Raw genomic sequence first — 110,153 nt, 5'->3', positions numbered from 1 at the left:
TCAACGTTAATACGTGATCGCGTTCAGCGGCATCAAGGCTCATCGCCAGCTTCAATTATTATAGCAATTAACTAGCTTAAGAAGGGGGCTAAGGTAATAATGCTCTCGGCTGAGCTAATGCGCGATCGGATAGCCAGCCTTAAGAAGGCGAACGAAGCCGCAACAAAGCGTAGGCAGCGTAAGAAGAAGCGGATACAAAAGCAAGGAGTGCTAATAAAGGGAGCTGGAGAAGATCTACTCGCTCAGCGCGAGGCTGATCAGCAGATTGCTTATGAAGAGCGTCAAGGAGGAGAGCGATCAGGTGTNAGCCGCCAGGCTCTAGCGCGGTGTAGCAGGTGTAGAGAGACTGGCCATAATTCGCGTACATGTAAGAAAGATACTCTAGATAGTATTTAATCCACTAACTACCTTAATATATATAAATTTTATTTAGTTATGGTAGAGCTGTATACGTAGAGAGGTGTGCAAAGTTGGTGGGGTGCGCCGCTCGCTTGTACGCGCCGCTCGCTTGTAAAACACGTTATAAATATAACTTTAGAATGAAAGGAGTGCATAGAATATTGGTGTATTCGTGAAAGTCCTATTGGCGTACAGTTGTTCGTCCAAAGCCAGAACAGATCAAGAGGGCGCCATGCGTTCTGCATGCGATTGGGGTTGTCGTGAGGGACTCAGACGTCAAAACCACATGTAATATGGAGAACAAAGGGCTTCAACCAGCGCACGGAACAGCTATTTTCATACCCATTCGCTTGTTGTAGCTTTCCGCGCATGCAGGAGGAGCTGTTCCGAAGTTGCATAACTTTGTTTCCAGTATTTCAGCAGCACTCATGCGCATCGTCACCAGACACATTGGCGGACCGATTTTGCATAGAGGCTGCGCCGGGCAAAGAGTTGCTCTTGGAAAAACGCCCGTTAGTGTTGGGTGTTTAGCGGGGGGTTGGGGTGTTGCACGTGCCTGAGTCGCCAAAGCACGTGTTTGCCAAGACAGTGACTAAGGCGTGCGTCTCACCGTTATCCTCACCAACCACCAGTGCCCCATCTCTCCTCCTTCACCAGCACGCTCTCCGCATCCTTCGCGCGCACCAACAGCCGCAAACGATCAGCTCAGGCCGGATCGTGCTCATGCCGGTGGCAGAAATCTAACCACATATTGTTTAGTCACTGATGAAACTGACGATGCGACACCAAACTCAATTTTACGCCTAAAACGGCTACAACCCAGTCCCTAGCTGCACGTTTTCGTGCATCACCATTTGTAAACACACAACCAACCTTATCTGACCGCCACCCTGATCTTCGCTTGCACAAATGTTCCGCACTCACCGGACAATCGTGACTCGTCTTCATTGCGGCTGATGGCGCCCGTCGCTGCTCGCTGCGCTGTCCGAATTTGGTTGTACACTACAACACTGACTAGAGCGACTGTTTCTTTGCATCTTCACCGCTGTGTACGGATTGGGAGCCTGAGAACCAAAACTATTTCAATTACAGTGGGCCTTATGTCAGTTTCGCAATAGTCTTCCTGTTGCGGCCTGCATGGAATCCTACAGCCTCAGCCACTTTCCGTTTCACAACACGATGTCGTAGGCGTTATGGAGAGTCATTCGAGTTACTCGCCAAGCTTTGATATGTACACTAGTAGAGGCTTAGTTATCACAGGTCTCGAACTGCCTACCGGTCGAACCAATGGCGACCAGTTCACTGCTCCACAATATACCAAAAAGCTACTGATCAGCTTCGGTTTTACCCGTCTTCCGTGGATGCAGCCTTCCTATAGCGTTTTCTTACAAGCCAACGTCTCATGAATGGCTACCAGAATCACGCATTGCTGAGGTTTGGTGGGACTAGGCTGGGCTTGCCGTGGCAGAGGCGCCGCTATTTTCAGGCTAGGAGTTTGCAACACTTGTTTCCCGAGGCTGCTCTTGCCTCAATGGCGTTTCGCGATCTTGTTCTTAGCATCGGTATTAACACTAGAGTTGTTTTTGGAGTTTGTTCACAGTGTTGAAACCTGGACGTAGGACCGTCGCACGTCTTGGCCAAACCGGAGTGCCTCACTAGGGCGGGACCAGGCATGGCCGTGGCAAGTTGGGCCTTTGACGGTCCATGTGTGCTTAGAGTCTATGGCTTCCAAAGTTGTATAAAGACTGACGGTGCCGCCGCTGAAGAAGGGCATCCAGCATCAAAGGTTCCCAGCCAAAGCAACTACAGTAATAACCACTTTTCCATTCTACTTAATACCCTTTACTCTACTTTCTAATCTTACTCTGACCGGTTCAGACATCTTTTTTAAATCACTCAAAATGTACTTCTCCAAGACCTCCTTTGTTTCCTTCAGCCTTTTGGCTTCTTCTTCGCTCGTGGCTGGCCACGGAGCTATCATCGCCGCTACTGGTGATGCAGGTGGTGCTGGCTCTGCCATCGGTGTCGACCCCAACACTCCTCGTGACGGTACCAACCGCAACCCCTTCCAGCAAGATTCTACCCGCTTCCGTGGCGATGCCGCAGCCACTTGCGGTGAGACTCTTGGTGGAGGTGCCAACGACATCCAAGCTGGTACTGCTCAGGTCATGCAACTCAATGGTCCTACCCTTCCTCAGGTCACCGCCGGTGGTCAAGTTATGATGACTGTCCACCAAGTCAACTCCGACGGTGCTGGTCCCTACACTTGCATGATCGACGCCACCGGTACTGGTACCGCATGGCAACCCATGACTGTCACCCAGAACCTTCCCGGTAACGACCGTGGCCGCAACAGGGACACTCAATTGCAAGATCAGCCTCTTACTGCCACTGTTCCCGCTGGCATGACATGCACTGGTACTGTCGCTGGTCAGACTAACGTCTGCATGGTCCGTTGCCAGAACCCTGCTCGTGCTGGACCTTTCGGTGGCTGTGTGCCTGTCCAGATGGCTGGTGCTGCCGCTGCCGCTCCCGCCGCTGGTGCTGCCGCTGGTACTGCCGCTCCCGCTGCTGGTGCTGCTACTGCTGGTACTGCTGCTGGTGCCGCAACTGCTGGTACTGCCGCTCCCGCTGCTGGTGCCGCCACCGCTGGCACTGCCGGCACCGCTGCTCCTGCTACCGCTGGCACTGCTACTGGTGCTACCGCCGGTACTGCCGCTGGTGTTGCTGGAGCCGCCTCACCTGCTACCGCTGGCACTGCTGGAACCGTCGGTACTGCTGGAACTGCTGGAACTGCTGCCGCCCCCGTCGCTGGTACTGGTGTCGCTACTGGTGCTACTGGTGCTACTGGTGCTACTGGTGCTACTGGTGCTACCGGCGCTACCGGCGCTACCGGCGCTGCAACTGGCGCAACTGCTCCCATTGCTGGTGCCGCTGCCCGCAAGCGCGAGGCTGCCCGCAAGCAAAAGACCCAGCCCGCTCTCACCAACGACGACCAGGAGGAGGAGGTCGACCTTGTCGGTGACGAGCGCGACTAAATTCCTCACCTACCTGCATCTTCCAAATCAATGACGAACCAATCAAACGGCGCCTCTCCGATACGATCATGACCTCGAGCCTGGAAGAATCCTTTGGGCTTTTCCAACTCTAATCACGAACGAACGAACGAAAACTTAATAACCGAAATGTGGAGGAGAGATATGAGAAAGATGTATACAATAATGGCTGAAAAACAACAACAACAACAAAAAACCGATCTGATATAAGACGGGAAAACTAATGGTGGAGTGAAGGTGTATTTTCTTTTCTTTTCTTCTGTTTCTTTTTTTCTTTTCCGGGATCATCTGAGCTGTGCTCGTGTGAAGGAAAGGGAATCGGGGGGAAATGAGAGGGAGAGAGAAAAAGTAGTATGGAATCTGGTTATTTCGCTGGTTATTTACTGTGGTTTGCCTTGGGCTTGGGAACCCGAGTCTGATTACGCTCCTTAATTGTAGAGTTCTACGTAGGACCCCCTCTGGTTTGTTTTTACTCAGTAGATAAAATCGCTGGAGGGATTGTAGATGTGCTATAATATTTTTTTTAAACATAAACATTTGGCCCTGACTTTGACTTTGCTTGTGATGGAACTTATTCTTTTTTTTTTCTCTCCCTTTTTTGCTCTTCTTGCCTTTTGGGTACTACTAGCCAAAATAGCGACGCACTGCTTAGCTACGAAAGTTAAAGAGACAGATAAAATTCACCAAAGACTTCTCTACAACTTTCCTAAATTCCCACAACACCACTTATAATTACCTCTTTCCTCTAATTAAATCTAACATTAAAATCTAATCTCAATCCAAACTACTTCAACATCCCCAAACCATGATGCCCCCAACTTTACCAATTCCCCTCCCTCTTCATCTTTCCAACAAATTTCTGGCCTTGCAAATCAGGCAAGTGAAGTCCAGCTAAGCTTTTCTTGGTACTAGGTGCTCGGGAAATCCCTCCACGCTAGCCGCTCCCCATGTGTATGTGTGAACCATGCCCACCCCTCCGCCCCTCCCCATTCCTTCCCTCCTTTTATTTCCAGGGGTGGCTATAAATGCCGCGTGAACAAGGGCTGCTTGTGTGGCGGTGCGGGGACCCTGTTGGGATATAAAAAAATGCAACGGTTTCAGAAAGGGGGGAAGATGGGGCGTTGCAGCGCTGTTTCAGGGATGACGACCGGGGGGGGGGGAACAGGATTTTTTTTCAAACCCCCAATTTTTTTTTGGGAGGGGGGGGGAATGGAGATGGAGATGGATGTGCCGTAATATATGCAGGGGGTTGGCATGATATAGGATGAGGATTAGATACGTGGTTCTTTGCTATCGTGCGGAGTGTGAGGTGGGGGAAGGGGAGAACGGATGGTCGGGGTTTGTGGTGGGTTGTACTAAGGGGCGGAAGCCGGGCACATGATGTCTGAGTGTTTCGGAAACACCAAAAGCGACGCGAAACGGTGTGCCTAAGAATATCGCAGACAACGGATGGAATTTGAAATTTATCCTGGATTGCTGACTTGAAATGTAAGTGACAGATATGATAATTGACGATGTCAATTTCTTTTGCAGGTATTGAGGGTAGGACCGGAAAAGTGTGCATTTGCATTCCGCTTTTCTTTGCACTCAACACTCACTTGTCTTTCCACATGGATGAAATTCCCTGGTCGTGTACCTTGATTACAATCCCACATACAGTTGTAGTATTCAAACTCACTACATGCAATCACCTTGTATTGCCAATTCGCTACAATACATCCAACATCGATACACTGGATGGCACTCCACACACCCTCAGTTGAACTTTCTTGGCCAAAAACATTTTGCACAGAACAGAAACAACAGTACGAATATCGAGTTACCCATTACTTTTTATTTTCGTCGCTTACAAGTAGATACATACATCCAACCCTAAGTCAAATGTCTCCAAGCGTCTACAACAAAGACTTTCATCAACGCCGTCTCATGCCCATCATCACCTCTACCACCAACACCTCGCCATGCACCGCCCGTCTAGTCTCCAGCAGCACGCCGTGTCTTGGGATAGAAAAAAAGGAAGGAAAGAAAAAGGTATACATCGCTCAAACCATTAGAGCTGGAATTTTGTGACTTGACTTGGAAGCATTGAATGCAATTATTCGCGCATGTTGACGACACAGCGAATGCAGTCACCAGCCTTCATGTCACCAAAGGCCTGGTTGATCTTGTCGAGTGGCTGGCGGTGAGTGATGAACTCGTCGACCTTGAGGCTACCCTGCAGGTAGTCGGATACAAGGCCGGGCAGCTGGCTGCGACCCTTGACACCACCGAAAGCGCATCCCTTCCATACACGACCAGTGACAAGCTGGAAGGGACGGGTGGAGATCTCCTGGCCGGCGGCGGCGACACCGATGATGATGGACTCTCCCCAGCCCTTGTGGCAGGCCTCGAGAGCAGCACGCATGACATTGACGTTACCCGTGCAGTCAAAGGTATAGTCGCAACCGCCATCGGTCATCTCGATAAGCTTCTCCTGGATGCTCTGGTTACCGAGCTTGGTGGGGTTGACAAAGTGTGTGGCGCCGAACTTCTTTGACCACTCCTCCTTGGCGTCGTTGACATCGACTACGATAATCATACCAGCCTTGTTCTTGGCGGCTCCCTGGATGACTGACAAACCAACACAGCCGGCACCGAAGACGGCAACGTTGGATCCAGCCTCGACACCTCCTCGGCCGGCAGTGATGGTTGCAGCTCCGTAACCGGTGGTAATACCGCAGCCGAGCAGACAGGTGCGGTCCATGGGGGCGTTCTCGGTAATGGCGACGACAGAGATGTCGGCGACAACTGTGTATTGGGAGAAAGTGGATGTGCCCATGAAGTGGAGGAGGTCCTTGCCCTTGCACCTGAAGCGTGATGTGCCGTCAGGCATGACACCCTTTCCTTGTGTGGCACGGATCTTTCCGCAAAGGTTGGTCTTGCCGGACTTGCAGAACTTGCACTCCTTGCATTCCGGGGTACTATATTGCTGTTAGGTGGGTTTGGGTATATGTGGGGTAGCTTGACGTACTATAGGGCAACGACGTGGTCGCCTGGCTTTACGTTGGTAACGCCCTCGCCGACTGACTCGACGTAACCGGCACCCTCGTGTCCAAGGACAATGGGGAAAGCACCCTCGGGGTCCTTGCCAGAGAGTGTGTAGGCATCTGTGTGTGTGTGCCGTTAGTTGCTGGTGTAGCAGACGAGGCCAAGGGTTTCAACATACCGGTATGGCAGACACCAGTGTAGTAGATTTGGATACGGACTTCGTGCGCGCGGGGCGGCAGGACCTCGATCTCCTCAATGGAGAGGTCCTTGCCGGCTTCCCAGGCTACTGCGGCCTATGTTTCCGTCAGCAATGATATTACTATGGTTACAGACTGTGTCGTCATCTGCCGACATCCGCTTCCGACGCGTCAGGTCCGCTAGTACCCGTGGGATTACATGCATGTTACAACACGTCTTGCGGACCCGCATGCCAAGATTCGCGGCCAGCTACGAAGATAGCTGGCGAAGAAGGCGACTGTGGTGTATGGAGGCAATTGACACTCAAACGTACCTTGCAGGTGATTGTCTGTTGAGAACAATGTCAGCTAGTGTATACAGGCGAATTGAGCAAGATGGCTAGGCGTGGCGGGACGTACCTTTCCAACGGTGTCTGCAGACATTGTGGATTGAGTGTTGAGGGTAAGTGTGTATCTTGAGAGGGAAAAGCAGCAGCAGCAACAGCAGCAGTTAAATAGCAAGAGGAGAAGAGGGGAAACACAAGCTACTCCAGCCCCGTAGAGCGGCTCCGGTAGCTTTTGTTTGAAGATGTGGGGTCAGCAACGACAAGCCAGCGTCATTCCGCTGCCCCTCCAAGCCCCTCCAAGGCCCATGCCCCTCACTTGCGGGCACGACTCGGCGCATGTCGCGCGATACTCGCCCTTTGAGGCTCAAACTCGTAGCTGGCTCGGAAATGCGTGGATGCGACACGGCCGCTGACTATTGGCCGCCGCCGTCCGGGCATCTTAGCCAGATGTGGACATGTTGGTTGTAAGGCCAGCTCGGCAGTCGCCTTGCGGAACTGCTTGCCGCTTCGGGGTGACGGACACGACGGGCCAGTGTGTAGATATGCGCCTTTCAGCAAAACCTCTCGCACACTACTGCACCCACAAACCGCCATCTTTCTTCTTTATCGGCTCTGTGGCGCGCGTGATGCTTCTGGACCTGATACCTACCCATCGGCTACTCGGACCAAGGAAAAGACCACCTGCACGGAACTAGCCGGAGAATAGCTACATGTCTATGCATGCAGAAAACGCAATATCTTGGTATCTTCTAACAAACTGCTAAAAATCTAGGCCTGGCAAATACACCCTGGTTGGTGCCCCTCGCCCATCAAGCAAACAAAAGAAAACGCCATATTACTATGTCCTCCACCCTGCCCTTGCTCATGCTTTTGCACTACCTGCCAGGGCCTCACTCTCTTCCTCTAGTATCCTGTCTGGTGTCGTTTGTTTGCTACTCGTCACCGACACGTCCTTGCCACCTTTACTCTTGCTTCGTAGCCTTCCCCAGCTCACCGTCCTCCTCCTGCTCTTCTCCGGTCCCTTGACTTCGTGACTCCACCTTCTCCTGACTGGTGGTCTTGTCGAATCCAAGCCTATCAAGCCGCGGATCTCAGACACTTCGGCGTGGCCCCGCGTTGTCTTCATCCTGTGTGCCCATGTGCATTCGCCATTCTCAAACAAAAACTCGCCGCCAACCTGCTTGAAGTCGCCGCCCTTGAGCGCCTTCCTGCCCGTGCTGAGGCCTTGGAATATAGACTGCACCGAGTTGATGAGAACGTTGGTCTGCATGTATTGAGGCTTGGCACCTAGGTTCAGGGTGCGCGTCATGCCTAGGTGGTCGTAGAGCTTGCGCGTTGGATCCGCGTAGATGGGGAAAGGACACCCCGTCGTCTCGGTATACATGGGTATCAGCTCAGGTCGCCCGCATCCAATAACCGTGATGAATGTCGGTGTAGGCAGGCCGAGCAGGTCGTCGGGCGTTATCGATGAGGCGAGCGTGCGCAGGTATTCCTGGCAGTTCTGCCAAGCGTTAGCCAAGTCAAAGGTAATATTGAGTTGAGACAGTGTTGCAGCTACTTACGCCGCAGAAGAAATGCCGAATGAAGATGATGAGCTGCCTCGAAGCGACATGGGGCGCTTGATAGAGTTCCTTGAACGGCCTGCTCTGGCCCTGCGCATCCAGTACCAGCATGTCCGCTACTGCACTCAGCTCCTTCTCCGTTGGTATGTCATTATTCACGTCGAGTGTGCCCTCGAATTCCTCTTGCTCCATGCCCAAAACAGGCGTTTGGCTCGATGGCGAGAACGGAGGTGTCGTGTTTTCTGCCACGTCCATTGAGGCCTTGGGATCTGCCACATGTCCAGATTGCGAGTGTGGTGGTGAGGGTACTTGTGTTGCGGGTGGTTGTGGCGCAGTCGTCATAATGGGTGGAGGAACCGAGGCAGTTGCTTTGGCTTTTGAAGTCTCCATCTTGATTGTAGTAGATGTTGACTGTAGTAGTGAGAGAAGAGGATTAAAAGTAGAAATAGAAAGCCGGTGGCGCAGCTGTGGTAGCTGCGTAGCTGGTTAGTATCCGGAAGCCAGCTGGTCCGGAGCTAGAGGGCGTTGGTCGGGTGTGTGGTGCTCTGTATACAAAGACTGAGTGTCCAAGGTTTATGGTGAACAAGCCGGGGTTTAACGAGAGGCCTACTATTTTATTTATTCATTGGCCATGCGAAACACGGCCACATATGCGACACGGTTCGAGACGCTGGGTGCAGGTACACGCAACGACGTCAGCGGCTGTTGCAGCTTGCTATTGGTGTCCGCCGGGGGTGCTGGGCTTGTGCACATGGGGAATAGCGCCATTTGGGGTGGCAGTAGTGTGCATTCGTTTACTCCGAGACCACTTGTCCAACAATTGCATCTTTTCTACATGCATACACATACACAAAATGAATATCAATCCGGTGAGCCTGTGCGTTGTTGGCAGTGGAGATGCCTTGAAGCCTGACGTGTCTCAGGGTCTCCTATATCTACGCAGGGTCTGGCGCTAAGCCACGCCCCCGAGGGCGCCACTGCCATCACGACAGCCACCATCACAGCACCTTCACACACCGCATCCAAGCAGCCACCGCATCGTGCTTCTGCTCAGCCACTTTACTCATCCAATAGTCTGTATCTTAGTTTGCTTTTCTTTTCACATGCACCTCCACCACTTCACCCCCACCCCCACCCCTACACACCATGCTCAGTCTCTCGCAAAGCCAGCTTCGTCTTGATGCGGTCTAGCACCTCTACGTAGTGCTTGTAGTTGGGGAAATCCACACCTTGGCAGTCCTTCTTCACTTGGGCAGCTTTGACAGCGGCCGCTTTAGCCATTCCAAGGTCGTTTTGGTGCTCGCAGACGAGCGCAATATCCAGGTACCTATTCAGAATCAGCCGGGAACTCCGCGAAACCTTACTAGAGCTCTTCTCGTCAAACCGATGTGAAAACCACCAGGTCGCGAGAATGGCTCATATCGTTACTTACACAGCAGCCAGTCTGGCGGTATAGTCTCCTTCGAGTCCGTGTAGTGCGGCTAGCTGAAGCAACTTGTTGACGAACTGGGGCTGCTGGAGCCCTTCCAGAAGCAAAGCGCCTCGCCACACACGCGTCTCATACTCTAGTTCCTGTAGTAGGAAGCGTCTTATGGCACTCTGGTGTGCGAAGCTTGTCTCTTCGTCTTCGTCTCCAGCGCAAGCTGGGCAGTCGCAGACGAAGTCATAGTGCTTGAGTTCGTATGACCGGGATGGCTTGTCATGAATCATGTCGCAGTACGAAATTGTGATCTCTTCACCAGCAGCCACGTCATTCATGACATGGATTGTCTCCTTGTTAATGGATGGGTTCCAGGAAAAGCAAGCATTGGGGTTGCAAGAATGATTGAATCGTGCTGCATGTGGGAACACAGCTGCACCTTTATCCATCTCCATGCAATTTGTCTGGAAGATGCTCATCCATGTCGCTTCCTTGCCAATCCGAGCTGCGTGTTGCTCCTCAATACGCTGTCGTTCTCTTGGCTCTACGCTATCATGGATTTTGGATGGCCATTGTCTTGGATCTTGGCCATGGCCAGAATGAAGCGAAAAGTAGAGCTTCTTCTGTTCCGGCGTCAATCTCGCAGCTGCATCCTCAATGTCAGATTTTAGATATGCCCCGGAAGGTATCGCCAAAAGTGGGTTGTCCTCCAAGATACGCGTCCCTCTCAGGATCGGCGCAAGCGCGAAACATCCATAACCCTTTCCAGGAATCTTTCGAACCTCGTAGTACTCGTTTCCCTCTGTGCACTGTTAGCCCCGACTAAATTACTTTTTCTCGATACTGATCTGCTCCAATACTCTTGTTGGGAATGCGATCAAGGGTTTCGCTACTTACCGGGAGGTGTCGGATCAGCTCCATTGGATATCACCATCTTGGAGTTCTCACCAAGTGGAAAGTCAAGGCAGCTGTGAGAGGTTTTCTAGCATCAATTACTTGATTGCTCAAGCAGTGAGTGAGAAGGCAATTGTTTTGATGATTGTGTAGGGACTCTGCTGCACTTTAATTTGGCACACTGAGTTGTTAACTCTAGGCCTCTCTCACCCGTCCCGCCAAGTGAGAATGCCCTGATTGGTCTTACCTTCGTTGACAAATATACCCATGATCCCTGACCTACTTCGCTCTCATGATCAAGAGCCCATGTTTTACATTTTAGGCCACTCCGGAGCTGCTTTCCGGCCCATATGATCGTCTTGTAGGCTTAGTAAGGTTGGTCTATTACTATTGTGGTAGGCCACAAATATGTATATATGTGGGCCACTAGTAAGGGAGCGACCACAGGTTGGGGCTGCAAGCAAGAACTATACTATATACAGTGTAGCGGCCATCGGCATTGCTTAAGAACAGCTCAGCATTTCTTTCTTTCCTATCAACTCAGAAATAGAGCCATCTGAAGAAGAGCTTGATCATCATCCTCAGCGTCTTGCGTATATAGAATCTATACCTATCACTGCAGTAAAAGGTAAAAGCCACAAACATTCAGCAAACACTAAGATCTTACGGGCTTTCCCGCTCCCACTGCAGATTTCAATATCATCCCAAGAGACAGCAGATATCCGCTAGTAGGCCAAACCCACACATTACGAGCTTGGCTCACTAGTTTTCGGCGCATTCAAGGATTCGCAACCGGATTTGGATTCCGAGCCCATAGAGCGTACACGTACGAGTATGTAAGTAGAGTCAGGGGTTTCTGAAGCCAAGCGCGCGAGCGACATGATTCCTTTTCTCATAGTATGTGAAGGAGAAGTCCTTCTGCTATATCACATGACACTCAAGAATAGGGACTCAATATGGATACTCTTCATACCGTCATGAAATATCAACATACCATACGCCTTGAATACACCCCGTCTACCATATCCCACATAAATCCCCATTCACGCCCTCTCTCTCCTTACGTTTCTTTCCTCGCATCTACCTTTTCATGTTTTACTTTGAATATTCATACTCGTTCTCAGAATCATACGGTTCACCATGGAAGTCACATTTCTGATCTTTCTTCTCTTTGATTCCAGGCCATTTGATCATACTAGAGCCGACGCAGTGTTTCTTGCATGTCCACTTGTATTTTAGGTTGACGCAGCCGCATTTGTATTCGACTTGGTAGACTTCGCACATGTTGGCTGGTGAGTAAGGGAAGGGAAAGTATAGGGGGGTGTTAGTAGGTTTGCGTGGGTGGTGGTGGGAGAGGAAGGGAATAGGAGATATATGCAGTAAGAGTGCGTTTGCAAGGTGAATGGTGTTGTGGGTTTGCAGTCAGGGAACTTTTCATTAACGATCAGGTTGGCATTGAATGATTGAATGAGAGAAAGGTTTACATGGCCATTCTTGAATACATGAAACGTTCAATGGACAAACTTGATTGCCCGAATTGTCAAGTTCAAGCAGCAAACATTCACACGGAGATTCCGAACAACCAAGAAATCCTCAGCTCACCGCAAACTCCACTTACTGCTTCACCAACCACTCCAATACCTTATCCGCAATCTCTACATTATTCTTTTCCATAAAAAGCATATGTCCATTCCCCCGAATCCCCACATCAGCCAACTCCATATCCTGCACCTGCACCCCCGCCTGCCTCAAATACCCAACCGTACAATAATCATACGGCGCATGATAACTCGCCTCGGCCGTAACCAGCAACACGGGAACCTGCGCAAGATTAACCAGCTTCTTCGCCGGCTCTGCTTGCATAATACAATCAACATGCTCCGCATCCTTGGCCGGCACAACCACTTTCTCGATCAACGAAGCGTCGGGGCCGGCAGGTGGATCATATGCGACTTCCAAATCGGTAACGCCCCAGGCCCGCGCAGGCCCAGATGCAGCGACTCGATTGATAAACGGCGGACCAGACGGTTCAAGCGCGACGATACTTTTTGTGAGCTGCGGTCTTGCATCGCCGACACGCCAACCGTACGCGCCAGCCTGGCTATGCGTGACAACATGCGCAACCCCGATTTTATCAAGCAACGCGGTATATGCCTTTGCGTTTTGCGATTCCAGAATAGTCACGTTTGTTTGGCGCTGGACTTGGGTGGCGTAGAAGGCGTCGAAGACGGGGTCCCCGACTTTACCCGTTCCCGGCCATTGCGTGTGCAGTTTGGATTGCGGCCACTGCGCGTGCGAGGAGATGGCTGTGAAGAGCGATTCTACGCGCGCGGTGCTGGCGATGTCCATAGAGCCGAGACCTGGGAACCAGGGGGAGCGGCCGCGAGAGGGCTGGTCGGTTAGGTAGACGGTGTAGCCGTGGGAGAGGAAGAAGGAGGCCCAGCCTGGACGGCCATCGGGGGTTTCGAGGAAGTTTGTGCCTGTTTGCCCGTTTCCCGCGATGAAGACGATGGGGGTGTCTTGGGTTTGGTTGCTTGGAGTGAGCTTTTCGACGTAGATCTGGTTGAGCATGTACTGTGCTGTTTCATTTCCCAGCTACATCTTTTTGTTAGAAAGGCGTGGTGTTGGGTTGGGTTTACTTTACTTACCGTGAGATTTGCATACTCGCCGCCTACATAGAAGTACTCACGACGCGATGCTACTTTCTCAACGTAACCCAATGCAGCAGCTAGAAAGTGCCCGCAAAGCACCAGCACTACGGTGCTCACGTGAAATCCTCCCATCTTGTCTTTTGATCAGAGGTTCTAGCTGGACGGTGAAGATTAGCATTGCACGACCTAGAAGGTGGGGAAGGGCCGACTGTCGTCGGTACATATTTAATCGTCTCTCAAACGAGGGCGCTTAAAAGCATCTCACTCATATTTGGCCGACCCGCTCATCTTGGCATGCGGAAATATTTGTGTGTAATCCTACGAATTTGGATTTAGGCAACACAAGATCCCATTGTACGTAGGGTGATTCGGTGCAGTATTTAGCGAAAGCTGCACGTATCCAGCATGATGTTCCTGGGCCGGAATTCTATATTCCGTGTTACATATACGCTAGAGAGGCATTATTGAGCGAATTCGATTTCATATAGTTAATCCTTCTATTTAGTTGAGCCACTGAAGCTCTTCTATACAGCTCTAGGTTGGATCAGTACGTCGCTGGTAGGACACTCAGTCGGCCACCATCTGTGAGCAAAACATTTCCGTTGATATAGGCACCCGCTCTACTCGTCAGAAACAACAAAGCTCCCGCCATGTCCTTGCGGTCTCCAACCCTTTGCTGTGGAAGGAATTCTCTCGGATAAGACTCTTTGAAATTCATGTCGGCAGTGATCTCGCTTGGGTACACTGCATAATGTTAGTGTATTGCAAAGACAGCTCATCAGGTCTCGTGACACTGGCACATCTGGAATCTTCCTGGTGAGATAAAGCGAGAAATTTGTAACTTACATCCAGGTGCAAGGACGTTACAGCGGATGCCGAATGGCACTAGCCTAGTGGCGAGCTGCTTCGTGATGTGTATAACTGCTGCTTTTGAGCCCGCATATGCGAACCCCGACATGAGAACACGACTGAATGCCCCAGCACTACTGACACAGATGAACTGGCTATCTTGCTCGACATTCTTAGCCTTGTTGCCCTTGTCAAGCAACTCAAGGAAAGCGATAGCAGTGAAGAAGGCTCCGTTGACATTGACGTTGTATGCCTGGTTGAACTTGTCTGAGTCCCAGTTCCACAAGTAATCTTGCGTTTCCTTCAGCGTTGCATCGTCTTTTAAATAACGCATCGTTGGGCCAATGATGCCGGAGTTTGCGACTACGACGTTGACGTAGCCGGTTTTTGCAGCGATATGTTCGGCCGCTGCGGCAAGATCCGGTTTCGAGGTTACATCTGCTTTGAAGTAATGGATGTTGCCATGTTTCTACACATACCAGTCAGTGAATTTGATAATAATTGCTGGTGATGTTGGATTGCCGATGAATTCAGAGACGGAAGAAAACAGACATGAAGGTGCAACAAGAAGCAGCATCCAATTGTGAAACAAGAAGACTTACCGCTGTAGCTGCAGCCTCTTTCAAAACCTCCTCTCGTCGTCCAAGGATATATACGATTGCACCATTAGCCTCTAGGGCTTGAGCAATCATCAGACCGATACCTTTGGATTGGTCAGTCCAGCAAATGACTCAACAGCCCAGGAACATTACCTGTGCCTCCGCCAGTGACCACGGCCACCAAGCCTTTGACATTGAAGAGGTTGCCCGCGTCGATATCAGCCATTGTGATGTATGCTAGCTCAGGAACGAGATTGGCCTATTATTGTACACGGTACAAATATTGAAGAGGCTCAGTTGAAAGTGCGGGAGGAATCGGATGCAGATCATGCGGCTGCGCGCTACTACTAGTACTAGATGACATGTTTCGCCTGCTGTTGATAGGGCCGAGAGATACCCCGTGCCAACGCATCCGACTTTGCACCCTAGATCCTCACCATGTCTCATCACATGATATCATAATGCTCGTATGAGGATAACTGCACCAGACTTGCTGTGATGTACTACGAAGCTGCCAGACACAAATAGGTATCTGCAAATGCCACTCCCTAGATAGTGAGTGATGTACCAGGCCGACTACGTCGAATACGCATCAGTTTTTGACAGTAGCTATTCGATTTGTCAAAGGTAAGTAGATGAATTACGCCACACTGATACTGGGCGTGTCTCTAATTCATGTCACAATACACCACTCTGACTACAGGTGTGATTGCTCAAGTACTCAAAGCAGGCGCTCTTGAGTACCGAAGTCTCCATTGGGGTATAAGTTCTAGGATATCCAAAGTAAAACCATCGTCTTGGATATTCGTAGCATACAGCCCAGTCTAAATGGGCGCCACTCTAAGCTATGTAGTCTGAAGATTAGAAGTAGTGTATGCTTGAGATGCGGGGTGAGGATGCGGGGTGAGGGTGCGGGCATAGCCCGTACGGATCCGCCTCACTGTTACATGTTGGGCACCTGGAACAGGCCAGAAAGAAAATAGCGATATATCATCTGATACCGGTTCATTCTTGTTGGTGTTGAGGTGTTGCAGCGTGCGGGAGCCATCCAAGGACCGAGGTTCGGGCTAGTGAACCCCACGGATGCGAGCTATCTCCGTGTGGGGTAACACCTAAATGGGTAATGCGGGCTGCGCGTATCTGCCTTGGTGGCCCAACGCACCGCCACCTTGTCAACACTTGCTCGGCTTCTCTTTCATCCTCTTTGCCGTTCTCTTAATTACATGGTATTTGTTTATTCATGCCTTGATTGGCAGCATCTGATCTATTTCTCCCATCTCTCAAACCACCATGGGCCTTTCCCCAATTGAGCAGCTACCCGTCGAGCTCCTGCAGCACATATTCATTGAATCAGGCTGCAGCCTTACGCTGCTGCAAACAGCTCCATATATTGCGACGCGACTCTCGTCCGAATACATCTACAACTGCACTTGCGACTACTATCTGACTGAGGTGCATGGCGAGCATGGCAAGCAGTCCGCCGCGCAGACCTACATCTTTGCTTCCAAGTGGATGACATGGGACTTCTTCAAGTCATGGTGTCTGCGGCGGTTCAGTCCTCAAGGTTGCTTGTGTGATCGCAAACCAGAGGAGGGCTGCTTCGATGCACAGTGGCCCCCAAACTTCTATGATGCGACGACAATGGTCTTTTCACGAAGCCATTTGCCGCGTCTTGCTTTTGTCAAAGGCCGGCTACCAAAAAAATTGCTGCAAGGCCCATGGTCTCAGGACAAGATCGAGTTTTTGCGGTTCTTGTTATGGACTACAAGCATGAACGTTGATTGGTGTAACCCCGAGATGGCCCAATTAGCTGTCCAAGGCAGGCTCCAGGCGATCAAGGAACGGAATTTGGAGGCAGTAGAGCTGTTTAATAACAATCGGCGACTAGGCAAACCACCCAGCTTGCAAACAGTCCATTTTGCTGTCGTAGAAGCTGGTTGCGATCGCTCCATCGTGTACGATACGTTGGAGGGAGCGAATATGTGGAATCGTAGTACTGATTCCCATTATGCTGAAGCATTGCACAAATGGTGTGACGAGCAAGTAGCGGCTGGTAGTCGGAAAGGCTTGTGGTTGCGAAAAAAGTTGGAAGAGTCCCTGGTTCTGAGAAAAGGGGACATCGCAAATAAATACGACCCAGGGAAGACGTATCCGCGAAAGTCATGTCTGACTACTGAGACTGAGGACTATGATGGTGGGCCAGATGATCAGCTAGTCGTCAATGAACTCGAGTGGAATAAGGTACGTTGGTATTTCTTTTTCCCGCCATTACAATGTCCACATTCCTCCACGATGGAGCGTTCCACATATCTCCAACATAACCCTTTGAAGTGTGGCTGCCGTATAGAAAAGGCAGTAATATTACCAGCTTTTTCAACCCTGAAAGCCGTTGGTATCATATCGCGAAAAAATGGAGTTATAGTCCCTTAGTTTCCTGTCTGGAAATTGCGCTTAGAGCTAAATATGCTCTAGGTGATACCACAGCGAGGATGGCTCATTGCAAGAGCTACGGGCTACAACTACCAGACTATCAATCATAACCTTAGCTGGCCTGAGATCACTCGGAATCCCGGATATCGCATGTATCGAGGCCCCAACTCACCTCGTCGATTACAATGCTGGGTAGAGCACAGCGGAGCGTCACGGATCATTGACTTATGGTTAAGTCCACCTGCTTCGCGCGAAAGCACTCCTGAGCTTCGCCAACGCCGGACCTCGTTTGAGTACACGTCTTGAATTAGGACGATACGGGTGACGGGAAGTGATCGAGCAAGAATATATTGTGCTCGTTTATTGGGTACGATGGCTTAAAGCACAATCGACTCTGACCTCGCATCTACACCAAAACCTCGACACAACAATCCAGCTTCTCGTCATGTATATTTGTTCCTTTGCATCGCAATTCTTGCCCCAATAATGCCTAACCATCTTGACTTTCTTTTCACAGTCCAGCGAACATTCTGCTAACACTGTACTATAGTCCTATATTCTATTTGGCTGGTTCAGAGTTTCACCATTCCGAAGCACGGGGATTCACGGTGTCACAAGATCTGATCTCGGAGATTACTGGGTGCATATCTACGGTCAGCGCCGCATATGTAGGGGAAACTACAGACCCACACCCACGGATGGACACAATTTCTGGCTGGATATGTGGGTCACGCAGACCAAGCAGCAGACACATCCACGGGGCGAGTGAGCAGTGAATTTCTGTCTTATCTCCAATTTAGGATCCAAGAATCGGGCAAGCTGGTATGATGAAGTATATGGTGCCTGGATTTTCTGGCCCAAAAAACATCCTTGTGGAACCACACTACAACTTGCTCTTCGCCTCACGACTAACAAAACCACAAACTAGCTTGATTCGGACCATTTCAACCGTACCCGTCTTGTTTCCCGCGACCATCCTTTGGAATTCTCTATATGCGTCGTCATCTTGCAGTACACCCTCCATGCGCATACACTTCGCCTCTTTATCTTCTGATACCAGCATTGCACCAAGCCCCTTTACATCAATTACGGCCTTCTCAAAGATTCCCTCCCAGTCTCTCTTTGGCGCTACAGACTGATTGGGCTTCGAAGGGACGTTCAGCAGAGCAATAACAGGGGTTGAAGAAATAGATAATGTTGAACCCAGCATCATTTTATTTACAATAGGACAAGGATGTACTTCAGGTGGTTGAGCGAGAACCTCTCCGGTGGAGAATAGTTGAATGAGGTCTTGTACGGGTTTCGTAGTCATATGTGCATCGCTTGCCGCTTGGTTTGCGTATCTGATCCTTATCAGCATGTCCTACAATATCGGTACACCTAGAAAGAAACAGACTCTTCGATCATGTAAATCTCCTTTTCTGCCTGATCATCGTATGGCAGGGCGCACACGTATTGCAACACCTCGGGCTCGTTCGGCGTTGTGTGGTCGATGATCTTCTGAAAGTATTCGATGGCCTTTTGCCGGGCTTGTGCGTCTTTGCATACGAGTCTTGCAGTTGTAAGTATAGACGCCATTTTTCAAGTAATATATCAATCACTACAAGAAATAACTTTTGTCCGGATCCAGCGGGTTTTATAAAGCATACCAACCCCGCAGGTTCGGAACTGGGAGTCCGAGACTTCGGAATAGGTGACCCGTACCTGCATTCACGCTGCGTGGCTGACATGCCAATGGCTCTAGGCTTGACACATGACATTCTCCACCAAAGGATATGCTGTCATGATTTGCTGTTAACATACCTCTAAACATGATATGCGCCAAAGACAGACCCTCGCGTCACCACGTGAGCTCGCGTATCCTGACGTCACCAACCCATTACCCTTGCACACCAGACGCGCCTTCTTTCGTACCCGTTTAGCCTTTCAACTTCCCAAAGCTTACCCAAACATCCCATGTCCCTCCCCCGCTACATCCGCTCTCTCCATCCACCCTTCTCCATCCCATGGCGCACATACTCCTCACTCAATCGTAAAAGCAGCATACCATTCAACTTCTTCTCCGGCTTCACCGCCGCCACCATGGCCTCCGCATCTCCAAACAACCCCTTCCCTTCAACACCATACGCCCCGAAATACGATAAATGGCCGTACATTGCCTCGGACTTTCAGCGCTACGACGAGAACCCAGATGGTGACTTCTACCAGCAACCACGGCTAGTTACGCATATTGACGACCCGGCTATCGCACGCTTGACACAATATTACGACACCGTTTTGCCCCGGAAGGGAGAGGTACTGGATATGTGTACGAGTTGGAAATCGTTTTATCCATCGTCTATCAAAGAAGCGATTCAGAAGGGCGAGCTAAAAGTCTATGGTGTGGGTCTGAACAGAGAGGAGATGGCGCTGAATGGGTGTTTCCTGGGCAAGGAGGAGAGGTGGAGGGTACTGGATTTGAATGCGCCACCGCATGATGTTAGAGCAGGGTGGGAAGGCAACGACTTGCATTTTGATGCTACGACATGTGTGGTTAGTATTGATTACTTGAACGAGCCGCTGGAGGTTTGTAGGAAGTTGCTTGAGGCGACTAAAGAGGGAGGAACGGTGCATTTGGTTATTAGTAACCGGTGCTTTCCGAATAAAGTTGTTGGGAGGTGGTTGATGTTGGATGAGCCATCGAGGCTGGAGTTTGTGGGAGGTAAGTTGTGTCGTGATGCTTTGGGTGTTGGGGTATTTGCTGACTTTGTAGATTATCTTCACTTTTCCGGATGGAAAAATGTAGAGATAGTTGATCTTTGTGCGAGAGATGAGAAGGGCATGCGAGTCACAGATGACCAAGGCACAGTTCTTACACGCTCACCACATCTCCCAGACCATTTGGACCCACTATGGGTAGTTCGAGCTACGAAGCAGGCGTAGTGTCAGTCAGTCGTATATGATAAGTGGTTGATTATTCTATAAATGTACTTTTGTGAACTTTTTTTGGCCTCCGCGAGCGAGTATCTTTTGTAGATAAAAGAAACTCAATCCCACAGCGTTTTGATACAGACCTTTTGTACATACTTCACTCCTCACCCCTGCTTCGCCCACGGCTCCAGCGCATCAACCAACTTCTTCCATTTTCCCCCCTGCCATCCACAAATGCGCTCCCATTCCGGCAACGTCGCCTTGATAAACTGCAACCAACCCCCCACAATAACATCCGCGTACGTCAACTTTTCGCCCTCCAAAAACGGTCCCTGAGCCTCAAACCGCCACATCTTTGCAAACTCGTCCATGTCCGCCTCAAAAGCCTGTAAAACCTTCTCCCTAGCCTCACCCTCGACACACAACTGATCCCAGCTCTCCACATGCAGGCGCTCCACAAACTCCCTCTTGGTCTGCTCCGCCGTCTCAGGATTCAGCGGCATGTAGTTCGAGCACAATACCACATGCTTTGTAAACAGCGCATCGACGTGCGCGTTGAAGACGCGGTAGACGCCAATTGTGTCTGGAGACGGGAATAGGCGTTCCCCGCTATCTGCGTACGTGCGGTCGAGGTACACGGCTATGTCGAAGGAGTCGCCGATCCAGGCGTCGCCGTCGGAAGGGTTGGGGTCCCGGACCATGGGGAGGGTGTAGAAGTCGCCGCTGTCTGGGAACTTGCGCACAGGGGCAACGCCATGTGCGAGACGGGTGGATTTTACATCGGGGAGTTCGACCCAGTTGGTTTTGTAGGGGAGGGCTTTGACGTTGAGTGTGTAGCTAAATTGTTTGTTAGGTTTGCACTTTCTTTTGCTTTTTCTTTCTCATTGGAAGAAGGGGGGCGAAGCTGGAAATAACGAACCGTGTTTTCCAAGGGTTCGGGGCGTAGCATCGTTTTGGAGGACCAGATGCTATGTCGAAGAATTCAATTGGGGATTCCGGTGGTGCCATTTTGTCTGGGTTGTTGGTCTGTGTGATGTTGCTGGTTTCGAGGAAGCTTGTCATGTGAAGATAAGGTGCTGAGAAACAGTACTGTCTGTGGGATGGTAGTTTGGTCTTATGTATACATGTGTGTGCTTCTGCGCTGGCCAAGAAACCATAGCATATAGTTACGTCGTTAGGCGTCCACAGACCAATCAATTGGACATGGGATGAGTCGATATGATATATGCGGAGTTCATGTAGACTAGTGGGGCAAGGCGAACCGACGCTAATCTCGTGCAGACGCTTTGTACAACACCTTCTTAGTTTGCGAAGGCGCAAACTAGCATAGAAACCGGAGTTCGGCAAGGACTGCAGTCTTGTGCACACGGTTTGGTTTAGTGTAGTCGCTTGTTTGCAGCATTTTGTGGGCCATTGTCGTTGTTGAGCAAAGATGAGTTGTTGTGGCTGTGCTTTTTGTACGACGGAAAGGGGTTGGTGGGAACATAATCACAAGCTCAATCTGCTGAACTCCTCTTAGTGCACAACCACCGCTCTTAGCGAGAATCTGCCTCATTTGTACAACATGTATCGCTGATTACTTGCGTATCCGCCAAAACCTATGCTTCAATAACTTTCCGCAACGCCTTTGCACTCTTCTCTAACAGCTCCTTCTCCTCGCTGCTCAATGGCATTGGCACACTCCTTACAATTCCTCTTCTCCCCAAAACTGCCGGCACACTCAGACAAACGTCCAAACCATCCTGATAATGGCTAACTGGCCGGATGTTCCTCTGGTCGAAAAGTATAGACTTGCAGATACTGGCTGCGACACCACCGATGCCATAATTGGTCGCACCCTTACTTTTGATAATATTTGTCGCTTTATTTTTGGTTTCTTGTGCAATGGCCTTTTTGTCGATACTCTGCTTCGACTCAACTACTTTATCGAGAGGTACGCCCCCAATGCTAGCAAGGCTCCAGGCGACAAATTGAGATTCGCCGTGCTCGCCCAATACGTAAGCATCAATACTGGATGCTGCGACCTCAGCTTTCAGAGCGAGGATGCCACGGAGACGCGCTGAGTCAAGAAAAGTACCGGAGCCGATGACTTGCTGTTTGGGAAGCCCAGAAAATTGTTGGGCGAAGTAAGTAAGTACATCGACAGGGTTGGCGACAAGAAGCAGGACGGTATCTGGTCGAAAAGGTTTCATACCGCTAATAGCAGATTCGAGGATAGATTTGTTGCGGCCGATGAGGTCAATTCGGCTCTCACCTGTGCATTGATAAGTTCCTGGAGCCTCGCCGATGTTTCTCTATGCTCAGTTGATGTGTACCTTTCTTTTGCTTTGCGCCGGCGGTTATGACGACAACATCGCACTGCCCAGCTTCTTTGTGTGTTCCTGATCTTATGCGCGTTGTGGTGTTTCCATGAAACGTGGCATCAGAAAGGTCTTGTACTTGAGCATCGCGGACTTCTTCTTTTGGATCCACTATCAAGATGTCACCCGCAACCGGGTCCATAATCAGCGAGTGGGCAATGGTAGCACCTACATCGCCGGCACCAAGAATAGCAATCTGTGAGGTGAGTTTCGGATCTTGAGACATAGTAGCAAAAGGGAAGTGTAAGATTCAAAAGGAAACGCAGTGGTGGGATTAATGAGTACCTTTTAGCTTGATGATTCTTCTATTAAACCAGCTTATGACCTACGTCATTCTAATGGCGCTAGTGTCCATGCTATCCGCAGATAGCCCTGTAACATTTTGTTTGCTCGTTATACATCACTGCATGACGCCACGCCCCATTGCATGCCTTCCGTGAAGCTGTAGCAATGTCGAGCGGCCCATGGCAGACGGATCAGCCTGCCTTTTAGGCTTACACGTATTCGACATTGCTGGAGATTCGTCTCGTGCGTCGTGTAGACCTTCGAGGTGGGCACTGTGGTTCTTTCCGAGCTAGCTAGTAGATGTCTTAGTATGGGATACGGAGTTCGTATGCAAAACTGAAGAAAGCATCGCGAAAGTCAAGTACATTCACGATACCTTGGGTGAAGTGGTTGCGGCTGGTGCAGCTGTCTTCTTCTTCCGGGGCTGTGTCGAAAGACCTTTCTTGAGCAGCAAGGGTATGACATCGGAGGGCTTATTGCGACTGATTGTCTTTCGACACACGGGACATTGTGAACGTTTGGTCTCATGAGGACCTGTGCGGTTCTCGCCGGCAATGAGAGCTTCCATGAGGCAGGTGTGGCAGAACAGATGACCTGTTGGGAATCAGTACCATTTCGATATCCGTGTATGCAGAGTAGTAGGACATACCACATGCTGTAGCTGTGAGGTCGGTAGGATTATCCATGCAGATGACGCAATTAAAGGAGTTGAATGTAGTAAACGTCTCGTCGGGCCTGGCTTGCGCCTTGACGACATCCTCGCGTTGCTTCTGCAGGACCTGTTGGACTGATGAATTCTCAGTCAAATCGACTTCTTCCACCGTGACAGGCTCCACGCTCTGCTGCTTAGCCTCCTTGGCCGTGCCGTCTTCTCTCTTGCGCCGCTTTGCTGAGGGGCCGGGCGTAGGCGACTGTCTCTTCCTTGTACGAGGGGGCGAGTCTGGAGCGCCGGTCAGGTCTACATAGCCATTTGCCAGGCGGTCAGGTCGCTGTGAAGCCTGTGACCCTTGTGGATGTGCTCGCGTGGTAGGGGGCATCTCTGGTTGTAGAGGGCGGTAGGGTCGCCAGTCAAACGGGGAGTATCTGCCGTGGTCGAGGCCGGCCGGGTTAAGGATATGGTCAAAGAAACCAGTGCTGAAGGGGAGATGCGGAGCGCGATAGGGCTCCTCGGACTGGCGGTCGGCGGCTGTGGCGGCTGTGGCGGCTGTGGCGGCTGCAGTAGCGGCGTATTCGTCGTCAAAGAAGGCGTCGATGCCTGAGGGTGAAGGTGAAGGCGAGGCGCGACGGTCCGGATTGTCAGGCGTGTGGAACGAATGTGTTGGTGAGGCGATGTCATTGTCATTGTCTAAGTGGGCGTAGTCGGCCGACATGGTGGCGCAGGCGTCGACCTACTGGGCGGCAGCGGCAGTGGCGGCAGCAACAGCAGCAGTCTTTTCCTTCACCGACAGGATCGCAAGGCCAGCAAGGGGCCTGGGCATGGTGTCGCAGAGGCCGCCGAGTCGGGCGTGCTGCACAGCGAGAGATGGGCGAACGGGGGTGCATGCAGTGGTCCGCCCGCGTAGGGCTGAGAGGCTGAGAGGCTGTGGCGCAGGCAACGCCAAGCATGAGAATAGTTTGGTCGGGCCTCAGCACCATGACGACACAATCCGGCATTCTAGCACTGCACTGCACAAAACTTCTCGTGACACGGCCTGAATGCGACGAAATGCAGCAATGCGCTTGATAGACGTGCGATGATGCGCTGCTCAGGACGGCCGTTGACCGCCACTACCACTGCCCGCCGGTCCTGTCCTTTTGCTGCGCAAACGCCTGCTGCAAATCCCCCACTGCGACGATGCCTTGCCACAGCCCCGCCACCATCCAGTCGCAAGGACAGCACCACCAAGAAGACCAGTCTCAATGGTATGCCATTGCCGCGATGCGAGGCCATTTCGTACACACTAACACTTTGCAGTTCCCTCGGAAGCCCGCTTCAGTCCCATTGGCGTTCAGCATCTTTCTTCCCATATCCACCACCAAATCTTTCCTGGCGCAGAAACCAAACCCCCACCTGAACTCATAGCCCTCTCCAAGGATCACCTTACCCGCCATGATTTGCTGGGGAAGAACCAGGATCAGAGCCCGCCTGTCGGGTTCGATATGCCCGAGCTGCAGGGCACGACACTGGACGAGCACTTCTACAAGCTAGGCATGGACGCTGCTGAACCATACTTGGGCATGGCAAAGAAGCTAGTATGGGCAAATCCACCACCAAGGCCAAAGCAATGGGTGCGCCAGAGCGGCTGGACCAAGTACAACAGTGACGGGACGACAGAAGCAGTGCAAGTGCCAGACGAGACGATGCTCGTTTTCGATACCGAAGTCATGTGGAAAGAGACATCATTTGCGTGCATGGCGTGCGCCGCCAGTCCAACAGCGTGGTATGCTTGGTTATCGCCCTGGCTGTTAGGAGAGTCAGAGTCCGATCGACATCTCATTCCCTTTGGAGACACATCGACACCGCGTGTCATTGTAGGCCACAACATAGGGTATGATAGGGCTCGCATAGCAGAAGAGTACAGCATATCACAGTCCAAAAACGCTTTTGTTGATACCATGTCGTTGCATGTTGCTTCCAATGGCATGTGCTCACGGCAACGTCCCTCCTGGATGAAACACCAGAAAAGCAGAGAGCAGCGCGATAAGACGGCTACTGCTGATGAAAATGCAGATTTGTCCTCGGTGCTGAATCCGGACATAATGCCGGATGAAGAAGAGCTTTGGATGGGAAGGAGTGCAATCAACTCGCTACGGGACGTAGCCCAGTTTCATTGCAACATCACCATAGACAAGGCAAAGAGAGAATACTTTGGCGAACTTGACCGCGCAGGCGTGCGTGATATGCTGGATGAGCTGCTCGACTATTGCGCTGCCGATGTGGAAATCACTCATCGTGTCTATCAGAAGGTTTTCCCACTCTTCCTCGAAACGTGTCCGCACCCGGTCAGCTTTGCTGCACTGCGCTTTTTGGCTGCCGAAATACTACCAGTCAACGAGACCTGGGATGCTTACATCAACAACGCAGAGGCAACGTACCATAAACTGGACAATGGAGTGAAAGAAAGGTTGGTTGCGCTTACAGAAAAGGCGCTGGAGGTCAAAGATCAACCGGATGTGTACAATAACGACCCTTGGTTAAGTCAGCTGGACTGGTCAGGCCAGGAAGTGAAGATGGTCAAAGGAAAGAAGAAGGGTGACCCGCCTCGACCTGCAGCGCGACAGAAGAAGCCGGGCATGCCCAAGTGGTACAAAGATCTTTTTACCAAGAACGATGGTCCCATGAATCTTACCGTGCGAACTCGATTGACGCCAATATTGCTAAGGCTGGCTTGGGATGGCAACCCTCTGGTATGGTCAGACAAGTACGGGTGGACGTACCGAGTGCCTATGGATGAAGTGTTTGCATACAACGAAAAGGGAATCAAGGAGTTGGACATGTCTCAAGAAGAAAACTTGAAGTTGCGTGACGATACTGCGCATGTGTATTACAAGATCCCACACAAGGATGGTCCGCTTGCAAGATGTACAAACCCGCTTGCCAAGGGTTATCTACAATATTTTGAAAAGGGCAAGCTAGGCTCCGAGTATGCCTACGCCAAGGAAGCATTGGAGATGAATGCTTCATGTTCATACTGGATCAGCGCAAGAGATCGAATCATGTCGCAAATGGTTGTGTACGACAAGGAAGCAACCAATGCACCCAGACTTGTATCTTCCTCTGGCAAGACAGGAGGCAAGGTTGGGTTCATACTGCCGCAAATCATACCTATGGGTACCATTACGAGGCGCTCGGTTGAGAATACATGGCTGACTGCGAGCAATGCGAAGAAGAACCGGGTTGGGTCCGAATTGAAATCGATGGTACGAGCACCCAAGGGATACTGCTTTGTCGGAGCCGATGTCGATTCACAGGAGCTATGGATTGCTAGCTTGATCGGTGACGCAACTTTCAAGCTGCACGGTGGTAATGCGGTTGGTTTCATGACACTAGAGGGGACCAAGGCGGCAGGCACCGACCTGCATTCACGAACAGCGTCCATCCTAGGCATCTCGAGGAACGATGCCAAAGTGTTCAACTACGGTCGCATATACGGTGCTGGCCTGCAATTCGCCTCTACACTGCTGCGGCAGTTCAACCCCTCGTTGACAGACACCGAAACGTCCAAGACGGCAAATGATTTGTATCAAAACACAAAGGGCAAGAAGACGACGCGGAAGGTGCTACGCGAAAGACCGTTTTGGCGGGGAGGTACGGAATCATTTGTCTTCAACAGACTAGAAGACTTTGCAGAACAGGAGAGGCCTAGGACGCCAGTGCTTGGGGCTGCCATTACGGAAGCGCTACAGAGACGGTATCTTTCCAAAGGCGGCTTCATGACTTCACGGATCAACTGGGCTATCCAATCTTCTGGGGTCGACTATCTCCACCTCCTTATTGTATCTATGGACTACCTCACGCGTCGGTACAATCTTGACTGCCGACTAGCTATCACGGTACATGACGAGATTCGGTACCTGGTGAAGGACAAGGACAAGTACAAGGCAGCCATGGCGCTCCAGGTGGCGAATGTATGGACACGAGCCATGTTTGCACAGCAAATGGGCATCAATGAGCTTCCACAGTCGTGTGCGTATTTCTCAGCAGTGGACATTGACCATGTGCTGAGAAAGGAAGTGGACATGGACTGCATTACGCCGAGCAACAAGGAGGCGATACCTCACGGGGAGAGCCTTGATATCATGGCACTGCTTGATAAAGGTACAGCAGCACAATTGAAATCATCGACAAAGTCAAAGGATCCTCCGGCACCGCAGCAATACACACACGCCTTTACACCGCGTACGCCAATTATCAACACGCTGTCGGGGTCTGACAGTGCATCGCCCATGGCGCTTGCTTATATCAAGGCGCAAATCACATCGTCGGACCAGGAGCTGTTGGAGATTACGAGAGGGCTACGGGCGCCGGCTGCTAAGCGGACGAAGGCGTCGATTGAAAAGGAAGAAAAGGAAGCGGCGGAGCAACTCCAAAATTACGAGCCAATAAGTCATTACCTGGATGTCAAAGAATGGTGGGGGCGTGGTCAGGAAGCAACAGGTAGCGGAGAAAAGAGCAGAAAGAGGCAAGAGTGGGTGAGCCAGTATGCATCGTCTCGCAGCGCGCCTACGGTGAGGGCAGACAGGTTGTAAGGTGCCGTGCATGTATAGTTGGCACTAGCGGCTGTTGTTCCCTTTGTTTTGATGTATATTTTCTTCTTCTTTTGTATATGACTTGTTGTATGATATGATCACGAGGGTGATATGTAAGAAAAAATTGGAAGTAGGTAGTTATGGGTGCATGGATCGGGGGTGGATCGGGGGCGGAGTCTCGTCATGCATTTACAAGGCGCATAAACTACCTTTTAATGAAGACGCTAGCAACGTGTTGGCAACGCGGAGTATTTCTTGTTTGTTTGTTTGTTTACGCAGATAGTGAGCTGATGGCGAAGAGTGACGACCAGATTCTGACCGCTCCTGGCTACGAGGATAGGGCCTGGTGACACGTGGGCGGAATGTCGTGTGAGGTGTGGGAGAGGTGTGGGAGAGGTGTGGGATGTGTGGGAGGAGTGGGATGGGATGGCATGTCGGAGCAATCATTCCACCGACGGCAGACCATGGGATGATCCCACGCAGTGACCAACAACTGCATGGCTGGTATTTGTCGCGCAGCCCGGAAACATGGGATCTGGATTGCGAAAAGTAGACTATGCTGACACCATACTATGTGCTACGTAGTACTACAGCAGACTACCGTAGTATGTAGTATTGTTGAGGCTGAGGCAGTGCATAGCGACCAGCCAGCCAGAGCAAAGAAAGAAGCTATTTTCTCGGTAGATTCGTCTAGAAGGGCCGGCATCCGTGGCGTGCCGATGCGATTGGGGGGACGGGCAGGGTCCCCTTTTTTAGCCCTTGAATGCATCTGCATCACGCTGGTGCCGGGCAAATTACGGGTGAAAGAGGCTCAACCTTAGTCTTGCATTCGCTGGGTACATGGCAGTACATGTCCAGCCTGTATGTGTTGTTTACAAAAGAAAAAAGCACAAGACACGGTGTTTTTGCCGCAGACAAAAAAAGGCCAGGGGGCTTTTTTAGCTGATGGGCAGACTTGCAACATGAAAGCGGTTAGAAGCTGAGGATTCAAAGGTCCATGCTCCCCCGCAACCCCAAGTTTCTTGGGCGGTGGATTTCTATTTTTCCATTTCCAAGTTCCGCCAAGTATCCCTGTCCCCCCATTTTAACCCCCCTGGCACGGATCGCTCACCGCCCACGTTTGCCCCTAAAGTTTCTGCTCGCCGCCTTGTCGGCCTCGCCTCCTTTACCTTTTTTCGCCCCGTCCGTCCCCCTTCACAGGCAAGGACCCACTGCAATCCTCGTTTTGTTGGGGTCCCACTTTCTTTATATAAACGTTTTTTTGCTCACTCACCTTTTTTTGCCCGTCACTTGAGTTTCCCCCCCTCTACACACACAGTCACTCATCAATAGATAAGACAAAGTCGTTGTACTTTCGTTTCAAACGGACTCTACTTCTTCAAGTTCTCAACTTCTTTCGAGGAAATCATTCACGACGAGACTCGTTCGCTTCTACTAGTCATACGTGGCCCCCGTTTATATATATATAAACACTCGCTCTTCTACACCAAACCACCAAAACAACACCCCAATAAATCCAACCATGTTCGCCCGCATCGCCACCCGCGCCCCTATCACTGCTGCCTTCGCAGCCAAGCGCGTCACTCCCGCCGTGCGCTTCAACTCCTCCAGCTCCTCCAGCAGCGCTGCCCGCATGATGGAAATGGCCGCCCAAGCCGAGCGACCTAGTACGTTATCTTTCACTCTTCAAACACCACCACCCGGTCATCTATTCTAACTCGTTCCTCTCACAGACGCCACCGAAGCCGCCGTCCCCGTCATGTGGGCTCTCTGCGGCGCCCTCACCTTCACCGCCTGGAACCGCGTCAGCGAGCGCAACCCCAGTCACGAGGTCGAGAAGCTCCTGATTGTCTAAGGACAGTCTACGACTACGAAATATTGACGACATAACTACTATACTACTACTACTACTACTTCTTCTTCTACGATACCCCCCCGACATACCACACCTACCTACCGGATTTTTGTCGTCATACATTCACACACCTCTACCTCTTTTCTTCTTCTTTCCTCGACTCGGATGGACGTCTGTCTTTTTTCCTCCTTCAACTTGTAAACAACTTTCTATTCTCTCTTGGTCTGCTTCTCACATCTTCTTTTTTTGGGAGAGCGATGGAAAGGGGAATAGAAATTAGACGGTTCGAAATGTGGTAGAGCATTTTTCTTTTCAAAAAAAAGATTTGCTTTGCTGGCTACGTAGACAGGATTTTTCTTTTTTCTTTTTCTTGTTCGAGTAGATAGAGGGTCTCTTCTCTTTGTTTTGGTAATTCAAATGGTTAACTCTACTTCAAGTTCGATATGACTCAGTGCTTTGTTTCATGTTGTGATGACTCCGTGTATATCTGTTGCTCATATATATTCTAACGATATCGAATCGCATAACATGCATTGTACTCGCTTTTTGTATTCGCCCATATCCAATATATACCATACGTATGTAAAAACTACCACCGAGTATACCACTCTTCCATAAAACGTACCAGCCAATCGAAATACCCCCCATATCCACATTTCTCATCCCACCAAGGCCAGCAACGCAAGAGAAGCAAAGAATTAAACATGCCACTATGTCCGAATTCTAAATTACATTCTCATATAAAAAACACCGCCACCACCTGTTCCATTCAATCATTCAACAAGACCACGTGCTTGCAACGAATGTAACGAAGAAGAAAAAAGAACCCACCTCCTTTTTTTTTGGCCTTCATTAAGTTGCCATTCTTCCCGCACACCAAACCTCGTCATCTTCAACCCCAAGAAAAAAGACACCCCCTTCGTCACCATTAAATACCCTTTAATCCCCCACAAACCCAATCCTATTCATTCCCATCATCACCGCCATTCATATATCCCCTTTCCATGCGCAAAATCAATGCTTCCCACTCTTCCGTTGCTTAACCCTCGACCCAATTGAATCCTGCTCCACCGCCACCGGATGCGCCGGAGCAGGCGTAACAGGCGCCATCTGCTCCACCTTCTCCATCTGCGACTTCGTCTCCTTGTCCGCACCATCCTCCTTGATCAACTTTTCCTTTGCCTCCGTCTCATCATCCGTCGGCTCGTACTCGCTACGATCATCCTCCATATCCTTGTACACCACAAAGCGGTATGCAATCCTGCAAATCAAGAAGCCCCAGAACAGGTTGACGGCTTGTAGGGAAGCAAGGAGGCCGAAGGTGATGTATTGACTGATCCAGCACTTGTATTGTTGCGTTTCCCAGTTGAGTTCGAAGGGACCGACGGTTTTGAAAGTGGTGAGGATGGACCAGATGATTTTGAGGTTGATGTAGTGGCGGGCGTATCCCCAAACGAGCATGAAGACGAAGAAGTACGGCGTGACAATCGGAGAATCGATGTAGTTTAGGCATTTGGACGACTACATTTTTTTATATCAGTATGTCGATTCTACAGCTTGATCACGGAAACGCAGGACTTACGGCGAGGAAAAAGTCGGAAATGTCGTGGGTAATGTACACAGCAATACCTATGTAGGTAAAGTGGAAGCGGTAGCTGAGCCAAATCAAGCTGACAGTGATGATGTGGTGCGCTACCAGTTCCTTGAAATCTTTTCTCGGCTTCTCGAGCATCAGCATGAGCACAATGGCTTGCTGGGCCCAGTAACTAGCTTGCAGCAGATAGTACGCCTTGACGACTGCCTCATGGGTTCGGTGGGGGAATCCCTCGTACATGCCAGTAGTATTAAAGTACCACACCGGAGTACGCGACATGATCCATACGCCAAATGGACCGTAGATAGCAAAGTAAAGAGCAGTGTATGCTTGCTCCATGAAACGCGACTGCTTATCCCTGTTGCGGATGCCAAAGTGAAGGGCAATGGGGCGGATGAGACGCTGCATGCAAAACTCGCGGGTAAAGCTCAGGACAATGGTGTAGAAGCCGACGAAAGCGAAATCCCGTCCGCCTTTGCCATAGTGTAGGGGCGCATTGGGGTCGGCTCGCACGTGGGCGGGGATGAGGGGGTCGTCGCGTGCGAGTGGGTATGACAGGAAGAGACAGGCCGACAGCGGATTGGACGAGTAAGGGTAGACGAGGTATAGTGATACAATGGTAAGGGTGAGGACGAGAGGGAGCAACCAGGTGTGCCGAATGCACATTCGCTTTGCCTTTGAGAGGTATCGACGTGTCGTCTTTCGTTTTGAGCGGCGTCCCGACTTGTCTGATTTCTGACAGGCTTGTCAGTTACACGTGGGGTTCCCCGTCATGGCAATTTTGTGCAGAAAAAGGGTACAACACATACCGAGTCCATGGTCACTGGGCTGTGCAGCGGAGGGGTGACAGATCGATATGTGGCCAGGGACGGGACGTCAACATCGCCAGGGACGTCAGCGCCGAGGGCACTTGATTTCCTTCGGCGCCTGGGTGCGCTTTGAGGGGCAGGATTGTGCGGCAGTCCGCCATTCAGCGGAGGAAACGGTTCCGTCATCGTGAAGCCGAAGTAATAAGCAATCGCGGGAGGGCAGCGCACAAGGGTTTGCGGGAAGGATTGGGTAAGCCCGTGATTATATATGCGAATGTAAGTACCGTCCAAACAACCACGTGCAAAGGAGACCAAGGCCGAGAGATGCTGGACGCAAGGAATGTGAGGCCGCCAGCAATCCACCGGAGTTATTATTGTGGGCACAGACGATGCAAGCAAAAGTTGTCGTCGGGCGACCGACTCCTTTCCCTGCCAATTTCCCGGCCACAAGTGGGGCCCGTGACACTCCCGCGCAATACGAAGCATCTGCGCCGATCGACTACTCCTACGCGATGCCGCCCAGGGGTAAGGTTATGTCAGCATCGGTATCGCCAAATCCTCCCTTGACAACTGCCATGCCTATGGCCCAGACACAATCGTGAGTACTTGACCTTCTGGAGCCCGGACACGAGGCCCGGACACGAGGCCCGGCCCGCAACAGTCCCGCCCGTCTACCACGAGCCATGCAAGTGCAAGGGACTTGTAGGTAATACTAGCCAAAGCACAAAGCCATGACCAGGATAATGGCCATTACTATCGGACAAAAAATCAAGGACATCGGAGACTAGCCTAATATAAAAATACAGTGATCGCCGGTTTACCACCCTCGCTATGCATACCTAAACAGTCATCAGGCCTACCTCGCTACAACGTATCATACAACATGAATACGCTGCTTGCCACCCAACGCTCACTCCAACGGTCTAAGCCGACTTCCAGGATGCACATTAGTTTTGTGCTGCGGTGTCCCCATACCATGTACAGGCGTGCCATTAGCCTGCTCTAGTTTCTTCCCAGCAATCTCCAGACTCCTCTTCACTTCAATCGTGGGCGTGCCAACACTGCTCGCAGTCATGGTACTATCCATGCTTCCCTTTCGCGAGAGAACACCATCCTGTCGCAACAGGCCCTTGATTCCGCCCGCCTTGCGAGCTGGTAGTTCGCCTTTGCCGGCCGTGGCCACATACAGCAGATATTTGAGGTTTGGCAACGTGTGGCGGATGTCCAGTGGCCGCAGTCCCAGCGAGTTTGAGAGAATCTCAATGTTCTTGTTGAGAAGGAACACACCATACTCAAATCGGTACCTCACGACATTCTTCATGTAGAGGGGATAGGTACGTTGGTGGTTTTGTTGATTCTGTGAAATAGCCAGTGGATCATCAATTGTCGACGTTGACCCGTGTAACGATACCGGATACGGCAGCATGACGGACAGATAGGGCGAGAGCAAATTGACAACTTGGGCCACATAGCCCAGTGCTGCAGAAGTAACGTCTTCCTTTGCATCCTCGAAAATGGAGTTTGGCAGCAAAAGCCCCCGTATTGTAAACGTCAGAGCTTTACCAGGCACAGGCTCGATCGGGAATATTCTCAGCAAGTCTTCACACACCCTTCGTCGTTGGCCAGTAATATCTTCTAGAGTCTTTTCCAAAAGCTCTTTAGTCTGGCCAATATTGGCTCTTTGTTCAGAGATTTCACTCTCCGCTTTCAATTGCTGTTCCCTCCCAGCCTTCATCTTCTCTCGCCGGTCCAGAATGTTGGCTTGCAGCTCGTCACGTCTTCTTCGCACAGCCGCAACACGTCGTTTTTCGGCTGTCACCGCGGCCTGCACTGTCCGCAAGCTTTCTTCCGTCTCAGCTACCGATTCCACTGTGAATATATCCTCTTTATTCGATATGAGTATACCCTCAATCTCGTCAGCAATCCGGTCTCGCGTAGTCAGTGCGTCTTGTATGCAGTCGTCGAGCGTCGATAGTCTCATGAGGGCATCATAAGAGGAAGATGGAAGCACTCGACCATCAGGATTCTCTTTGGGCGGTGCAAGAAGTTCTGGTCGCATCCTTTGCTGCACTGGTAGGTCTGTGAAGCTAGTATAGATGCCGTCCGTCATATAGAAGAGCACACAGTTCTGTGGAAGAGGGTGTCTGAAGCCTTCAAGGGTCTTGCCAATGAACTGGAGCGACCGGAACTGTACAGTATAGTCAAGCAGGTATTGCCAGTTCTGCATCGTCTCGCTCTTAGCCCACACCCTGATTGTGAGCGTGTCCAATCGCGTGACACCCGGTCCACAGGGGCCAAGATCGAAAAACTTGAAGTTTGGGTTCATAGCCTTGTCGACGACCTCAGAAATGTAAATTGGGTCCGTCCGGTCCTCGACGTGCAGCGAGAAGAAGGTGTCGGCCATGCGCCCAGCAGTGATGTCTTCCAGCTTATTCTGGCGAGTCAATGGGCTCGCATTGGTCCACTCCATTGTAGAGCGCCTACGCAGGCCCCTCCCGGCCACCGGCCTATTTGCTTTCTGGGGAGTCGTGGGGTCGCGCAAGCCATTGCTGCGCCGCACGGCATCGTCGGGTGAGGTGAGGTCGCTGGATGAGCGGGAATGCGCCAGGCCCCTGCTCTCACGCAATGCCAGCGCCTTTGCCGGCGACTTGAAGGTGCTGGGGACGGCTTCATCGTCAATAGTCTTTCCGCGTGGCTTTGTAGTGCTGGGGGTCAGAGTAAGGTTGCGAATGGTGATGCCTTGGAGATGCCGGAGCTTGCGGTTCTGGAGGCTTGTTAGCGACGTCAACCATAGGCAGAAGCTGTCTGACACACGTATGGCAGCAACCACGGGCGCTCGCGTGGTGGACGAGGGTCGGGCTGGCCAGCCGTCGTGAGCGGATCGCCGGCCATGTTTAGGCAGCCTGTCGCGGAGACGGGCAGGTGAGAAGCGAGTGCAGCAGCAGCAGGTGTCTCATGGGTGCATGGTGGAGGGCGAGGGAGGGCGGGGACGGCAGAGCAGGCGCATCAGCAATGGCATCGGCGCAGCCCATAATACATGTGTGTTGTAAACGTCAACGCTGACTGCGACCAGACATAGGCACGCGGAGGAGTCGCGCTGCACACGAGTCGTTGGCAATTCCGCGCAGGACCGGGCCCGTGCACCGAATCCCAATGATTCTCGCATCTTTGCTTGGGTCCATGGCATGCCCACCGTTGGCCTGTCTGCCGGCCCATTGCCTCGACCACACTCGCTGCAGCCATGCCTCGCTCACTCGCCCGGCTCCGGTATAAGCCGCCGCTGAAGCCCATCTCTTTTGCCCCCGCTGCAAAACGCACAACACCCGTCCACGAGGAATTGCTGCAGAGGCGGGTCGCCGCCTATGTCCAGCGCCAGTCAAACCCCAAGCACCTCCGCCTGCAAACGGTTGTCAATGAAAAAGCCAGACGCCAGGCGACGGGACAGCATGTGAATGCCCCCATTAAGCCCTACACCCTGCGCGACGTGGTGGACCCAGAAGGCACGGCAAATCATGGCGAAATAATCTACATTTTCCGCAACACAAAGACCAACCAGGTCATCTACTCACTTCAAGAGTTACTAGACGTACGGCGCCCACACTGACTGCATCGATTGGCTGTTGATTATCTGCAGAACCATCACCTCGACCAATTGCCCTTCATTGGCAAGCACTCGAAGCCGCCTGCCCTGCGCCCAGACGAATGGGTCCCTCACTGTGTCGTTACCTTTCCCACCTCTGCCCAGGGCCATAGCGCCTTCCGCAAGCTGCGTGAGTTCCGGAAATTGCACGAGACTGCATGGGACAAGACGAACCCGAAAATGGTTTCTATGGATCGCAAGCAGCGCATCAAGAAGATTATGGACCAGCGGGCCAACACGAGCGCTGATCTAGCAGAGGTGCTGCGCATACAAGAAGAGCATGGCATTCAGGCTGCAGAAGAGCTGCTAAAACGTGAACAAAAGGCCACTGCTGTGCTAGACAAGCGCTGGCAGGAAATTGATGCACTAGCCAATGCGAGCTTGGCCAAGGAAAAGCCAACTGACAACGTCAAGTGGCTGCAAGGCCAAATACGATCCATGGACCTGAAGCTCAAGATGAGGCATCACCAGAGTGAAGCCGACCAGAAGAGCCTAAAGGCCACCAAGGAAGCTCTCGAGACTCGGTTAGGCAAGTTGCAATATGCAATCAGAAAAGCTGAACAGTTCAAGAAGCTGCAACAAGAACTCACAAAAAAGGCAGCGCCTGCTCAAGAGCCAGGTGCGGAGGCAAAGTTGAACGAATTAAGGTCTAAAGCCCGAGTTTTGGACGAGGCACTTCAAAACCCAGACCCTTCTCGACCCGCATCAGATCTTGAAATGGATGCTCAACTTCTCGCTCAACAGCGAAGTGAAATCGACCTTCTTGAGCAGGCTTTTGACGCAAAGGCCCAAGCAGAATCTCGCGACCACTACATTGCTCGCTCGGTTCTCCCAAAGACCCTCAAGAAGACCCCTGTCAGACCTTACACGCTCAATGGCGTTTCGGTGCAATGGGCTGACATGCAAGACGCCCTCTATGCGGCCGGAAAGTGGCCTGATGCCATCGAGCACGAGCCTCTGGAGATCAACAGGGCGCGGGGAGAAACTCTGTTGCTCTCGGCTGAAGAGTATGAGATTGAGAAGAGCAACGATGTTGGACGGGTCATGGAAGCTCTGCAAAGTAGAGGCCAGATGCACGACGGCTTGCGGTCAAGCTTTGAGCCATCAGGTGTAGCTCCGGCACTGAAAAGTAGTATACCGACATTCTTGCCTGTACGGAATGCTTTCAAGAACGCTACAGCCTAGGGGTTGATGTAAATTATGTAGATTATTATTGTCGAATCTACCAAGGATTTCGGATACACACCGTGATATTTTTAAGTCCATATGATTAGTGCCCGCCCAACCATTCCTTTGCAAACTGACTTGAACTTATTTTGCATCTGTTTCGGCAGACTCCACTGCTTTCTGCTCGCCCGCTGTAACTTCCTCCTCCTTCAACTTGAGCTGGAGTTTCTCTAGCCGCTCTAGCAAAATCTTCTCCTTCTCTTTGAACCTCTTCTCAAACTCTTCGTCATCTTCATTGCTGAACTCGAGAGCGGTAGGTGTCTTATCTCCTTCTCCCCCAGTTTCCTCTCCGCTTCCTTCTTCCGTACTCTTCGCAGTCGCCTGTGACTCCACCAACGCAGCACGCTTCCTCTTCTTCACCCTATCAGCCCATCTATTGCACTGCTCCAATCTCTCCAAGCTGCTCTTCGGCCACAACTTGTGCATATCACCTCCCCTGGGCAGCGTATGTGCATCATCCGGCAAGCGTATCCAACCCAGCTTACTCTCGGCAAAAATATGCAGATCGGGCACCATGAGATCTGGGAAATCCAGTGTACCCACCCTCACATCGTACACAGCCTCTTCACCAGGGAAGTTGCTCGTCACCCACATGTGCACCCGACATGTGGAGCATTCCGCATGTACTTCAACGTCCCCGCGCCGATTATTCATCTTGACAAACGCTGGCAGTGTGGACGATATGACTTTGACATTATACATTTCTATCTTGAGGAACAGGCCGAATGCGCTGCCGCTAAAGGCACGGCAGTCGGTGCAGTGGCAGGCATAGCAGAAGAGAGGCGAGGTGAGGAGTCGGTAGCGCACTGTGCCGCAGACACAGCCTCCTGTTATTGCTGGGAAGGTTTTGCCTGAGGGCATGATGAGGAGGTGGATGATGGACGTTTACTTAAGAGTAGTAGTGGTGCTGCCTAGGGAAAGGATTATGTCGCTTAACACCATGCAAATAGACGTACATATGTGGGGGTTGCCAGCTCGAGTCATGATGACGTGGGGGTGTGCCAAGAGAGAACTTGCACAAGTCAGGGGTGCTACTAGGCGGAAGGCACCATTCTTTGATGTATTACTTCAAACTGCCTCTTTTCAGTAGCAAAACATATACTACACTCACATCCAGCAGATATACCTCAAATTAGGAATATGGACCACCTACCCCCATTGATTCTTTGTGCCGTCTTGCAACCATGCATAATTTCTTGCCAGCTGTACTCCAGTGCTAGCCCCGAAAAGCACCAAAGCGTCTCAATCCCCGCACCAGGCCTAGAGCATCAGGCAGCACCAGAGTTGCCTGCGCTAGCGTAGCAACACCACTCAGCGTACAGGCATAGGGCCATATAACAGCATTGATATAAATTCCGTCAATACCTTGCCATTCATCTCTGTACAGACTCATCATCTGCGTTCGCTTTCAGGACGCTCATCGCCTACGCTCCCACCCAAACATGGCGCACGATACTTCGAACAGTCTCTCAACACCAAAAAATGAATACCCTGGATTTGGACGTCCCCTGAGGATATTAGATAATAGTCGATTCCCTTTTTATCCCATAGGCGCCCACGTCGATTGTACCGGAACTGAGTCTGAACTCGTGCCTGTGCGAGAGCTTGCCATGATGGATGTCATGGAAAAGCTGACTGACAAGGAAAACTGGCATCGGAAAGTTTTCGACGAAGATATTGTAGCAAAGTGGCGCAAAGAAGCCCTTGCAGTCCCGGACGCCGACTTCTGGACCTTGGCAACCTACGCGAAGTTACAGATGTGGCCCAACGACGATGGGCCACCCGTCTTTGAGAACCCGAGTTCCCTCGAATGCGGATTAACAAATATCATGGACGAGGCCACTTTCCAGAGTGTGGGTCATCATCATCATTGAATCTAGATCGTCAGCTGACCTTAAAAGTGTATCGAAGAACTTCGCAGCAAAGCAAAGTACTTTGAGCTGACTGGAATCATCCCTACACTCGACGCATCAGCTTCAATTGCCAAATCTGATGTCATTGTGCCTGCCGGCCTCCAGGAAGATCTACGCATTGCATTTGACAAACTCAAAACTGATTGTGCATCTTCCCCGGACTGGCATCCCAACTCGGGCGATATGGTACAGGACTTGATACATCCTTCAATGTACCCACTTGTTTACGGCCGAAGCCGCGGATTCCGAGCAGAGAAAGTCGGTGTGACTGACGCCATCAGGCGTTGGGCTGGCAAGGGAGACATTATCCCTAAACTAGAATCCGATGCTCTCGAAACAGCACTCGCAAACCAGCCATCCTTCCCAAATTACGATTTGTCCACTGACCATCGAATTCCGGCAGAATATTGGTCAGATACATACCAGTGGCTACCAGCCAACGTGGCCTTCGGGGAAGGTGGCAAAGTCAAGTTTACTAGCTATATCAATAACCTTCACCCTACTAAATACCCGGATATCTATCGCATAATCGAGAGATTGATAGAGACATCAATTCCTATGTGGGATCAATGTCTACGGATGGCGACTGACTATGGCGAATGTCAAGGTGCCGGTCGCCTTGCACCACGGGCTGATAGGCCAGAGGATGTCAGGTTAGTCATCAATTGGTGTTCTTTACTTTAGTAATAAACTGACCTGGGATCTTCTGCAGCGATGAGGAAATGCACCTTTGGATTCCTGATAACATTGAGGCTTGTGCTGATGAAGATGTCGACATGAGCGAGCTTGTGGAAAGAGGCTATGACGAAGAATTCTACGCCAGTCGTGAAGAAAGACGCCAAGAAGACTACATGCAATACAAATGGGAGACGCTTCGGAAACCAAAGATACCAGCAATTCCTTTCAAAGAGGTCGATTATGCGCCGAAAGCTGGTCAACTTCTGGCCGAAAGATTCGCTGCTTCTGGACTGCAGGTCATTGTCAAGATGGCCTCGATCGAACTGACGCCGGAAAAGCCGGAATTTCCAGTTGGCGGATGGCACGTTGAGGGACAGATGAACGAAAAGATATGCGCCACTGCCTTGTATTACTTGGATAGTGATAATATAACTGATGACAGCCTCTCATTCCGCATGCAGATCCCCGAGGGCATTGAGGAGGATTTTGAAGTAGGTCAGGATGCATACCACTGGCTGGAGCAGATCTACGGTACCGCATTGGGGTGCGGCAATGGTCCTCGTCTACAAAACTACGGTAGTGTTCAGACGCGTCAGGGACGCCTTTTAGCATTTCCCAATGTCTTGTAAGTGCATGCCATGTCGCTGACGAGTTCCCTCAATTCTGACAAATCAAAAAAAATAGCCAGCATCGCGTCTCCTCTTTCAAACTCATTGACCCCACCAAACCCGGCCACCGCCGCTTCATCGCCCTGTGGCTCGTTGATCCTACAAAACGCATCATCTCAACTGCGAACATCCCGCCCCAGCAGATGAGCTGGTACACAGAGTCCATCTTCGGGTCCAGCGAACCAGCCCAACAAGCCACGCTGGAAGAGCTGCCCCCGGATATCGTCGAGCTGCTTGTCGAGCTCGGTTGGCCTGGCCTCACTAACAACCGTGAATGCCGGCTCCCAGAAGAACTCATGGACTTTGTGCGCGCATATCTCAAACAGGACAAGTTTGCGCTGCCGATGACTGTACAAGAGGCGAATGAGCATCGCTTGAAGCTTATGCGTGAGAGGAGTGCTTTTGTCAAGAAGAGTGAGGAGGGGTGGCAGAGGCAGACATATAGTTTTTGTGAGCATTGATGTCGGTTGGAATGAGATACGGGAGTTGTCAGAGAAGATGGTTGGGATGTAATTAGTGCGCTGGTTTTTTAGAGGATAATAAGGTGTGTAGTCCTTTTGAACAGTGGTATTGGTAGAGTCACGGGATGAGGATCGCAAACAGATGGAATGTAAGTCACATATTCTTAAGGTACTAGCCATGGGTAACTAACTAGTGATGCTCAATGCCCATCAGATTCGCAAAGGAAATCCACACCTCAAATTGACCATCCTATCTCGCCTTGATCTCACCATATCAATCTGGATTTCGCCTTATCATTATCTCTCGAGGAAAGTGCTGCGATTCCAGTATAAGACCAAGGACACCTTTTACTGGCGTCTTGGTGGTGGGCAATTGAGCTTTGGGTTAGATGGCCCCGTGAGATCCGGATCACATCCAACCGGCCAGTCCAGAGTCTTGCATCCCTTGCCCTCATGCCACGGCTCGCCAATCTTGAGGTCCTGCTTAAAGCAATTATCCTCTGCACAGAAGACAAAGGGCAGGATCTGCTTCGCGGGCCAGGCCATGGCCTCAGAAAGGGGGTCGCGGAAGTCGGTCCACATCATGGCGTCGACGTCACCCTCAGTGTTGCCCTGACACGTGAAAGTGTTTTTCCCCGTCTTCTTGCTCCATATAAGCTCGACGTTGAGGACGCCCTGGATCAGACCGCCGTTGATGGGGAAAGCGAGCTCCACCTTGTCGGCTACGCTGCACAGTAATGTCCGTCGTGACCACGGGAAGTCGTGGAAAAGGCAATTGTTACCCTGCATAGTCATGAGTTCGAAGACGCGGGCGACGATGCGGAACTATTATTGTTTCGTTAGCGTGTCTTCTAGTATTTAACACTCGCTGCAGCATGTGTGTACGTACCCCGAGATCCTGGATCTTTGGGTGATGCTTGATGTCAAAGTACGAGAACTTGACCTTGAGTGCAACGTGCGAGTCTGTCGCCCATTCGCCGTTTTTGGAGTAGACGATTTGCTCGATACGGCAATGGTCGGGACATTCTGGGCGGTCGTCGCTGCAGAAACCGGGGATTGAGGGATTTTTGTGGGCGATGCCGCAGGCCTTCAAGGCTGAGTACATGCGCTTGAACATGCGGCCTTTGCGGAGTGTGCCGGTGTGAGTTGCGTCTTTGCCGATGCGGACGTCGAATCGGTAGTAGCCGTCGAGGTTAGGAAGTGGCTTCTTCGCGGCGGCAGCACCAGCAGTGGTTGCATTGGAGAGGGAATCATCAGTATCGACCGCCTCTACATAATGTCCAGCGGACCAAGTCTCGTTTTTGCGCGTGGCTTCATTCAATTGGTTGAACCATTCCTGAAGCTGTGAATCGCCAGCGAGTGACTCCCCCAAAGAAGTGCCCCGAATTTGAGGATCAGATGAATTTGAGAGAGGCACACCATTGCTGATAAGAGTGGTGAGAGATGATTCTGGTACTTCTTAGCGAATGATTAAGCCACTTTGTGACATTCTCTTACCCAAGTCCAAGGTAGCTGCGGCGTCTTCCGGGACACTTGCGACAGCAAAAGCTATCAACAGCGCGATGAAGACGAAGGAGCACTTCATTGTGTATTTTTACTAGGTAGTAGACACAACCTTTGGCTGCTTTGGAAAGGAGAGGGTCTTAACGAGCGTGATATCGTGGTTGTGGGTTCAGTTGGGTAGTGGAATACGAAGCGAAACTGAAGGCCGCTGGCAATGTTTATATAGATCAGGGTACGGTGCGGTGAAAGTGAGAGCGCAGCTAAGGCGAAGCGAGCAAAAAGCCAAAGCGCAAAAGTAGTGAGTGAAAGGAATAGACTAGAGGGCAATACATGATTGGCGAGGCGCAGTAAAGGCAAGCACGATGGAGTCAGAAGAAGGCGTGACAACACCGAGTCCATTATCGAAGACGCGCATGATGATTTGGAGAAGTTGAAGGAGAGGAAGATGCTAATTTGGAATAAAGATATAGAGAGAAATCATGATACCCATGTTCACACGTTGCTACGCAGTGTTATTTCATCATCAAAATATATGTATACAGCTAGTTGTACGACCAGAGACGATATTAGGCAGTTGAATTTCAGAACGATGCTTATACGATGGTACATAATGAAGCAAATAGTGACTCGTGGCTCCTTGTAGCCTGTTCAAACGCCGTGCAGTAGTGGTGCGCGACATTGGTCTGAAGGATGTTAATGAAGTGAAAGCAAGATCAAAACGCGGTATTCAAAGGAGAGGGAGGCTCAGTTATTACCTGGGTTCAACGTGTGGTTCTCAATTGTTGAATCCGCTCGGCATGAATTGCATGTAACCATCTTTTGGATCGGTGGTTATGCAGGCTCAATGACAAGTCTGCTTGGTCGACAACACTGGTTATGTCAACAACCATTAGGCTTTGACCCACTTCCCATGTCACACCGTGTACATCCTCTCCTCACATATGAAATCGCTAATCGCCAATAGCACGCGGTGCGTATCTGTATTACCCATGCTTACTACTTATACCCGTTGCAGTTATTCCCGGCGGGGAAATGGTCACGCTCTTATGCGGGGGACGACCGGCAACGCGACTACCTACGAACCAAACACTCGTTTACCATACTTATTATGTCTACCACCTATCTTCTGTCCCGTCCACTGCTTCGAGCTTTTAGTCCCTTCAAGTTCCGGCGCGCATCTACTTCATTGTACTCTAATCGATGCCTGGTCACGTCTTCCAATCCACACGGCGCATCAGTGGCAGCAGGGGTAGTACGTGTCGACCATGCGGAGGAAATCGACAACCAGACAGTCGCTGCTATGGGTCGCACCAAAGCAGGCAAATCATTGAAAGTACGCAAGTATCCGACCTTTACAAGGCTCGAGGATGAGCGCCTATACCGCAAACAGCACCTTGCCGCTGCTTATCGGGTCTTTGCTTCTCGCGGTTTTGACGAAGGAGTCGCAGGACATATAAGTGTCCGCGATCCTATCATGACCGACCATTTCTGGCTCAACCCGCTCTCCACCCATTTTTCCTTGATGCGCGTCTCGGATTTGATCTTGGTCAACGAAGAAGGCGAGGTAGTTGAAGGTGACCAACCCATCAATGCGGCCGCATTTGCTATTCACAGCGCAATACACAAGCGACGGCCGGAAGTACATGCTGCATGTCACGCTCATAGCGTACACGGAAAAGCATTTAGTGCTTTTGGAAGAGAGCTGGACATGATTACACAAGACAGCGTGCGTTTTTACAAGAGTCACAGTGTATACAACCAGTTCGGTGGCATCGTATTGGCAAGTGAAGAAGGCGAAAAAATCGCTGATGCGCTAGGTGTGTTTTCCTAAAAAATCTACTGTGCTGACACCGTTGACAACGAACAGGTGACGGAAAAGCAGCCATACTACAGAATCACGGTATACTCACTGTAGGAAAATCAGTTGACGAAGCAGCCTTTTGGTTCTTGTCCCTCGATAAAACCTGCCAGGCGCAACTTCTAGTGGACGCAGCCGCAGCCGGAAATGGGCACAAGCCAAAGATCATACCGGAAAGCGAAGCAGCTGAAACATACAAACAAGTAGGCACACCTGAGAAGGGATGGCTGGCTTTCCAGAGTTACTACGATGAGATTCTTGCAAGGACTAACGGCGAATTTTTGGAATAAACCAGGTTGATTAAGTTGTTCTAATTCTACTGTACTCTATTGCTGTCCAGTCAACTGACTACTCATTAGTTTTTCTTCGAACCAATTCATTTTCCAGCTCCGCCTTCTCCTCAACTGTCAACTCGCTCTTTGCCTTGCCAATCTTGACACCGAAAAACATGATGACGAGGGCCGCCGCCGCAATGCCTGTAGCAAGCCAAAAGGCGACTTTGTAGCTCTCTCTCTTGCCCCTCTCTTTTGTCTCGCTCACTGCTAGATCAGCAAGTGACAAGAACACTGCTATGCCTAGAAATAGAATAGAGTTCATGAAAGAGCCTGCAAGGCCTTGACGCGCTTTTGGTAGCGATGTGGTAATGAAGATGTTTGCCACATTGTAAGTAATGTCGATGCCGAGAGTAGCACATATCATGGCGGTGAAGATCCAGGCCCAGAAATTGAACTGTGCAGGAAGGATCGCGAAGAGAAGAGTGGAGAGAATGAATGCCACTCCACTGATAATAAGTAGGATACGACCGGGCAATAGGTGTAGAACCAGTCCGCCGATGGTAGCTAGGATCAAGCCACCGATGCACATGGGCGTGAACCATGCGGCAGTGAGGAGTGAGCTCGCGCCGACAACGTCTTTGATATAGAAACTGGCATAGAAGATGAATACGCCAAAGTTTCCGTACTGGAAAAAGAGAGCCAGTCCAAGGGGTTTCATGCCCTTGACCTTGAACAGATCACTGGGGAGGAGAGGCTGCTCAGCTACCCAGCCTTCGATGTAAACGAAGGCACCGAGGAAGATCCAGCCTAAGATGAATGTTACAGGGATGTACGGAGTTGCCCAGCCTTGTGGGGCATGGCTCCCGTCTGTAAGTGCGAAGATTACCAGGACAAGCCCCGGAACTACGGTTGCGGTGCCCCACCAATCCATCTTGACAACATTGACTGGTGCCTCAACCTTTTGATTGGCCTCGACCTTATATTTAGGTATGCAGAAATACGACGCTACGCTTACAGCGACGAGGATGATGGTACCGATCCAGAAGAACCAGCCCCACGATGCGAGTTGTGCAGAGATGCCCGCGAAGAAAATGCCAGTAAAGAAACCAACAGGGGCGAATGCACCATACAGGCTAAAAACAAGATTCTTTCTTGGACCAGGACGATATATGGAGCCCAACAGCATGATGCCAGATGGAAGGAATGCTGCAGGACCAAATCCTTGCAATGCCCGACACATAATCAACATGATGTAGTTCTGTGAGAAGCCGGCAATAAGGGACCAAATGATGAACCAGACAAGACCGACATTGAAGACTAGGTAACCTCCGAAAATGTCACCCAGTCGGCCAAAGGGCAAGAGAAACGCTCCTGTGACGAGAGAAAAGACGGAAGCGGGCCATGTTTGTGCCTTGGTGGGGATGTCGAGCTCTCGAGCGAGGTCGGGCAGGAGAATGGTAAACCCAGAGATCATGTATTCGGACATGAACATGGAGCCCAAAAGGGCGAAACAGAAGCCCAGCTCCTGAAGAAAAGTGCCAAATGCTTGTGGGCGCTCGCGACCTAGGCGTTCGATATCGGATTCGCTGTATGAAACTCGGCGGGGCATATTGATGCCTTCTTCGGCCTTTTCTAACGTTGTTGGTGGCGCGAAGTCTTTCGAGTTTGGAGGTGCTGGTGTAAGGTTGCCATGGTCCAAGGTGGGTTGGCTTGTTGGAAGCGTTGGCGTTGTCATGCTTGAACTGTGCAAGACGCGTACGGTGGCCAGAGAAGTGTTCTCGTGGCGACACTTGTCAGAAGTAAGTGATGGAGAAGCACAAAAAACTCTTCTGATGTCCGATAATTATATGACTCCTTCCATTGCTTTTCAATACCTTGAGTTTGACCGGACTTCACAAAGCCCGTGGACGATGTGGTAACGAGAAAGAAAGGCATTTTCTAAGCAGCGGCCTAATGTAGAATGTACAGCCGAAGCACAACGTTAAACGCCAGCGGTGTATCTGACGTAGATGAATTAAGCCGTGACGAGGTGGACCCTTTGCCGCAGAACGTGTGTCTTGGCTGCTGATTGGAGTTTAGTGTGGTGGTGGAACGTGAACGTAGAAAACACTCAGATCACGACTTTGCCATAGATGAAAGGGATGTGATTGGTCCACTGCAGTTTCTCGCTACGTAATGAGTAAAGACGGAGGCTGACGTGACGAAAAGTGCCGCTGCCGCCAAGCCCAAAGCCGTTAGCTCCGTCGCGCCACTGTTTCCCCAGGCCACATCCACCACGAGCAGAACATATCCACCCCGCGCCGTACCCCGTAGAACTCAATTCAGTCAATCACCAGCACATCTTGCATGGCTCCCATCCAATGAGCACAACGCACCTAAATCTGCCGACCAAATCTTGTCATAATTGCCGAAAGCGACGTTGGAGATGCGATCGGTCTCTACCAAGCTGCCAGAAATGTCTATCAGCAGGAACCGAATGCCTGGGTTATGGGAAGTTGTTTGTATGGAACCGCGGTGTCGCCAGTCGCGGCAAGATGATGGGAAAGTGCTACGAGGAAAAGATGGAGCAGCACCACATGGCACACGCAAATCCGCCTGAAGCATCAGCCAAGGCCCAGGGCATGTCGGCCTTGGTATGGGACAACCAGGGCCCTTCTCAGCAACAAGACGAGCAGCAACAAATGTCACCAATATCGGGGTCTAGCCATCAGCTAGTTTCCGGACATTCGGTAATAGACGATTATCGAATGTCCATACAAGGACGGCAGATGGATTCGGGCAACGAACGGGAGATGATTTCGGATGTTCATCGAGCATTGACAGACCCTCTGCTCAATGATCTCGACCGAAACTCACGATACTATCTCTATCATTTCGCAACTCAGCTGTGTGAGGTCATGGTCGTCTACGATGGGCCTGGTCAGAACCCTATTCGTGATCTCATACCGGCAACATCTGCCTATCCGTTGCTTTTGCAGATCATTGTCGCCAATTCCGCCTTCCATGTCTTCAACATCAGCAGCAACCCCATGAGCCAATCCTCCTACCAGGAGCAACAGAGTCCAACTGTCATGGCCTATTACCAAGCTGTAAGCCGTTTTGGGGGCCCGCTCAAATCCTCTTACCGAGATTCTCTTGTAGCAAAACAGCAGGCGCTGTCGTTGCTTGCAAAGAGCATCACCTCCGTGAACACTGCTAATATTGATTTTATACTGATGACGATCTTATTGTTCGTCAACTACGCCCTTGTAGAATCCGGTCGAGATAAATGGAAAGTCCACATGGACGGTGCTCTCAAGCTCATCCAGCTACTCGGCAAGCCGCCGTATTTTCAACGCCCGATGAGCAGACTTCGCCAAACTATACTTTCAGACCTCTTGGTATTTCACATTCTTGGTTCAACTTTCAGCTTCACGACGCTGCCTGCACTAATTCCAGACACGATTGAACTTGACCCTATCCTCCGTTACGCCGAGACGAACAACTATCTCTCTTGCCCCGGGCCGCTACTTCGTATCATGTTGGAGTCTTTTGCGCTACCAGACTCTCACGGTTCCCCTTCCAGAACCAATACCCCCATTTACATTGAGGAGCAGGTGGGTGTCTTGCTGCGGCGTGCCCTTGAATTTGACCCAATTGTATGGTCATCTGATTTTGTACCTGCATCACCCTTCGAAGACATTCAACAACGTATCCGCATCGCCTCTGCGCATCGTTCGGCCGTTTGTATCTATCTCGCACGTGTCTTGCCCTCTACAAACCCTCTTCTCGACCCAACAAGCGGTACCGCTATTGTCAGTCTTACAGCTTTGGCCGACGACGTGGTTCATCACATTTCGCATCTGAAGCCGAGAGATGCACTGTTCAAGTCAATCTGTTGGCCGTTGTTCTTGGCTGGCGCAGAGTCAGAAGACTCTGCCCAACGCGAGTGGATCATGAACACCCTTGACGAGCTATATGGTCTCATGTTCTGGGGCTACCTGCGTACATCCAAGCGCGTGCTGGAAGCGATATGGAAGTTCAAAGATGAAGCCGGGCCTGGTTCAGGGAACTGCTGGGTGGAACAGCTTAAAGACTTTGGTCACGATATTTTAATTGCCTGATCATGTCAGTCGTAATGCTGTCAAACGACGAAAATATTGATGTCAGCAACCAGGGTAGCAGCTGTGCATCCGCATACTAAAACAATTGGGCCGATACCTTTATGAAGCAACGTCATCGCACCAGAGCTTAACTGCCATAAGGGGGAAGAGAGTTATGGCTCTAACCTTCAATGTGGATGCAACATCGATGAAGCGCGCATTTCCGTGAGTAGTGTGGTGTTGGTAGGCCAGCAGGCGGGCCGTTGGCAAGGTTGTTGGACAGGCTCCAATAGCGATGGTGTTTGCGGATCCCCCGTAAATTAGCAATCGTGTTGTTGGTGTCAGCCGGCGTCCAAAGCAAGAAGGCGCATCGCCGAGTGGGGTAATGTCGCACTAGTTGGTCGTCTCGTGGATGATCGTCCAAGCTCTGGACCTAACAGAAAAGCGATAGCTGCCTTACTAGGTGTGCATCCAACGCCTTATTGACACAAACGGGCACGTGCCTCGATTTTCTATACATATATCATCTGCTAGGGAGTTTACTGAAGGTGTAGACTTCTACACAATCTCAGATGCCCTTGAAGATGCCTCATGATCATACTTTCTTGCTACGCCAGCACAGCGTATCCAATGTGTATACATTCATCATCCTTACATCGCTACTTTTTTCGACAAATTTGGCGCATCTAACAAGCCCGCCTGGCACATGGGTATCCCGCAACATCCAACCCCTCCTGGAAGCACTATCGCCAAAGCGAGACTGGCAGGGTCTGGGTCCTCAAATGTCTCGGCCGCTTCAAGTGCCTGTGAGCATGATCAAGAAGTGAGATTCGATCAATTTCATTTTCTAGTTTTCATATGTGTTACAGAGTGTACTTTTTCGGTTGGCAAGGCATACGTTGTTTTTGTTTCATGACCAGATCCCTTGAGCCACCAAGTTTACAGACTGTTACGTCTTCGAAAAGGAATTCTGGTCCAGCCTATTTTTGTCTTCAATTCACAAACCTGGCAAACCATATTGGACGAGAAGCTATTGGACCATGGATCCGATCTCGGATAAGGTTTTTTGGCTGCTATTCTCAGGTTTGAGAACCGATCGATCAATTGTCAGACATCACGCACAGACGATGCTGCTTTTCCCCTATGGTTGTATCATTACAACGAGCTGCCCCTTGACACGAACAATGGAACGTTTACAAGCCATACGAAAGAATTACGCTGATGTCGACGCTGCCATCCGCGGTCATGAACTACTGCTTATGCCCCAACCCAAGCGATTTCCAGTTTGCGGGCAGCGTCTCAAATGTGATTTAGTTATTCCCAAGTCTTCTAATTTCAGTAACCTATTATCAGCTGTATCTTTACAATGTTTTCTTACCGCCATCTATATCAATTATTATTCATTCTTACAGCAATTTCTAACGCACATAGCGACAGTGAAAAACATATCGACCCAGGATCCCGCGCCAAGCTCGCTCTGTCAGCTCTCCAGACATGGTATAATGAGACCACAGGCCTCTGGGAAACGACAGGATGGTGGAACGCAGGAAATATCGTCGCAACGTTTGGTGATTACGCAAAGGCGTTTCCCGAGGACGCAGACTTGCAGGCTCTAACGAGGGATGTTTTCTCGAATGCACTTGCTCGTGCACCAATCATGAACCCTCAACCGGGCTACGAAGATGAACCATCGAACAGTACAACTGACAATCAAGATGGTTCTATGCATGTTGAAAGCGGATATATGAAGGAACTTGATCCGATAACCTACGAGCCCCGTTGCAAGTTCCCGCCGAATTGGAAAGATGGGACTAAGAACATTTCAAGTGCAGAGGCTGAACATCATATTGAGAGTCCAGACCCACACGACTGGCTTGACGGCTTCTACGATGACGATCTTTGGTGGGCGCTGGCTTGGATCAATGCTTATGATGTTACCAACCACCAACCGTATCTTGACCTTGCCGAAGGCATCTTTCTCGCAGTAGCAAAGACATGGGGCGCTTATTGCGATGGCGGTATATACTGGAGCTGGAAAAAGAACTACGTTAATGCCATCGCGAATGAACTCTTCCTCAGCACTGCAGCGCATCTAGCGAATCGGGTCGAGCATAAGAAAGAGACATACCTTGATTGGGCGATGAAGAGTCACGATTGGTTCTTCGAGAGCGGAATGATCAACATCAACGGTACCGTCAACGATGGCTTGACAGAAGACTGTGAGAACAATAACAAGACGATCTGGTCATACAACCAAGGCGTGATACTCGGCGGCCTCGTCGAACTCCAGCGCGCCGACTCTCCATCGGAAACTAACTTTCTTGAGGCTGCACACCGTATTGCGCGAGCAGCTATTTCTGCGCTCTCGGGTTCCAATGGAGTCATTCACGATGCCTGTGAGCCAGAATGTGGTCTTGATGGTGGGCAGTTCAAGGGCGCCTTTATGCGAAACCTGGTCCGGCTACAGCAAGCATATCCAGACGACATGTTTTCCGCGACGATTCACGTAAATGCGCAATCGATCTGGAAGAAGAACAGGGAAATGGATGAAGGGCTTCCGTTCTTCGGTGTGGACTGGGACGGCCCATTTGTCGATCCCGCGGATGCTAGTTCGCAGAGCAGCGCCATGGACGCGCTAGTTGGTGCTGTAGTCACGGGGTGGGCGTTCAATATTGACAACGATGGGACTTAGTTACGACGAAATGCTTTCTCTTTTTGTAAAGACTTCTAATGATTGGTTGTCTATTTTTGCTCCTCCCCCTTTTCAATTACGATTTCCTTTGCACCATTCAAAAAATCAAACTTGCCTACATCCACACCCTTCATCCTGAGAATGCCATATGCAGTTGTCATGTGGAACCTAATATCGTAATTAGCAAATACTGTCCTAGTCTCTCCCACAAACCGTCTCTGTCTCATCTCAGAAGTCTAATTTACTTACCACATATTCGGATGCGCAAACTTGTACACATAATCCACGGCTGGCAATCTTATCTGCGAGCCATTATGGAACTTCATCAGCACCTCATTCGCCTCCTTGCCCTCAAAATCAGCAGGCTTGAACTTCTCAAGGTACTTGAGCGTCTTCTCGATGCGAGCCTCCAGTTCCTCAAACGTCTGTTCGTCGTCTGGCAGCGTAATGGTTTCGAGCGCTGGGTTGATGCGGGGCGGCATGAACTTGACGGCGTCGGTCAAGCGGTAGATTTGGAACCGGAAGTCTTTCATATCAGGGTGTAGGGTTGCAGTGAGAAGGGTTTCGGGGTCGATATTATTGGAGAGGGCGTGTTCGTGGCCCTTTTTTATGAAGGCGCGAGCGTTTTTCATGGCGCTGATGGCGGGCGAGATGGCCATGGTATAGAAGGCTAGAGAAGACATGTTTGTGCGTAAAGACGAAGAGTGTGTCTGGAGTATGGAGAGAGAGAGAGGTGGAGAGGGAGATGCTACTGACTTTGCGAGCTAGCAAGAGGTATTTAAGTATGCCTCCTCTCTCGCACCCGCACCCGCAAAACGACTCACCGGTCGGTCGGCCGATCGACCCGAGCAACCACGTTGCAACTGTTTTCGCAGCCTCCACCCTACAACTTGATTCGGTGTGAATGAGACGCGATAATTGCTACAGCTGGAGATTTGGATTACAAAGCTGGTGGGCCTGATGGTGTAGAGATGGGCGCTCAGCCAATCGGAGCCCGGAGCGATGTGCCGGGAAAACGCAACTGGAGAGCCGCTACTGCAGGGCAGATAGAAGTAGCCTGACGTGGTGCTTGATTACAAACATGATAGTTGTATCATCGTGAGGTTACGCGAGGCGGGTGATTGTATGTACCGAGTGTCAAAATGGTAGAGCAGTGCCGTGCGGTTTGGTCCCTCTGGGGCGTTGATGAGGTGTACAGTGGAGGCCTGGCACGAAACTATTGCGGGTTTTGTCAGTTTCAAGGCAGAACTTCGTATCCACTGTAGTATTTTTTGGCATGTTTTCGAGGGATTTGAGACATCGTAAGGCAGATGCGGTGTAGGCATTTGTCATCCAAGAAGACCCGGCTGATACTTTGGAGTGCCACAAAAGTAATTTAAAAAAATTGTTGTCACAGTTGCTTGTTGTACTCAGCGTTTCGATATCGATTGGCTTAACTCTAATCGTCTTGAACACATCTCCGTGTCAAGAAAAGTCTCACAATATTTTACGTCACGCAGCTGGTTTAGATATGGTTATGGAAGTTCAAAGACTGTAGCACGGCATTTGTATAAACCAGAACTCGATTTCTCTTCTTGAGAATCTAGGTGATATTCTTCGCTAGACTGAGCTGGCAAAAGCATAACGCAACTGGTGCAAGTCCGAATACTGCTTACCAAGCGCACCTGGCATCATTACTTTTCTTTCGAACTTTACTCTAAGTAAGTCTAGAGCATGATTTCACGATTTATATACGGATATAAAGATCACCCGAATTGCCATTTCCAAGGGCTATTTTCTCCACAATAGCGATATGAGCTTTTCCTGCTGTCAATGCGCATATTTGGTAAAGTTTGCAGACTGGTATGGGCCACTTAAATACTCCATTAGATCTTCACTTAAATGAGAGAAATATGCAGTAGTGATATGATGTATTGCTCGATGAACCAAATACTTATTCTAGTAGTACTCCAATATAATATGGTTGGTCCTATTATAGCCTCTCATAGTTATTTAATGTATTCTCTACACGCAAAGCGAAAAAAAGTACCTGCTTCATGAGAAAGCTTTCATTCTGATAAAACATCATACTCTCGAAAGTTATGGCAGATTTTTCCGCTTATTCCCTCGTGACCAAGAACTCACTCTCTAAGAAACTTCGATTCTGTAAGTCAGGGAGACCACTCATATTCTTCATCATTATCTGCGTCCAAGTAGTGCGAAATGCATATAGCGGGATGCGCATCCTTAACTTAGCGAAGAGATGATCGATCATTCGACGTAGGGTACTTTCTAAGACTAATGCTACGGGTGACTGTAAGTAGTATATTGGACACTTTGCGGCTGAGACTACTTACGTATGCAGTCTGCGCTAAACCGAAAAAGACGATGCACTCACCTACATTCGTGCTGTACCTCATTCCATCACGCTGTGATTTCTACTACATATCACTATAATCAGGCGGATCTTGTCTTGACTAAGTCCGCTTTCCGCTTGGCAAGCCACCCTGGTAGCCACGTCTCAAGATCTGTCGCTGCCGATCAAGTGTCGGGACCTCTTTCCTCCATTCGCACGTCCGTAAATGTCGCAGTCTCACGCGGCTCACCCTACTACTCAATTCTTTTACACTCACACCCCTATCCCTACACTATTCCCAATGTATCTCGACACACCATAGCATATGGTGAAAAATCCTAGAGCGCTGGATTCCATGGATAGTCAAGTTCCTGAGAATCCCCTGAGGACGGCTCCTCCTGTTCGCCCGAAGAAAGACCGACAAGATGGCGCCCTTAATCGCCTGAACACATCAAGCCTTCCACAGTTGTTGGACATGGACAACAGACCGACGTTTGTGCTTGATATGGAAAATCGTGTCCATGAAAATCAACTAACGGTGCGACCGATATTCTGCAATGCTGCGTTGAAGAGGCAGGAGCAACTATTTCTCAAGGTCATTGGCTCTGCACGGGAAGATCCCAAAGATAGCGACCGCGGCGCAAATTACGAAGAATTTAGAATTTGGGCAACAACTATCAGTACATTTCGAGATTCTAGAGACATCTTTCCATTGACGATCGAGTACGCCAAATTTATATGGACCGTTTTCTGTATTCAGCCCAACTGGAGAGTGATCACCGGCCATCCGGTCTTTCGCAACGAAGATATTCCAGGAGGGGGTCCACTGTCGGCATCTGCACCCGAGTCTGAGAAGAAATGGCATGGTGTTCGGGTGAGAGACGACAAGAAAACTTCGGCTTCTGCTGCAGCTATCTCGACACATGACATAGTCGAGAATGTTGAACAATCTGAACTTCCACAAAAAAGCATCAGTTCAGAGCAAGAAAAACGTCGCACATCAAGCGTCTCCGCCGTCACCCTGGCAGCACTTGAATCTCCCGTACCCGACTGGACAGCTGCGAACCCCAAAGGCGTTCTTCCAGAGCATTTAACATTCGTAAGAAGTATTGACTGGTCAAAGACGCCCTTGGGCGCTATGAATACATGGACGATTCAATTCCGAGAAATCGTTTGCTTAGTCATGCGAAATCCCCATCCGTCATCTGTTTTCTGGGGTGAGGACTTGACCATGCTCTATAACGAGTCTCATAGAGATATCATTGCGGGCAACAAACATCCTGCTTTGATGGGTACTGGCTTTTCAGGCCCTTTTCACGAAATGTGGGATTCAGTTCGCGCTACGATGCGCGAAAGTGCTCGAACCGGTCAGGCTCAGCTCAACCTCAATCAAATGTTACCAATCATACGGCATGGCTATCTGGAAGAGGCATTCTTCACGTGGTCTTTTGTGGGCATCCACACCCTGACTTGACCGTTTATGTGTCGCTTACATGACTTTAGGTTCCAGTTTTTGGCGGTACTGACCTCATTCTTGGTTGTAAGTATTGTTGCAATAACCCACCATACAATATCATCGAGGTCAAATGGATACAATGGTATTGGCATTAAGTGCGCAAAAAACCACAGATATATCAACCCAGTTTTCATTGAGCGAACATCATTGGACATGAAATATCTTACTAATTCATAATTGGAATCTAGTCTATATGAATGCATTTGATACGACTGTCGAATCGCTCAGAAGCAGAAGAATGGAGTTATTACGCTACCTGGGTGAGCGCCTGAACGCAACACGCACTGTAAAAGAGTTTTGGGGTAGGGTGCTGGACGGTCTGGCTCACAACGACTACGACGTGCCTTTCGCACTCTTGTACTCGATTGTTGATGCAGAAGAGATCGAACATAGCTCTTTGGAATCGCCTAATACCAGTCAGAGTTACGTAAAGACTTGTATCATTGAAGGATCCATTGGAGTACCGAGAGGACATCAGGCTTGTCCTGAAAGATTTTCCTTGACGGAGAGTGATGATACTCTGATCTCAGCTTTCATTCAAGCGACGCGAATATTGGAGCCGTTGATGTTACATGTGGATAATGGAACACTCCCGCGGTCATTACTTGAGATCGTTGAGTGGAGAGGTTACAAGGATCCCTGCAGGGAAGCGATGATACTACCTCTTCGGCCAACAAACGCGGACAATGTTTGTGCGTTGTTGCTCCTCGGAATCAACCCTCGTAGAGCTTATGACAAAGAGTACGAATCCTTCACGTCCATGCTCAATCGACAGATTGCGACTTCGTTAGCGTCAGTTCTTCTTTTTGAAGACGAGGTACGGCGAAGCAAGCGTGCAGCTGAAGTCGCTGCCTTACAGCGGGAGGAACTCTCTCAGCAACTCCAACTCCAGACCAGTCGGATGCGTCGAATGACCGAGTTTTCGCCTCTGGGTATGTGTTTGTTTGACGCCGAGGGGCACTTATTGGAGGCAAATGACCGTTACTTTGAGATGACCGGAGTATCTCATGATACCATTGGAAACTTCATGCCCGACGAGGTGATGGCAGAGCAAAGCTTAGAGGCTTCAAAGAATATGTGGGATGGTAAGTGACATCTGTAAATTACCTCTGCTCTATGAGGTACGCTAACGAATCGTCAACAACTAGACTTGATAAAAACCCACAAGCCGACAAGTTGGGAGCTTCAATATGCACATCCCGAGTTTCAAGCAAAAGACATTGACGGCGAACCCATCGACTATTGGGTTCTTGCGTCTTGTCAGCCGGAGCTAAGTCCAGACGGTGAACTGATAAGCGTTATGGGCACCGTTACGGATATATCGCACCTAAAATGGGCCCAAGGTCTCCAGGAACGAAGAATACGAGAAGCAGAAGAGGCAAAGCGCCAGCAAAACGAGTTTATTGATATTACCTCGCACGAAATGCGCAATCCATTGTCGGCAATTCTGATATCCGCCGACGACATCGGAGATACTCTCAGTGTCCATCAATTCTCATGTGATGAGGATAGAAACGTTGCAAAAAGTTGCATCGAAGCTGCGAATAATATCGCTCTTTGTGTTCAGCATCAGAAGTCGATCGTCGATGACATCCTTACCGTATCGAAACTAGACTCCAACCTTTTGCGCATGACTCCCATCCCTTCACAGCCTGTCGCTGTCATTGAGCGTGCCATTTCTATGTTAGTGAACTTCTTCTCCACTTCTCCCTGAATATGCTCCAAATTATTGACACTGTATTTAGGCTTCGTCCCGAAGTAGTGGCCAAAAATATCAACCTTGAATTCAAGCCGCACTCAAGCCTGCAAGAACTGGACATCGATTGGGTGATGCTCGATTCTGGCCGTCTGCTACAGATCATCGTGAATCTCATGACCAATGCGATCAAGTTCACTCAAGATCGGCCAACACGCTCCATTGTTATCCAAATTCGCGCACACGCCGAAAAACCAGATTTTGAACTTCCCAATGGCTTTGAGTTTGTCCCACAACGAATGAAACTTACTAATTGTGGCAATGGAGATGACTGGGGCACCGGTTCGCCGGTCTTCCTCTTGTTCCAGGTTCAAGATACTGGCTGCGGACTTACACCGGGACAGAAAAAGCTCTTGTTTGAGAAGTTCGCCCAGGCATCACCGCGCACACACGGAAAGTATGGCGGTAGTGGCCTTGGGCTCTTCATCTCGCGACAGCTAGCCGAACTGCATGGTGGACAGATTGGTTGTACCTCGGAAGCAGGCGTCGGCAGTACATTCGGGTTCTATCTAAAGAGCAGAAGAATGACGTCTGAAGACTGCCGTCTGCTCGAAGAACGCGCAAGAAGGTCACCTAATACCGAAATCCCCGCATACTGTTTGCGCAACACCCCGCAAGCATTTTCTAGAATCCACGACAATCCTAGCGAGCAAACCAACAAACCGACCCAGCAACTCCACGTCCTCGTCGTAGAAGACAACCAACTCAACCAAAAGGTCCTCTGCAAACAACTCACAAAAGCAGGCTGCATAACCGCCACCGCCGACAACGGCGTGCACGCCCTCGACCACATTGCCAAAACTCAGTTCTGCACTCTAAACGGCATACCGCTTTCCATGGTCCTTATGGACTGCGAGATGCCCGAAATGGACGGGCTCACGTGCTGTAGGAAGATACGCGAGATGGAGCAGCGCGGGCAAGTGGTTAGGCATGTACCGATTATTGCCGTCACGGCGAATATTCGGTGCGGCCAGATTGATGAGGCGAGGGCGTCGGGCATGGATGATGTGATTGGGAAGCCGTTTCGTATACCGGAGTTGCTGGAGAAGATGAGGGCTTTGTTGGAGAGACTTGAAGGGGAGCAGAGTGTGCAAAGTTGATATTCCATTGGGTGTACCTTTTTTTCGGCGGGATTGCATTAGCATTGCGTATCTTGGCTTATTGTTCTCTTGACGTGCTTACCTACCAAGTCAAGGCCTGGGGCTTCGTCGAATTCAACCCAACGTTTTGGTGATTTCTTAGAGTTTTTCGAGTTGACTGACAGGGAAAGATGATGTGCAGAAGTTATACTGTTTTCCATATTCGCAGCGGCAATGGTGAGGTGACAAGTGAAATCAGCACTCGGAATCCATTACAGTGGACGGCAAAGTAAACATATATCTTGTGAAGTTTTTCATATTCATTTCTTCATGCTACAAAGACAATCCCCATGACTAATCATCGCATTGGAACTCTCACAACTCCATCACGCCAATCCGTGCATCGCTCAACTTAGTCCACTCCTCAACCCTTTACTTCGTCGATGGATTCGGGCTGATAGTGTTGTCTGGGAACTTGCGGAAGATATCGGCAATGTGGTCAATGGGGGCGGCCAGCATGCCCATCGGGCCCTCAAAGAGCGGGTTCTCGCCAGCGCTGGGATGACTCCTCGATGGCACAAACGCCTTTGTGCGTCCAAAATTCTTGGCCAGACTCTCCGACGCACCCTTGTTGTCGGGCTTCGCTAGTGCGTTCTCAAGAGCAGGTAAGTCGTCGGCTTCCTCCTCCTTGATGTGCTGGCCGAGGATGCCCCAGAGTTCCTTGAGCTTAGGGACGTAGGCGGAGTCGGTGGCTTTCATGTTTTGGAATTCTTTGAGGAGCTCCTTGACCTGATATTTCGTTAGTAATCATGCATGTGGAGATTTGGGCGAAGATAAGTAGACTAACCTGGTGGTGCTGCTGACGGTCCTTCTCAGCGTGTGCGTGACCCTCCTTGCCAATGTACTTCTCCATGGCAGGGTAAACGAGCAGCTCCTCGGCTACAGAGTGTCGGGCAAGCTCCCAAGTAAACTGGTTTCCGAATCGTGTCTTGTGGTCGACATCGTCTGAGTTGATGACCTCGTTGTAGTACGACTCGAGCTCACGGTGGTCCTTGATGATGGCTTCTGAAATCGTCGACATGGCTGCGACACGGGCACGGAATGAGGCGAATTGGTTGTTTACTGTGACACGGCTGACCTGAGGTCTGAAAGCGGCTCTGGAGATGGAGGATACAAAAGTGCGATGGAAGGACATTCTGAAGAAAGAAAAGTAGCAGATTGGAGGCACAGAGATGGGCTTTTAATATGTTTGTTGATTGAGAGTGAGCAAGGGGGAGGGGTGAGTGTGCTATGTGATAGGATTTTCCCGCTTGGCTTCTTCCATTGGCGCTTTTATTTTGCGAGAAAGGAAGTGTTTACTTTGTGCGTCATTGTATCGCAACATGTTCAGCTGTGCAGTAATGAGGCTTTGATGATTGGTGAGGAGGTGAACGCCGTTTGTCTGTGCGTGGATGTGGGTTGATGGTAGCTTGACGTAGTGGAGATCTGGGGCTAGGAACACGCTTAGTACTGCGTCTCGAATCGGAACCGTGCCTATTGGACGGCATCACTTAAACGTCACTACAACACCATTGACACTGCTACTCCACTGTCGATACACAAAGCCGCATTTCTTGACAAGACACGTTATTGGGTAAAGGAAGGGAGCTATTGCAGCTGGCGAATCGGCATTGACAGATTTTGATTTGCATCGCCCCCAAATTGATTGGATGCATCTGACTATACCATGCCAAGGTATCGAAGCGCACCGTTGCACCTGTGAGGTTGCTCCGCGGCGCATTCTTGGGAATACATATACACGTCACGAGGATGGGGTAGCCACGGTGTTGGCAGTTTAGGACAACCGAATATGGTGAGATGAGATTTGCTGCGTCATTCGCACGTCTTCGATGCAATACAATATGCGCATGTCGTAGATTTCGATCCCATCTTCTCCGCTTGTTGCAAATCACGGTCCTGACAAAGATTTGCATGTGAATGTATACAAACAGCCAATTGTATCACTTACAATAGTCATCTACTTGTTTGAGGGAACATGGGGAACCCCGATCATTTCCAGATGTCGAATCGCCCGTGCTGTTGTCAGATCAATGTGATGGAAAGAAGTGGTAGAGTGTCAAACAGGAATTCTATTGAGCTTAAAAATTATAATCTACCGACGGAAAGGAGAAAGACAGCAGCCTATAGTGAACAAGAAAGGGAGAAGGTAGTCTAAACTGAATAAGGGAGAAAAGAGACGACTTCGAAACAACAATCAAAAGAAAAGAGAAGACATCCCGTCCAAACCCAACTATGCAACGCGCGTCTTATCCAACATGTCGCCCAGTTGGATAACTCACATCCAAAACATAATATCATCCAGCTCCTTCGCCCAAGGCCCCGGCCCCCCCGAGCGCGCGTGATTCCACTCCAAAACCGCACGATTCAACACCGCCTTCTCAATCTCGCTCTCCACAAACTTCTCATGCTCCCTTTCCACCGCAATCTCATCCGGCGACTTCCTCTGCGCACCCTTCCCCGTCTGTGGCGCCAAATGCGCCTTCCGCCGCGCCAAGCGGCCCTGCTCCTTGTGCTTGATAGTGTTCACAAGACTCGTGTAACCCTGATGCTCTGTACTGCCTCTGTCGGGACTAAACCAGTTCCGCAGGTACGCTCGACCGCGATCGCATAGCCGATCTGCATAGTATGCTGGAGGCGGGTACGATACACCGAGTGTAGCCCGCGCGTACGTGTAACAAAGCTTGTATGTGAGTTCCTGGAGGTCCGTGTCTTTGAGATTCATTTCGTTGGCAATGACCATGTAGTGCGTTGGTATTGCTGTGCCCTTGAGGCCGTGGTGCGATTGCAGGTAGAAATCTGAGTAGTGCGGCAAGGTGATTGCACGGTCGACGAGAGTGCCTGGTCTACAGTTTCCGTTTGCGGATGCGATAGAGGTGGGGAAGAAGCGGGTTGAGTGGCGCTTTACGGCGACAACGACGGTGATTTTGATATTGGCGACGCCGATGGTTTTGCATGCGGCTCGTATTTGTGGTAGCTCTTCGTCGCGGACTTGGGCGAATTGCCCGGTGCTGACGCCATCGCGGTAGTAGAGAATTTTCTTGGGGAGGGTTTTGGTTGCACGGCGGTAGGCTTCAAGGCGTTCCAAGACCATGGGCTCGAGGTCGTCGATGATCTGCCAATACTTGTTAGCCGGTATCTGGAGATCGTCGGTGGCATCTGAGACTTACCTCTTTCTTACAGGTCCTTTGGAGTCTCATGGAGCCTCGGAATTTGGCTGCATTAGAATCGATGGAGCCAACGACGGCAGCAATCGAGGGACATCCAACCAGTGAGCCAGTGCCGGGATGAGTAACATCTGCTCCAAGGACTAGAGTTTCGTGTAACAAGTTCTTGGTGCCTGCGTTGTCAAAATGAACAATATGATTGCTACCGCCAAACTTGAGATTCGCCTTCATCATGATGTTGGCCATGTACTGGGTGATGTCCTTATTGAAGGTTCCTCGCTTTACATTTGGTGCTTGAGTCATGCAGAGAGACTGAAGAGCCTCATAACGATCCACGACATCCTTGAAAGCAGAGTAAATCGGGATGCTCTTGTTCTTCAGTAGCAAGATCACAAAGTCAGCCCTGGGATGGCCCTGCTTCATGCCCTGGATGGATTCCTGGATCGTCGCCTTGATGGAGTCGTACGGTACCCCTCGAAGGCCTTGGACTAATACCGAACTCAAGCATTTTGCACCGCCACAGATGTTGTATCGACTCAGGAGATCGTTGAATGTATTTTGGTAGGTGATCACCGTATCTCTGTCGTTTCGTAAGCTGGCCTCGACGAGCAAAAGGTAGTTGATCTGCTTCTTGGTAGAATAACCAGGAGAATCGAAAAACTTCTTAAGTTTCCCGAGGTTCCATTGAGCTTTGTCATTCGGTCTTGCGTCAGGAGTTCCGGAGCCGTACGAAATGGTGAGAGCTCTCAATTGCGCGGATGGTATCTTGAGCATTGTCGGCTTGATCAGGAGGTGCGAACAGCCAGGCTAGAAGAATACATGTGTTAGTTTCAGTGCTTCAGAAAGAAATAGTTGAAATGTGACTTACGAGCGGCTGTTCTCCATTAGGATGCAGGATTCCGAGACTTTTCATTCCCTCGACCTCGATGAGACGTCGGCTGGTATCGGGTACATGTGCCGCGAGTTTTAGCATATTGTCGATCAGTTCCTCCGGAAGAAGTTTCTTATAAATCTGGTACGGCAGGATTCGCAGATATTCACGAGGGTAATAGACTGGCTCCCTCTCATTGCCAACGTTGATAGCCGCAAGGTCATTGTTGAAATTCTTGCCAAATACATTCCTCAGATGCTTCTCAACACGCATATGCTTATTAGGATCTGTTGAATCTAGAAACTTCATGCTCGGATCGCTGAATTTCCCACCCAGTTCAAAGACGGATTTGACACGGTTCTGGGGCTTGTTGAGGCGATTGATCTGGTCCTGATTGTCTTTGTTCGGCAAGCGTTCATATTCAATATACACACGCAGTGTTTTGAGGAGCCGCACTCGCTCGTCCTCAGAGAATGTGTCATCAGCCAGGAACTCGCCAACCGTAATGGGTCTGAAGAATGCGCTGGTAGCAGGGTTGACGTTGAGGAAAATCTTCTGCATTCCTGGCTTGATCGTAAAATAGTAGCCTCGAATCGCACACAGGGATTTCAGAGAGCGCTTTCCTGGCAAGTCAACGTAACCACCCTTGACAAAGAACTTGTTACTGGATTGCTGGAAGACGTTTGAAGTCATGCTGTTGGCAATCGCAAGGTTGAGCGCGCTGATTATGGGGTTGAAGTTGAACTCTGGATCACTCTCCTGGTGACTTGCATACATGTAGCGATACAGTCCGTCAAGATCAAGTTCGCGGTGGAGTTTGAGGAAGAGCTGCACTCTCTCACTTCCATCTGCGATAGCCTCAGGCTGCCATACAGCGCCAGCTCGAGTACCATCATCTCCAGGGATAACAGGCTGATATCCAATCGTATCATGGAGGTTCTTCCACGCAACAATTGTCTTAACATGATCTGTGGCATAGTATTGCTTGTTATCTCTAAGTACACTCCATGCCTCTTCGGCAGTCTTGAAGATGTATTTGGCTTTGCGCTTGCTCTTCCCACCAGGAATCTTGAGGATTTCGTAGACAAAGAAGCGGGTCTTCGGCTTGAAGCGAACTTCAAAGTGATTCGTGAGCACGTCTGACGATGCTTGAGCAAATGCTCTTCGGAGGGGAAACTCGGCTTTCTTCGCCTTGCTCAGGGCAAGCTCGGGTTGGAACACATTGCCTGGGCCAACTGGGTCTTTATCCGGTACATTGACGAAATCCGGCGCACAAGTCTCTACGGGATCTGTCTGTGTGATGTCGCGAACCGCCGTCAGACCTTCAGTTGAGCGACCGACTAACAGAAGGATTCCGTTCAGCATGGAGTCCTCATCTGTAACTGCGCCCTTGACTGTATCCTCGACTGTATCCTTTGTTGCATCCGTGACTGCGTCCTTGGATGAGCCCTCAGGTAAATTCTGGGTCTGGTCCTCCAATTGCACCCGTGCTAAGGCTTCCACATTCGCATCTGCTGTTGTTTCTTCCGCCAGATCCTGATACCGCGGCTTCTTCGACTTGCGGAACTTGACAATTGTCTGACGAGCAGCATTGGCTTTTCCCGGACCATAGATACTAGCGAGAGGCGAATCCATTGCAGTTGGTACATTGAGTTTCGGACAAGCACCGTCGTATGCATCATGACCGCTAGTACCACAAATGACACAAGGGTCGTCATTCATATGCCGAAGCAGGGACTTCTCCGTCAGACGTTCGAAATCGCTCATCGTCTCGAAGCTGAGGGTACCCAATATGTAGAGTTGAAATCAAGAATGAACTGTATGTATGATTTGAATGTAGAAGCAACGAGAAGATGGTGTAAGGTACTGGAAGCTCTCCGTGATGAAATACAGAGAGTAAAAATGGCTTACCTATATACAAGCATCTCAACGAAATATTGTGCATTGCTTCGTTTGTCACATAGCCACCCAAAAGAGAACTAGCAAATACTATCTTGTTATACAAACTTGCAATGAAAACAATGCGCGATAGCCTGAATGCATGTCAAACACACTTAGCAATGCCCCGCAAACCCGAGGCCGGCAATATAGATACCCTATTCTCTGTTACAGGTGTTTGTGAGTCGTTGAATCTGGTGACACTGCCTGGTTTGACTTTGTTTGAAGTCACCGCAAACTGCCTTCATCATGCGAAAGTTATTATAGGTAATTACGCAAGCAAAGGTATGATGGCTGCTGCTCCACACGGCTAGGCATGAGCACGTATGTCGAGATATGTAGCAGATTTCGTCGAAAGTGGGTAAAACATGTCGAAAAATATGATGTTCAAAGCTTTTTCAAAAAGTGGTACCGACTGCTGAGTGGACCAGCCAGAAGTGTCCTCTGGAGCCACACCTGGGGACGCAAAATGATATGAATTATGCCCATCTACCTCTTTTTGTTCCTCTTCGCTGCCCTCTTTTCGCCCCTAACATCCTTCTTCAACCTAGCATCAACCATCTTGTATTTGCCCTTGGTGCCCTTCGGTCTGTTCTTGATACCCTTGTTACCTCCTCTGGCCACAACGACACTGACCTTTTGCTTGGGCTTCTTCTTTGCCGCTCTCGACATTAATCGCGCAATACTCTGGGCCTTTTCCTTCTCTGTCATGCCCTCCTCGTCTGCCAAGAGAGCAGACTTCTTCTTGAGCTTCTCCAAGCGCTGGGCAGCCTTGAACTTCTTGCGGGCCTGTGCTTCACGGACCTTCTTGATAGGGCGAGCGTTCAGCGCGCGAAGCTTCTCTTTGATAGCTGCAGCTGCAGCTGCAGAAGTTGGGCGCTGTATCTTGGAATGCTTGTTTTCGTCGTCGAGGAACCAGTCGGGAAGACCGTCGACGTCACGATGTGAGTAACGGTTGAACGATTCATCTAGGAGGTCGTGTTTTGTTTTCTGACCGGTAGCCATCTGATGGGCGAGGGTCATGGCTTCTGCTGTGATGATGTCGATGTCTGGTTTGCCGTTTTTCATAGGCATCGAATCTTGTTCCCATTGTGTTTCGTCGCGCGCGACTTCCTCGATTTTGTCATCGTCCTCATCAGAGGACTCGTCATCGAAAGCTACTGCAGGAGAGGCGCTCTTCTTGCTCGTTCGGATTGACAGTGCCTTCTCTGATGCAGAAGGTGGTGTAGCCGACTCCTCCTTCATTTCGGTATCGCCTTCGACATCGATGCCGCTGTCGTCATCTTCCTCAAGGTCATCGAGGCCATCGATTCCCTTGAAAATGTCTTGATCGAAGAAGCGCTCGGCACGCTTGGTAAGACCTCGCTTGGACTGTCCGTCGCGATCGAGATCAGTAATTAGCTCTTTGGGCCCTTCCTCTTCGTCGCTGCTCCAGTCACTGTCGGCGTCTTGTACAAGCTCTTCGTCGTCACTTTGTTCTTTGTCCTCATCAGAGAAACCGTTCCATTCACCGTCATCGTCTTGTTTCCTGGCGCGTTTTGCCCGGTACTTGGCATCGCGAGCAGATCTTTGCTCGACGTACTCGCCATACATAGCATCTAGGTCTCGTTCGAGATAGTCTTCTTCTTCGTCGGTTTCAAGTTCTTCCTCAGCCTCTTCCAGCTTCTCTTTCTCGACAATCTGCACCATCTTTCCTTTAGCAATCTTGTTCAGAGCACCGGCCTTATCGACAGCTTTCAAACCAAACATGGCATCATCGCCGGTAGGTCCAACCTGCTCCAAACCGATGTCAAACGGCGTTGCCATGTTCATTTGTAGTCGAGTAATCTCCTTCTGTCTTCGCTCATTCTCTGCGCGACGCTGTTTCTTTTTCGCCTTTGTATCCTTCTCTTTCAAGCGTTCCAACTCTTCCTGAATTTGCATCTCTTCGTCCATAGACTCGATCTCGGCAACTTCCTCGCCCTCTTGCGCTTCTTTGGCCTTGGCCTCATCGGCCTTGTCCTTCTTCGACGCAAATCCAAAGATTTCGCGCACTTTAAGTCGCCAGCGGAGAAGGCGCTTGAAGTCGGCTCGTCCCAAGACCTTGAGATCTGCGCAGCAGTCTCTGATTTCCTTTGTGGTTTCTGGAAGCTTGTCGATGGTGGCGATGGCAATGTCACCGTTCGGCTTTTGTTCGAAACTCAGCTTGTTCAGGCCACCGAGCATGGCAATGGGATCGGTGGTTTGAATGAAGTCGGATACCGGAGCCTCCTTGAACTGTGTCCAATCTCCTTCCTCGTAACCCTCACGCTTCCTCTTCTTCACTTCGGGCTTGAACACCTTTGCTTCGTTGTTAGGCGTGGGATCTGCGAGCTCGGCGAAAACGCTGCGAGCATCGAGGAACTTAGGGTCAAGATGCTTTGGGGCCTTGTAGCCACGGCAGACAACGAAGATTTCGGCTGAGACATTTCGGGAAGATGGCGGCTTCGTTGCCTCGACTTTAGTGAAGAGCTGGTTGAAAACCCAGAGCAGTGAATTGTAATCTTTTGATCTGAAGACCTTGGTAACAAAAGTTCCGCCTTCGACTAAAAACTCAGTCGCCAATTTCATGGATTGCAGCACAAGTTCGGCCTGGGTAAAAGCATCCTGGACCCACGCAGTTCCGACGTTGGGCGCACCATCGTGAAGGACTGTATCGCACTTGAGATGCTTAAGGTGCTGGCGCAGCGTCGCTCGGCACTTGTCTGTTGTGATATCGCTCTGGAAGGTGATGCATCGTGGGATAGGCTTGATTGGGGCGAGATCGACACCGACAATGAGGGAGTTTGCGGGCATCACCTGGAGGTGTCAGTATAAAGTCTGGCGCATGGTTTCTTAAGGAAAAAAAAATCGCACCTCGGAAGCGACTTGACACCATGATCCTGGCGCGGCGCAAAGATCAATTAAGACCTTGCTCTTTTCTAAAAAGTTGTACTTTTTATTCAGTTGGATCAACTTGAAGGCAGCACGCGCGCGGTAGCCCTTTTCTTTGGCGAGCTTGTACCACTTGTCGAGACGACCTTTTCCGTGCTGTTTTTCTATTAGCGAATATCCATTGTATGTTTCGAATTATTCCTTATGCACCTTCTTTTGGATCGCCATGGCTGTGGTTTGGGGTTGTCGTGATGGCGCGGGCAAAAAGTTCGCCAAAGTAAATTTTGGGATGCGCGGCGCTATTGCTGGGCGGTGGCAGAATCTCCTACGCGCAGTCTGAAGCACACTAGGGCAGAGTAAAGCACGCTAGTACCGTGTAGTGCACGGGACATGTAGCATGCGTCATGGCCACCCGGCCGGCCAGCCAGCCAGTTCGACGCGTGCCTGGGCCACCACATGAGGATGAAGGTAAACCGCCAGCTGCACATGTCGTGTCTGTGTCCATAACAAAAGATAGAGGCCTCTCCGCCTACTCGGCTTTTTCTCCCGTGCTGCAGGCATGATTCCACGCAAGAAGTCTAAGCCAAGTACACAGGCCCCTGCCGATACTACCTCAGACCAGCATGTAGCCGACTCGACATCTTCAGTCGGTACAACGACACCTACCTCCACCGGCTCACTAACCCCCCGCGGCAGCAGATGGCTATCAGGGTCGGGTAGCTGGCGGTCCAAGGCACCAGCCATAGTCCAAACTGCAAAGGAGAGCATCGGTGTCAGCGGGGGCGCAACCAACGAGCTGCCGGGCGAGGAAGCGAAGAAGCCCCAGGATGAGTCGCCTAAGAAGTTCCTCACCAAGCGCAGTTCGAGCAAGAGCGACGTCATACCTGCTGCCATTACACAGGTCAACGTCTCTTCAGACGGTCTAGTCGAAGACATGCCGAAACCAACCCCAAAGCAAGAGAGCGTCGAAGAACCACCTACACCCACGACCGTCGACGAGCCTCCATTGCCTCCCGAACCGTCTGCGTCACAGGCCGCTGCCGCTGCCGCTGCCGGTACATGGGGATGGAGAAGTTGGTGGTCGCGGCCAGATGGATATACTGAAGCTGGGAAAGCCACCACTGAGGCAAAGGCGACTGTCGAAGCGGCCTCTACCACCCCATTACCTGGACCTACCCCCTCAGAAGAGCCAGATGATCAGGCCAAGGGCTTGGACGCTATCAAAACACAAGCAAAGACTGATGAGAATGGAGATACTGAAATGAAGGATGCTCCTGAACCACCATCTACCCAAGAAGCACAAACCGAAGCCCCGCCCTCTACTGCCAAACGCTTAGCAAAGGCTACTTCTGGATCTTGGTTCTGGATGTGGAGTAGTGCACAGAATGCTCAGGCCAATTCGCCTCCTGTTGAGCCGCCACCTCAAGAAGCTGGCTCACAAATTCCAGATCAGACATCTCAGCCAGCCCCTCAAGCACCGACCGAGATAGCTCAACCGGCCAAGACGACTGAGATAGCACCTGCTCAGCAAGCACCTACCCAAGAGACACCTGCTGCTGCTGAACCTGTTACTGCAGAGCCTGCTGCACCGAATGATGCTGGCCCTACCGCACAAGCGTCGAAACCCTCGAAACCATCGGCTTGGGCATTTTGGTATAGAGGCAAGCCAGAAGATGACAAGAAGCCGGGCGATACTGGACCACAAAAGCATGTGGGTGAGGTAGCTGTCTTCGATACCCCTTCGCAATCGCACCCCGAGGCTGCACAGTTCAACGAGCAGGAACAGTCAAATTCTGAGCAAGAACCCCCTAAAGAACCGCAAAAACCAGTCGAGGAGAAACCCATACCTAGGAAATCATTTCCATCACTACGAGGCCGCCCAAAGACAAAGACTGCAGCCAAAGACACGCCAGCAGATACTCCTAGTTCCAGCAAAGCAAATACTCCAACTAAGACCTCTCCAGTGCGTGAGCCTACAAAATCCGAGACAGCTCCCGCTTCCCAGCCCGCCCCAAAACAGACCGGCAAAGGCAAACAGGAACCACCAAATCTTTTGTTGCCAGAGTTTAGAAATACTTACCAAATGGTGCAGCAGCCAAATTTCTGGAAACAAATTCGCCAATACTTCCTTGGAGGCGAGGCTGGAGCCCCTCATCTGCACATTAACCCTGCGCCGCCAAAGATCAAGAAGGCGGTAGCCATTGGTGTTCATGGTTTCTTCCCTGCACCCATTATCCAAAAAGTGCTGGGTCAGCCTACCGGTACATCGATCCGGTTCGCAAATGCTGCAGCAGCAGCTATCAAAGACTGGACCGAGGCGCGTGGGTACACACCAGAGATTGAGCAGATTGCGTTGGAAGGTGAAGGCTTCATTGCTGAGCGTGTCAATTCCTTGTGGAAGCTACTACTCAATTGGATTGACCACATCAAACAAGCAGACTTCATTCTCGTGGCATGCCACTCCCAGGGCGTACCAGTTGCAATGATGCTTGTGGCCAAGCTGATCCAGTTTGGTTGTGTCAATGCTACAAGAATCGGAGTGTGTGCCATGGCTGGTATCAACATGGGCCCCTTTATTGAGTATAAAACCAAATACTTTGGTCCCACGGCTGCAGAGCTCTTTGAGTTTACGAACCCTAAGAGTCTTGTCAGCCAGATGTACCTCGCTGCCCTGGATGAGGTTCTGAGATCTGGAGTGCGTATACTGTACGTTGGCAGCATCGACGACCAACTGGTATCACTCGAAGTATGATATGCCCTTATCCCCTGTGAGAAGCCAAATGCTAATTCAATGCCCCATTTCAGTCGTCCACATTCTCAACCCTTTCACATCCCTACATATACCGTGCCGTCTTTGTAGACGGCCGTATACACGCCCCTGACTTCCTCACCCACCTTGTCGGCTTCACACTCAAACTACGCAACCTGGGACTTCCCGACCACGGGCTCATCCGCGAACTCTCGCCTGCACTAGCTGGTTCACTCTACGGCGGCGAAGGCCACTCCCGCGTCTACGAGGACCCGGCCGTATACGCCCTCGCCGTCCAACACGCCCTCGAAACAACGTCTCTCCCCATCCCCTCAAGCAAAGAGCGTCCTTCGACTGCGGGAAGTTTCCAAGGCATCAACATTCCTATTATCGGAGAGAAACTGAGCATGGGCAAGAAGGAAGATGTGTTCAAGCTTAGAGTCCAAGAATACGAACCAAGTGGCAGTTCGACAAATCCAAATCCCTTTTTTCTGCCTTGGGCTATGAGAGGTTTGCTGGAGGAGGATGTTGTGAAGAAGGAGCTTGGGCATGAGGTCGAGAGCTTACTTGGTCTGTTTGAAAAATGGAAACCTACGGGCAAGCAGTTGAAGGATGTCAAGTTTAGACTTGAGGGGGTGAGGAGTAAGTTGTAAATGACTTCTTCGGTTTTTTTCTTCACATCCTAGAGTGGATTCTAGCGTGTCGTATATAGAGATTTCCAGCATTTTGGGGGATTGGACATGAGGAGTTTTTATTTTATGTGGGTAGGGAAGGGAGCGTTGACACGAGATACCATGAACTTGTATGGCATTATCTCTTGATGAATAAAAGCGTGATCTTGTCATGCTTTAGGCATTGCTTCAATGTGGCACCTATCTTCTTACTGCCGTGAGGAACGCGTAGGTTCTTCGTCGTGTATGCTCTTGAAGTAAGAACAGGATTTCATATGTCGAATTAGGCTATATTCCGCCCTTATTTTCTTCTTCTCTTGTCAATCTACAAATACCCCTCAGTCCAAACGATGGGTCATTAGTTGTCGTCGTAGAAAATCTCCTTGTACCGATGTGTAACGTCCACCACTGCATTCGCTGCGTCGAAATCTGTTGTTACATTTCACATTAGCTTCTTCTTCCTCACAATTACGATATGATTTTTATCCGATACCAACATGCTGCATGGCAATTCCACCGAAGCAAAATCATAAAAAGGAAGGGGTGCAAAGAAAAACCACATACCAACACCCGTCCCAAAATCCGTCGCAGCCTGCACCTTGACGTGCAAATTCTGATCCACCTTTCCAATAATCTCTACTGCATGACCAACAGTGAGATGAGAATCCTGTCAATCCATGTCAACATTTCGTTCACCTAACCCCCTTCTCTTTCCCCTCTCTCTCTCTATCTCCTCTCTTTCTCGCTCGTCTCGTCTTCCCTCGTCCTCCTCCATTCCCGGCTCCACGAAAAGGTGCGTGTACGTACCCGAGTCAAAATAACATCGATTTGACCTCCAGCATCGATCACGGCCGTTTCGCCGCGTAATTGCACAACCTTGCCCAATATGCGTACGATGCGGTGTTGGAATTCGGAGAGGTGCGGGGCGATGATGCGGGGGGTTTGAGGGTGATCCATTTTCGTTTTTTTGGGAGTTATGAAAAGTCTGGCGGGTGGATCTGGGGGGGTTGGTGGATGAGGGAGAGGAGGGAATTGGTGGGTGTTGTGTGTGAGGGGCAGGGATGACGGGTGGCGGTGATGCTTGGGTTGAGGGCTTGACGCGTCGCGTTGTCGGTGGGGTTACTAGCGTTGTTGCGCTGGCACGTGACGCATGGGTGACTAGAGGGTTACTTTTGAGTGCATTTTGGGGCCATTCTTGCGGTCAAAGAGGGAAAGGAGAACAAAACGGTTCCGTCGACGATTTCAGGTTTATTTTTAAGAGGTATGTATCAGTAGTAGGTTAATGAATTGCGCACTCGGGGGCTTGTTGTACAATATCGTAGTGTCTTAGTCTATACCCTTCTATATTCGTACCCAAAGAAAGTGGTAACAAGAAATTAACACAAAATTCTCTCCCATAATTCAGTCTCTTCTATAGCGCTAATACCGTCTTATCTCTATTATTTCCCGGTTTTTCTTGTCAGTGTCTCCTTGGTGATAAGATGGGAAGTACCGGCGAGGACTCCGGTGCACTTGTGTACGTTGGATTGTATTGAAGTCAAGTTTGATGTTACATAATGAAAGAGGAGGGGAAAGAGAGAAAAGAGGGAGTAGTAATTGCAATCCGGGTTACTGGACTTGTCAGCCAAGGTCCGAGCGCTAGAGCAAAGGTGGAAAGTGTACCTTGGAGGACTGGGACGTGCTAGACTGTGATGAAGACTGAGTCTGAGACGAGGTTTTATCTTTTGCCTGACCCTGTGCCTGGGCTTGGGCAGCTGCTTGTGCAGGACCCAGAGGTGATGCGAAGACGGAGGGTATCATGTTTTGAATGGAGTATTGGCAGAACAAAAGTCTGGTAATCTTTCTTATTCTAAGTGCGTTGTGGTAGTTATGATAATATGCTGATGATGTATTCTTTCTTCAAGCCGTCCTTATCTCTTATATACGCTCTTAGGCCATACACGCGTCAGTGTCTAGTCTCACAAAAAAGACGCCAGAGACATTTTCACCACATGACGACTTCCTCATGAAGCATCAAAAGTGCATGTTTGTACCTCCGCGCGGTCCTCCGCAAAAATTTCCGAGGTAAGTAGTTGGCAAGCAAACTCAGCCTTGCAAATTAACCTAAAAAGACCTCGCTAATAAGCCCATGTGTTAGGCGTAGTTCATCGAGTAAGACGGCAGCTTATGCATGATAGGGCTCTTGTCCAATAGGTTTGTGGGGCTACTTTTCGGAGGGCCAGTGTTTCGCTACGTCGCTTGGCTTAGCCTCACGGCAATGGGCGCCGTGCCTTCAGCCGCACGTCTTGGCCATGCTGACTGCCTGATTAGGCCCAAGGTCTTGCGGCTTCTAGGTTCTTAAGATAGACCCTTGTCAGAGCAACCCAAGGATCGGGCACAGGGCTGAACTTAAGTCCGAAGGAAGTGGCGCAGGTATGTGGCTCCCTCCGCCAAAACAAACTACACTGGAAGTAAAGTTGAAATATGGATTAACCAAAAGCAAGTCATGCAGGAAAAACCGGGTGCAAATTAATGAATGTATGGAAATTTCTACAGGTAGATATTGCACGGTAGTGAATACATACCTCTACGATTGGGGCACATCTAGCGCAAAAAGGTAGCAGAGTAATAGGCTGTAAGCGGGATAACTGAGACTTTGATGACTGTGAATCCTATAGACCAGAGCTTTTATCCTATTTGTATAGCGAACGATGTCATAAATTCTGATCGTGATCGATTTGGTCGTGTACAACCCACTCTCTTTCCCCATCTCAAGTTCCGAAATGAAAAACCCGCGCTAGTGACGCACAAACACCCAACTCGTCTCCTCAACAGCACCCTCTTTCCAACAAAAACAAAGTTGCACCATTTCCTTGAAGAGCTCTGCGACAAAAAAAAGCTGCTCCCCCGGGAAGGCTCGAACTTCCAACCTCCTGATAAGCTACATAATGCTGTAACAGTCAGACGCGCTAGCCAATTGCGCCACGGAGGATGGTGAGCTGGTGTTGCTCGTGGCTTATTGTCATGTGATTGATGAGATGAAGACAAAGTGTAGCGTTTCTGTACCCCAAAAATAAGAGAAGTAATACAAGGGTGGACGCGCAAAGGTGGTGTGCAAGTTTTCAATGGGTGGAGCGGGGGTAGGAAGTGGGTCTTGCTCGCTTACACGCAGCATGAGACGCCTCAGAACACCTTGGAGTATCTTAATGTATGACATTAGCCTGAATTGTGTCGCTACTCCTCATAGCTGTAGATACAAGCGTAGAGGTATTTGGGTATAAGAAAGAGTGCTCGCCAAGTTGCGCTGGTTGTGTGCAACCAAGTTGTAAACTTCGCTCGCTGTTCAGCAAGAGATATTCAGAAATGCTCCAATCTCGGCATCCATATTACGTCTGAGTCGGAAGCATGTATGGCATGTTCTACATGGTCTTTCGGCCTCTTTTCTTTTTCTCTTTCGATGGCGTGCTATCTGCGTTGGGTGCTTTTATCTTGAACTTGTCGCTCTCAAGATCAAGATAGCCGCGAAAGATGCTGATAGTGAAGAGATCCTTTGTATAGCATGTTATGCCGTCCTTGATCAACTTCTGTGCTTCTGGATCATCTTCGTAGTTGTTTGCAAGCACAATGTTGTCTCCGGTTGTATTCATCCTGGTAGATGTAACGTTTTTTGCACCTGCAGCTTTGCACACTGCTACGACTTCAGAGAATGACTCGTATACACCCCTGAGATTCTTTGTGAAATGAATAGTATAGCCTTCAAAAGGGGTTTGCGGCTGGCCAAACACATCGTCAAATCTGAATCCCCATTCTTCTTCTTGCTTGGAAGTGGAAGGCTTGTAAGCAGATAAAGAGAGCAAGTGGCCCTCCTTTGCCGAGTCCAGAAGCCATGCATCCGTAACGATGGGAATCCCACGGGCAATGGCATACAGCACTTTCGTCTTCTTCTGAAGGTCGCCGTCTCTGACACTACAACTAATCAGTAAACCCCACGCTTCGAGCTGCACTTGAGCTTACCATAGTATGTTGAATTCGTCAGTCAGTTTTTCTACATATGCTCCTCCTTGTTTCTTGAGTAATTTGACTGCCTGACTTGATTTCGTAATGGTAGAGTTACTGGAGGCTACCCTTGGTGGATGCCCATCGTAAGCTTCCGTTGTGGCGCATGTTGGCTCCTGCGTGCTCTGAGGAGATCGCATCAAATCTGCTTTTTCTGCCTCATCGAGTGCTTCCGTTCGAGACGTACTCATTGGACGCTTCTTTCCTTTCTTGTTAGACTTTTGGGGTGTTGTGTCAATGCTGCCCAGTCGAGCATCTCGTGTATCTTCGTCGTTATTCATCTTTGTACGTTTGACACCCACTACGAGTGTTTCTTGTTCAAACTTCGAACTCTCTCGCAGAGCGGAAGTGCTGCGCTTTTTGGTTGATTTCGGAGGAATCTGTACTTGCGGAGAACTTTTGTCGGCCGTACGAAGTGGAGTCCTGGTTTTGTTCGTAACTGAATCGATAGCTGGCACTTCGGTTGATTGAAGAACATTCGTGTTCTGGGATTCACTTGTTCGAGCTGTAGAAAAGGTCTCTGATACTGGCTCTGGTTCTAGCTCTTGTTCACGTGACAAAGTTCGCGTCTCTTTTGTCGGCCCACTCGTATCATTAGCAAAGTTGGGTGGGTTGATATCTGCAGCCAATGAAGCTGATACGCTATTGACTCGAGCTGCTGTCGGGGTCTCTTGAACCACAAAAGATTGTTGTTGTGGAAGCTGCGGAGTTGCCCGAAGCCGGAAATGGCGATTTTCAGTTCTGGTGACAGGCTTAGACTCAGTCAAGCCTTCATCTTCGGTTTCATCTTCTGGAGTTTCAGCTATGCGACGAGCATTAGGAACTGCCGATGAGTCGACTTGGACCTCGGATTCGGTCCATTGGCAGGTGAAAGTTGATTCTAAGGAGGACAGATTCAGTATGTCGCCATGGCGGAGGAAGATTGCTTCCGAGTGGTTGTCAGTGCGTGGCTGTAACTCGAACTTGGCGAACGACGGAGATGGCGTATGTGATTGACCAGGTATAATAGTCAACTTTTCGTTGACAGCTTCCAACTTGACTCCAAAAGGTCCGGCGACTAGCAACGTAAGCGCATGCGTACAAAAACTGAGGATGGAAGAACATACTGATCCGGCCAAGTTCCCGTTGCATGCGTGGATCTAATCCGCGCACTACTTCAGCATGATTGGATTCTGCACTCACAATTATGTGAGCGACGCCTTCATTCGGCAAGTTGAATTCGTTTGATCCAGGGGCAACAGTAGTGCTCGACGAGACCAGCGTCCACATTGTCGGAGTCGTTGGACGCGTTGTGGCGAGATTAGATAGAACGCGTGGTCACGTTTGTGAAGTTCAGATCACTTAAGCTAGCGATGGCGTGCAGGATAAGTGGGTGGCGATTGCTCTGATTGGCTCATGATGGCATTGTGCATATCATCCCTGCGTCTCGGAGAACCGTACCCTTATCCACACATATGTATGCTGCAAAGACCACATGTGCGTTCGGTGTCTTGATAACAGAGTTATTAGCATCTTGCCTAGTACATGCAAGATATGTGGTGCAGTCACTACCGACCTCGATGTCACTTGTCACCAGCGCTCCGGGATCCGGAGGGTTTCAGAGCATGGGTAGGGTCTGAGTCGAAGAACAATACTAAGGAATTCTACGCTATCTTATCTTCGCTTCCATCTGCGCCTCAAACAGCAAAAGCGATGGCTTCTAATAAATTCTTAGGCGACCTTGCGACTTGTAGTGAGACAGGAGAAGTACAACAGTAGAACATTGGCTCTGCGTCACCGAACTGGAACTTGTCACAGTCAGTAACTCGACGCACACAGCCGCCGGGACCACGAACAATAGTAAGAGTATCGAAATCTCCAAGACCGCCTTTTCACCTTGACTCTAGACCTTGCAGTGGTGAGTCGAGGTGGCCGATCATTCCCATGTTGTCACTATGGTTGCTATTATCCATCCGGGAACCAAACGCGCCTCGTCCACTCACCCTATCAACGACAATGTTTAGCGACAACATTCATCAAGAAAAAATCGTTGCCTGTTAGCTATTGTACATGCTGCCTCGCGCAGTGTATATCTCTCGTTGCTACGGGATCCTCTCATTCTTCTCAGCCGCCGCTCGTCACTGCTATCATTCCTCCGAGCCTTATAAGGTCCCAACTTCAACACCACGATTCAAGTTACACAATCCCGCCTTTCGTGACTGTGTGACTGCCTTTTCTTGTTCTTATACCTATTCTCGTCCGCCTCAGTACTTGTCTCAAGGCATTTCCTCGAGAAGCCAAACGCGACAGCTCTCAAACGACAACACCCACCAGTGCCAAGCATCATGAATGTTCCTATGGAGCATGTCCAAGTCCCACCGAACTTTGACCCCTGGCGTCAGAGTTTGAACATCACAGTCTCCAATGGCCAAGGCGGATGGGTTGTTGTGACGAGAAACATGCAGGACCTTGACCAATATCGTTACTTTGGATTTCGCCTTGCAATCAGCTACGGAGCCGGATTCGGAGCATGTTTACTCCTTTTCCTGGTTCTCCTCATCACGACCAAGGCTGATCGACGAAAGTCCTCCATCTTCCTGCTCAATGCGGCTTGTGTCTTCACCAATTGCATCCGTTGTCTGCTGTTCAGCACCTGGCTCACTGGTGAATTCTACAATCCCTATTCCGTTCTCAGCCAGGACTGGAGACGCATTACTAACGGAGACTTTGCCAACCATATTGCCATCAATGTCTTGGGTATCTTGGTCAACGCTCTGGTCTTCGCCTCGCTCAGTCTTCAAATTTGGACCGTCTGCGTCACCACACCACCTCTACAGCGAAACATCATCATGACTGTTACTATCATCATGGCTGGCGTCTCGTTTGGGTACAGAGCCGCTGCTGTGTACTACAACACCAAGTTGACATTGTCCTATCAACCCACAGACTCTATCGAGTACCTAGTATCGATTTCTTACATGCTTCAGACCGTTGCGATCTGGCTCTTCAGTTGCGTGTTTACCTGGAAGCTCGGCTATGCGATTATGCAGAGGCGTCGTCTCAACATGCCTCAATTTGGACCGATCCAGGTCGTCTTCATCATGGGCTGCCAGACCATGCTGGTTCCAGGTACGTTTATGATATATGTTTTAGCATCGGGAATCAACTGACATATTTGCAGCAATCTTTTCTTCGCTCCAGTTTGCAGCATTCCTTCCTGAGATTGTTACTCATGTCCTCACGGTCGTCTGCATCTTCCTTCCGCTATCGGCAATCTGGGCGGGAGTTGTGAACGACCAGGAACTTGCTTCCAGAGGGCCTGATGCTCATCAACGTCTTATCAGGAACGATTACTTCAATTCTGGATCTAGCGCTACCATGGTCGGGGGCTCTACTGTGTGCGACAAGAGTCGTCAGATGAGCGTGTGGTCTGATACGAAGAGCAAGGACATTGAGAGCATTCTGCTCAGTCCTGGTGTACCTGCTCATAAGAGCATGAATAGCAACGAAATCAGGGTCGACCGCGACTTCAACGTCTCGCGCCACGATGCTGCTAATCGGGTCTAGCTGCTAATTCTGCAGCCTTTCTGAAGGCCAAGGTTTCCGTTTCACATTGAAACAGCGACTTCGACATCAGATATTTCTAGCAGCAATATCGGGAGTCCATCATGGACGAGCTTTCACGTAATGTAAGAGTTCAATCCAAGTAGGTTGGGGCTTTTCAGGAAGCGAGCGAGTAATCTTTGTAATCACTCAAGACAGGGGTGATGATGGTTGGATATATCTACAGACATCGGGTTTCATGTATGCATTCCATATCCATACTGTCGGCATTTGATCCTGTCTTTTCTTTTCTTTACTTCTCTCTTAGGCATTTAGCCCACATCAGTAGGCAATGCCTCCTTCTTGATACTCACTATATACTTCATGATCCTATTGACACTTGAACTGCATCAATGGTGGTAAAATATTACTTGGTACATCGGATGCAAAACTAGATTTACTATGCTGGGGTTTAGAGTTGAGAATACGAATTCTCGATTCCAATCTTTTCTCAAAAATAGCCCTCATATCGTAACCAGGCGATTGAGTTGAGTATGTCCTGGAACTATTCCTACATGTTGTATCTGGTATAAATTTTCTCAGAGTGATTGAGAGGGATATATGGGGACCCCAACTTAGGGCGACGATGATGACTGGAGCGGCAGATGCGGTTTCTCGGGCGGTTTGCACAAATCGTTTTCGAAACAGACTGACCCCACCACTGCACCCCAGTCCAATGACTTTCGACAACGGCACATTGCAGAGCACCTGTCATGCGTCTCATCGACACAAGAACACTCGAACTCGGATGGTTTAATGACAATGAAATCCCTGCCTACGCCATTCTCTCCCATACGTGGGGTTCAGATGAAGTCAGCCACCAAGAATATGTCTGGATCAATAGAGCTCGGAAACTCTCCGCATCATCGTTGCCAGCCTCTCTATCACAGAACGAGCAACATGCGCAAACATCTCTCATGTTGGCCCTGGAGATGATGATCCGAGGAAACTCTGGGGCGCTCTCAGGAACCATGTCGGAAAGCGATCTCATGAAGCGTGTTGGCTACAGCAAAATCATCAATGCAGCCGAGCAAGCGCGGGGCCAGGGCTGCAACTATCTCTGGGTAGACACATGCTGTATAGACAAGACATCAAGCGCCGAGCTGCAAGAGGCCATTAATTCAATGTATCGTTGGTACAGGGACGCAGAAGTGTGCATCGTGTATCTTAGCGACATTGCCAAAAACCACGGCGACTTCAGGACCGCCTCAGAGATTGCGAGATGCGCTTTTGCGAATAGCAGATGGACGCAACGTGGATGGACTCTTCAAGAGCTTATAGCGCCTGTTGTATGCCGCTTCTACCTCCAGGATTGGACATTGATGGGCGAGAAGGTCGAGTTCTTGAAAGAGTTGTCGGATGTGACAAACATCCCGGTCCATATTCTTGAGGATTCCAGATCACTTAGTGAAGTTTCAGTAGCAGAAAGAATGTCCTGGGCTGCGCATCGTCAAAGCACGCGCATTGAGGATGTGGCATACAGCTTACTCGGTATCTTCGATATCCACATGCCGCTTTTGTATGGGGAAGGCGAAAAGGCCTTTATTCGGCTGCAGGAAGAGGTACTCAAAACGACCGATGACTACTCACTGTTCTCATGGCGTGCAAATGAGTCACGGCAGTCTACATATCGGGGCCTACTTGCACGAAGTCCGGCTGAGTTCCAGCACTGTCACTCCATCGAGCGCGAGAGCGTCATGTCCACCTTTCCCATCGCCTCGACGCCTATAGGTCTCTGTGTCCAGCTCGAGTTCCTACCGGATGCAAAAGACAAGAGCCGTGTGCTGGCTATGATCCGATCAAGCAATTCCATGAGCCAGCGCTTAGCCATCGCACTGAAATATCTAGATGGCGGCATGCAATACGCACGTGTCGACGCTGGAACCCTCACTGCAATTGATGACTGGCCAACAGGTCAACTAAAGACCATCTATGTCCGACAGAAACTCTCCATCCCCCCAAGTTTTACAACCACAGACTTCAAATGCTTCCACATCCAACGCCGGATATCAAACCAAATCACACCCGCCGTCCGCATAATCAGCGTTACACCCCGCCCTGCATGGGACGAAGCCTCACACGAGCTTCGCATCCCCGAAAACGTCACCGAGTTCTGGGGTGCCCTCCTCCTGCGCGTACAGTCAGCCACATATGCGCATTCCCTCAATTACCCAGTCGCCTTTGGCTTCAACCGCGCAACCAGCCACTACTGGTGCAAAGCCGTTTCCGTACCCCAACAATCACAGACGAGCTATGCAATCGGAACCTGGCCTCAAGCCGTCAAAACGCGAATCCCAGACTACGTATACGACCCGTTACGCGGAAACGACGTGCGAAGCGATATGTTCCTCGTCGGCGATAGCGATTTAGCTATCAGTATAAGTATTAGCGCTGGGTTATGTAGCGATGATATAGCACTGAAGGTTTATATCGATGGGCTGGTGCAATGGCAATGAAAACCTCTTACTTATCAATATCTCCCCCTCCCTCCTCCCTTCCTCCTCTCCTTCAAATGAGACGGGGTCTCGTTCAGAACATGCTATTAGCCCTCCAATTCCCAATTCTATCGGCATATCTCTTTTCCACCTCGTCCACCCATACCATCTTGTAGTCCAGAGTCGCGTCCTGGATCTTGATCCACAGTTTCTCTAGTTCTATTTGGTATCGTTCGAGATCGGCGGTCCATCGGTTTTCTCGCTTCCAGGTGGTGTAGCTGAGTGGGAGCCTTTCTCGGAGATTGGCGCGGTCGGTGGCGATTTTTATGCTGAGGGCTGTGATGCGTTTTTCGAGGAATTTGAGGATTGCGGCGGCGGCAGCTTCGTAAGGGGTTATGGAAGACATTGTAGATGGATTATGGATAGAAGTGTAAAGAATGGACTGAAAGGATGATAACAACGTTGTTGTTTTGTTGTTTTGTTTCCGGATGCGATGTTCGATAAGAGAAGTCGCTGAAGAGAAGAGAGAAAGTGCAGATATTACACATGTGATTGAAATTCAGATGAAAGGTACGTCCCGCATTCACAAACGCAGACTACATCCGTCATTACCAGTAACAAATACCCATTCAAACAAATACAAAATAACTCAAAAAACCTCCCAGAAAAACATACATAAGCCAAACACCTACTCCTTCCCCCCTCCCTCCTGCTGCAACGCCCACAATGCCCTCGGCCTACCCCCACAATCACAACTCGCAAACTTCCACCACGCCCAATTCACACTACCGGCCCCATTCACCAACCCCCACCTAACCAACCTCGGCATGGGCGGCCAATCCGCCCACTTACCCCCCTCATACTCTGCATCTAGGTTCATCAAGAAAAAAGGAACAACATCCAGCGTCCCCGCCTTCATCACCGTCTTCTTGCCCCAAGTCTTGAATACAGCGGCTGCGGCGTCTGCTTCGGGGGTGTTGGGCGCGGGGGCAGACGGGTGCGAGGAGAAAGAAGCGATGGTGCTGATTTCGCTGTGGAAATGGTGGGAGAAGGCTGGTTGGAAGGAGGACATGAGGAATTGGAGGTGTGTGCCGTTTAGAGCGGTGGGGGAGGGTAGGGTGGAGAGGTAGGAGGAGTATGCGGATAGGCCTTCTAAGAAGGATTCTGTATTTTTACTCTTCTTGTTAGACACGCTGTTCTTTTCATGCGGGAAAGAGAGACAGTAGGTAAGGGGGAGGAGAGATTTCTTACCGTGCTCTTTGTGCGTTTCTCCCCATATGTTCTTGTCGTTTAAGACTTGTTCGACAGCGGGGAATAACTCGGTTTCCTCGTCGTTGTGGTGCGATTTTACGAAGCGGAACCATGTCAGTGCGTAGCCTACGAATGCAGCTTTGTCGGTGTCTTTGACGAGGGGTGCTTGGAGGTAGATGGAGTTGTAGCCGCGGAGGATGGCGTTGTGGATGTGTGCCATGTGTGTGGCGCCGACGGTGAAAATGTCGGTCTAAGAGATGAAGAAATCAGTATAATTTTCCAGTAAGTGGGATGTTTTTTTATTGAAAACAAAATACTTTTCCTGTCGCATGCTGTGGTGTAGTGATGAGTTCACATGGAGTATCGGCCCATGGGCTGCTGACGGATGTCATGTTTGTTTCAGGAGAAGGTAGAAAAGATTGAATTGATATGGCAAGAACTAAGAGTAAGTAGAAGGAGGCGGTAGTGACGCTGGGCATCGTGAAGGCTTGGAAATGCTCACTCTTTAGAGATAAATGATTATATATGAACCTTTGTGATTGGAGCATGCACGAAGCAACATGCACGAAGCAGCATTAGTGTGCGTCGCGAAAGTGGTCCGTGGTGGCGTGAGTATGAGGCGATTTTGGGCACTCTCAAATCAGCTCTCAATGATTTCATATTAGGAGACGTCTCTAGCTGGATTCATCTCCTTCAGAGTTGTCACGAATTGCGATGCTAAAGAACCTTTACAAAGGTAGTATGAGTGCTCACGTAACATCAAAGTAACATTACTTCAACCACCTCATTACACGAGGTGCATTGGTTACGTGCTGAAAATGTAAAAAGAATACAAAACTACGCGAATCGAGACGCTCAGGGTCTCTTCTGGTATCTCAAGTCAACAGTGAATGTCCAACACTTACTTTACATTGCCCATTCCCCCAGAATCGTGGTATTAAACGGTTCCTAGTCTAGTCTTCAACAGCAAAATCATCACCATCTCCGTCGCTCTTGACGTGCTTCTCCCCTGGAGCAAACAGGTCTGGATTACGATTTTTCAAGGCAGCAATTTGACTTTCCTTGAAGATCTTGAAATGGGTTGGGTCCTCTCTCTCCAAGTTCTTCAGCTCCTCGGCGTTCTTCACTACGCTGTCAAAAGCCTCTTCCCATCCTTTACCCTCAATCATATGCCTGAGCTCATCATCGCCACTGTGGTTCATGAAGTATTCGCGCAACGATTCAATGTGCTCAGGGAATCCTTCATCGTCTGCCGTGCTCGAAAGGAAGGAAGACTGGTTCTCAGAATCATCAGGCGTGCTTGGGCGGGAGTTGAGAAGACCAGTGCGCACGCGGTGGCCAAAGCGATGCAGACGACCTTCTTCAAGGGACATGTTACGGGATGCGAGAGAGACATCGGAGTTGTGGCGCGAGCGAAGTGTAGTAGGAGGTTCGTCCTCATCGGATTCAGGGGCCGTCATGTCTGTTAAGACGCTGTTTTCGAGGGCAGGAGCTGTAGAAGCAGTCGGTGAAGCGCTTGGTAAGGAGCTAGAAATAGAGGCAGCTTCTGAAGGCTGGAGACGGGTTTCTGGATATTCGTCTTCAAAGCGCTGGATCATACCCTGGAGGGTTTGATCCAAGAACAATAAACGGCCTTTGCGTGTTAGCTGTATTTCAAAAATGCTAAGGTGATATGACATACGGTAGTTAGCATCATTCCCGCTCTTCGCCTCTCGAATCAATGCAGGCTGGATTCTTGATCGTGTGGTACGCGCCGTATCAAGCAAGTCTTTAGACATTGCTCTTGCCTTGCTTGGCTCCTCCAGTACTGGAACTAAGCCTCTACTCCTTGGAGTCGAAGTGCCGCTTGGAACTGACACTCTACTGAGATCCGACTCCTTGTTAGATAAGCAATAGCTCATGGCTTTAGCAATACCCGTGCTGCCGATAATGTAGTCATCATCGGCTGACGATGCATTGTCGTTCTCTTTATCATCTTCATTGTCTGGGCCCACAAGACGCATCAAGATGCGCGGTACTTCGACTTGTTTTGGTGCAGCACGAAGTTCAGGCACTTCGTTGATGGATTCGATATTACGCAAACAGTATGCCACAACTTGTTTTGCGAGTGCCTTGACGACTTCGCTCTGTTCGGGAGCTGGTATGTCGACGTCGACACATATAAGTGATTTTGACAATTTGGCCGCAAGTGTGAGAGATGCGTACAGCGCAGCAGCATCTTCTTGGGTTTCCTCGTCTGTAGAAGTTGCCACGCGTGTGATTTCGGGGTTTTCAAGAAGATTGATGTGCGCAATTTGCGGACAGTCGGGAAGAATTTCAGCGATGGCTATCGCATCTTCAAGCTTCATGTCCACGTTTACAAGATGTATCCGTTTCAGTTCTTTGAACTGGGGCATGTATTTCCTTAGCAGACATAGCGAAGTCTGGCCCATGAAGAGGCCCCTGTTATGCGAAAGATCCAAGAATTTGAAGGACGGCAAAGATACAAGGACTGGAAATAGTGCCTTGAGCGATTCAGGAGTAAGACCGGTGTCTTGCAAGCATAAAGCCCACAGTGGACTGTTTTCGCAGTGTCTTATGCTTTCACCAAGCTGGCCTACCCAAGATCTGAGATCATTGCCTCCGATATCGAGACCTTGACAGACCCCGGAACGCAAGTACCGTAACACATGTTCAAGCCCTTCGCTATCTATGTCGTTTGTTGCAAGACTGAGACGCTGGATACCACTAATGACACAGCCATCGATGATTTTGCGGATGCTTGCAGAATTCAGGTTACACTCGGCCATGACTAATTCTTGTAGCTCGGAACCACCCAAGCGCTCGGAAATGGCTTTCGAGAAGATATCCGCAATATCCACTGACTTGGTGTCTTTGGTAGGTGACAGAACTGGTGCGCTTTCTGAAGATGGGGAGGCCACCTGCGGTTGAGAGTTTGGAAATGGAATCATCGAGACGTCGACTGCCATGATGGATTTGCACATGTATAGGAAGAGTGCAATGTGTTTCCAGCCCTCAGATGTGATTTTGGGGTTGTTCTTCAGAATCAGCTTTTTCACTGCCGAAGAACCTGGTTGGCAAAGCCCATCCTGCGCATCTTCGCTGGACTGACTACGACGTTTTGGTGGTTCTGGAACCCTGGCAGCGAGTAGACCGGCGAGAACAAGGCGTATCTTTTCATCAGTCAGATCTGCGTCCTCCAAGAACAATTTCTTTACAGGCACGATAGCCAGCCAATCGGATAGAGTGAGAAAATCTGCTAGTTGTAACCGCGATCCAGTCAAATCCAGACAGGTGACGACACCGGGCTGAACAACAGTGCATGCGCTCGGGGCTGCCAATTGGTCACTGATACGCTTGAGGATAGGAGATTCGCGCAGTTGACAGCATCGTCTGTAGATGCGCAGTGGATCAATCGTTGGCCGATCCTGGGCGCGAGGAGGTGCCGTTGTCCTTGACGCAGCAGATACACCTTCAGCGCTACCGCTATCGTCATCTCTGGTCAACTCTAGAGGTACTGTGCCGTTCTCCTCGGCTTTTCTGCGCTTCTTCTCTTTCCTTTCCTTCCGTTCAGCTTCCGATCGCTTCTTCTTTTCTTTTTTCTTGCTCGTCTCCTGCTTGTCCTCTATGACTGTGCCTTCAGGGTTGGGCTCGTATTCGTTTCCAACTGCCTCTTGCGCGACAGCGACAACACCTGCTTTGTCCTTTTGCTCAACCACAGTATCCGGGTTCTTGAGTGCCTCGCCTTCACCGCGCTCCTTCATCTTCTTTTCTTTTTGCTTTGGCTGCTTCTCATCTGTAGCCACTTCGTCCTTGTACTTGGGCCCTCCAGCAATCTCAACGTCGACACAGAATGCAACCTTGCGCAGTTTGTGCTGGTCAAGCTCGGGCACTAAACATCGTTCTCGGTTTGGGTCAATGTTCATGACTTTGCGCGGGCACACGCCTCCGTTGGGATAGACCTTGCCAACAGCACTGACTTGCGACCCCGAAGACAGGCGCCGAAGGACATTGCCAACGAATGAAGTCTTGGGCTGTTGTGGAACATAGGGGTCAGGGGCGCCATTGTGTCCTGTCGAAGCTGCTTGTATGCCGTTCAGGGCACCGTTGGCCGAGGGAGAGGCGTTGTTGGGGGATACATGCGATCCCTGGGCTTGGGCGTGGGTAGTTTGCGCCGGCGAGTTCTGCGAGGAGAATTTGGAACTGATGGTGTTCATCCATGAGTTGCGCCGCGACGTGAGTCTCGAGTCTGGTGGTGTGGTTCCGTTGACATTCTTTTCAGAACTGCCTCGGCTGAGTAGTGTCGGTCGCTTCGGCGGTACCTTGATGGGAGGAGTCGCGGTCATAGGAGATGTGGGTGCAGGTGCAGGTGCGACAGGAGACGGTCGTGGGGGAGATGCGGGTCTGTTGGTCGCCGGTGTCGGCTTCTGGATTTGCTGCTCGTCATGGCGGGGCCGAGCAGGTATTCCGCCATGGGATGAGGTTTTGGGCGGCGCATCTCTACTCAGGCCTGGCGATGACGGGGCCTGTTGGCGATGGTGATGATCTGTGGTAAAGAGTGCAACGTTAGCAGTGCTCTCTCACACGAGACAGAGAGAGTAATCCAGGGTCGCGCCGCAAAGCCGAGCGGTCTCCACCCAGGGTAAGCGGGCCTTACCTCTAGTCGAGTGATGCAGCCACGATACATCTACACCATGTATGTCCTCCATGGCGGACGCAGCATCGGTCGATGTCTGGATGGTTGTCATTGTGTACCCGTATTATCCAGGGGCGACATGCGTCAGGGTTGCGAATACCCTCGGTGAGGGAGTCGGGAGTCTGCGGGGTCTGGCTGAGCTGAGTTCGGAGTAATCAACCCACGCCACGCGCTGATTGGAAATGCTGAGGAAATGCTCCCGGATGCTGTTCTGCCAGGAGCCGAATACAATATCAGTCGACCCGTGGTGCTCACGTCAGAACTTGGGCTCAAATTCAAAAAGCTGCCCTGTGCGATCTTCGGCCGATGGCGAGCAGCGAGGTGATGGCGAACGTGCGCGACGGTGCTTAGCACGTATGTATATTGGGGCCGGGGCGATGACGAAAGACGCTCTCGGCTGCTTGCTTCGGCTCCTCCTCAGCTCTCTCTCCGCCAACACCGTAATAAATATACAACCTACTAGTACGTATGTACTACTGCTTGCTACGTATGTGATTACTACTGCATACATACACTACTACATGTTGGCGTCTTTCCCGTCGTGACCAGTCGCGAACATGATGCAATCCTTGCCGGGCCCTCCCATCATCCGTACCCGGGGTCATGTGCCCCCTCGTGGACCCAGACACCTGACCCTCGCGAACCAATACTTACACACGCATACACAGCCAAGACTATCTAGAACCAAACCGCCAGAGGCAAACTCAAAGGCAAAATTGTCTACTTACACAACAGCCTGCTGCCATCAACGCGCAAATCAGATGGGCCATGTCATTGCATTTCACCATGTTTCACCATGTTTCACCTATGCAGAGCGAGTGGGCACACTTGTATGAAAAGGGGGTATCTTGTTTGCGACAGCCAACTGCGTGGCCCGTCGTCTTATCTTCTCATTGAGGGTCGTGAAAGGCTAAGTACAGAACATGTATCCTGTCATGACAGGCATGCTTCCCATGTCATCCCCAGACGCCAGAGCCGTACTTTTTTCATGATAGAACAGAGTGTGAAGAAGAAAGGGCTACCACTTAAGCAGAAGTAAGCTCGGCGATCTTCGCCTTGACGCGCTCCTCCTTCTCGGCCTTGGTGAGCTTCTTGGTCCTGTACTTCTTGGACTCCGCAGCCCACTCCTCCTTGGTCTTCTTGGGGCCAGCACCCTCCTCCTTCTTCCAGGGGTCCTCGCGGATCTGCTTGTGGGCATCCTGGTAGAGCTCCTCAAGGCCATCAGCCTCGATGTCGTCCTCAATGTAGCCGCTGAACTGGGACTTGTAGCGCTCCTCGTCGTCGTCGGCGAGGGTCTCCATGTACTCAGCAACGTGACCACCGAAGATGTACTTGCGGAGGGTCTCGGCGTCGAGCTCCTTGGCTTCGATGTCGTATCCAGGGAAACGGTTCTCGGAGTGGGGAACGAAGACACCACCGTCAGAGCAACCCTTCATGGCACCGAAGACACGGGCACCGGTGGAGGTGCGGGTGAGACCGACATCAAGGAAGACCTTGAATGGGCGGCGCTCCTCACCGTCAACCTCGGCGGCCTCGGTGAGGGTGAACTCACCATCAGCCTCCTCAACACCGACGAAGTTCTCGTCGATCTTGAGCTTCTTGAGAACACGGCGGGCAAGGAGGAGACCGGTGGCGTAGGCAGCGGCCCAGTTGGTAAGACCGTGGGTGATGCCGTAGGCCTTCAGCTCGTGAGCGCTGTGCGTTTGTTAACCGCAATTCATGTTGAGTCCAAGTCGCGTGCAACGTACTAAGCAGCCATGAAGACCTTGTCTCCGCCAATCTCGGAGTGGACGATTTGGCAGATGATGTCCTTGTTGGTGAAGCGAACGACGAGGCGGTACTTGGGCGCATTGTACTTGTTCTTGGCCTGGGTGATCAACCTCTTACGGGCATAGTAGTCGGCTGCCAACTGTTAGATGTGGTCGCAAACAAGGCAATTCGTCTAGTACGTACTCTTTCCCTGTCGGCGGCGCTTGTACTTGACTTGGTACCGCGAGAAGTAGGCGTCGTTCTTCTGGAGCTTGGACTTTTCCCAGAGTCAGCGATTTGCGCTTCAAACCCGCATTCGAAGCATCTCGCAAAGACTCCACTCGACAAACCGTCGAAGCGGGGTTGCCGTGACGGCGGTGATAGGGAGGGAGTTCTCGTTGCGAGAGCAACTTAAGGTGTACTTACGAAAGGCATCTTGACCGGCTGCTGTTAGTAGATTCGGCTGAGGAGAGAAAGTTCGAGGGTGGTGGTGCAAGGCGTCTGAATATTGGAGTGGGCGCTCGGACCATGTCGCTTAGTAGCGATGTGCAAGTCGCAACTTTCAAGGTGGGTGACCACGCAAGCAAGCAAGCTCGCTCCCGATGGGTGACCACGAGTATCGGGGACGAGACCTGAAAAATGCATGTACAACTGATATGAAGCATTTGGGGAGATGATAAATCATGAACATGGCTCTTTTTTGGCATTGATTGCATACATGAGATGATCCTTGGGCAGCACGCAAGCAGTCTCTCTTGGGTGCCCAACTGGAAGAAATCCGTGCTGGGACCAAATAATATAACACATTACATTCGTCTAACAATTCTCAGCCTGAAATTAGAACGCAGATTTTGGTATAATCAAAAGTAGCCGGTGCATTTCAAGTTGTAGCTCGACCATCTGCTTTGCCCGTTTGAATGCTCACGGACCCCCGGCCAGCCATCAGCGCCCCGCCGCCAACGTCGTCAACCTCAAGGCACGTAGGCACCCGAGCTACAGCCAGCTCTCAACATCCACCCTCCCTCACCCCAGCAACTCTCCAGAGCCTTTTACAAGATGGCTGAAGCTCCTATTGGTAAGCAATGCACCTTTGGTAATTCTAGAGGCTCTGCTTACCCTACCAATTAGTTCTCGATGGCGGGACTGGTTTCCTGAAGGCGGGTTATGCCGGACAGGTGAGTGTCGATTGGAGCACAACACGAAACCTGCAAAGCTGACCATGGCTACTACAGAACTTCCCGGATCACCAGTACCCTTCGATAGTCGGCCGGCCCATTCTGCGAACCGAGGAGCAAAACACGGGTGATATTCAGCTCAAGGACATCATGTGCGGTGACGAGGCTGCAGAGGCGCGCTCAATGCTTCAGATTACCTACCCCGTATGTGGTCATTGCAAGGGAATGGTTGTCCAGAATTACACACTGATCACTTGACATACAGATGGAGAACGGTATCGTGAAGCGCTGGGACGACATGCAACAACTGTGGGACTACACTTTCTACGAGAAGATGAAGATCGACCCAACTGGCCGCAAGATCCTACTCACTGAACCGCCCATGAACCCCCTCAAGAACCGCGAGACCATGTGCGAAGTCATGTTTGAGCGTTACAACTTTGGTGGTGTCTACGTGGCTATCCAGGCTGTGCTGGCTCTATACGCACAGGGTCTCTCATCTGGTGTAGTCGTCGATTCAGGAGATGGTGTTACACATATTGTTCCCGTCTACGAGAGCACCGTGCTCAACCACCTCACTCGACGTCTTGATGTCGCCGGACGTGATGTGACCCGCAATCTCATCGCGCTCCTTCTACGGAGGGGATACGCACTGAACCGAACCGCCGACTTCGAAACGGTGCGACAAATCAAAGAGAAGCTCTGCTACGTATCATACGACCTCGAGTTGGACCAGCGCCTCAGCGAAGACACAACAGTGCTGGTGGAGTCATACACTCTTCCGGACGGTCGAGTGATCCGAGTGGGCAGTGAGCGTTTCGAGGCCCCTGAATGTCTGTTCCAGCCTCACCTTGTGGATGTGGAACAGCCCGGTATCGCCGAGTTCCTGTTCAACACGATCCAGTCGGCCGATGTGGATGTGCGAAGCAGTCTGTACAAGGCCATTGTGCTGAGTGGTGGAAGCAGCATGTACCCGGGTCTGCCCAGTCGGTTGGAGAAGGAGCTGAAGCAGCTGTGGCTCACCAAGGTTCTAGGCGGAAACCCAGAGCGACTCAACGTGAGTAACAGATTGATTGTTGGGGTCACTGGCACTAACACTTGTGTAGAAATTCAAGGTGCGCATCGAGGACCCGCCTCGGCGAAGGCACATGGTCTTCTTGGGAGGTGCCGTGCTGGCAAACATCATGGCAGACAAGGAAAACATGTGGATAACAAAGGCGGAGTGGGAAGAACAGGGCGTGCGTGCTCTAGAGAAGCTTGGAGCGAGGGGATAGAGAAGAGGCAGTTGCACACGAGCAAATCCAACAAATTCACGGCACCATGACTGACACGCACGTTGGATGGGAAACCTTTGTTGCTTTTTTCTTTGTTGCATGCAGTGAGAGGGTCATGTGTCTTGTCAAGATTGGCGTGTCTTGTCCCGCACCCTGCAGCCGTCATTGTTGTTGTGTAGAGAGTTTGGAAACGTGGGGTAATTAGCTCTTCCAACGTCACTGGAGGCGTCATGCCACAGTAGTTTTGGCTAGTAGAGAGGCGGTGGACGGACTTTGTAGGGTGGTTCGGGTCGCCGGGTGCAGTGTGGGAAGTGAGCACAAGCAGGTAGCGGAACGTTAGCCGTTGCTGGATACAGTGGTACACGCACAGGTAAGCGGATTTTGAGCTAGACTGCTTGTCCCTGCATGGAATGTCGGTGTCTTGCACGTGTACAGGTACATGGTGGAGTGCATGCTGTAAAGTGTGAGTGAAGTTGATGACGGCATCTAGGGGCGGACCGAAAAGCCGCGATGTTTCTGTGGGTGGTGGTCTAACGGCACAAGAGGGGGAATTCTAGTTCATCGTCATAGCGAGTAACTAGGGAGAGTGCTAGAAGATCCATGGAGTTTTGTCTAGAACCAACTACCAGTCGAGGCGCATCTGGACGTTGGACATGGAGACGGATGGCTTGCCACTCGGTGAAGTACGGGGTGAAGTTCGGGGGGCTTGAGGGGAAAGACGCGTCTTGGATCTCGATCGATGGTTGCCGCGAATTGGGTCGAAGATGTGTGGCGTCGCTGGCACACGGCACTACACGACACTACACTGCACTACACTGCACTACACCTACAGCGCCTACACCGACGCGTATGCCTAGTAGGGTCACGATGGTGAACTGGCGCTGATATAGTGTTGTGTGGTGTGGTGTTATGTAGTGTGGTGTGGTGTGGTGTTGTGTTGTGTCTTGCGGGCGTTTTCTCCGTCTACTATGTACATAGTACATATGTATGTACACCACCCACACCACACATACACGCCGATATGCGCCACGACACGGCACGGCAGAGCGCAACAGAACAGAACAGAACAGAACAGCGCACATTCGAGCAGCCCCCGACGGGCAGGACTGCAACGGGCGCGCACACGCAGGGCCCCCCGCGCTGCAGGGCAAATTGGAATTCAGGTTTGGCCATGGCGTCTTCGCACAACGCGTTTAGCGCCGGGGCTGGCATTGGGGTTGGAGAGGGCAGCCGGTATTCTTGTTCTTGTTGCACTGCGTCATCAAAGCCCATGGTGCACAAGGCAAGGAACATTCACCACCACCGACGGAAAAAAACGCCCCGCCCTCCACCATCATGGCCATGCACATCGGCAAACCAGGGCCACCCATTCTGCATGACGAGATAGTCATGCCCACGTAGCCGTAGCCATAGCCGTAGCTATCCACGCACCGCCAACACGCCGGGCCCTGTTCCCTTCCCACTCGCTGAGATTGGGCGTCGCCAGCAGCCCCAGCAGCCCCAGCACCACCTCCCTTGGCGGGTGCGAGCCACCATTATTGAAACGGGCTCCACACGGCGGCCCTGTACCCTGCAACCCTCTCAGGCACGATTACCGCACGACGGCGCCTCCAAGCGGAAGATCACCGCCCTACTATGCCATTAACATCGGCTACCATCCCCGACGCCTGCTGGACCCTCCCACTACCAAATACATCCATATGCCTACATATATTGGTCACCGCCGCTGCCTGTGCCTCGTTTCCCCTCGGCACTGCGCTACTCTCCTCCACATCCACCACTACTATTTGGGAAGACCGTTGGTATATCAATCCAGCCAGCCCGTCTCCTTTGTTCAAAAAGGTCAGACGAGGTCCTCTCGCCACCCCATCATATGAGATCGCCGCCAGCGTCGCCCTCTCTTTCGCGAGTCATCTTCAAATCCGACACCACCTCTCACCACTCCCATCACCACCACCACCACCAGAATATGCAACGATCCTCTGACCGCACCATGCCTGCCATCAGTTCTCCTCTGTCCCCCAGGTCCCAACCTCTCGATATCCCTTCCCAGGCTCGACGCCGGCCAGCTCTGAACCCGCGTCAGTCTAGCAACCATGGTCCTGCTGCCCATTTAAGGCTTCCCTCGCTGCCTCGCTTCCATCCCGCCAACTATGCCTCTTCCCAAAGCTCCAGCCACTCCAGCCAAGCAAACACACCAATCGCTGGTCCCGACAGCCCGCACTCGCCCGCCTCTCCTCGATCATCCAACAGGCAATTTGAGGTCCAAAGACAAATGTACCTCTACCAGCAGCAGCTTCTCGCCAACACTAGCCGTCAGCACAAGGGCTTTGGACCCAGGCCAACCAGCCCTCGTCTTGAGCCTCTAGCTAGCCCTGGAGCCGTCACACCCCTAGAGCTCGAGGATGAGGTCGGCGGCTACCTCACAGCTGGTGTAAGCCGAGCCGAGGCCGACCAGCACGTTGAAAAGTTCATTCGTGAGGAGGCTCGTCGTCGAGGCGAGTACTCTCCCGGCAGGACCACCTCCGTCGGCGGCAGATGATTTTACCACTATCACCAACCCGCACCGTCTATACAAAAGTTGCCTAAGCATCAACACAAAACAAGTCATTACCCTACACGCCTTTCCTTTGGTTACACACCCGGAGTTTTTACTGTTCTCATACGGCCATGGCAAGGAGCATTCACGGCGTTCATCACCACACTCATCCACGAAAATAAGACAAAAATAACAAGGAATCACGTCAGATACAACAACACCATAGAAGGAATGTTGTGGAAACGGTCTCATTCTTTTAGAGCATGGACGCGCGCAGAAATTCTCCTTGTCTCATCACCTCCAAGTGCTGGAGCGTGGCATCGGTCGCTTTTCCTTTTGTCGAATACCCAAACCAGTGTTACTATTATTTTTTGCCCCAAAGCATGTACGGCATCTCGCCTGTCCTTAGCTTCACTCCGCAAGCGCTCCACTATCATCAGTGTCGAGCTGGACAGATGACGGGTCTTTTTTTTATCTCTTCTCTATACATACATAGCTTGTGAATTCAAAACTTACACGCTTCCAAAACAAGACTCTATTATTGAAATGCCGTTTTCAGATATGCTGCTGCCTCCATGTCCCAAACTAATCTATGTACAGTGAAACATACACATGTCTAGTCAGTCACACCCCCAACAAACATTATTCGCCACACATCACACTCCCCGCTCACAACCCAAATGTCCTTGAAACCTTGTCTCAACAACCCATGCACACCACCCACCACCCACCACCAGAAAACAGTCCCACTCACGTGAATCGCCTTGCCGCGCTACCCGTTTCCGGGCCCCATCTCTCCCCCCTGCGACTTCGCCTCTCCACACCTCAAGCGCATGTCTGTATCCACTAACTACGCCCATCATCACCTTCGCAGCAAGCATTCGCATCAGCACGCGCAGCAACGAGTAAGCAAAAGGTAAAGCCCCAAAGAGAACCAAGCCAAAAAGAATACCCACATGAAACTCTGAAATCAACCGCCGCACCCAACGCACGCACCGCAGCGCCATGCAAAAACTATCCCTACCCTTTTGAAATCCCGATCAGCAGGTTAAGGGTATCCACTTAAAAGGTTGTGTGCTACTATTCCTTTTTTTTTGCTTTGCTAGTAGGCTTGGCTTGGTCCTCCCTCCTCCTCTTTTCTTCCCCCATCTTCTAACCCACTTCCTGTTTCGTAGACACACATTTCACACGTGTAAAGTAGCTTGACTGGAAAACATGAAGAAGAAGAGGAGGGTTGGAGAGGGGGGGGTGGCTGCACACACACACATACGCCGAATTCCACAATTGTACAGGTGATAAGCTGGGCTCGTGCTGAAGAATCCTACGGGGAGATCCTTTGGGAGCCGAAGTAGAGAGAGGGGGGTGTGTGTGCCGCTGTCGCGGGTGGTTTTCTTTGCTTGGCCGAAATGAAAGCGTGTGTGTGTAAGTGAGTAATTTTAAGGTGGGTTGGTAAGTAAATCATGATTTTTCGCGTTTGGGCTTGGTGTTATGTATTCTTCGTATACAGATGTGGATTTTATTACCGCTTGTTCCTTGTTTTAAAGGATTATACTAGTTATAGTTTGATGATAGTTTTGTGGCACGTGTGTGTTTGTTCTATGTATCTCCGTACGTGTGTGGGTGGGTGTGTTTTTAGAAAACGTGAATGTTACCGGCTAGATACATGCGTAAGTTCCAACGTTGTGATGAGGGGGGGGGGGTGGGTAACGCGTTAAAGTTTCGATGTTTCCTTTCATAAACACAACCCTCCCTTCCCTTCCCTTCCCTTCCCCCCGTTCGTATAGAGCGCAACCGAGGAGAAAAAAGGGAAATGAAATGAATGACGTGCACGAGCAGGAGGACAAAAAAGAATGGGGATTAGAGCGGACCCTGAAGGAGTTTTTTCCCTTTGTTGCGCTTCACGATCGCGTACAGTAGGGGGATGCAGGTATGCACGGTGCGCACTCTAGTCTCGCGTATAGCGGTAATACGTGCAGTGCATGTGTTACTCTTCTCTGATTTGCTCAACTCGACTCACATCGTCTCTGTTTATCTTATTGGCAAAGTCTTGCTGGGTTTATTTAATGTGGATTGATTTTATTCTTTTTTTGCAAACAGACAAGTCACAGAGCGAGCTGGACAGCCACTAATCGTGCGCCGATTCCACTCCTAAAGCGGAATATCAAAGACCAAACTGGGGAAAAAGGGCCGTTGACCGAATTTCACGCAATTTCACTCTTTAACCCCCCAGTTCCATATCACGGCTGGGATATAGCCTGCTATGCAAGAGATATTCATGCCGTGTTCACTGCTTTTGGACAAGACAGGGAGAAGTCGTACGTGTGGGGGCTTCGAACGGTACGTGGTATGTACGTATTCGCCCGATATGAAAACAAACCACAAATGCCGCCGGATGGGATTCAAACCGCAAAAGATACGTGTGGCATGGATACGCTTGCTTGATTCGCCCGGTGAAAGGGGAGGGGTAGGCGGAATGCATAACGACATCGTTGTGCATGATGTCTTGTCCAAGAGCGCTAGGACGGTTCCGAGCATTCGCAAACATTGGCATAGAACGGCGCGGACATGTGTCCTCTGCATCCTCGTATGATCAAGGGACCAAACCATTGCTCCGATTTCCCCTTTTGAGTCACACAGATACAGTTGGTCTGTCTTTGCACAGGCGATGCACAGGCAGTCTCGAGAACCAATGATAAAGGACTGAACGGACGCGTTCCTTTTCTCGCGAGATATGGCAACCGCCCGTCCCTGCATCTCTTGATGGTGTGTACCTTGATAACAGCATAGCCCGATTGGTTAGCCGTGCTGTCGTTGTTGGTACCAGCGTTGCAATGGTGTGTTGTTCGCCCCCCTCCCTTCCGTCACGGAACAGGGGTGCCGAAGAATGCCATGAATGTGGGGAGGTTGGCTTGTGCGCCACAGTCGAAATGCAGGGTGAGATGAACTCCGGTGTCGTAGCGCTTGATAGGTAGGATAAGACCGTCTACCAAGACACTTGGATGGAGTTGAGGCAATTTCATCGTGGTGGATGAAGAGTGCGCTGCATCACATGTTCCATCAACGAGTCGCAACCCAGCATCCCAAGATGTCTGATGGTCAAGTCCGTGAGATGCCGAGCCGGATTTCAATGACTAAGTTGAAGATCAGGGTCATGGAGATCTTATCGCGGTTCCTTTTGGTGTGCTCATCACTCATTCGCCACATATGTTGAGGATTTAGTCGACGGGAGAATTGCCAACTATGCCCCTGTTGTGCGTACAGCGCGTACTGAGTCGTAAACGCTGCGGTATGGTGTTGCGATGGCTTCGTGTCTTGATACGGCAAGTTTGCTAGCTTCGCTCGAATGGATTGGAGCATAGTACTCCGGCATTGGCCTTGTTAGCACCCTGGGTAGGTGTCCATGCCGCTCAGTGACCGGCCGCCTGTCGCCGACTACTCGTCTCAACCTTCCGTTCCATCTCTTCCGCAGTTCGACGCCTAGTTTAGCATACGCTAGCGACTTGAGCCGCGTGCTGCATGTTGCTAAATTGCAACACCATGCATGGAGCCATTCATTTGCCGTCTCTGTCCTCTCACCGCTCATGCTTGAAAGATCCTACCGCTCAGCGTGCTCTATCGCAACGGCTCATGGCGCCACTGCAGCGCAATGCTGGCAATGCCTGCTGCCGGATTCCTTGTAATCAAGAAAATGGGTGCGTGTTCCACACATTTGCGTTCGCCTATGGCTTGTCTCCAGTAGTCTGTCTTTTTTCTCCTCTAGGCACTCAGTAGGCTGTTTCAAAAGCGACAATCTCTCCCCACATGTCGCGTGTGTAGTAAATGTGTAAGCAGCGGGATGCTGAGATCGAAAAGTCAAGATGACGACTCTGGAGGGAACGACATACGTCAGAAGTCGTTGTCCATCGATCGCAAGGGTGTGCGGGAGCGTCAGTGCGTCGCTAAACTCCTTTGGGCTAGCCGTTCCGAAATCGCCTGCTGGTTTTGGTGAAGGATACAGCATGAATCAGAAAAAAAGACATGGTAAACTTGTCCATCTGCACTCGCGCCAGCCGCAACCTCTCTACTGCACACAACCCCGCCATGCCGCTCACTCATGTTAAAATCATCCATACAAGTTCAACAGCTTTCCCGTGATCACTGTGGGCCAGCAATGGCCTCGTGGTCGTCCTGGGATGTTTTTCTCCACACTAAACGGCCGCGGACGCGTATCGAAGACTGACTTTCGCATCTCCACATTTGCACCACCTGGCACCCCGCGATTGATGCGCATATCATGACTGGAGGTGTAGGGATTAGTCTGCCCTCACCGACATGGTGTCCCATCCAACGCCCTACATCCTTGATCAATGCACAGCTGTACTCTCCATTACAAGATCTGCAAGACATTGTGGTACAGCTACACCTAGTTGTCCCCCGAAACTGCTTGCGTATGCAGCGTGACATGGATACGCTCTCGGTATACGCTGGGGCGTCGATTAGTTGCATAGCGGCTCATCTACATTTTATCGGCACACAATGCGGCCTTGCGTGGTTGGTCCGGTCACATTCCCCGCGGCGCTCATCACCTCTCACTGTCAGGACTCGAGTAGGTTGTCCTTTTCAATGAACACTGCGGCTTGGCGCAGTTCGTGGCATATTCTGTAGAGATGAATATCAACAAGTCGAGCCATTGAGGTGAGATTCTTGCAATTTCCGGACCTCTTACTCACGCTACTGCGCAGAAAAGCTAGACAAAATGTGAACACGCGTTTTCGCATAAGCTTACCTCGGCTATGGAGTGCACAGCCTCTCTGTTCGACTTCATGCTCAAGAAATCAAGATCGAAATCAATAATAAAATCATGAGCAAGACCTGATCTCTGGCAACATGGTATGATACCTAGGTACCTACCAGAAACAGCAAATCAAGTGGACCGGAACGCCAGCCACCCCAGTCCCATGTTCCGGCTCTATTCCTTGAAAAGTAAATAACAACCCGCTAGAATTTATCATGGCACAGGTCATCTTCGATCTCTTGCACATTCCCCCATACCATCTGACGTCAAACGCGACATGCCACAGCCAAATTTACAGACGGGTCATTGTGGTCGGCCCTTCGCAATCGGACCGCTTAGACGAGAAAAAAAGGGCCGTCTGTTCATTATAGCAAGTTGATCTTAACCACACACCTCATCTAGGTCGCAAAGTTTTCTTATTCACTTTGTGTTAATTGTGGGGAATGAGTATGCGTTTGATGATGATGAGATGCGGTGGTGTTGACAATATCGCCTTTGTTGGGCTCCAAGGATATTATAAGACGAGCAAGGAAGGCGCATGGAGAGGCATGTATTGCACTGGCTTTGCTTTCTCCGATCGACAAATGCACAGCGCCGGATTCAACGACCATGACATTTGGTTGCGCTCATCTAACTGCGGTCTTATTCCCCTTTTGATATACCACGATAGACGGCGCAGTGGCATTTTCTTGTCAGTTATCATCTGACGGTTGCACTTGATTATGCCGGTCGGTCCATTTCGAGAGTGATCATTTTGCCTGTCCAGGAAGTGTTCGGTGGAGCAACATTTGCGAGATTCTAGAATGTCCGACTAACGAACACTGCACCACTGTGCGCAGTCCTCGCCCCAAAAGGACTGTAAAATATGCATTGACTAGATCTCATATGGCTGCATACTTTCATTCTCTGCAGCTTTTGTCAATCATGGGTTTCCTCTGTGTAAAACTGTGGGATGCTTAGCACATATCTCACAACAGAACTAGTATACTCCAGTACTTCTATACCGTGAGCAGGTCATGCCTTTCTCACACTCGTTCTGGTAAATAAGATATCTGCAACAGTACGAAAAAATACCAACAGATTTATCAATAATATCTGCGACTTTTGGCTACTCTGCATCACATTCAATTCAAGATCAACATCTAGGGTAAAGATGCAACAAGCAACAAAACATGTCATTTGTTGACTTAATCTGCATCACCTCAACTTGCTTTGCGTAGCTTTTTTTTGTAACTCATTCTTGACGGATCATCTCCTGTCAACACAGCGATGGACACTGTAGGTTACTCACAAGGTGCTCCTGTTTGAATGATATATGTATGTATATTAAATGCAAAATTGCATGAAGGTGAGTAAAGATCAAGTTCGCGTACACTTCTTGCACGCGTCAGGCCCACTTAGTTTTGACATGACACATCGTTTCTCCTTCTTTCAATACACAACCATTTCAGCAACCAAACACGACCACTAACCTCACCCAGATCTTCTGTCAAAATCCTACTCTGACCCACAGACAACACCCTCTTCACCTACTCATTCTCACTCAAAACCAAAGGATGCAAAGATTTTAAACCAGACTCACTATTCATTCATCTATATACAATTGCTTCTCTCTTATTAGAAAATGTGTTCGCGGCCAGGGGCAGCCCAGAGAAACCCGTGCAGGCAAAACCCCCTTCATACAACTTTCCCTTCCCCACCATCCATCCCTCCAATTAAAATCCAAACAAAGGAAAAGACTTGTAAAAGAAAAGAGACTGATGCGAAACAATCAACTCAAGTAAAAAAGGAGAAATGAGCGTATGATAAGGTCAATTATATACACCAAGACTTAAGGAAAAAAGTCTTGATGTAAGTAAAAGAGGGGGAAAAATCATGCACCGCACCAATTTACTTGATAATCTTGATAGTTGAAGATTGCCCAGCAAAATTCAATTATCGAAGTGTTGATCATTCCATCTCTTTTTTCCCTTATCTCTTCTTCTGTTCCCCGTCCTCTTTCCAAGCTCTTCTCATTACATTAAGGACATCCCTCACTCTCTCTTCTCACATATACACCACCTCATATCCAATAAGATTGAATATATTGACGAGCTTACTCGGGCTTTCCGAGGATACCACGGGCCATGTGGCGCTTGCGGAGGTTGTACTCGACAGCCCTCTTCTTGGCCGCAGCGCTCTGGGTGAAGGCAGCGGAGCCACCAAAGGGACCGGCGAGAGCTGCGTTTTGCATGCGGACGACGCAGACGTTGGAGGCACCTCCAGCGGTACCCTGGCAGGTCATGCCAGCGGGCATCTGGACCTTGACGGGGAAGTCGGTGGTGGAGGCAGCAGACAGACCTCCGATACCGATACCAGGAACGTTCTGGGTGACCTGGGCGTCCTGGAAGGCAGCGGGGTCGGTACCGCCGGAGGTGGCATCGATTTGGGCAGTGAGAGGACCGGCACCGTCCTGGTTGACTTGGTGGAAGGTCATGGTGATTGTGCCATCGTCGCTGGTGGTGGGGAGACCAGTGGACGCACCAGAGCCAGCAGCGGCAGCGACACCCTGTTCGGTGGTTCCCTTAGGGGTCTTGGTGCCTGCACCGGCACCGCCAGCACCGCCAGCGCCGCCGGTGAGGGCATCGAGGAGACCACGCTTGTTGCCACCGAGGCCACCAAGGAGACCAGCGAGACCTCCAGCAGCGCCACCGGCACCACCAGCACCGCCAGCAGCAGCACCTGCTGCCTTTGCGGCACCTGTACCTGCACCAGCGGCACCTGCACCGGCAGCGTTGGCACCAGCAGCCTTGGCACCAGCGCCAGCAGCACCGGCACCAGCACCAGTGGCACCTGCACCAGCAGCATTGGCACCAGCAGCGTTGGCACCAGCACCAGTAGCGCCAGCAGCACCAGCAGCGCCAGCAGCGCCGGCACCAGCAGCACCAGTACCCATGAACTTAGCAATAGCCGCACCAGCATCTACAGGACCGGAAGCGGTACGTCCAAGAGCAGACGCCTTGCCACCCATCTCCTTGGCACGGATGATGGAAGTATCAGCCTCGGAACCAGAAAGCGGGTTACCAGAGTCGCGAGGAGTGCCATCAGCGACGGAAAGACCGGGCATGGTGACACCGTTGGCACCAATGGCCTGGGTGATGACACCGTGGGCCTGGACGGAGGCTGCGAGGGCAGCAGTGAAGACGATGGAGTAACGCATGTTGATGGTGGTGATATGTGAGGTTGGTTAGGGGTAATTTACAAGAGTGATGTAATAGAATGATTTTTTGAGCGTGATAAGAAGATGAATAGAGCAAGCGTCCGGCGCAAGTAGAAATTAGAAGGATGGAATGGATAAGAGAGAATTAATAAAGAAGAAGAAAGTGAGTCTGGTTGGTTTAATGGTTTGAATGATGATGATTTTGACTTGGGGGGCAGGAACCCAGTGTCTTATATACACTTTGATTCTCTGCCTCTCTTGTCCTTCTGCTGTGTAAAACAGTAATGGCGTCAATGCCCAGAAGCTTAGCTGCACACAAGCACTTCGGGAGGCCCCATCCTAGTTTCCGGTGTGCCCAGGCGTCTGTTTGTTGGACGGGGAAATCAAATTCACCCTTGGTTCCGTGCCTCAAAACGGTAATCGAGTCGGACTGAGGTCGTGATACCCGGGGCACAGACGCTGAGCTGTGGACTGAGACGGTGTAGGTCGAACGATGGGCGTGGGACACTTCACTACAGCCAAGCGTCCGAAGCGATACTCCACTGTGGGATGATCTTCTCCAGAAGATTGGGGCAAGCATGTCCCGTATCCAGGCAGGCGATCAGAGGCAGTCGTGTTGCCTCGGTACCGACTGCATTGATGTTTGGCATCTGAGAAGAATGATCCGCATATTCGTATCACCAGGCATGTTTTGTGCCAGACTTGGCGATTCAAACACACATGCTGGAACGAGGTTTCGATGTAGACAGCCTTGCTCTTGCGGTCCAGTTACTGTATCGTAAGAATTCCGGTCTTCCAAGGCCCGTTTGAAAGCCCTAACATTATACACCGACAAAGTCAAGATGATAGTATCCCACAAGAAGCATCACCCACGCAGGGTCTTCCGGTGTTGAACGGTTAGCCACGCAGCCGGCGCTGGAATAAAGTTGATGGTTGTTTCAGTGATTGAGGGTTGAAACTCTAAAGTTTGGACTCGGTCGTGGACTAGCGTGGTCTACTCTTTTGCGGAACAATGACTGCCAACCCCGATTATTTCCGAAACATTCAAAGCCACCCCCCCGAATATGGCAACAACACGGTTTCAACGTGTCACTCATACTCCGGGAAGCACTTTCCCATCTAAGCAAGGTTGGCAATTGCAGCTTCGACAAGTACTGCGGTGGGATAACATGCAGCAAGCCACAGTTTCTGGATTCTGTAATGCCGTGTCATGGTCTTCTCCGGTGTTTCGTTGCCCGCGTCAATGACGAAAGAGAAGATATGCGGATTGACTATTCGTTTTCTGGAAGAATACTGAAATTTCCATGGACGTTTGCGAGACTCTCGTGCTCTCGTAGTAACCTCGCCACATAGCAAACGTTGTGATATACTGTTTCGACGCATCGCCTTCTTCACATGATAGCCAAGAATAGTAGCGATACTCCAAGTCGTAGCTCTAGTTCGTCTTGTCTCTATCTTCTTGTCGACCAATTTCGTATTACACATCTTTCAATCATCCCAAGGCCCTTGCTCTATCCAAGCCCGGAACTCGCGAACTTCCTTCATCCACAGGTACCTGATGCATATCTCCTGAATCTCAAAAATGAGCATTCCAGCGTCCAACTTGCCCTTGCTCATAGAATTCTTGATAAACAACAGCAGGATGCTGATAGCACGGGTCTGCGCTTCTTTCCCGTATTCGACAATCGGTATACCGTTTGTAGTCAGCTCCGAAGTTGGCGGAGGTGCCTCCATGGCTTCTATAAGCCGTAACGCGTGCTGTATAAACCGAAGGATGATGTTCGGACCGTCGACATCAAACTCCCCGAAGGTATCATCGACAAGGAGTCTAGTAAGAAAATCGAGCGACGAAATCTCAAGAGGGAGACGCGCGAGTTCATCGGCAGCTACATCGGGTGCATCCCTGAGCTTTCGCAACATACCCTCTTCCCAAGACTCTGAGCCATTGACTCCCTGTGTCTTGCTCTTGCGCAATCCGTTCCTTTCCGTCCCATTCTGCGCATGCTTTTCCACAGTTTGTGCCTGCGTCTCCGGTAGCCTGTCCCAGATCTGTGTCTCCACAAGCATCTGCATATACGGTACAATGTCGAAGTCTGGCAGCGCAGCCTCATTCTCGAGCATTCGCTGGTATGCGCGCCAGGTTGGTTCCTTTGGAGGTAGTGGCTTGTCCACCAGCAAACCCTTGATACACCTTGCTCTGATCCGCAAAATCTCATCCGTCGTGACCGTATTCTTCATGTGGCTATTCGTGACCGTGTCCAGCTGCAGCGCAGCGAGCTCCCCGTCAATGACTATAAGCGATTCAATCCAATGCGATAAGAAAGGCTTAAATCGCATTGATATCCCCTCGTTCATCTTCCAGAGTTTGTACTCGCAGTTCAAAATGGCCGCGAGCACTTCCAGGCTCGGCTCGACGGCAGCTCTACGTGCGAACGCATCGAGCGTATTCTTGATCCTCAGTGATTCCTCAAACTGGTCTGTATTGCCTCGTATCGATTGAGAAGCCACGTCTAAGTCGCGAATTGTCTCATAGCTCGGTCTGTTTGGATTGCTGATAAGATTGATTTCTGCATGGCTAAGGGTAGCAGTGAGATAGCTCATATCGGGCGGCATTTATATCGCGGCTTGCGCTTCGAGGGATAGGAATGTTGCGAGTAAGACGTTGATCGCTGAAGGGAATACATAGGTTCGAAATGGGCAATGTGTCATGGCCGTGGGTGGTGGTGGTATTGGTGATGCTGCACAACACGTAACCTTGGAAAGAACGAGTGGCACGTGCCAAGCATCGTGCTCCGCCCGCAAGACTAGCCATACGCAGGGGAGTCGATTTGTACGCGTGACATTTGGGCGACAGTTATTGAATGACAGGCATTGGGCTGTGAAAAAGCAATGTGTTGGAGGTAAATGATTTGTTCACATTATGCAAACACCTGTTGTCACAAGGCTTGACCAGTTGTAGATGTGGGCCATATTTTAGTTGCAGCGTTAAATACTGCATTTAACGATTCAGTCACAATTCCCGAACAGGATGGAGATAGCACGAGTAAAGCTTGTAAAGTGCCCCATTAAATTCCTATTATGATACGCTCCTCGGAATGCTCCAGGATGCACCAAAAGCAAACCAAAAAGTAACCCAGGAAATAAAGGACGCCGTGGTACAAAGCAGGTCATTATCATATGCTCAAAGCCCAACCGGTGCTGCCATCTCGGTCCGCGTCATCCGACTAATTCCATGCCGATTAGGAGGACCCAGCATGGATGCATCGAGAGATATTTACAAGCTGAGCGGAGGCGGATAAGACTTTGGTGGTAGTGGTGGTAGTGCTAAACAAAAGAGAAAAAGATGGGTATCGTGATGATTTGACAGCAAAGTCATAACCGTTAACGCGGCATCGTAAACATTCGTCCGCGGCCCGGCTAGAATTTGAATATAATGTAGAGGGCATGAATGATACCCTGGGATGAATCGGTTAGCTGCATTGCAATCGGCTAATGTATTGGGTAAGCGGAACTCACCGGAATGTAACCCAGGATGGTCAACAGGATGTTGATGAGGAAGTCGGCGCCGCAGCCGCGCTCGAGGAAGACACCGACGGGTGGGAGGATGATGGCAAGGAGGATCTTGCAGATGTCGCTGGTGTCTAATTAGCATCGTGCCGCCAACAAAAGTAGAGAGAGCGCGCGCGGTGGCTAAGGCTGAACATACCTAGCGGTGAAAGGCATGGTGGTGGTTGCTGATGGGTTTCTCGGTAAGAAGAAGTGGTTGTTTGGTGATGTTCAAGGGCTGTACAAGTAACTTGAATGTAACTTGAGGGTGTGGTAGAATGGGCAAGCAACAGTGGCATGCAGCGGAGTATTTATGGAAGACTGATGGGAGTAGGCCCATGACCACACAAGCATGACGTAACAGATGAGGGTGGCAGGGATGTGACTGATGCCGCGCACCCGCTGCCGGTTTTTGGCGCCACAACCAACACACGCGCCTACCACTGTGGCTGGCGTCATACGTCCGACACATCCGATTCCAGACCAAGGTTCCAAGCCATCCCAAGGTCGGCCCACCACAGCGCTTCCACGCTCTCAAGGCTCACAGGGAAGAGCCGCTCTCTCCTAGGTGACGCATGCCACGCTGAGAACGGAGCGCACGGCAAACAGTAGGCACACTTACTTCTACTTGCACAAACCCCCAGCGACCTGGGTATGTACAGTAAGCGCAGAAAGCTGCATGCATGGAAACCCTCACCACGGACGAATCCAGAACCGCGTATCCGCATGTAACAAAAAGTATCCCCGGCGTCCCCCCGAGGCCCTCTTCCGTTGTCATACGCATCAAAAAAAAAAACTTACTAACTTGGCCCCTAAGCCACAATCATGCGGATGCGTAAGCCACAATCATGCACAAGCCACAACCGTGCACGCGCCACAGTAGATACGCAAGCGCCTATGACAACGTTTGCTTGTCGATCTCTTTTCGCATCGCCGCCTAATCGTCATGTTCAACGCCTCAACATGTGGCGGTGTCGTTCTATGGATTCATAGTGGGTCTGTGGCTATAAAAACTCTGGGGAAATCTCGGGCTGCTCGGCAAATGGCTTAGGAGCCGCCGCCGCCAGGTTTTAGGAATTCAAGGCATAGCATGGTTGTGGCTGGTTTTTTTTCTCATGCCTTGAATGATCACCCTGTTCGTCATTTACATACTAACAATATGTACCGACGCAAGCATGCTGCATGAGCAAAAAAAATCACAGCCGGACGGTCTTGGCGCATTGCCAATCTTCTCCCAAAGTTTCCTGATCATTCGGACCTGACCTGCAATTTATTATTGAGACGACAATGTGCTGGGAAAGACTGCACGATAAGATCAACAAGCATGGCACGTATTCTCCAACTGTATAGCCAGCTGCAACGTGATCAAGTTACGAGAGCTCCGCCTCCTTCACACACTTTACACGCAACGACAATCTACCGGGAACAAGCCGAACGATAAGATCAAACGCATGGCACGTATCTTCCCGTCGTATAACTAGCTACAATGCGAAAGCTCCACCACATTTGCAGACCTCACACGCACCACGAGCTGCTGGGGGAAAGTGCGACAAGATAAAATCGGTAAATATCAAAGACCCTGTTTTCCAGTCGAACAACCAAAATACGATGTGACCGAAACACGAAAGCTCCGCTCCGTCCACAAAGTTCACACGCAACGACAAATCTGTTATAATGAAGGACTAGACGTATTTTCCAACCGTATACCCAAATCACGATTGCATCCAAACTACACGATTCCGACATGGAAATGCAAATAAAAGAAGAGAAAAAAAAACTTCCAGTCTCCCATTTGCAGACTCTACTACACAAGCAAACCTTGGGAATTTAACTAAATTACCACAAACCTCAAATCGCCGCGCAAAAAAAAAGGAGAAAACAAGCAGAAATCAATCAAAGGGGGGTATATTCACTATTCTCTCCGGGTATAATCTCACACCTCATTTCCCCTTTCCCCTCCCCCCTCTCTCCCTCTCTCAAAACCTACACCCATACTCACGCCCCCTCAGCCTCAGCCCTCTTCTGCAAATCCGCCTCAACCCCCCTCTGCCTCGCCTTGCCCTCATCATGCTGCCGTCTCGCCTCCTCCTTCTGCGCCTCATTCCCCGTGATGCCCGCAACCGCAGCCCCAATATTACCGCCTACACGATCTCCAATCCCCTTTCCGAGATCATTCACCTGGCCCGCTGCTTCCTGGCCTTTTCCCTCTTTGTTCTGGCGGATACCTTCTTGCTTTAGTCCCTCGGCGCCCAGGAAACCACCCACGGCTTCTTTGGCGGCGCCCACGTTTTGGTTCCACGCGCCGCTTGTGCGGTCCGGTGAGTCTTTGGCGATGCCGCCTTCGGGGGTGACGGAGATGGGACCGGCTTTTGCGGCGGTGTGGGAGAGGTCGTGTTTTTGGTCTGCGACGTCTTTGCGGGCTTCGCCTTGGGCCTGTTGGGGGGGAGGGGGGATGTTGTTAGGACTCTTGTTTTTTTGACGAGGTAATGTGTTTTTTTGGGGGGCGGGGGGGCGATGTGAATAGCTTACCTTGTCGGCAGTGTTACCAGTCAAAGACCCGATACCGCTCTGAACTGCGCCTACAGCCTTGTCCAGGTAGGACTGGCCGGTCGAAGTCTCGTTGGTAGACATGATTACTTGATGTTCGATCAGGTTTTGATATAGTTAAGAATACTCTTTTGCGTCAAAGGAACTTGAAGAAGCCTTCAAAAAAATATATATATGTTTATTGTTTGAGAATCAGGTATGTATTTCGTTCGCGTCTTTGCAGGTTTGAAGAGGTTTATATATACTTTTTCTTCTTCTCATTTGTTTGAGAAAAAGATCGCGACAGGATGGGGCATGTGAAGTATGACGTCACGCCCCCCCACCCCACTTGCATACGGAGATGCGCAATCGCAACCCAAAATACCCTGCAGCAAGGCAGCCGCCAGCAGCAGCGCTGACGACAGTGGCACTTTCCCTTACCGCCGGAGTGGGAGCGAGAGACATGTGGCATCCATATGAGAAAATTCTCGGGACATAATTCGTGTTGGCGTGGATGGGGGGGGGGTGATGCAATAGTTTCTCTCTCTGTGCCGTGGTCAGCTTCCAGGTTTGTATCACAAGTCTCTTACCATCTTGGTACACCACTACGATAGGGAGTTGGGGATGTATCCGTCGTATTCAGTCCAAGGTTATTGTAAAGAGTTATTTTCCAGCAACAATATTTTACGAGTACAGCAAAAAAGACAACAGTATGCACTAAGAAATACATTTATTATTGCACTTTCTCGCAATACTAAGAAAAGGAAATGGATATCAACATCCCCCAAGGCTATATTTCCCACAAACCCTCCAAAACACCCAAACACCAAAAAAAATTGCATTTTTCTTTTGACATGATCATCGTTTTTACCTCATCATTCACCAATGGCAGATACCTCCTTCACTATCGTCAACACTCCAGGTACCAGCAAGACCCACGACCTCGACCTCTCCGCCAAATCCCTCTGCCACCTTGCCCAGTCTTACAACGCCATCGAAAGCACCAGATGGCGTACCAAACTCGGCCGGTCCGTTGTTGAGCAAGCGCTTAGCCCAGGCATCGATTGCCGGTTCACCAGTCTCGTCTCTTGCTTGCTTGAGAAAAGGAATCAGAGCCGTACCGCCGGTTCCTCGAAGCTTCTTGCTGCCAGTACGAGCCATGGTATTGGCAAGATTGACACGCTGAGTAGTCGCTTGTTTGGGTGACAGAGACCGGGAATGTGATCGCGACTCGCGAGACTTGATAATAATGTATCGGGAGACGAGCTGAATGTGCTTGTCTCGTAAAGTCCGCAGCATAGCCAAGCACGCATCGTACGCCGTTGTCAAAGCACGGTTTCTCCGATTCGATGTAACGTATTCCCGGATATTGGCGATGCTCTCCATGTGCTCGAGGAACCTGCGATGGGGGCCGGGCATGTAGTTGCGCATGTCTTGGATGAAGCCATGAGACGGTCCGACTGGGGCTGGGCTCCCTGGCTCTGTTCGCTTCTCGCCAGTGGGTCGGTGCTCGACGCCGAGGACTACATCGAAGAACTGGATGATGGAGCTTTGCGCGTTACTGCCACCACTAAACTGCACATAGGGCTGTTGGCCAGTGCCATCGTCGAACATGACTCCGTTTGGAAGCCCAGCATCTCCCATATTCTTGCTTCCTGCGAGGAACGGTCGGATTCGGTGATAGAATACGTGAGGATCGCAACTTTCGTACATGCGCTCGAGGAGTGAGCCAATCTCATCTAGCCTCTCTGAAAATGACCTCAGACACTGTACTATAGTGTCGCTGTCGTTACGCCTAGCTGCTGCAATAGCTTCAATCATCATCGGAATGATTGGTCCGGCTCTAGCTTCGATTGCCACTGAGACGAGGTAGAACCATGATTCGTCCAGCGAACCGGTAAAGGTCATCTGCGTTGCAAGATTGTCCAGAGTATCTGTAGGCTCACCATCGAACAGTGGCCGCCAGTTCCACAAGCAGACGGCTGCAAAGGTAGCGACTGGCGGTAGCTCTAGATGCTTGCATGTTTGGAGAAATGGTATGGAAATGGATGGAGGTACAATCTATGAATTCCCGTTAGTTGTGCGCGACTTTGTAATATGGAAACTGTCAAAACTTACATCGGCTGGCTTATCACCTCCCCAGATGTATCCATGCGCAATGAAGCTGAGAATAGAATATGCTCGCCGCCATTCGGCCTCGGTGAGAAGAAGGTCAGTCTCGAGAACAGGCAGCGCATCCACTATCCGGCGGAGTCGCTTGGAAAGTATCAAGCTCTGAAAGTTGCGTACGATGGTTTCCCAAGGTTGGTAGTAGCGATCTGGCAAGACGTCGAGCGGTACCTCATCCGGCAAGAAGCCATTCCGAGCCGAGACATCATAGTCACTCAATTTTGGTAGCTGTGGAAGCATTGCGGTCGGTATTTGTGGTGGGGTGGAGGTGAAGGAGTTCTCGGGGGGTTACACTTTTGGGAAAGTTTGGGTTGTTAAAAGGGCAAAAGGTCCTAAATTCGGAGGTCGAACGTCGGAGGCTCTAACAAGGCTGGACGAAGTGGACCCCTAAAACGATTGTTGCCACGAAAGCCGTTTACCCCATATATAGGTCCCAGTAAAAATAGGAGCTTATACCGGATTCATAACAAGAGAAAGAATCTGGAGAACAGAGAGAGAGAGAGAGGCTGGGAGCAAAAAAAAAGAGAAATGGGGCGCGATTAGGAGGTTCGCGTGTGGGACGAAAGGAAATCCAGCCCGGCTTCGGTGGGAAGGGTTTCGGAAGTACTCGCCCCACGTGCCTAGTTCTTCCGAACTAGGCCCTACCCAGCTCAACGTCAACCACCAGCTCAACGTCAATTTTGCTACCCCCCACCACTTTGACTCAATTTTTCTCCACAACAA

General features: G+C 50.5%; 50 protein-coding genes across 50 annotated transcripts; 18 read left to right on the top strand and 32 right to left on the bottom strand.

Annotated features, from left to right (window-relative positions):
- Positions 1-2,330: 2,330 nt before the first annotated feature.
- Positions 2,331-3,092, top strand: COCCADRAFT_63684 (uncharacterized protein; the record flags this gene model as incomplete). The annotated part of the gene is made up of 1 exon (XM_007714469.1): positions 2,331-3,092. A coding segment is annotated over one exon (762 nt), but the record flags the coding sequence as incomplete, so codon positions are not given.
- A 2,458-nt stretch (positions 3,093-5,550) lies between these two features.
- Positions 5,551-7,102, bottom strand: COCCADRAFT_5367 (uncharacterized protein; the record flags this gene model as incomplete). Its single annotated transcript, XM_007714427.1, has 5 exons — positions 5,551-6,415; positions 6,466-6,601; positions 6,661-6,775; positions 6,994-7,008; positions 7,079-7,102. The coding sequence occupies 5 exons, from the start codon at positions 7,100-7,102 to the stop codon at positions 5,551-5,553; spliced, it is 1,155 nt and encodes a 384-aa protein (XP_007712617.1).
- A 765-nt stretch (positions 7,103-7,867) lies between these two features.
- Positions 7,868-8,909, bottom strand: COCCADRAFT_26571 (uncharacterized protein; the record flags this gene model as incomplete). The annotated part of the gene is made up of 2 exons (XM_007714435.1): positions 7,868-8,506; positions 8,568-8,909. 2 exons carry the CDS (start codon positions 8,907-8,909, stop codon positions 7,868-7,870), a joined length of 981 nt encoding a protein of 326 aa, XP_007712625.1.
- A 795-nt stretch (positions 8,910-9,704) lies between these two features.
- On the bottom strand, positions 9,705-10,921 carry COCCADRAFT_97113 (uncharacterized protein; the record flags this gene model as incomplete). The annotated part of the gene is made up of 3 exons (XM_007714468.1): positions 9,705-9,894; positions 10,000-10,789; positions 10,885-10,921. 3 exons carry the CDS (start codon positions 10,919-10,921, stop codon positions 9,705-9,707), a joined length of 1,017 nt encoding a protein of 338 aa, XP_007712658.1.
- Positions 10,922-12,495: 1,574 nt separating this feature from the next.
- COCCADRAFT_97116 (uncharacterized protein) lies at positions 12,496-13,664 on the bottom strand (the record flags this gene model as incomplete). Its single annotated transcript, XM_007714467.1, has 2 exons — positions 12,496-13,476; positions 13,530-13,664. 2 exons carry the CDS (start codon positions 13,662-13,664, stop codon positions 12,496-12,498), a joined length of 1,116 nt encoding a protein of 371 aa, XP_007712657.1.
- Positions 13,665-14,076: 412 nt separating this feature from the next.
- On the bottom strand, positions 14,077-15,206 carry COCCADRAFT_26568 (uncharacterized protein; the record flags this gene model as incomplete). The annotated part of the gene is made up of 4 exons (XM_007714434.1): positions 14,077-14,276; positions 14,379-14,850; positions 14,984-15,084; positions 15,134-15,206. 4 exons carry the CDS (start codon positions 15,204-15,206, stop codon positions 14,077-14,079), a joined length of 846 nt encoding a protein of 281 aa, XP_007712624.1.
- A 1,064-nt stretch (positions 15,207-16,270) lies between these two features.
- On the top strand, positions 16,271-17,716 carry COCCADRAFT_97031 (uncharacterized protein; the record flags this gene model as incomplete). Its single annotated transcript, XM_007714466.1, has 2 exons — positions 16,271-17,221; positions 17,453-17,716. The coding sequence occupies 2 exons, from the start codon at positions 16,271-16,273 to the stop codon at positions 17,714-17,716; spliced, it is 1,215 nt and encodes a 404-aa protein (XP_007712656.1).
- Positions 17,717-18,293: 577 nt separating this feature from the next.
- Positions 18,294-18,988, bottom strand: COCCADRAFT_97048 (uncharacterized protein; the record flags this gene model as incomplete). Its single annotated transcript, XM_007714465.1, has 2 exons — positions 18,294-18,753; positions 18,807-18,988. 2 exons carry the CDS (start codon positions 18,986-18,988, stop codon positions 18,294-18,296), a joined length of 642 nt encoding a protein of 213 aa, XP_007712655.1.
- A 504-nt stretch (positions 18,989-19,492) lies between these two features.
- Positions 19,493-20,332, top strand: COCCADRAFT_5360 (uncharacterized protein; the record flags this gene model as incomplete). The annotated part of the gene is made up of 2 exons (XM_007714426.1): positions 19,493-20,111; positions 20,163-20,332. 2 exons carry the CDS (start codon positions 19,493-19,495, stop codon positions 20,330-20,332), a joined length of 789 nt encoding a protein of 262 aa, XP_007712616.1.
- Positions 20,333-20,484: 152 nt separating this feature from the next.
- COCCADRAFT_97040 (uncharacterized protein) lies at positions 20,485-21,328 on the bottom strand (the record flags this gene model as incomplete). Its single annotated transcript, XM_007714464.1, has 2 exons — positions 20,485-21,157; positions 21,240-21,328. 2 exons carry the CDS (start codon positions 21,326-21,328, stop codon positions 20,485-20,487), a joined length of 762 nt encoding a protein of 253 aa, XP_007712654.1.
- A 590-nt stretch (positions 21,329-21,918) lies between these two features.
- Positions 21,919-22,906, bottom strand: COCCADRAFT_97125 (uncharacterized protein; the record flags this gene model as incomplete). The annotated part of the gene is made up of 2 exons (XM_007714463.1): positions 21,919-22,574; positions 22,636-22,906. 2 exons carry the CDS (start codon positions 22,904-22,906, stop codon positions 21,919-21,921), a joined length of 927 nt encoding a protein of 308 aa, XP_007712653.1.
- A 426-nt stretch (positions 22,907-23,332) lies between these two features.
- Positions 23,333-24,335, bottom strand: COCCADRAFT_97115 (uncharacterized protein; the record flags this gene model as incomplete). The annotated part of the gene is made up of 2 exons (XM_007714462.1): positions 23,333-23,559; positions 23,615-24,335. The coding sequence occupies 2 exons, from the start codon at positions 24,333-24,335 to the stop codon at positions 23,333-23,335; spliced, it is 948 nt and encodes a 315-aa protein (XP_007712652.1).
- A 5,381-nt stretch (positions 24,336-29,716) lies between these two features.
- COCCADRAFT_37099 (uncharacterized protein) lies at positions 29,717-30,049 on the top strand (the record flags this gene model as incomplete). The annotated part of the gene is made up of 2 exons (XM_007714461.1): positions 29,717-29,861; positions 29,928-30,049. The coding sequence occupies 2 exons, from the start codon at positions 29,717-29,719 to the stop codon at positions 30,047-30,049; spliced, it is 267 nt and encodes an 88-aa protein (XP_007712651.1).
- Positions 30,050-31,063: 1,014 nt separating this feature from the next.
- On the bottom strand, positions 31,064-32,638 carry COCCADRAFT_26561 (uncharacterized protein; the record flags this gene model as incomplete). The annotated part of the gene is made up of 3 exons (XM_007714433.1): positions 31,064-31,570; positions 31,632-32,378; positions 32,453-32,638. The coding sequence occupies 3 exons, from the start codon at positions 32,636-32,638 to the stop codon at positions 31,064-31,066; spliced, it is 1,440 nt and encodes a 479-aa protein (XP_007712623.1).
- A 724-nt stretch (positions 32,639-33,362) lies between these two features.
- Positions 33,363-35,344, bottom strand: COCCADRAFT_26560 (uncharacterized protein; the record flags this gene model as incomplete). Its single annotated transcript, XM_007714432.1, has 2 exons — positions 33,363-35,216; positions 35,267-35,344. 2 exons carry the CDS (start codon positions 35,342-35,344, stop codon positions 33,363-33,365), a joined length of 1,932 nt encoding a protein of 643 aa, XP_007712622.1.
- Positions 35,345-35,693: 349 nt separating this feature from the next.
- Positions 35,694-37,277, top strand: COCCADRAFT_37095 (uncharacterized protein; the record flags this gene model as incomplete). The annotated part of the gene is made up of 2 exons (XM_007714460.1): positions 35,694-36,038; positions 36,087-37,277. 2 exons carry the CDS (start codon positions 35,694-35,696, stop codon positions 37,275-37,277), a joined length of 1,536 nt encoding a protein of 511 aa, XP_007712650.1.
- Positions 37,278-37,403: 126 nt separating this feature from the next.
- On the bottom strand, positions 37,404-38,180 carry COCCADRAFT_37094 (uncharacterized protein; the record flags this gene model as incomplete). Its single annotated transcript, XM_007714459.1, has 1 exon — positions 37,404-38,180. The coding sequence occupies one exon, from the start codon at positions 38,178-38,180 to the stop codon at positions 37,404-37,406; it is 777 nt and encodes a 258-aa protein (XP_007712649.1).
- A 355-nt stretch (positions 38,181-38,535) lies between these two features.
- Positions 38,536-38,712, bottom strand: COCCADRAFT_97097 (uncharacterized protein; the record flags this gene model as incomplete). The annotated part of the gene is made up of 1 exon (XM_007714458.1): positions 38,536-38,712. One exon carries the CDS (start codon positions 38,710-38,712, stop codon positions 38,536-38,538), a length of 177 nt encoding a protein of 58 aa, XP_007712648.1.
- A 49-nt stretch (positions 38,713-38,761) lies between these two features.
- On the top strand, positions 38,762-41,039 carry COCCADRAFT_97087 (uncharacterized protein; the record flags this gene model as incomplete). The annotated part of the gene is made up of 4 exons (XM_007714457.1): positions 38,762-39,172; positions 39,221-39,885; positions 39,945-40,535; positions 40,595-41,039. 4 exons carry the CDS (start codon positions 38,762-38,764, stop codon positions 41,037-41,039), a joined length of 2,112 nt encoding a protein of 703 aa, XP_007712647.1.
- A 348-nt stretch (positions 41,040-41,387) lies between these two features.
- COCCADRAFT_97059 (uncharacterized protein) lies at positions 41,388-42,237 on the bottom strand (the record flags this gene model as incomplete). The annotated part of the gene is made up of 2 exons (XM_007714456.1): positions 41,388-41,864; positions 41,929-42,237. Coding segments are annotated over 2 exons (786 nt in total), but the record flags the coding sequence as incomplete, so codon positions are not given.
- A 1,413-nt stretch (positions 42,238-43,650) lies between these two features.
- COCCADRAFT_26555 (uncharacterized protein) lies at positions 43,651-44,690 on the top strand (the record flags this gene model as incomplete). The annotated part of the gene is made up of 2 exons (XM_007714431.1): positions 43,651-44,359; positions 44,410-44,690. 2 exons carry the CDS (start codon positions 43,651-43,653, stop codon positions 44,688-44,690), a joined length of 990 nt encoding a protein of 329 aa, XP_007712621.1.
- Positions 44,691-44,748: 58 nt separating this feature from the next.
- COCCADRAFT_97126 (uncharacterized protein) lies at positions 44,749-46,410 on the bottom strand (the record flags this gene model as incomplete). Its single annotated transcript, XM_007714455.1, has 1 exon — positions 44,749-46,410. The coding sequence occupies one exon, from the start codon at positions 46,408-46,410 to the stop codon at positions 44,749-44,751; it is 1,662 nt and encodes a 553-aa protein (XP_007712645.1).
- An 841-nt stretch (positions 46,411-47,251) lies between these two features.
- On the top strand, positions 47,252-48,778 carry COCCADRAFT_26553 (uncharacterized protein; the record flags this gene model as incomplete). Its single annotated transcript, XM_007714430.1, has 1 exon — positions 47,252-48,778. One exon carries the CDS (start codon positions 47,252-47,254, stop codon positions 48,776-48,778), a length of 1,527 nt encoding a protein of 508 aa, XP_007712620.1.
- Positions 48,779-48,932: 154 nt separating this feature from the next.
- COCCADRAFT_5345 (glycoside hydrolase family 76 protein) lies at positions 48,933-51,449 on the top strand (the record flags this gene model as incomplete). The annotated part of the gene is made up of 2 exons (XM_007714425.1): positions 48,933-48,982; positions 50,189-51,449. 2 exons carry the CDS (start codon positions 48,933-48,935, stop codon positions 51,447-51,449), a joined length of 1,311 nt encoding a protein of 436 aa, XP_007712615.1.
- Positions 51,450-51,499: 50 nt separating this feature from the next.
- COCCADRAFT_37087 (uncharacterized protein) lies at positions 51,500-52,132 on the bottom strand (the record flags this gene model as incomplete). The annotated part of the gene is made up of 2 exons (XM_007714454.1): positions 51,500-51,617; positions 51,699-52,132. The coding sequence occupies 2 exons, from the start codon at positions 52,130-52,132 to the stop codon at positions 51,500-51,502; spliced, it is 552 nt and encodes a 183-aa protein (XP_007712644.1).
- Positions 52,133-52,830: 698 nt separating this feature from the next.
- Positions 52,831-52,986, top strand: COCCADRAFT_97104 (uncharacterized protein; the record flags this gene model as incomplete). Its single annotated transcript, XM_007714453.1, has 1 exon — positions 52,831-52,986. A coding segment is annotated over one exon (156 nt), but the record flags the coding sequence as incomplete, so codon positions are not given.
- Positions 52,987-53,729: 743 nt separating this feature from the next.
- On the top strand, positions 53,730-53,885 carry COCCADRAFT_97017 (uncharacterized protein; the record flags this gene model as incomplete). Its single annotated transcript, XM_007714452.1, has 1 exon — positions 53,730-53,885. The coding sequence occupies one exon, from the start codon at positions 53,730-53,732 to the stop codon at positions 53,883-53,885; it is 156 nt and encodes a 51-aa protein (XP_007712642.1).
- A 254-nt stretch (positions 53,886-54,139) lies between these two features.
- COCCADRAFT_5343 (uncharacterized protein) lies at positions 54,140-58,156 on the top strand (the record flags this gene model as incomplete). The annotated part of the gene is made up of 5 exons (XM_007714424.1): positions 54,140-55,234; positions 55,288-55,324; positions 55,489-56,385; positions 56,449-56,983; positions 57,046-58,156. The coding sequence occupies 5 exons, from the start codon at positions 54,140-54,142 to the stop codon at positions 58,154-58,156; spliced, it is 3,675 nt and encodes a 1,224-aa protein (XP_007712614.1).
- A 411-nt stretch (positions 58,157-58,567) lies between these two features.
- On the bottom strand, positions 58,568-59,330 carry COCCADRAFT_5342 (uncharacterized protein; the record flags this gene model as incomplete). Its single annotated transcript, XM_007714423.1, has 2 exons — positions 58,568-58,924; positions 58,983-59,330. 2 exons carry the CDS (start codon positions 59,328-59,330, stop codon positions 58,568-58,570), a joined length of 705 nt encoding a protein of 234 aa, XP_007712613.1.
- A 351-nt stretch (positions 59,331-59,681) lies between these two features.
- On the bottom strand, positions 59,682-59,915 carry COCCADRAFT_97029 (uncharacterized protein; the record flags this gene model as incomplete). The annotated part of the gene is made up of 1 exon (XM_007714451.1): positions 59,682-59,915. One exon carries the CDS (start codon positions 59,913-59,915, stop codon positions 59,682-59,684), a length of 234 nt encoding a protein of 77 aa, XP_007712641.1.
- A 4,742-nt stretch (positions 59,916-64,657) lies between these two features.
- On the bottom strand, positions 64,658-67,288 carry COCCADRAFT_37083 (uncharacterized protein; the record flags this gene model as incomplete). Its single annotated transcript, XM_007714450.1, has 3 exons — positions 64,658-66,985; positions 67,043-67,216; positions 67,271-67,288. 3 exons carry the CDS (start codon positions 67,286-67,288, stop codon positions 64,658-64,660), a joined length of 2,520 nt encoding a protein of 839 aa, XP_007712640.1.
- Positions 67,289-67,619: 331 nt separating this feature from the next.
- On the top strand, positions 67,620-70,462 carry COCCADRAFT_97136 (uncharacterized protein; the record flags this gene model as incomplete). The annotated part of the gene is made up of 2 exons (XM_007714449.1): positions 67,620-69,806; positions 69,866-70,462. The coding sequence occupies 2 exons, from the start codon at positions 67,620-67,622 to the stop codon at positions 70,460-70,462; spliced, it is 2,784 nt and encodes a 927-aa protein (XP_007712639.1).
- A 376-nt stretch (positions 70,463-70,838) lies between these two features.
- On the bottom strand, positions 70,839-71,437 carry COCCADRAFT_97056 (uncharacterized protein; the record flags this gene model as incomplete). Its single annotated transcript, XM_007714448.1, has 3 exons — positions 70,839-70,909; positions 71,045-71,147; positions 71,288-71,437. 3 exons carry the CDS (start codon positions 71,435-71,437, stop codon positions 70,839-70,841), a joined length of 324 nt encoding a protein of 107 aa, XP_007712638.1.
- Positions 71,438-73,878: 2,441 nt separating this feature from the next.
- COCCADRAFT_26544 (uncharacterized protein) lies at positions 73,879-75,784 on the bottom strand (the record flags this gene model as incomplete). The annotated part of the gene is made up of 3 exons (XM_007714429.1): positions 73,879-74,425; positions 74,474-75,572; positions 75,622-75,784. The coding sequence occupies 3 exons, from the start codon at positions 75,782-75,784 to the stop codon at positions 73,879-73,881; spliced, it is 1,809 nt and encodes a 602-aa protein (XP_007712619.1).
- Positions 75,785-76,839: 1,055 nt separating this feature from the next.
- On the top strand, positions 76,840-78,061 carry COCCADRAFT_97106 (uncharacterized protein; the record flags this gene model as incomplete). Its single annotated transcript, XM_007714447.1, has 2 exons — positions 76,840-77,623; positions 77,676-78,061. The coding sequence occupies 2 exons, from the start codon at positions 76,840-76,842 to the stop codon at positions 78,059-78,061; spliced, it is 1,170 nt and encodes a 389-aa protein (XP_007712637.1).
- A 749-nt stretch (positions 78,062-78,810) lies between these two features.
- Positions 78,811-80,553, top strand: COCCADRAFT_37078 (uncharacterized protein; the record flags this gene model as incomplete). Its single annotated transcript, XM_007714446.1, has 1 exon — positions 78,811-80,553. One exon carries the CDS (start codon positions 78,811-78,813, stop codon positions 80,551-80,553), a length of 1,743 nt encoding a protein of 580 aa, XP_007712636.1.
- A 73-nt stretch (positions 80,554-80,626) lies between these two features.
- COCCADRAFT_97075 (uncharacterized protein) lies at positions 80,627-80,938 on the bottom strand (the record flags this gene model as incomplete). Its single annotated transcript, XM_007714445.1, has 1 exon — positions 80,627-80,938. One exon carries the CDS (start codon positions 80,936-80,938, stop codon positions 80,627-80,629), a length of 312 nt encoding a protein of 103 aa, XP_007712635.1.
- Positions 80,939-81,220: 282 nt separating this feature from the next.
- COCCADRAFT_97042 (uncharacterized protein) lies at positions 81,221-82,262 on the bottom strand (the record flags this gene model as incomplete). The annotated part of the gene is made up of 3 exons (XM_007714444.1): positions 81,221-81,696; positions 81,784-82,033; positions 82,101-82,262. 3 exons carry the CDS (start codon positions 82,260-82,262, stop codon positions 81,221-81,223), a joined length of 888 nt encoding a protein of 295 aa, XP_007712634.1.
- A 474-nt stretch (positions 82,263-82,736) lies between these two features.
- On the bottom strand, positions 82,737-86,531 carry COCCADRAFT_97074 (uncharacterized protein; the record flags this gene model as incomplete). Its single annotated transcript, XM_007714443.1, has 3 exons — positions 82,737-83,416; positions 83,465-86,329; positions 86,441-86,531. 3 exons carry the CDS (start codon positions 86,529-86,531, stop codon positions 82,737-82,739), a joined length of 3,636 nt encoding a protein of 1,211 aa, XP_007712633.1.
- Positions 86,532-87,504: 973 nt separating this feature from the next.
- Positions 87,505-88,663, bottom strand: COCCADRAFT_5332 (uncharacterized protein; the record flags this gene model as incomplete). The annotated part of the gene is made up of 4 exons (XM_007714422.1): positions 87,505-88,174; positions 88,228-88,381; positions 88,433-88,505; positions 88,655-88,663. The coding sequence occupies 4 exons, from the start codon at positions 88,661-88,663 to the stop codon at positions 87,505-87,507; spliced, it is 906 nt and encodes a 301-aa protein (XP_007712612.1).
- A 621-nt stretch (positions 88,664-89,284) lies between these two features.
- Positions 89,285-90,677, top strand: COCCADRAFT_26538 (uncharacterized protein; the record flags this gene model as incomplete). The annotated part of the gene is made up of 5 exons (XM_007714428.1): positions 89,285-89,303; positions 89,357-89,403; positions 89,461-89,607; positions 89,669-90,460; positions 90,510-90,677. 5 exons carry the CDS (start codon positions 89,285-89,287, stop codon positions 90,675-90,677), a joined length of 1,173 nt encoding a protein of 390 aa, XP_007712618.1.
- A 612-nt stretch (positions 90,678-91,289) lies between these two features.
- On the bottom strand, positions 91,290-91,949 carry COCCADRAFT_37073 (uncharacterized protein; the record flags this gene model as incomplete). Its single annotated transcript, XM_007714442.1, has 3 exons — positions 91,290-91,382; positions 91,554-91,640; positions 91,671-91,949. 3 exons carry the CDS (start codon positions 91,947-91,949, stop codon positions 91,290-91,292), a joined length of 459 nt encoding a protein of 152 aa, XP_007712632.1.
- Positions 91,950-92,646: 697 nt separating this feature from the next.
- Positions 92,647-93,219, top strand: COCCADRAFT_97062 (uncharacterized protein; the record flags this gene model as incomplete). The annotated part of the gene is made up of 1 exon (XM_007714441.1): positions 92,647-93,219. The coding sequence occupies one exon, from the start codon at positions 92,647-92,649 to the stop codon at positions 93,217-93,219; it is 573 nt and encodes a 190-aa protein (XP_007712631.1).
- Positions 93,220-95,427: 2,208 nt separating this feature from the next.
- On the bottom strand, positions 95,428-95,970 carry COCCADRAFT_97071 (uncharacterized protein; the record flags this gene model as incomplete). Its single annotated transcript, XM_007714440.1, has 1 exon — positions 95,428-95,970. The coding sequence occupies one exon, from the start codon at positions 95,968-95,970 to the stop codon at positions 95,428-95,430; it is 543 nt and encodes a 180-aa protein (XP_007712630.1).
- A 665-nt stretch (positions 95,971-96,635) lies between these two features.
- Positions 96,636-96,896, top strand: COCCADRAFT_97058 (uncharacterized protein; the record flags this gene model as incomplete). The annotated part of the gene is made up of 1 exon (XM_007714439.1): positions 96,636-96,896. A coding segment is annotated over one exon (261 nt), but the record flags the coding sequence as incomplete, so codon positions are not given.
- Positions 96,897-100,085: 3,189 nt separating this feature from the next.
- On the bottom strand, positions 100,086-101,189 carry COCCADRAFT_97134 (uncharacterized protein; the record flags this gene model as incomplete). The annotated part of the gene is made up of 2 exons (XM_007714438.1): positions 100,086-100,666; positions 100,907-101,189. The coding sequence occupies 2 exons, from the start codon at positions 101,187-101,189 to the stop codon at positions 100,086-100,088; spliced, it is 864 nt and encodes a 287-aa protein (XP_007712628.1).
- A 1,488-nt stretch (positions 101,190-102,677) lies between these two features.
- On the bottom strand, positions 102,678-103,790 carry COCCADRAFT_5328 (uncharacterized protein; the record flags this gene model as incomplete). The annotated part of the gene is made up of 1 exon (XM_007714421.1): positions 102,678-103,790. The coding sequence occupies one exon, from the start codon at positions 103,788-103,790 to the stop codon at positions 102,678-102,680; it is 1,113 nt and encodes a 370-aa protein (XP_007712611.1).
- An 816-nt stretch (positions 103,791-104,606) lies between these two features.
- On the bottom strand, positions 104,607-104,912 carry COCCADRAFT_5327 (uncharacterized protein; the record flags this gene model as incomplete). Its single annotated transcript, XM_007714420.1, has 3 exons — positions 104,607-104,645; positions 104,706-104,823; positions 104,896-104,912. The coding sequence occupies 3 exons, from the start codon at positions 104,910-104,912 to the stop codon at positions 104,607-104,609; spliced, it is 174 nt and encodes a 57-aa protein (XP_007712610.1).
- Positions 104,913-106,730: 1,818 nt separating this feature from the next.
- On the bottom strand, positions 106,731-107,366 carry COCCADRAFT_97069 (uncharacterized protein; the record flags this gene model as incomplete). The annotated part of the gene is made up of 2 exons (XM_007714437.1): positions 106,731-107,168; positions 107,265-107,366. 2 exons carry the CDS (start codon positions 107,364-107,366, stop codon positions 106,731-106,733), a joined length of 540 nt encoding a protein of 179 aa, XP_007712627.1.
- Positions 107,367-108,140: 774 nt separating this feature from the next.
- On the bottom strand, positions 108,141-109,670 carry COCCADRAFT_97046 (uncharacterized protein; the record flags this gene model as incomplete). Its single annotated transcript, XM_007714436.1, has 2 exons — positions 108,141-109,322; positions 109,380-109,670. The coding sequence occupies 2 exons, from the start codon at positions 109,668-109,670 to the stop codon at positions 108,141-108,143; spliced, it is 1,473 nt and encodes a 490-aa protein (XP_007712626.1).
- Positions 109,671-110,153: the final 483 nt, after the last annotated feature.

This window comes from Bipolaris zeicola, assembly GCF_000523435.1.
Source record: "Bipolaris zeicola 26-R-13 unplaced genomic scaffold scaffold_81, whole genome shotgun sequence".
Classification (NCBI taxonomy): Eukaryota; Fungi; Ascomycota; class Dothideomycetes; order Pleosporales; family Pleosporaceae; genus Bipolaris; species Bipolaris zeicola.
Note: the sequence above shows the minus strand (reverse complement) of the source record. Positions and strands in the feature narration are given on the sequence as shown.